The sequence below is a fragment of the Triticum aestivum genome, chromosome 3B (genome assembly GCF_018294505.1).
Source record: "Triticum aestivum cultivar Chinese Spring chromosome 3B, IWGSC CS RefSeq v2.1, whole genome shotgun sequence".
NCBI classification, from domain to species: domain Eukaryota; kingdom Viridiplantae; phylum Streptophyta; class Magnoliopsida; order Poales; family Poaceae; genus Triticum; species Triticum aestivum.
Window position 1 is genome coordinate 671,264,912 of NC_057801.1, and position 144,179 is coordinate 671,409,090.

Genomic DNA, 144,179 nt, shown 5'->3' on the forward strand with positions numbered 1-144,179 from the left:
TCACTAATTATCAAGAAGTGTTCTCCCTGAGTATGCACCGTTGCGAAAGTTCTTCGTGCTGAGACACCACGTGATGATCGGGTGTGATAGGCTCTACGTTCAAATACAACGGGTGCAAAACAGTTGCACACGCGGAATACTCAGGTTAAACTTGACGAGCCTAGCATATACAGATATGGCCTCGGAACACGGAGACCGAAAGGTCGAACGTGAATCATATAGTAGATATGATCAACATAGTGATGTTCACCATTGAAACTACTCCATCTCACGTGATGATCGGACATGGTTTAGTTGATTTGGATCACGTGATCACTTAGATGACTAGAGAGATGTCTGTCTAAGTGGGAGTTCTTAAGTAATATGATTAATTGAACTTAAATTTATCATGAACTTAGTCCTGGTAGTATTTTGCAAATTATGTTGTAGATCAATAGCTCGCGTTGTGGCTTTCATATGTTTATTTTGATATGTTCCTAGAGAAAATTGTGTTGAAAGATGTTAGTAGCTATGATGCGGATTGGATCCGTGATCTGAGGTTTATCCTCATTGCTGCACAGAAGAATTATGTCCTTAATGCACCGCTAGGTGACAGACCTATTGCAGGAGCAGATGCAGACGTTATGAACGTTTGGCTAGCTCAATATGATGACTACTTGATAGTTTAGTGCACCATGCTTAACGGCTTAGAATCGGGACTTCAAAGACGTTTTGAACGTCATGGACCATATGAGATGTTCCAGGAATTGAAGTTAATATTTCAAGCAAATACCCGAGTTGAGAGATATGAAGTCTCCAACAAGTTCTATGCTAAAAGATGGAGGAGAATCGCTCAACTAGTGAGCATGTGCTCAGATTGTCTGAGTACTTCAATCGCTTGAATCAAGTGGGAGTTAATCTTCCAGATAAGATAGTGATTGACAGAATTCTCTAGTCACCATCACCAAGTTAGTAGAACTTTGTGATGAACTATAGTATGCAAGGGATGACGAAAACGATTCCCGAGCTCTTCGTGATGTTGAAATCGACGAAGGTAGAAATCAAGAAAGAGCATCAAGTGTTGATGATTGACAAGACCACTAGTTTCAAGAAAAGGGCAAAGGGAAAGAAAGGGAACTTCAAGTAGAATGGCAAACAAGTTGTCACTCCCGTGAAGAAGACCAAAGCTGGACCAAAGCCTGAAACTGAGTGCTTACACTGCAAAGGAAATGGTCACTGGAAGCGGAAATGCCCTGAATATTTGGTGGATAAGAAGGATGGCAAAGTGAACAAGGGTATATTTGATATACAGGTTATTGATGTGTGCCTTACTAGTGTTTATAGTAACCCCTGAGTATTTGATACTTGTTCGGTTGCTAAAGATTAGTAACTCGAAACAGGAGTTACAGAATAAACAGAGACTAGTTGAGGGGAAGTGACGATGAGTGTTGGAAGTAGTTCCAAGATTGATATGATCATCATCGCACACTCCCTATACTTTCGGGATTAGTGTTGAACCTAAATAAATGTTATTTGGCGTTTGCGTTGAGCATGAATATGATTTGATCATGTTTATTGCAATACGGTTATTCATTTAAAGTCAGAGAATAATTGTTGTTCTGTTTACATGAATAAAACCTTCGATGGTCATACACCCAATGAAAATAGTTTGTTGGATCTCGATCGTAGTGATACACATATTCATAATATTGATGCCAAAAGATGCAAAGTTAATAATGATAGTGCAACTTATTTGTGGCACTGCCGTTTGGGTCATATCAGTGTAAAGCGCATGAATAAACTCCATATAGATGGATTTTCGGAATCATTTGGTTATGAATCATTTGATGCTTGCGAACCGTGCCTTTTGGGCAAGATGACTAAAACTCCGTTCTCCGGAACAATGGAACGAGCTAGTGACTTATTGGAAATAATACATACCGATGTATGCGGTCCAATGAGTGTTGATGCTCGTGGCAGGTACCGTTATTTTCTGACCTTCACAAGATGATTTGAGCAGATATGAGTATATCTACTTAATGAAGCACAAGTCTGAAACATTTGAAAAGTTCAAAGAATTTCAGAGTGAAGTGGAGAATCATCATAACAAGAAAATAAAGTTTCTGCAATTTGATCGCAGAGACAAATATTTGAGTTACGAGTTTGGTCTTCAATTAAAACAATGTGGAATAGTTTCACAAACTCATGCCACCTGGAACACCACAGAGTAACGGTGTGTCCGAACGTCGTAACCGCACTTTATTGGATATGGTGTGATCAATGATGTCTCTTACCGATTTACCAATATCATTTTGGGGTTATGCATTAGAGACAACTACATTCACTTAAAATAGGGCACCATCAAAATCCGTTGAGACGACGCCTTATGAACTGTGGTTTGGTGAGAAACCAAAGTTGTCGTTTCTTAAAGTTTGGGGCTGCGATGCTTATGTGAAAAAGTTTTCACCTGATAGGCTCGAACCCAAATCGGAGAAGTGCGTCTTCATAGAATACCCAAAGGTAACTATTGGGTACACCTTCTATCACAGATCCGAAAGCAAGATTCGTTGCTAAGATAGATCCTTTCTAGAGAAGGAGTTTCTCTCAAAAGAAGTGAGTGGGAGGAAAGTAGAACTTGATGAGGTAATTGTACCTTCTCCCTTATTGGAAAGTAGTTCATCACAGAAATCAGTTCCAGTGATTCCTACACCAATTAGTGAGGAAGTTAAATGATGATGATCATGAAACTTCAGATCAAGTTGCTACCAAACCTCGTAGGTCTTCCAGAGTAAGATCCGCACCAGAGTGGTACGGTAATCATGTTCTGGAAGTCATGTTACTAGACCATGATGAACCTACGAACTATGAGGAAGCGATGATGAGCCCAGATTTCGCGAAATGGCTTGAGGCCATGAAATCTGAGATAGGATCCATGTATGAGAACAAAGTATGGACTTTGATTGACTTGCTCGATGATCAGCAAGCCATGTTAAATAAATGGATCTTCAAGAGGAAGACGGACACTGATAGTAGTGTTACTATCTACAAAGCTCGACTTGTCACAAAAAGGTTTTCGACAAGTTCAAGGTGTTGACTACAATGAGATTTTCTCAACTGTAGCGATGCTTAAGTCTATCCGAATCATGTTAGCAATTGCCACATTTTATGAAATCTGGCAAATGGATGTCAAAACTGCATTCCTTAATAGATTTATTAAAGAAGAGTTGTATATGATGCAACCAGAAGGTTTTGTTGATCCTAAAGGTGCTAACAAAATGTGCAAGCTCCAGCGATCCATTATGGACTGGTGCAAGCATCTCGGAGTTGGAATATACGCTTTGATGAGTTGATCAAAGCATATGGTTTTATACAAACTTTTGGAAAGGCCTGTATTTACAAGAAAGTGAGTGGGAGCTGTGTAGCATTTCTGATATTATATGTGCAAGACATATTGTTGATTGGAAATGATATAGAATTTCTGGATAGCATAAAAGGATACTTGAATAAAAGTTTTTCAATGAAATACCTCGGTGAAGCTGCTTACATATTGAGCATCAAGATCTATTGAGATAGATCAAGACGGTTGATAAGTTTTTCAATAAGTACATACCTTGTCAAGATTTTGAAATAGTTCAAAATGGAACAGTCAAAGAAAGAGTTCTTGCCTGTGTTGCAAAGGTGTGAAATTGAGTAAGACTCAAGACTCGACCACGGCAGAAAATAGAAAGAGAATGAAAGTCATTCCCTATGCATCAGTCATAGGTTCTATAAAAGTATGCCATGCTATGGGCCAGACCTATTGTATACTCTACCCTGGTTTGGCAAGGGAGTACAATAGTGATCTAGGAGTAGATCACTGGACATTGGTCAAAATTATCCTTAGTAGAATAAGGATATGTTTCTCGATTATGGAGGTGATAAAAGAGTTCGTCATAAAAAGTTATATCGATGCAAGCTTTTACACCAATCCAGATGACTCTAAGTCCCAATCTGGATACATTTTGAAAGTAGGAGCAATTAGCTAGAGTAGCTCCGTGCAAAGCATTGTAGACATAGAATATTTGCAAAATACATACGACTCTGTAATATGACAGACCCGTTGACTAAACTTCTCTCACGAGCAAAACATGATCATACCTTAGTACTCTTTGGGTGTTAATCACATAGCGATGTGAACTAGATTACTGACTCTAGTAAACCCTTTGGGTGTTGATCACATGACGATGTGAACTATGGGTATTAATCACATACAGATGTGAATATTGGTGTTGAATCACATGCTGATGTGAACTAGATTATTGACTCTAGTGCAAGTGGGAGACTGAAGGAAATATGCCCTAGAGGCAATAATAAAGTTATTATTTATTTCATTATATCATGATAAATGTTTATTATTCATTCTAGAATTGTATTAACCGGAAACATAATACATGTGTGAATACATAGACAAACATAGTGTCACTAGTATGCCTCTACTTGACTAGCTCGTTTATCAAAGATGGTTACGTTTCCTAGCCATGGACAAAAGAGTTGTCATTTGATTAATGAGATCACATCACTAGGAGAATGATATGATTGACTTGACCCATTCCGTTAGCTTAGCACTTGATCGTTTAGTATGTTGCTATTGCTTTCTTCATGACTTATACATGTTCCTGTAACTATGAGATTATGCAACTGCCGTTTACCGGAGGAACACTTTGGTGCTACCAAACATCACAATGTAACTGGGTGATTATAAAGGAGTACTACAGGTGTCTCCAAAGGTACATGTTGGGTTGGCGTATTTCGAGATTAGGTTTTGTCACTCCGATTGTCGGAGAGGTATCTCTGGGCCCTCTCGGTAATGCACATCACTATAAGCCTTGCAAGCAATGTAGCTAATGAGTTAGTTATGGAATGATGCATTACGTAACGAGTAAAGAGACTTGCCAGTAACGAGATTGAACTAGGTATTGGATACCGACGATCAAATCTCAGGCAAGTAACATACCGATGACAAAGGGAACAACGTATGTTGTTATGCGGTTTGACCGATAAAGATCTTCTAGAATATGTGGGAACCAATATGGGCATCCAGGTCCCCCTATTGGTTATTGACCGGAAACAAGTTCTAGGTCATGTCTACATAGTTCTCGAACCCGTAGGGTCCGCACGCTTAACGTTTCATTGACGATATAGTATTATATGAGTTATGTATGTTGGTAACCGAATGTTGTTCGGAGTCGCGAATGAGATCATGGACATGACGAGGAACTCCGGAATGGTCCGGAGATAAAGTTTGATATATGGTATAATAGTGTTTGATCTCTGGAAGAGTTCCGGAATTCACCGGAAGGGGTTCCGGATGTTTCCCGAAATGTTTGGGTACGAGAACACGTTATTTGGGCCAAAGGGGAAAGCCCACAAGGTTTTTGGAAAGCGCAAAAGGAAGTTTTGCGGAGTCCAGGGGCCAGACGCCAGGGTCCCTGGCGTCCGGGTCCAGACGCCGGGAACCCTGGCGTCTGGCCCTGGAGTCCGAGAAGGACTCTTGCCTTTCGGGTGAAACCGACTTTGTGGAGGCTTTTACTCCAAGTTTCGACCCCAAGGCTCAACATATAAATAGAGGGGCAGGGCTAGCACCAAAGACACATCAAGAAACACCAAGCCGTGTGCCGGCAACCCCGTCCCCTCTAGTTTATCCTCCGTCATAGTTTCCGTAGTGCTTAGGCGAAGCCCTGCGGAGATTGTTCTTCACCAACACCGTCACCACGCCGTCGTGCTGCCGGAACTCATTTACTACTTCGCCCGTCTTGCTAGATCGAGAAGGCGAGGACGTCATCGAGATGAACGTGTGCAGAACTCGGAGGTGCCGTGCGTTTGGTACTTGGATCGGTCGGATCATGAAGACGTACGACTACATCAACCGCGTTGATAAACGCTTCCGCTTAGTGATCTTCAAGGGTATGAAGATACACTCCTCCTCTCGTTGCTATGCATCACCAAGATCTTGCGTGTGCGTAGGATTTTTGTTTGAAATTACTACGTTCCCCAACAGTGTCCATCGCCGATGGCAAAAACCCACTGTCGGCACGTCCCGATGGGGTCCCCGCCGTTCTCTCTCACAAAGCCGGTGAGATTACCTTTGTCCCTTGCTCACTGTCGCGACGTGGGCAGTTGCCGCCTCCCGCCGCCCTCCTCAAGGTCGAGCTACGTCCCTTAGGTACAACTCCCTTTACAGCCGGCTTGCACCACTGCTCCAGCTGCCCACATCACTCCCTGTGGATATTTCTCTACTTATTTTCCCCGCACATACCTGATACCTCTACTGGCTTCTACGTACTGTATTTGTGATGAGTTTATGTCTCATCAACTAGTCCTAGTAATCTTATTCTAAATCACGCTTCTTCAATTTCTTTTCCATAGGGATGCTCATCTCGATTTTGGTGAAACTGCACAAAATGATCCGATGGTCAAAAGGTTGCAAACTTAATTTATTAGGAAGCTCGAATGTTGCCAGCAAATTGAAGCCTGGTCAGGTTCACGGTTCAAGGGCTAGGGACTGCATGGATCGTTTTTTTCTTTAGCTGCCTCCGTTCCAAAATAAGTGTCAACTTTAGTAGTAGTACAACTTCGTACTAAAGTTTGCATAAAGTTGAGACACTTATTTTGGAACAGAGGGAGTACATATTTGCTATGATCTGTCAATCATTGAGATGCAATAGCATGCATGTTAGTCTCCTTTGTATTTGATGAAATGTTGCAATGGGCAACCTTGGACGCAAGATACATGTAACAGGAGCTGGAAGCTTCATAGCATTGTACAAATTTATCTCGCTGATAAATTACAGTACGTACTAGTACTATACTAGTACTTCCTCCGTTCCTAAATATAAGTCTTTGTAGAGATTTCACCATTAACCACATGCGGATGTATATAGATGCATTTTAAGTGTAGATTCATTCATTTTGTTCTGTATGTAGTTCACCTAGTGGAATCTCTACAAAGACTTATCTACTAGTAATAGCTAGCCCCCTCTACTAGGAATTCTCTATCATCTCCTTGAGCCATATCATCAAAATTGATGTAGCCGTTAGATGAAGTAAATCAGTCATAATAGCCGTCTGATCTAGACGTTGAGAGGCTCAGCACTAAGCCACATGCAAGCATGCAGAAATACCATGACACATGCATGTGAGTGGGTTTTAAATCACATCAACATGTCTGCATGCAAGCACGCACCGGTATCATGCATGTAAGTGAGATTTTAAGTCCCATTAACATGTCAAAAAGAAAAATATAATCCCATTATGCAGTAGGAGTTGGCTGATCTTTTTTCCTTATGAGGGATGATCTAAATGATGATGTGAGTTTATTTAGTTTGGCTACCACATTTGTCATGCGGTTATAGATTTTTTTAGTTCTATGAAATCGATAATTTTGCACAGAGAGATATACCGCTGTTCCGCGGCAACGAGCGGGGACTCATCTAGTAATATTTAGGAACGGAGGGAGTACTATGTAAAGAGTTAGGTGTCGCACGGTGATAGTGTGAGGTGGGCCATGTAATCACTGAGCCTGCGTGTTTTCACTGCTCTTGCACTCCTCCGCTATAAGAATGGAGAAAATTGTAATCTACTACCTCCTTTCGCCGAAAGCGTGGGACATCCAGCAGTCCTACCACCTTAGTAATAAAGACCAATGAGCCGTCAAATCACATAGACTCAGTAGTAAGTTGGACGGACAAAGCAACTGTAAGTGCATCTAGTGCCACCCCTAGTTGGTTTTGGAGTATTGACGACAAAGTTGGTTGAGGGACTAATGCGTTTGTAAGAATTGCAGGATAACGCAGGTAGTGTCCCTCATTGATTTGGTTTACCTACCGGAGATGACCCCTAAAAATGTATGAAGACATTGACGACAATGGTGGTATGTGAAGATATTCATATTGAAGACTATGACATGAGAAGACAATGAGTGAAGACTATGGAGCGCGAAGACTGTGTTGTTTCGTTGTTGCCTTTTCTTCTTTGTTGAGTCATAGGAACCACTGTACTGTTAAGTGGGGTCCAAGTGAACAAAGTCAGAATGACTGAAGTGATGCTCAACCCAAATCCTATGTCTTCGAGCGAAGACAATGAGAGCAAATCTTATCCAGAGCTGGATGAGTCAGCTTTGCTTGTAGCCCAAGTAAAGTTGCCGTGTGTGTTTGAAATCTGACCGTTGGAACACGTGTTAGTTCCTTAGTGACCCAGGGTCATTTCGGACATATCAGGTCGAGTTGCCTTGTGGCTATAAATAGCCCACCCCCTACACCATAAATTGGTGGCTGCTCAGAGTTATTTTACGGCTTTTGTCGTTTTGAGAGCAACCCACCTTGAAGCCTTTGAGAGAGAGAAATCCTTGCGAGGACAAAGCCCAAACACCCAGAGCCGAAGAGTGCTAGGCATCACTGAAGTCTTTCTGTCCGAGTGACCTGAAGTCTTATTACACTTGAGGACTGTGTATCCTCCAGCCGGTTAGGCGTCGCGTACTGAGCATCCAAGAGTCATTGTGGATCGCCGGTGAACGAAGTATGTGAAGGTTCGGAAGTCTACCTTGAAGACTTACCAGAGTGATTGGGCAAGGACTGTGTGTCCTTAGCTCAAGGGGAATAAGGTGAAGACGCAGTCTTCTGAGTTGAATCTCAGCCTCCCTAACCAGACGTACAGTTGTCACAGCAACTGGAACTGGTCCAACAAATCTTGTGTCTTCAACAAGTGACTGGTTCTATCCTCTAACTCCCTTTACCTTAAGTTTGTCTTTGTGAAGTCATTGCCTATTTGTCATACCTGTTTGACTTCATTGCTTGACTACTATCGTTGATTGGCTTCATACTATCTTCCATCCTGATCCTTACTACCAAGCTGCTATTAGTCTTTGTACTTTCACATTATTGCATACTTGACTATGGTTTGCTTGTTGTAGTTTATCTTCCGCTGCATATCAATTAGGTCATTTCTATTGTTTGTCTTTGAAACTTCCACGTTTTGAAGACTTCGATAAAAATCGCCTATTCACCCCCCTCTAGTCGATAACTAGCACTTTCAATTGGTATCAGAGCAAGGTACTCCCTTGTTCTATGTGATTCGGTTTAACCACCTGGAGTTTAGCTATGTCGACTACAGGATTGAGGAATGTATCTTGCCCCACCTTTGACGGTCATGAGTATCCTCGGTGGAAGGCCATGATGAAGAAGTGACTCATGGCTATGAATAACAAACTGTGGACCGTCATTGAGATTGGTCTTACCGATCTATGCAAGATGGCAGAGGCTGATGACATTCGCAAGTACACTCTACTGAACCTCACAGCGAAGGATGTCATCTTCTCATGTCTGTCCCGAAATTAGTTCAGGAACGTCATGCACCTCAATCATGCGAAGCTAATCTGGGACCGGCTTTCTGAGGTCTATGAAGGTCATCTTAATTATCATGATCCTTGGCTTGATGACTACAAGGAGTCTCTTAAAGAGATGACCTTTCCACCTGAATCGTCTTCATCTTCACCATGCCTCATGGCAGGGGGTGCTAAGGTAACTGAATGCTACCTCTCTGAAACTAGTGATGATGAATTTGGCCCCAGCTATGTCAAACTTGCTTCCCTTGCCACTAAACAACAAAGAGCCATGGAAAAGGTTCAAAACATGCTTAGTAAGAGCGATGATATGTTGGGTGAAGAAATGGATCAGTCAAAAGCATTGGCTGAGAGTCTTCAGAGACTTCATTCCAAGTTTGACGCCCTTCAAGATCAACATAATGCTCTCTTGTCTGATCACGAGAAGCTTTCTTCTGAATGTCTTCAAAGAAAGCAAGATCTTGAAAAGATAAGAGTGGACTATGGAGATCTTCAGAAGGAGCGCGATTCATTACTTTCTCAACAGATCAGTTCCGCTCAGGATGGATTTGAACCACCATGTCTAAAATGCATTGAGCGTGATAACGCTACCTCTATTGCTGAATGTTCCACTGCTGCTACTGTTGCTTTGTCTTCAACTATTGATGTGGAAACTTACCCCTCTACGGAGGATACCACTACTATTGCTGATGAAAATGCTAGGTTGAAGACATTGCTTGAAACAGGGATGTATAAAAGTCTGAAAGGACATCAGACACTTTGCGATGTCCTCAAAAAGCAGATTCTGAACCGAAACCCTAGGAAAGAGGGTGTTGGGTTCGAGAGGAAAATGAATGTTGATGGTTCCTACTGGAAGCCTGAGCAGTATCCCAAAACCACATGGGTTGCTGCAAAGGAACCTTCAGTGGATCCATCCACCTTATCTGGCTTTACCTGTGCTAATCCTATTATCATTGATGGATCCTTTGATGCAAACTATAAACTGTTCAAAAATCAGAATGGTGAAGTGTTTTCCAGGTATATTGGTACTAACTGCAGGAATGGACCACCTATGAAGAAGATCTGGGTTCCCAAAAGCGGTCTTGAGAATCTTCCAGTGAATTTCATCATGACACCACCAGGGAAGAAGACAAACCCCAGACCTAAGGCATCATACGGTCTAATGGCTTCATACAGGACTCACCTGACTCACCCTAACGCCAATGTTTTGCAGGGAAATCATACTCAGACTTATGAATATGAGCGTGTGTCCTCAAACCGCTATGTTCATAGAACTAAGAATTTTTCTGCTTATTCACATGAGTATCATTCATCTCCTGCAAGGCTATTTGCTAGGGCTTCAAAGCCAAAGTTCTCAGATGCTGCACTTTGACTCATTGCTTCTAAGCCACCCCTGAAGAGTGGGTGGTGAAGAAGAATTAACTCCCTTTTGCAGAATAAGGTCTCCAGCCTACTATCAAAGGCGTCCGATACTATTGTTGGGGACCTAAAACACATTAAGGACGCATGATAAAATGGTCTTACTATGTATTTCATATGAGAATCGCTTACCAGTCATACTATGAGTTCTAACCTTGATCTAAGCTGTGATAATCCTTGTGTGCGTCAAATGCTTATGCTTCACAACATACTTTGTGAAGCCTATCCTCGTAACTGCACTGTAGGGTATGACACCTCATGCTTCAGAATGGATTATGGACAGCGGATGCACTAATCATATGACTGGTGATTGAAGTCTTCTCATGGACTCAACCTTACGTCCATCAGACAAGAGTCACATCACATTTGCTGACACTGGTAAAAGCAAGGTATTGGGTCTAGGTAGAGTTGCAATCTCAAAGGATCAACACATGGATAAAGTGATGCTTGTTGAATCCCTTGGGTTCAACTTAATGTCTGTCTCAATGCTTTGTGACTTGAACATGATTGTGCTATTTGGAAAATATCATTGCCTTGTACTAATGGAATCTGACAAGTCTCTAGTCTTTGAAGGGTATCGAAAAGATGATCTATACATGGTAGATTTCTCAGCAGGTCCACAGCTTGCCGTATGTCTTCTTGCAAAAGCTTCAGAATGCTGGCTCTGGCATCGGAGGCTGGGGCATGCTGGCATGAGGAACTTACACACACTCGTCAAGAAGAAGCATGTCATAGGCATCAAGGGTGTCAAGTTCAAGAAGGATCATTTGTGTGGTGCCTGCGAAGCTGGAAAGATGACTAGGGCAAAGCACCCCTCGAAGACAATCATGACGACATCTCAACCTTTCGAGCTGTTACACATGGACTTATTTGGCCCTACTCACTACTCTACCCTCACAACATCAGCTTGTCTCTATGGCTTCGTCATTGTTGATGACTACTCAAGATATACATGGGTGCACATAATTCTCTACAAGACTGAAGTACAAGATGTGTTCAGACGCTTTGCCAATCATGCCATGAACAATTATGGTGTCAAGATCAAGCATATCAGAAGTGACAACGGCACTGAATTCAAGAATACCAGGCTTGATCTTTATCTGGATACAATGGGAATCACTCATGAGTTTTCTGCTCCATACACACCTCAGCAAAATGGCATTGTAGAGCGCAAGAACAGAACCCTCATTGAGATGGCTCGAACAATGCTCGACGAGTACAAGACACCAAGAAAGTTCTGGCCTGAAGCTATTGATACAGCATGTCACATCATCAACCGTGTTTACATCCATAAGCTTCTGTGCAAAACATCCCATGGGCTCCTTACTGACAAGAAGCCAAATGTTAGCTACTCCAGAGTATTTGGTGCTAGGTGCTGGATCAAGGATCCCCATCACAAGTCAAAATTTGCACCTAAAGCTCACGAAGGCTTCATGCTCGGTTATGGAAAGGACTCGCACTCTTACAGAGTCTTCAACCTGTCACTACAAAATCGTTGAAACTGTGGATGTGCGATTTGATGAAACCAATGGTTCACAAAGAGAGCTCCTGCCAAGTACACTAGATGAAGCTCCGTCCAGTGAATCTATCAAGCTAATGGGAACTGGTGAAATCATGCCTTCTGAAGCACAGCCTGAAGAGGAACTTATCATTTTTGCACCAAACCAACCTGAAGACAATGCTCAGACCGAAGACAATCCTCCCAATGATGACAATGATTAGGAAGAGCAAGGTCTTCGTCCAGTTCATCCTCGTGTTGCAAATGAAGTACAAATTGAGAAGATAATTGATAGCATCAATGCACCTGGTCCACTTACTCGCTCAAGAGCAACACAGTTAGCAAATTTCTGTGGGCACTTTTCGTTTGTGTCAATATCAGAACCCAAGAAAGTTGCTGAAGCCTTTATGGAACCTGAATGGATTCAAGCTATGCAAGAAGAACTTCAACAGTTCAAGCTGAACAATGTTTGGGAACTTGTCAAGTGTCCTGACCCTCGCAAGCATAACATTATTGGCACAAAATGGATATATCGAAACAAGCAAGATGAGCATGGTCAAGTCGTCAGAAACAAAGCACGTCTTGTGGCTCAAGGATATACTCAAGTTGAAGGAATTGACTTCGAAGAAACATTTGCTCCTGTGGCTAGGCTTGAAGCTATTCGCATACTGCTAGCCTATGCTAACCACCACAACATCTTACTATATCAAATGGATGTGAAGAGTGCATTCCTCAATGGCAAGATTGAAGAAGAAGTGTACGTTGCTCAACCACCTGGCTTTGAAGATCCAAAACATCCTGATATGGTGTACAAGCTAAAGAAAGCACTGTATGGCCTCAAACAAGCTCCTCGCGCTTGGTATGATACGATCAAAGACTTCCTGAAGAGCAAAGGCTTCAAACCTGGATCCCTCGATCCCACACTCTTCACGAAGACATATGATGGTGAACTGTTTGTGTGCCAAATATATGTGGATGACATTATCTTCGGCTGCACCAACCAGAAGTATAGTGATGAGTTTGGATACATGATGCAAGAGCAATATCAGATGTCCATGATGGGTGAGCTGAAGTTCTTCCTTGGTCTTCAAATTCATCAGCAAAGGAATGGCATCTTCATATCTCAAGAAAAGTATCTCAAAGACTGTCTGAAGAAGTTTGGAATGCAAGATTGCAAAGGTTACACGACGCCAATGCCAGCCAAACACCATCTTGGTCCCGACGACAATGGTAAAGAGTTCGATCAAAAGGTATACCGCTCCATGATTGGTTCTTTACTTTACCTATGTGCATCTAGGCCAGATATCATGCTTAGTGTTTGCATGTGTGCTCGATTCCAAGCGGCACCAAAGGAATCGCATCACTTAGCTGTGAAGCGAATTCTTAGATATTTGGCTTACACCCCAACACTCGGATTATGGTATCCAAAGGGCTCAAGATTTGATCTGGTTGGATTCTCGGATGCTGATTATGCTGGAGACAAGGTGGATCGCAAGTCTACATCAGGCACATGTCACTTTCTGGGACGATCACTTGTCTGTTGGTCTTCAAAGAAGCAAAACTGTGTATCACTCTCAACTGCTGAATCTGAATACATTGCTGCTAGATCTTGCTGCGCTCAGCTTCTGTGGATGAAGCAAACTCTCAAGGACTATGGCATCAATCTGAAACAAGTACCTCTCTTCTGCGACAACGAAAGCGCCATCAAGATTGCCAATAATCCAGTCCAGCACTCGAAGACAAAGCACATTGAAATTCGTCATCACTTTCTCAGAGATCATGTCATGAAGAAAGATATTGACATCATTCACGTCAACACTGAAGAGCAACTGGCAGATATCTTCACAAAGCCCTTGGATGAGAAAAGGTTTTGCAAGTTACGATGTGAGCTAAATATCTTGGAATCCTCAAATGTTCTGTAATCAGGCACACATCCTAACACTTATGCATGTTGATGACTTAGATGTGCAACACATGAAGTAAAGTATATCTTCAAACAATGAAGACTTACATTCTGAGTGTGAATACATTAACGTGGAATTTGACTTCGGAGCGCCACGATAATTGTGCACCGTGTCTGGGTCTAATACTTCCTATACGGTGGGTAACGCCACCACCAAATTTCTTGGTTTGAAGTGTTTCACTCATGGCGTTATTGTTGCAATGTCTTCGCATTTGGTTTGTCTTCATATTTCGACTTATCTTCATGATCTGATTGCTTTCTGATATACATACTAGTATTCTGTCCTCTACAACATTCACTTATAGCTATGTCTTCCTTGTTGAATCTTTTGAACTAAGTGAATGTGATCGGACCCTAATCTCTCCATGCTTTCTATCTCAAACTCTATGTGTCCAAATCATATGCATTCTATTGAAACTGTCGAATGTCTTCTCTGCATCCTTGTCAGCAGAAGGCACAGAGACAAACATTAAGTCTGTTTTTAAATGATTCATCCTTATTGTTTGAAATCCGGAGAAGCCGGAACAACCATCCGACAAACCTGGCGGGCGTGGGAACGTGGGACAACTCTGAGTATGTTGCATGCTTGCCACGTGCCCCTCAGATGTGAACAGCCAGGGGTACCTGCGTAATTGCGCTATGACGCACACTTCCTTATAAATACATGTCCCCTGCGGTCAAGAAAACCTTCTTCCACCTCTCCACCTCATCAAAACCCTAGCACCACCGCTAGCTCGCGACGACGCCGGCGACGAAGCGCTTAGCTGTCGTGACTTCTCCGACGCCGTCCTCACGCCGGCCGCGGACGTCGTCCTCTCCGCCGCCGCCGTAGGTGTCCTCCGTCGCCAAGTAGGGCACGATGGATTGAACTTCTCGGTCTCCTATTCATCCCATCTAGCAGTTCTTCGTGTGGTAAATATAACTCTATTTTTACCATCTTTTGATCCTCAATGATTAATCCTATTTACCAAAATTGGTTTCTACCTATACAATGTTAGATCTATTCTGTCTGCATCTCATACTGCCGAGTATATTCACTTAAGCTTCATATCTAGTTAGATTCCTCACTTGTACTTTTTCACGGATTCGTACAAATCTAGAACCAACTCTCAACATATAAGTGAATGTCTTCGCATCATGAGGTCAATGTCTTCAAACTGATTTATCTTCAAAATCTTCTGAGAATGCATATGACCTCTTCCCCTTCCCTCGCATCTCTAATGCTGTCACAGGTACATGTCCGTGGGAGAATCCCTTGGTTCTCATAGTCTGCATTCGTTTGCAGAATTCTTACAGCAACACATTAACTCTCCTGAAGCTAGTTCCTGTTTGTCCAGCAAGCGAAAGCCTTTGAAGCCTTTGAACGTATTGAAGCCATTCAGTTTGAAGTTCATGGATGCAGATAAATCAGTAAGGAAGGGTAGCAGACAACATCGAGGGGGAACATCTAAAGATTTGCCTGATGACCTCGCAGAAATTTACAAGACAGATCCTGAAGAGGATTATAATCAGCGCAAGACACGAATCCAATGGATTCGACGATATTGGGCTGAACAATGGTTCAAATACAAGTTCGTGACCCAGGAATACGCTGAGAAGAATGCTATCAAAAGTCCTTGGGGTGATATTCTCTATCGAGGCCTTCCACCCAAGAACAGAGCTGAAGCTATTGCACAGGATTTCTATCCTTGTATGGTCCGTGGACCTCGGCCTGAAAATGCCGACCCATCACTATTGCTCTGGTGTCGTGACGATAATCTCTTCAAGCGCAACTTCCAGCATGCAAAGGCATCAGCCAAGGAAAACAAGAAGTCATTGGGATTAGACTTCAACCCTGGTCCCTCTGCTCCCCGTGCTGACGGCTCACGTCATGCAGAACCCAATGTCATCGGCCCCTTTTCAAACCTTGATGGCCTCATCACTTACATCTTGGTCCAAGGTGCCAGAGTGGATCATTCTGATAATGATGCTGACACTGATGAAGCCCCAGCTCCTCCTCCAAAGCCGCAGAAGCTAAAGAAGTCTAAGGCTTCACAATCAGCTGCACCTCCAAAAGCTTCACGTGCAAAGCCACTGATCACTGCACCTCCTGAAGACAGTGTGCAGTCTGAAGATCTATCACGTATCTGCAAGAAGACGGAGAAGAAAAAGAAAATCGTCAAGAATACTGATCAGACATTAACTCATGCTGCCATTCTGCATGAAGAGCACATTGATCTGTCCAGCGATGATGATCTTGCAGATGATGCTCTTGAGCAACTGATCAAGAGCAAGGAAGAAGCAGAGATCTTCAATAATTTGCCTCTCTTTGATGTGGCTATCATCCATAACTTCATTGATGAGTGGTTTGACACCCCAAATCTCAGCTTTGATGATCAGCAACTTCCAATTGGCCGCAACGTCTCCTTCAATGGCGCCATTGCTTCTGAGCTAGCTCTTGCTCAGCGTATCGTTGAACTAAAGCACAAGATCGACTATGAGAAAGCTCAGTTCAAGAAGCATGTGGCCAAGCTCAGCGTGCAGGATGTCAAAAACTTCAAGATCATGCTGCACGAGCTCAAAGAAGCTTTTCACAAGAAGCGCGAAGAAGCTCGAGGCTCTCGTGAGCGCGTGAAGAATCTGGCTGACAAGTGTGTGCTAGCCTACAATGAGGCTAAGAAGCGCAAGGCTCTTGGTCGTCCTAGCATTGACCCCAGAATGGCTGCAAAGAAGAAGAAGCTATCAACTGTCCAAACTGCACCTTCAAGGCAGGATGCACCTCGCATAGTCTTCCCAAGCAGCATGACTGGCTCAAAGCCAAAGGTCATGTCAACCGCTTCAGAACTGAAGAAGACGAGGGCTGCCAAGGCTGAAGCCAGAAAAAGGAAAAACACATAAGCCTCTGATGCCGCTCCCTCCAAGAAGAAGCGCAAAATCAAGAAGAGTCGGGCTGCTCCCGCAGAGCCCTTAGTTGTTGAACCTATGTCAGTGGTTCGCCCTGCATCTGCACACCAAGAACTACGAATGATTGTTCATGAGCCTGCTTCCATAGAGGCTCATGAAGCCGAAGACATTCCAGCACTTGGTCCCATTGCTGTTGAAGACATTGGTCACCATGACAATGTTGAAGATGATGAAGTTCTTCCTCAGATCGAACACAACTTGGTATCATTGCCTATTCTCACAAACAGCAAAATCATCAGCATTGGTCGTCCTCTGACGCCAATTGCTCAGGGTGCATCATGGGCTGATCACCCACAACAACAAGACTCCCCGAGTACTCCCCAACAACAACAAGTCACACCACCTGTGCATGAAGAAGAGGATGAGGCCCAACCAACTCCATCTCCAAAGGCGTCGCCTGTATTGCAAAGGCTTCGCAAAGGACCAAGGCCTCAAGTCCCTCTTCTGAGCGTTCCAGAAGGAGAAGTGCACCACCAATCTATTGCACATCAAGTGTTTCCAGAAGCCACTCCAACTGTGAATGTCTCCGTGTCTGAAGCCAAAGCTGCTGAAGACAATCCGGCTGCATCAGCCGATGACGAACATGAAGAAGAACGTGTCCCTACTCCCCCCATTACTGAAGAAGCTATTTCTGAAGTGAACATGCCAGTGCCAGACCCTCCAGCTCATCAAGTGGAGGTTGAAAATCTTGAGGCTGCCACCACCAACACAAATGAAGCCCATGACATAGTCATGGCTGAAGCAAGTGTGGATCCTGCACCAACCAATATACCAGAAGCCAATGCTACAACTACTCCTGAAGCTCCTGTTGTGCAGCCTGAAACCACTGTTGTTGCCACTGCTCCTGTTCCGCCACCAAGGCCCCATACAATTGAGCAAGCATACAACCACGGCCAGCTAATCACTGTTAGATGGCCCATCTAGTCCCTCCGCCTAATGTCTCAGGTCCTCAGTTTGATTATCATATTGAGCATAGGCCTCAGGTCCAGAAACCAAAGCCAAGACTGCCAAGGTTCCCAGGTACTGCCACCTCTATAGGGTCCTTCAATGCAAATGGCTTCAAAATCCACAACACCTTCTTTGACAGCGCAAAGAACCCCTACTCAAGGCCAAGAATATCATCTGATCATTTCTAGAGCCATCAGCAGCGAAGCTATTACTCCTGCGTTCTGTATGATCAAGGGCGCATTTTCCCTCATATGCGCCTCGACACTGAAGCCATTGCTGGACTGCCATGCTTAGAAGAAGCACTTGACTGCTTTCGTGATGCAGGTCTGCTCAGCTTTGTGACAGACAAAGAACATTGGAATGAGGAACTTTTGCTTCAATTCTATGCTACCCTCCACATTCGCGGCTACAACAGGGATACAAAGACATGGGTTCTTGAGTGGATGACAGGAAATGTTCATCATGAAGCCAAAGCTCTTGACATCATTGAGCTTACAGGGTTATCCGCTCCCGGAGAGCTGTACGAACCTGATTGTCAACTCCACCGCAATGCACTGGAGAGCATCTTCCATAAGCCAGAACCCAACATGAGCCAGATGTTGAGCATGATGAAGCCTTTGCCACATGACGCTGAATTCCCAAAGGAGTTCTTTGTTGATGACCTTGAGTATCTGCCGCGCATAATATATCACATCATCAGGCGGACTCTATGGCCTATCAAAGGGCATTCATCAGCTGCAAAACTTGAAGGAGCCATGAAGACATTGGTATTTTACATCCTCAATGGCATCAACTTCAATGCACAAGAATTCTTCCTCCGGCAACTGGCTGCGTCTGGATCTGACCTTTTTGGCCTGAAATTCTATGCTCCATGGGTCATGCGCCTCATCAAGCTACACTCTGCTATCAACTATCAACCCTCTGCTCGCAATCATCTGATCTTTCTACCAGAGGTTGACATGTCAGTTGAAGGCATATACCCTGAGCCTGCTAAGAAGCCTCCTTGTCTTCAAAATGCTGAACACCAAAGCTTCACTCAGCCCATGGAAGGAGTCCAAGTAGTAACTCGTGTCTATCCAATGGCTGGGAACACTCGTCTACCTCATCGTGCGCCAACTGAAGCTACTGAGAGCACAATTTCCCAAAGGCCTAAGAAGCGCTCTCGCGTCCTAAATGACCGAGAACTTCTTGTGGCACTGCATCAGAAACAAGACAAGCATCACTTTTGGCTCAAGCGACAGATGCAAAGCCTCTTGGTGGACGTCAATCGCATACGAAATCTTGCCACCAAGAATGCCTTTGTCACTCACGAGACCTGTTGGCGATCATGGAAGATTTTGACATTGCTCAGTGCTGTAGCAGATCTTCAAGACGATGGCTTCACTAAAAGATTCAAGTTTGACTCCACTTCTCCATGGAATGCTATCCTTCGTCGAACTCCATCTCTTGAAGACTCTGACTATTCTTCCTCCGCGGCAACTGTGAATGCCCAAGTGATCGATGATGAAGACGATGCTACTTCACCACCCCCTACTTCTACACGCATCAACACTGCACCAAGTTCGTCTGCGCCGCCAACCAACAACGACAACCCTGCTGCTTCATCTACTCCTCATGAGGACGAGTAAATGCTCTATGTCTTCAAACCTTGTTGGTCATTACTGACAAAAGGGGGAGAAGCATATGAGTTTGATAGTCTTCAAGCGGGTTCATATGGGCGGTTGCTTTATATTTTGCCTAGTGATTACAACTCTTGCTTTTGATACATTTCATTCGTTGAGTTTTAACACTTAAACTCGATGGTCGTCTGCTACTTATTTGCTTTTCCATGTGCGATGATAACTTCCGCACTTAGATCATTTTGCAGACGTCCATTTTTCATTATGCATGTCACTCTCTTAGTTATATCATTTCATGCATGATGAATTATCTTCATAAGTTGAAGAGGATCTCCACAAGTACAACCTGTCATGTGCATTTGCATTCCAAAAGCAAATTACTTATATGCACATCTTCAGGGGGAGCCCTTGCCACTTATGAAGACAATATCCTATCCTTTACAATTTCACATACTTTATCCCCGTTGAAAACTTCAACCAATTTGTCATCAATAACCAAAAAGGGGGAGATTGTAAGTGCATCTAGTGCCACCCCTAGTTGGTTTTGGAGTATTGATGACAAAGTTGGTTGAGGGACTAACGCGTTTGTAAGAATTGCAGGATAATGCAAGTAGTGTCCCTCATTGATTTGGTTTACCTACCGGAGATGACCCCTAAAAATGTATGAAGACATTGACGACAATGGTGGTATGTGAAGATATTCATATTGAAGACTATGACATGAGAAGACAATGAGTGAAGACTATGGAGCGCGAAGACTGTGTTGTTTTGTTGTTTCCTTTTCTTCTTTGATGAGTCATAGGAACCACCGTACTGTTAAGTGGGGCCCAAGTGAACAAAGTCAGAATGACTGAAGTGATGCTCAACCTAAATCCTATGTCTTTGAGCGAAGACAATGAGAGCAAATCTTATCTAGAGCTCGATGAGTCAGCTTTGCTTGTAGCCCAAGTAAAGTTGCCATGTGTGTTTGAAATCTGACCGTTGGAACACGTGTCAGTTCCTTAGTGACCCGGGGTCATTTCAAACATATCAGGTCGGGTTGCCTTGTGGCTATAAATAGCCCACCCCCTACACCATAAATTGGTGGCTGCTCAGAGTTAGTTTACAGCTTTTGTCGTTTTGAGAACAACCCACCTCGAAGCCTTTGAGAGAGAGAAATCCTTGCGAGGACAAAGCCCAAACACCCAGAGCCAAAGAGTGTTAGGCATCACTGAAGTCTTTCTGTCTGAGTGACCTGAAGACTTATTACACTTGAGGACTGTGTATCCTCTAGCCGGTTAGGCGTCGCGTTCTGAGCATCCAAGAGTCATTGTGGATCGCCGGTGAACGAAGTCTGTGAAGGTTCGGAAGTCTACCTTGAAGACTTACTAGAGTGATTGGGCGAGGGCTGTGTGTCCTTAGATCAAGGGGAATAAGGTGAAGACACGGTCTTCTGAGTTGAATCTCAGCCTCCCTAACCAGACGTACAGTTGTCACAACAACTGGAACTGGTCCAACAAATCCTGTGTCTTCAACAAGTGACTGGTTCTATCCTCTAACTCCCTTTACCTTAAGTTAGTCTTCGTGAAGTCATTGCCTATTTGTCATACCTGTTTGACTTCATTGCTTGACTACTATCGTTGATTGGCTTCATACTATCTTCCATCCTGATCCTTACTACCAAGCTGCTATTAGTCTTTGTACTTTCACATTATTGCATACTTGACTATGGTTTGCTTGTTGTAGTTTATCTTCCGCTGCATATCAATTAGGTCATTTCTATTGTTTGTCTTTGAAACTTCCACGTTTTGAAGACTTTGATAAAAATCGCCTATTCACCCCCCCTCTAGTCGATAACTAGCACTTTCAGCAACCATCACTCTTGCGCCAGTGAGAGGTCGTGTCCGCTCTGCCCGGGCATGAATGCGGCACCGATTCTTTGGAGCGGCGCTGACCATTTTGGGCGGGAAGCGCGCGCGGGCGGTGGAGGGGCTTTGGGTGGGCCAGGCTGGTCAGGAGCGGGCGTGGCAGCTGTCGGCATGTCCCTACCAGACACACCCGGAAACGAGAGGATGCACCGACTCTCGCGGCTAAAATCATACACTACACACCATATTTCTGTAGGAGTAGGTCGATCTGTCGCACTCTCTAACACACACATGCTGTTAAACACACACACGCACACGCACACACCTTGGTCCAGTTGCACCTTCTAACATGACTTATTACACCTAGATGGAGGGAGTAGTAAGTATACGAGATACGGTGTCACACTGACTTAAATCAAATACAAGTGCCCAAAATTTCTGTGCATGTTATAATAAGGATTCACTTAAAATAGTACGTGAGCGAACAGAGGGATCAATTGGACAGTGTTCCCGAGCAGTAGCAAGATGTGTAAGGTAGTAAGATACACCTCTGGCGCTTTTAATTTTTCTTATTAATTTGTTTGTTTCACCCTTTGACTGGTGGGACCCAACATACTACATGGAGAGAGGTAAGGTGACTAAGGCTGCATTATTTCTGCACCACTGTGGATAGTCTTACCACCAAAGCCACATGACATGATTATGATTGAAATCCTAATGACTCCCACACACACACAAAAAAAACACGGCATGCCTGTCAAACGAATGCAGGAATGTGTAAAAGGTTATTTTCCTCTCGTTGAACATAACGGGAGGGTTGTGTAGCTGGTTAGCCTGTTCGCTCATCAAACTTGAGGTCTCAGGTTCGATAACTACACTTGAGCATAATTTTTGCCAGGAGGATTCTTTGACTTGTCAAAATGTTTTGTAGGGTTTGCACGCTTCACACTCTCTCTCCAGTATATATATACACGCTGGAGGCTCAGCGCTTGTAGTTGCTCTCTTCACACTCTCTCGCCCTCTCCCGCTGGATCCTCAGCGCTTGTAGTTGCTCTCTTCACACTCTTTCGCCCTCTCCAGATCTAAACAAGACTTCGTTGGCCTCTCTCTCCCTTCACTGCTGCTCAAAGAGCTGGCAGGATCCGCCCGCCGGGAAGGGAAGGAGACTTAATGTTGTCGCCATCGACGAGTGAGGGAATCCACTACCGGCGCTGCTGTTCACTTTCCACCCAGCGGTGGCGTGGGAGGGCCTCCGACCCTTCTTGTTCGTCGCTGTCCCATCGCCCACCGAACCACGCCCCAAGAACCTTAAGGTATATTTTACTTACTCCACATGCATTGCTCTAGCTGCATGTATACCATGAATCTAGGACGTGGTTCAAAGAGGAAAGGAGTGGGGGAAAGTAGTGGGAAAAGTTGTATATAGCATGAATCTAGGACGTGGTTCAAAGAGGAAATGAAGGGGGAAAGTTGTATAGCATGAATTTAGGACGTGGTTCAAATAGGAAAGGAATGGGGGAAAGTAGTGGGAAAAGTTGTATCACATAAATCTAGGACGTGGTTCAAAGAGGAAAGGAAGGGGCAGAATTACTAGTTCAAAAAGGAAAGGAAGGGACAAGGTTGTAGAGTTTGAGCAGGACTAGATTTGCTGCGCTCACATAGGGAAAGGTGTCTAAAGATAACAAAACTAGGACCAACACAAATATGCTCCTTGGTTATTTGTTCTTTGTTGCAACAGACTGTGCATGACCACAGTACATCGGTAGATGCACATGGTGCTGGTGCCGTTTGAGAAATGCTACTGTCTTGCTTTCTTTCCCATTTCGATAAGGTAGATGCTTCTTTTTGTTGGCTTCTGTGTCATCCACCGTTATTGACCACTAATTGTTTCCTTTGCACCTCTGTGTAAACAGGGTTATCTACTTCACCTCGTTGCCATTGTGACCTTTTGTTGCATTGCACAAAACACTTTTGTTTTAAGAGTGTTTTGTGCAGTTCAACCAAAATGTCACACCGACAATGTTGCTTGATTGCTTGATCTTAGTGGAACTGCACAAGAGGAGATCTTACTTCCTATCCGTTAAGGCGAATTTGGTTCAGATCTTCTTCTTGTGAGTTGTTTGAATTCCGCATCATGAGAGGTCAGTACTAGCCTTCTTTCACATGATTCTGCAGTGTGCTTTCATATGTTGTGCTACTTCTACGATAATGTTGCTTGGATTTAGTGAACTCCACAAATGGAGACAAGACTTCCAATCTATATGTGCACCGTAATATCCCATTGAGGTAAGATAAGGATATTTCACAACTGCTGGCCTGTATTTTGCCACTTCCATTAGAAAATTAAGTTTAGTACTATACTTGTGCTCCCTAATTGACATGCCAAATCTTACATTGAAGGCGAAGCTTGTCTGTTATTGAACCAAGTGATGAAGGGGAAGAACAAGCGGAAGAAAAACAAAAATCAACTCCCGGTGCTGTAATGAAGCACTGGAACTGTGATGACACAAGTAATGATATAGTTTTGCATCTTAATTTATTGCTATGGCTGGAACGAGCAATTGTTTTGCCACTGACTTGATGCCATACGTAATTATCTCTACTTGTGCAAACAAGGATCTTCTTTGAAGATACCATATATTTTAGTGGAACTGCACAAAAAGATGTTGGAAACATTAAACTAATCGAGGAGTATATAGTAAGCATGGCCACCATAGTAGAGAGCAACAGATGGTTCCGGAGAAGTGCTTCATCTGTATGCTCTACACAATCAACCTCCTGACAAAGGTTGGTACTCGCCCACTAATTCATCCATATGATTGAGCTTTGTCATCTCTATTAGCGTTGTGCTACTGTTTACATACTATCATGAAAAAGTGGTATTGTCCTTGAGAAGTGCTTCATCTGTGTTGTTTTAAATATTTCCTTTCCTTTTTTTCGAGCAAATAGGGATGCTAGCATTTAGTTGTCCTCTTGTCTTTGCACAATAGGATCATCTTCCTCTAAAGAAGAATATGGAGTACGTGAAGTGACTAGTTCCGATTATGCCAGGATGAAGAAGCACTGTCTATCTTCTCATCAGAAGGAGCAGTTGAAGGATGGTTACATTACTCCCCACAAGGCCAAACTAACTTCAGCTCAGAAGGACTGACAAATCTCCATTTTTTGCTGTGATGCGCGAGTACAATGTTGTTCTAGTATTCTCATCAGAAGGAGCAGTTGAAGGATGGTTACATTACTCCCCACAAGACGAAACTAACTTCAGCTCAGAAGGACTGACAAATCTCCATTTTTCGCTGTGATGCGCAAGTACAATGTTGTTCTAGGATTCTTTCTGGTGAGTTCCATTTTTCTAAAAGTGTGCTCTACATGGACCATGTATGTGCCTGTTGAAACTGTCAATTCATAGTACAGTTTGCTTTATACTAATCACTTTTTTGTATTTGTGCAAACATGGGTGCTCAGCTTGATTTCAACGGGAACTGCACAAAATGTTTATGAATACATCGAATCATTCATTTACACCACAAGAAAGGAGGTGCCCATAAGTTCAAGGCGTTGCAACATATAAGGGCAAAATCATACAAGCTATGCGCGAATTTGGTTGATTTTGGTGGAACTGTACAAAAAGAACAGCTGGTTTATTTAGCACGAGTTGCCGTGTCAATGTCCGAACTGATGGCAAACCCTGCCCATTCCACAATCGTAGGCATTTGATATTTTGGAATGGGACAACCTTGTCAAATTTTGCTCATTGATTTTAGCAAGATATGCGTTTGATATTTTCGAATGGGACGCCCTTTGCTGTCAGCAGCGGCGATCAATTTTTTCTTTATTCTTTAGTTGTGAAGTAAATATTGCCTCTGACATGTGAGTCGCTGAGATGCATAATCATCGATTGTTTTGAATGTTCTCTATGAATTGCCAGGCCTGTGTGTTTGATTGCAATGTATAGAAACGCTAAAAAGCTGCTCAAACTCTTTGTACTCCTTCTGTTCCTTTTTACTTCGCACATTGTGAAAGTGCATACTTTTTTGTATAAGATTGGTCAAAGTAGAGATACTTTGACTGCAGACAAAACTTGTATGCAGACTAGAAAGGACCGAGGGAGTACATGTGAAACTGCTGCAAACGTGGTGATCACCCTGGGAATAATGCTAGTACGTATTGTTTTGCATGTTCATCCAATGCCAGTGATACAGGAATTCGAACTAATCGAAATAAATTCATTCATACACGGTCGGATTTCATATAAACATGTCGGATTTAATTACATTTCATACATTCTTCAACTAAAAAGGGGTGTTTGTGGCCGCATGCATCTCCCAGATGCAGAGGCCGGGGGTCATCCTCCTTTTTGAAAAAAAACTAAAAAGGGGTGTGCCGGAGGTATAATTAATTAACCGAAGCTACCCACCTGTGTCCCGCTGAGCCGAACAGAAGCTTCAATGACTTAACTGCAGGTGCAGTTGCGTAACTGACATGTGGCCTGTTGGGCCCACGTGTCAGTCAGCCAACTACAACAGCAGTTAAGTAGAAGCAGCGTTCTTCTCCAGCGCAGCTCTCCGACTCCACGTCGCCGCCAAGAAGCTAACTGGCCTTCAATGGTCAACCCGCCTAGCTTGGCTTCAACCGGAGGGTAGCAGTGGTGACCTTACTTGGACTCGAGCGGCGGCGACCTACCGTGTTCTACTCTTCCTCGTTTTCTGTGTGGCGCGGCCTCGTTGGCAGCGGGGCGGGGCCTCGGCGGAGCCGACGATGCCTCTGTCTTGTTGCCGGTGGGCGGCGCCTCAGCGGAGCGGTGGAAATCCTCCCCCACATTGCCAGCACAGTGGTGCCTCGGCTGAGCCGACGATGTCCTCTGCCTCGTTGTTGGTGGGGCGGGGCCTCGGCGGAGCCGGCGGTGTCCTCTGCCTCGTTGTTGGCGCCGCGAGGCCTCAGCGGAGCTAGCGGTGTCCTCTGCCTTATTGTTGGCACCGCGGGGCCTCGGCGGAGCCGGCGGTGTCCTCTGCCTCGTTGTTGGCGCCGCGGGGTGTCGTCGATGCCAGCGGAGCGGGGACTCGTCGGAGCCGGCATTGTCCTCTGCCTCGTCCTATGTCTCGCCAAACAGAGCCTCGCCCGCTTCATCGCCCTCTTTGCTAGCCTCTTTGTAGGCAGCCGCAGCCTCCGCCACCCGCATGCGGTACCGCCAGCGCTTGAGGCGGCCCTTGCGGGCGGAGCGGTACGAGTCGAGCAGCGCCTCCTGCTCCGCCCGCTCCGCGGCGATCTGCTCCTCTGCCTGCAGGTGCTCCTGGAGGAGATGGTGGTTGTAGGCGGCATTGGCCCGCGCCTCCCGAAACTGCTCCTCACGCATCTACCTCACCCTTTACATATATTGGGCACGGGCCTTGCCGATGGTCATGGTGCAATGCACCGACGAGGATGGCACGGAGGAGGGGGTTGGCACCGAATCATCGACTACCATGTTCTCCATTGGGACGTCGTCGTCCTTCGGCTGCCTGCCGGCTAGCCGGTCGGCAGCAATGGCTGCTATCTCCTTGTGGTCTGTCGTTCGCCCATCCCAAAGAACGCTGGAGCGCGAGGAAGCCATGATGGGCAGTAGTGGTGTGGACAGGAGAAAGGTAACGGATGCGGATGACTGCGGCTATGGCCGGTGCAGTAGTTTATATAGCAATGGTGGGCGGGCGAAGGGACGGACGTGTGACGCCGGAGTAGCTGCCTCGGCAACCGCGTATCATTAATGTGTGCGGCAGATGGACGGACGGACGACACTTGTGTCGTTTGAAGGCGGAGCAATCGCCTACACCGGGAAGCGGGGCGGCCGGCGCTGACTATTTCGGGCGGAAAGCGCGCACAGGCGAGGAGATCACTTTACTTGGATAGGATGACAATGGGGACCCACCAGGTCCATAGCCTCACGTACGCAAGTGCCTCCTTATTATATATATATAAAACTATAATTTATTTTGCTTCCTCCTGGTTTCCTGACATCACGGTCCCACACCATTGTCTACCTATGTACTCCCTCCTTTCCGGTTTATAGGGCTTATCTCAAAATTTTAGTTTTTCCATTTTATAAGGCTCAATTTGGTTGTTTTCCATCATATGTTCAGATTCCAAGGTGCATTAAATCATTGCATGCAAGTATTAAGAGAAAATTGACCAATGCATTGTACTTTATGCATGCATGCATTGCAATTAATGCATTGATAAAAATAATATTTTGAGGATAACAAGAGCATTAATTAGGTGCTTTTGCAAAACTAGAAAAAGTATTCCACCACTCGCCATCTACCTTGATTGGTGAGATTTTTGAATTGAGCATTATAAACCGGAAAGGAGGGAGTAGCCAATAAACGAGAGAATTGCACAAGAAGCGGCTGACAGCTGGGACCAAGCAGCTCGAGCAGTATTTGTGTTTTTGAGGTGTGAGCACTGCAGAGTTTTTCGATGTTTACCCCAGATATTAATTTTTCTCCTCTGAACAACAATGAAAACATCACTGCAGGTATTAACTGGGCGGGCTGTGGCCCGTCTAGCCCAGGCCAGATATTAATTTTTTTCAAGCTGAAAATGGCTAGCACAACTATACTTTTTTTAGGAATACCCAGGCAAGGTCAAGTTGTTATTCTCCACCCCGCTGGACTGCAAATCTTTCCTAGGACGGATGCATTAGGCTTAACAAGAAAATGGGATTTAAGAAATAATAAATGGGATGTAATTATAAAAACTGGGTAGTAACTATAAAAAAATGCACCAAACAGTGATTACTTTATAAAATATTATTTTTGGAATATTGAAAATTTTAATTTCATTAATTGTTGCGAGCGGAATGTTTCGTTGGATTTTTATGCAATATAAATTTATATTGAAATTGTATTTAATCTGACTAAAATTTCGGGATAAAAATATTCGGATCCCATCAAAATGTGGGAAATTTTAATGAATTCTGTTTTGAACGGTTGGTTGAAGTGGGCTGTACTTTTAACAAACTGTAAATGGGCTGTAGTAAATTCCATTAGAATTCAAAACTGGGCTACACATTCTTACAAATCTCAAATGGGCTATAAGTTCTCTGCCACACACTTCTGGCCTTACTAAGTTGACGCGTCCCCTAAAAAAACAGAGTTGACGGGTATGCAAGGCTTTGTCAACTTATAGTCAACTCACGGTTCAAGCAGCAGTGGCCGTTGGATGTCCATCCAACGGATGCCATGCTTCTTCTTCAATCTCGGATATTCTAGCTTCACCCGCACAAAAAATGATTCATCCCCCTGACATCTAGGGCGCACCGTTTCGGAAGCTGACCTGTGGGCCTACTAAGTTGACGTACCAAGGGCTTTGTCAACTTAGTCAATATAAATGATTCTAGCTGCAGTGACCGTACGATGTCCATCCAACGACCGTCGTGCTTATTCAACCTCTGGTCTTCTTGCTCCAGCCTCCCATAGCAGCGCCGGTCGTGCCGCCTGCTCCTGCCTCCCGTGGCCGGTGTGCTGCCGCGGGGGCCTCACCGCCCCCTACTACTCCCACCGCTGGCCAGGCCATCCCTCCACTCACCCACTGACCCACACCCCCTGTTATTCTGCGGCGACGACAGTGCAACCGAACCAGTGAACCCTCGTACTCCTCTCCGCGTGTGCATCCACTGCCGCATCTTCCCCGGCTCCACGTCGTCCCCTTCCTAGGCCTCACCGTCGTCCACCGCCGTGGTGCTCTCGGCGCGGCGTGGTCAACGTTGTCAAGGAACGACTTCCATCAGACATGGACTGTACGTGTAGAGGCTGACAGCTGGGTCCACGGCAGCCGCAAGGAAGCGCCGCCTTATTACGCGCAAAATAATTATTCCTCCACCTGAAAGCGGGGACCCACCGGACGGGCCACCATATTTCGCGAAAAAATGATTCACCCCCTGACCGCTGGGAACCACGAGCTACATCTTCGCACGCAAGGAAGTGCGTCCGAAAAAAACGATTCGCCCCCCTGACTACTGGGACCCACCAGCTACATCTTCGCACCCAAGGAAGTGCGTCTAAAAAAAACCTGATTCGCCCCCGACTGCTGGGACCCACCAGCTACACCTTCGCACGCAAGGAAGTGCGTTCGAAAAAAAATGATTCGCCCCCCTGACTGCTGGGACCAAGTAGCTACACCTTCGCACGCAAGGAAGTGCGTCCTGGCAAAAAAACGATTCACCCCCCTTGACTGCTGGGACCCAGCAGCTACACCTTCGCACGCAAGGAATTGCATCCGGGCAAAAAAAACGATTCGCCCCCCTGACTGCTGGGACCCACCAGCTACATCTTCGCAGGCAAGGAAGTGCCTGATAGTCGGGACTCACCTGGTCGAAGCGTACGTAGCATTGTCATCCTGGTCGCGAACGTGTACGTACATACTGGTCGATGTAGAGGCGCGCACGTGTCATAGTAGAGGCGCGCACGTGTCGTAGTAGAGGCGCGCACGTAGCATGTACACGTACGTACAGTGGCCAGGGTGCAAGAAAGAAAATACGGTCACGTATGTGTACATACGGGCAGGGTCTCGAACGCCTAGTCACGCATACCACAAAACGGAGGAAACGGACCTCCTAAGGTCGAAACAGGGGTCCTGTTGATCGGGAGGGGTGTGGCGTACCGCAAAATGGACGAAACGGACCTCCTACGGTCGAAACGGGGGTCCTGTTGATCGGGAGGGGTGTGGCGTACCGCAAAACGGACGAAAGGACCTCCTATGGACGAAACAGGGGTCCTGTTGATCGGGAGGGGTGTGGCGTACCGCAAAACGGACGAAACGGACCTCCTACGGTCGAAACGGGGGTCCTGTTGATCGGGAGGGGTGTGGCGTACCGCAAAACGGACGAAACGGACTTGTGTTGGAGCGCTACGGTCGAAACGGGGGGGAGGGGTGTGGCGTACCGCAAAACGGGACTCCACGGGATACTGTTCATCTCCACCGTCGATCTCCTCCCGCCTCCACGGGCTACCGTCGACCTCCTCCAGCCTCCACGGGCTCCTGTTCATCCAGCCTCCACCGCGCGCTACTCCACCGGCTACTGTTCAACCACCCCTCCACGGGCACCCCTCCACCGTCAACTGTTCATCCAGGCCTCCACACCACGGGGTCCTGTTCAACCACCCCTCCACGGGAACCCCTCCACCGTCTACTGTTCATCCAGCCATCCACACCACGGATTCTTGTACATCCAGAGGCAACACCACCGCTCACTGTTCATCCAACCCTCCCCCCTGCAACGCTCACTGTTCATCCAATCGATCGGCTTCAGTTACCAGCAGTAGGGAAGGAATCGCTCCATCGGGTTCAGTAAACAGCCATCAATCGATTGCTCGGGTTCAGTAACGCGTAGCCTGCAGTGCAATCGCTCGGGTTCAGTTAGAGCCCAACGTCTCGCTCGGCTTCAGTTAGAGCCAACGCCTCGCACACACGCGCGTACGTACGAGAGAAACACGCATCGCTCCGCCCCCGACCTCCCACCGTAACCGGCAACTCCCCGAAATTTTCCTCCCCCTCGCTTCTACCATGGTTTTTTCCGTCATGGACGGCCCAAAGAATGTCATGCAGCTGCGTCTCCGGCCCGCCCAGGACGAAAAGCCCATTTTCTGTCATGATTTTTTGTCATAGAAGTAGGAGCCCACCACATCTATGATGATACCGGGTTTTTTCACTATTATCATCATAGAAGTGTCATATGTATGACAGAAAAAATTTCCCTTCGGCCCAAAATGTCACGGATGTGTCTTTTTTTGTAGTGCTTGCGCTTGTTGTTTTGATGGTTGTGCTGCTGCCGGCTGCTTTCGCCAGCCGGCTTCGGAGGGGGAACCGACTTTGCTTTGCCGGCTTCGTCCAGTGCCACCTGGATCATCATGGCGGAGTCGGCGTTGGTGTACTTGTCCGCCGTTACCATGAGCGCGGCCATGGTAGCCGGCTCGGAGCACAAGAGCTTGTGCTTGAGGAGGGTGCCATCCCGGCACCCGTTGACGAAGTACTGGATCGCTTGAAGCTCGTGGATGCCCTCGTAGCTGTTCCGGAGCTCGATCCAGCGTGCGTGGTACTCGCGGCCGGTTTCCGTCGGCCCCTGCACGCACATGGCGAGCTGGCTGGGGCGGCCGGGTCCTTGTAAGTCCCCGTGAAGTTGCGGACGAAGGCCTGCTCGAAGTTGACCCACGTGTTGACACTGCCCACCGGCAGACTGTTCAACCAGGTGTAGGCCGACCCTTGGAGCATGAGCGGTGCATAGCGCGCGGCGAGTCGATGGTTGCCGCCGGTGATGCCGATGGCGGTGGTGTAGTCGGTGAGCTAGTCCTCCGGCTTCACGGTTCCGTTGTACTTGGGGGTGTCGCGAGGGAGCGTTAACCCTTTCAGAAAGGGCTCCTCCCAGATGCGCGGGCCAAAGCACGGTGCCACTCTCCTCCACCTCCAGGGTGAAGGCGAGCTGGTCGAGGCGGTGGCGAGCGTCGGTGTCATCAATGGCGCGTGCACCGAGTCGGCTGGCGACCGGGCCATGGGGGGCCGGGTCGGTTGGGGCCGGACGCCAACCGGGCTGGTCGGGTCCGTGTCGGTTTTCCGAGGCTGGCTCATCGCCTAAGCCGCTGGCGGCTGTCAGGGCCAGGTCGCGTAGAGTCAGGGTTCGGCCGGAATGTGCCTCATCGGGTGGTGACGATGTCGTGTGCTGATGATTGCCGGGTACGGTAGCGCGGGTGGAGCCAGATCCCGCCGGCTTGGCGAGTTGGTTGAGGCGGTTCTGCTGCGCGTTGGCCACGTCGAGGAGGTCGTTCATCTTCTTGATGCTCTCCTTCAGCTCCTTGCCTGTGAGCTGGTCCAGGCCGATCGGGGCCGCCTGGGCGGCGCGCATGTTCTTCATGGGAGTCTCGTAGACGGTCGGGATGGCGCCGAAGGCACGGCCGATCACGCCGCCCCGGGCTCGCACGTCGGCGACCCAACTCGGCTCGGCCGCGGTAGGCGGTGTTGCGCTCTAACTGAGCGGAATCCAGGCGACGCTGCGTAGCGGCGAATGTCTCGGTCATGTCCAGCAGATGCTGGCATCTCTCCTCGAGTTGGGCCCGGGCCTCGGCGATGTTGGAGGCGTCGATGTCGGTGCTGATGGGGACGCAAAGGCTCTGCATCACGACGCGCAACAGGTTGGACGAGGTGGCCCACTCCGCTGCAGCCTTGGCCTTGGCGGCCTTCCTCGTCACGCTCGACGAGGAGGAGGCATCGGTGCCGGTGGCGAAGACCTCCACGTGGACGTCCATTGCCCCGGCGGGAATGCTGCCGCCGAGGGAGAGGGGAGAGTCGGAAATGTCAAATGCCTTGCTGGGGTACTCGTCGGCCGCAGGCGCCTCGGAGATGCGTAGTGCGGCGAAGGAGGCAGCGAGCGCGTCAATGGCGTCGTCCGCCAGCGTGACAGGCTCGTCGGAGTCGGAGAGGAGCCCCGTCTGAAGCATGCTTCCAGCCATGACCTCGAGCTGCCCCACGGTGGGCGCCAACTGTCGTGGTGGGCGCATGGCAGATGCCATGGGATGGCTAAAGAGAGGAGGAGGCTCAAGGGCACTGGTGGGATCGAGAGGCGGGGTTGGCATGAGCGAGCACGGGACGCAAGACATACCCTGGTTCGAGGCTCTCCAGAGAGATAACACCCCTAGTCCTACCGAGTCTGGTTGATATGCAGTAGTACAGGGTTGCTCCTAGAGCTGTATGGAGGAAGAAGGAAGACTGGCCAAGGCTTAGGCTGCTCCTTCTCCCTAGGTGTGTTCTACTGATCGGGTGGCTATTCTCCTGTGTGCTTACTGCTTGCCCGTATGCATGAGGGATCCTGGGGGTTTTTATAGGCCAACCCCCCAGGGGTACAATGTTAATGCTATAAGACCATAGGGCCGGGTCGTCAGCGTCTGGGGACCCGGGGCTGGGACCCACCGGGTGCCTGTGGTTCACCGGGTTCCCCTAGGTGCGGGCCCCGCATGCCTAGGGGAACTGTTTGCCGTCTTGTAGATCGTCAGGGCGTGGCCGAGTCGAGTCGGGTACAGTAGCGCTCCGTCAGGTCGCCGCTTGCTAGCGTCAAGTGGTGATGATGGGGGCACTGTTGCCACGCCTGCCCTGCTCAGCTGGTAGGGGATGGGCACTGTTGCCACACTCCGGCTGACCAGAGGCATTGGCGGGGCACGGCTGCTTCGGTCACTGGTGGATGAAGACTCGTCCCATCGTACGGCCTGGATGGGACTGATGTCTACTACACAACCTTCTACTTGTAGACGTTGTTGGGCCTGCAAGTGCACATGTTTGTAGGACAATAGCAAATTTCCCTCAAGTGGATGACCTAAGGTTTATCAATCCGTGGAAGGCATAGGATGAAAATGATCTCTCTCAAACAACCCTACAACCAAATAACAAAGAGTCTCTTGTGTCCCCAACACACCCAATACAATGGTAAATTGTATGGGTGCACTAGTTCGGCGAAGAGATGGTGATACAAGTGCAATATGGATAGTAGATAAAGGTATTTGTAATTTGAAATTATAAAACAACAAGGTAACAAGTGGTAAAAGTGAGCGTAAACGGTATTGCAATGGTAGGAAACAAGGCATAGGGTTCATACTTTCAGTATTGCAAGTTCTCTCAACAATAATAACATAATTGGGTCACATAACTATCCCTCAACATGCAACAAAGAGTCACTCCAAAGACACTAATAGCAGAGAACAAACAAAGAGATTATGGTAGGGTACGAAATCACCTCAAAGTTATCCTTTCTGTTCTATCTATTCAAGAGTTCGTAGTAAAATAACATGAAGCTATTCTTTTCGTTCAATCTATCATAGAGTTCATACTAGAATAACACCTTAAGACACAAATCAACCAATACCCTAATGTCACTTAGATACTCCATTGTCACCTCAAGTATCCGTGGGCATGATTATACGATATGCATCACTCTCAGATTCATCTATTCAACCAACACAAAGTACTTCAAAGAGTGCCCCAAAGTTTCTACCAGAGAGTCAAGACGAAAACGTGTGCCAACCCCTATGCATAGGTCATCTCATAAAACTTCTCACGATGAAGTAACAAACTATTCACATGTTAAAGCATAGACCATAAACTAGCAAACTTCATTCTCAGTCATCAAACAATTAGAATTCATCCTATTTTCAGCAAGGGTTTATGTCAGAGCTTTGATTTAGCAAACTCCACATACTCAACTATCATATAGTCTTCTACAATTGCTAACACTCACGCAATACTAATGGTTATGGAGTTTCAATCAGACACTAAGAAAGATAGGGGCTTATAGTGTTGCCTCCCAACATATTCACCTTTGGGTGATGTCAACAATAATAGTTCATGCTAACTTACATCCAATTGGATATATATATCAGGATCTTTCCAACACGAGGTGCTTGCCAAAGGATAAAATAAAAAAAAGGAAAGGTGAAGATCACCTTGACTCTTGCATAAAAGTAAAAGATATAAAGTAAAGATAGGCCCTTCGCAGAGGGAAGCAGGAATTTGCAGAGGTGCCAGAGCTCAATTTTGAAATAGAGATAAATAATTTTGAGAGGTATGATCTCATTATCAACATAACAACCAAGAGTTCCCAATATCTTCCATACTACATACATTATAGGCGGTTCCCAAATAGAATGGTAAAAGTTTTTACTCCCCCACCACCAACAAGCATCAATCCATGGCTTGCTTGAAACAACGAGTGCCTCCAACTAACAATAGCCCCGGGGGAGTTTTGTTTAATTATTTTGATTTGCTTTGATCTTTTTGGATCATGGGACTGGGCATCCCGGTTACCGACCCTTTCTCATGAGTGAGGAGCGGAGTCCACTCCTCTTGAGAATAACCCACCTAGCATGGAAGATACTGACAGCCCCTAGTCGCTACATGAGCGATTCGGGCATACAAAATAGATTATTGTTTGAAGGTTTAGAGTTTGGCACATGCAAATTTACTTGGAACGGCAGGTAAATACTGCATATAGGTAGGTATGGTGGACACTCATGGCAAAAACTGGTCTTAAGGATATTTGGAAGCACAAGTAGTATCTCTACTTGGTGAAAGGAATTTTGGCTAGCATGAGGAGGAAAGGCAAGCTCAACATGTTTGAATGATCCATGACAATATACTTTAACTGGGATGTGAGAAAACATAACCCATTACGATGTCTTCCTTGTCCAACATCAACTCTTTAGAATGTTATACTTAATGAGTGCTCATAATTATAAAAGATGTCTAAGATAGTATATTTATATGTGAAATCTCTCTTCCTTCAATATTCTTTCATGAATTGTTCAAATGACCAATACAATGCTTGCTAACCTTGAATAAACCTCTACTTCTTAGATGTGAAGTCATTACTCCCCATGGGATAAGCAAATGAAACATATAAAATTTCAGATTTATGACATTCAACTCATTCAACCATTTACTCATAGGATATAAGTGAAGCACACGAGTAAATGACAAACTACTCCAAAAAGATATAAGTGAAGATCAATGAGTAGCTAAATAATTATGTAACTATGTGGAGACTCTCTCTCATTAAAGAATTTCAGATCTTGGTATTGTATTCAAACAGCAAGCAAAACAAAATAAAATGACATTGCAAGGATAGCACAACTCATGTGAAGAAGCAAAAAACTTAGGCTCAACCGATACTAACCGATAATTGTTCAAGAAGAAAGGTGGGATGCCTACCGAGGCATCCCCAAGCTTAGATGCTTGAGACTTCTTGAAATATTATCTTGGGGTGCCTTGGGCATCCCCAAGATTGAGCTTTTATGTCTCCTTAATTCCTGTCATATCATGGTTTCTCTTCTTTTTATCAAAAGCTTCATCCACAACAAACTCAACAAGAACTCGTGAGATAGGTTAGTATAAACCAATGCAAAACATTGTCATTTTCTACTGTAACAAATCATTAAAATTATTATTCAGCATTGCATACTAAATGTCTCTGCATATTTAATACTCCTATCATCAAATAGAATCATTAAACAAGAAAACATATGCAAACATAACAGCAACCTGCCAAAACAGTATAGTCTGTAAAGAATGCAAGATTCATCATACTTCCCTAACTCCAAAAATTATGAGAAAAATACAAAGCTGTATAAGATTTATCATAGCTCATTATGCAAAACAATTCAACATTATATCATTCTCTGAATTTTCTAGGGAATTTTTGCAACAGCGGTAAACTTTCTGTTTTCAAAAAGCAACATGTATAATTGCAAAACAAGCATGGTAAAGGCTATCCTTGACATTTTTATTGAAAATATAGATGCAAAACATTATTATAAATAACATCAAGCAAATACTAATAAAATAAAATGATGCTCCAAGCAAGACACATATCATGTGGCAAATAAAAATATAGCTCCAAGTAAAGTTACCGATGAACGAAGACGAAAGAGGGGATGCCTTCCGGGGCATCCCCAAGCTTAGGATCTTGGTTGTCCTTGAATATTACCTTGGGGTGCCTTGGGCATCCCCAAGCTTAGACTCTTGCCACTCCTTATTCCATAGTCCATCGAATCTTTACCCAAAACTTGAAAACTTCAACCACACAAAACTCAACACAAAACTCGTAAGCTCCGTTAGTATAAGAAAATAAATCACCACTTAGATACTGTTATTAACTCATTCTAAATTCATATTGGTGTAATTTATACTGTATTATAACTTCTCTTTGGTTCATACCCTCCGATACTACTCATAGATTCATCAAAATAAGCAAACAACACATAGAAAACAGAATCTGTCAAAAACAGAATAGTCTGTAGTAATCTGTATCAAACGTATACTTATGGAACTAAAAAAATTCTTAAATAAATTGCTGGACCTGAGGAATTTGTCTATTAATCATCTTTAAAAATAATCAACCTAAAAGCACTCTCCAGTAAAAAATGGCAGCTAATCTCGTGAGCACAAAAGTTTCTATTTTTTACAGCAAGATCACATAAAACTCACCCAAGTCTTCCCAAAGGTTCTACTTGGCACAAACACTAATTAAAACATGAAACCATATATAACCAGAGGCTAGATGAATTATTTATTACTAAACAGGAACAAAAAGTAAGAAACAAAAATAAAGTTGGGTTGCCTCCCAACAAGCGCTATCGTTTAATGCCCCTAGCTAGGCATGATGAAATGATGCTCACATAAAAGATAAGAATTGAAACATAAAGAGAGCATCATGAAGAATATGACTAGCACATTTAAGTCTAACCCACTTCCTATGCATAGGAATTTTGTGAGCAAACAACTTATGGGAACAATAATCAACTAGCATAGGAAGGTAAAACAAGCATAGCTTCAAAACTTTAAGCACATAGAGAGGAAACTTGATATTATTGCAATTCCTACAAGCATATGTTCCTCCCTCATAATAATTTTCATTAGCATCATGAATGAATTCAACAATATAACCATCACATAAAGCATTCTTTTCATGATCTACTTGCATAGAAATTTTACTACTATCCACATAAGCAAATTTATTCTCATCAATAGTAGTGGGAGCAAACTCAACAAAAAATAATTACCATGTGAGGCATAATCCAATTGAAAACTAAAATCATGATGACAAGTTTCATGGTTATCATTATTCTTAATAGCATACAAATCATCACAATAATCATCATAGATAGCAACTTTGTTCTCATAATCAATTGGAACCTCTTCCGAAATAGTGGAATCATCACTAAATAAAGTTGACACTCTTCCAAATCCACTTTCATATTCATCACAATAAGATTCCACATCCTCCAAAATAGTGGGTTCATTACTTCCTAAAGTTGACACTCTTCCAAACCCACTTTCATCAATATAATCTTCAAAAATAGGAGGCATGCTTTCATCATAATAAATATTCTCATCAAAACTTGGGGGACTAAAAATATCATATTCATCAAACATAGCTTCCCCAAACTTGTGGCTTTGCATATCATTAGCATCATGGATATTCAAGGAATTCATACTAACAACATTGCAATCATGCTCATCATTCAAAGATTTCGTATCAAACATTCTATAGATTTCTTTTTCTAGCACTTGAGAACAATTTTCCTTTTCATCATACTCACGAAAGATATTAAAAAGACGAAGCGTATGAGACAAACTTCACTCCATTTTTTTGTAGTTTTCTTATAGACTAAACTAGTGATAAAACAAGAAACAAAAAGATTCGATTGCAAGATCTAAAGATATACCTTCAAGCACTCACCTCCCCGGCAACGGCGCCAGAAAAGAGCTTGATGTCTACTACACAACCTTCTTCTTGTAGACGTTGTTGGGCCTGCAACTGCACATGTTTGTAGGACAGTAGCAAATTTCCCTCAAGTGGATGAACTAAGGTTTATTAATCCGTGGGAGGCGTAGGATGAAGATGGTCTCTCTCAAACAACCCTGCAACCAAATAACAAAGAGTCTCTTGTGTCCCCAACACACCCAATACAATGGTAAATTGTATAGGTGCACTAGTTCGGCGAAGAGATGGTGATACAAGTGCAATATGGATAGTAGATAAAGGTATTTGTAATCTGAAATAATAAAAACAGCAGGTTAACAAGTAGGAATCAAGGCATAGGGTTCATACTTTCACTAGTGCAAGTTCTCTCAACAATAATAACATAATTGGATCACATAACTATCCCTCAACATGCTACAAAGAGTCATTCCAAAGACACTAATAGCGGAGAACAAACGAAGAGATTATGGTAGGGTACGAAACCACCTCAAAGTTATCCTTTCTGTTCTATCTATTCAAGAGTTCGTAGTAAAATAACATGAAGCTATTCTTTCCGTTCAATCTATCATAGAGTTCATACTAGAATAACACATTAAGACACAAATAAACCAAAACCCTAATGTCACCTAGATACTCCATTGCCACCTCAAGTATCCATGGGCATCATTATATGATATGCATCACACAATCTCAGATTCATCTACTCAACCAACACAAAGTACTTCAAAGAGTGCCCCAAAGTTTCTACCGGAGAGTCAAGACGAAAACGTGTGCCAACCCCTATGCATAGGTTCATGGGCGGAACCCGCAAGTTGATCACCAAAACATACATCAAGTGGCACATGATATCCCATTGTCACCACAGATAAGCATGGCAAGACATACATCAAGTGTTCTCAAATCATTAAAGACTCAATCCGATAAGATAACTTCAAGAGGAAAACACAATTCATCACAAGAGAGTAGAGGGGGAGAAGCATCATACGATCCAACTATAATAGCAAAGCTCGCGATATATCAAGATCGTGCCATAGAGAGAACACGAGAGAGAGAGAGAGAGAGATAAAACACATAGCTACTGGTACATACCCTCAGCCCCGAGGGTGAACTACTCCCTCCTCGTCATGGAGAGCGCCGGGATGATGAAGATGGCCACCGGTGATGGGTTCCCCCGTCCGGCAGGGTGCCGGAACGGGCTCCCAAGAGGTTTTTGGTGGGTACAGAGGCTTGTGACGGTGGAACTTGCTACGTCTTGAGCTTGCGTTGGTTTTCCTTGAAGAGGAAAGGGTGATGCAGCACAGTAGCATAAGTATTTCCCTCAGTGTTTGAGAACCAAGGTATCAATCCAGTAGGAGGCTCCTCAAAAGGTCCCATGAACCTACACAAACAAACAAAGAACTCGCAACCAACGTGATAAAGGGGTTGTAATTCCCTTCACGGCCACTTGCGGAAGTGAGATCTGATAGAGATAGTATGATAAGATAAATATATTTTTGGTATTTTATAATATAGATGCAGAACATAAAGATGCAAATAAAAGTAGATTAGAAGCAAATATGATCAGAGATAGACCCGGGGGCCATAGGTTTCACTAGAGGCTTCTCTCGAGATAGCATAAGTATTACGGTGGGTGAACAAATTACTGCCGAGCAATTGATAGAAAAGCGAATAATTGTGAGATTATCTAGGCATGATCATGTATATAGGCATCACGTCCGCAACAAGTAGACCGACTCCTGCCTGCATCTACTACTATTACTCCACACATCGACCGACTCCTGCCTGCATCTAGAGTATTAAGTTCACAAAGAACAGAGTAACACATTAAGCAAGATGACATGATGTAGAGGGATAAACTCAAGCAATATGATATAAACCCCATCTTTTTATCCTCGATGGCAACAATACAATATGTGCCTTGCAACCCTTTCTGTCACTGGGTAAGGACACCGCAAGATTGAACCCAAAGCTAAGCACTTCTCCCATGGCAAGAAAGATCAATCTAGTAGGCCAAACCAAACTGATAATTCGAAGAGACTTGCAAAGATAACTCAATCATACCTAAAAGAATTCAGAGAAGATTCAAATATTATTCATAGATAAACTTGATCATAAACCCACAATTCATCGGATCTCGACAAACACACCGCAAAAAGAGATTACATCAAATAGATCTCCACAAGAGAGGGGGAGAACATTGTATTGAGATCCAAAAAGGGAGAAGAAGCCATCTAGCTAATAACTATGGACCCGAAGGTGTGTGGTAAACTACTCACAAATCATTGGAAGGGCTATGGTGTTGATGTATAAGCCCTCCATGGTCGATTCCCCCTCCGGCAGAGTGCCGGCGAAGGCTCCAAGATGGGATCTCGCGGATACAGAAGGTTACGGTGGTGGAAATTGTGTTTCGTCTGCTCCCTGGATGTTTTCGGGGTACGTAGGCTTATATAGGAGGAAGAAGTACGTTGGTGGACGCCCGAGGGGCCCACGAGACAGGGGGGCACACCCTATAGGGGGGGCGCCCTCCTATCTCGTGGAGGCCTCGGCTGCTTCTTGACTTGCACTCCAAGTCCTCTGGATCACGTTCGTTCCAAAAATCACGCTCCCAAAGGTTTCATTCCGTTTGGACTCCATTTGATATTCCTTTTCTTCAAAATACTGAAATAGGCAAAAAAACAACAACAATACGGGCTGGGCCTCTAGTTAGTAGGTTAGTCCCAGAAATGATATAAATGTGTAAAATAAAGCCCATAAACATCCAAAACAGGTAATATGATAGCATGGAACAATCAAAAATTATAGATACGTTGGAGACGTATCAAGCATCCCCAAGCTTAATTCCTGCTCGTCCTCGAGTAGGTAAATGATAAAAACAAAATTTTTGATGTGGAATGCTACCTAGCATAATTCTCAATGTAATTTTCTTTATTATGGCATGAATGTTCAGATCCAAATGATTCAAGATAAAAGCTTATAAAACATAAAAATAATAATGCTTCAAAGCATACTAACAAATAATCATGTCCTATCAAAATAGCATAGCCAAAGAAAGCTTATCCCTGCAAAATCATATAGTTAGGCCATGCTTCATTTCCATTACACAAAATACTCTCATCATGTACAACCCCGATGACGAGCCGAGCAATTGGTTCATACTTTTTAATGTGCTTCAACTTCTTTCAACTCTTACACAATACATGAGCGCAAGCCATGGACATAGCACTATGGTGGTAAATGGTGGTGGTTGTAAGGACAAAAAGGGAGAAGATAATATCGCATCAACTAGGCGTATTAACGGGCTATGGAGATGCCCATCAATAGATATCAATGTGAGTGAGTAGGGATTGCCATGCAACTGATGCACTAGAGCTATAAATGTATGAAATCTCAACAAAAGAAACCAAGTGGGTGTGCATCCAACTTGCTTGCTCACGAAGACCTAGGGCACTTTGAGGAAGCCCATCATTGGAATATACAAGCCAAGTTCTATAATGAAAAATTCACACTAGTATATGAAAGTGACAACATAGGAGACTCTCTATCATGAAGATCATGGTGCTACTTTTTTGAAGCACAAGTGTGGAAAAAGAGATTGTAGAAATTGTCCCTTCTCTCTTTTTCTCTCATTTTATTTTTTTCTATTTCTCCTTTTCCCCTTTTTTCTTTTTTTTCTTTTCTTTTTTTCTTTTTCTTTTTTTCTCTTTTTTTTCTGGTGAGCTTCTTTGGCCTCTTTTATTTTTATAAAGTACGAAGTCTCATCCCGTCTTGTGGGGGAATCATAGTCTTCATCATCCTTTCCTCACTGGGACAATGCTCTAATAATGAAGATCATCACACTTTTATTGATTTACAACTCAAAAATTACAACTCAAAGCTAGAACAAGATATGACTCTATATGAATGCCTCCGGTGGTGTACCGGGATATGCAATGAATCAAGAGCGACATTTATGAAAATTATGAAGGTGGCCTTGCCACAAATACGATGTCAACTACATGATCACGCAAAGAGCAATATGACAATAATGAAATGTGTCATAATAAACGGAACGGTGGAAAGTTGCATGGCAATATATCTCGGAATGGCTATGGAAATGCCATAATAGGTAGGTATAGTGGCTGTTTTGAGGAAGGTAAATAATGGGTTCAATACCGGCGAGAGTTGTGCGGTAATAAGAAAAGCTAGCAAAGTAGACGGATGAGTGTGCGTATATCCATGGACTCACATTAGTCATAAAGAACTCATATACTTATTGCAAAAATCTACTTAGCCCTCGAAGCAAAGTACTACTACGCATGCCCCAAGAGGGATAGATTGGTAGGAAAAGACCATCGCTCTTCCCCGACTGCAACTCATAAGGAAGACACGGAAAAGAGCACCTCATGCAACAAATTTGTCACACAACTTTTACTATACGTGCATGATACAGGACTTGCCAACTTCAACAAAAGTATTTCTCAATTTCATAATTATCCACTAGCATGACCCTAACATTACTACCTTTATATCTCAAAACAATTATCAAGCATCAAGTTGATCCTAGTGTTTAATGCACTTTCTATGATAGTTTTTATTATACCCAACTTGGATGCTCATCATTCTAGGACCAAATTTGTAACCATAGTAAATACCATGCTGTTCTAAAAGACTCTCAAAATAATATAAGTGAAGCATGAGAGACTAGCAATTTCTTCAAAATTAATACACCACCATGCTCTAAAAGATATAAGTGAAGCACTAGAGCAAAAACTATCAAGCTTAAAAGATATAAGCGAAGCACAAAGCATATTCTAATAAATTTCGATCAAGTAGGCTTCTCCCAAAATGTGTGTACATCAAGGATGATTGTGGTAAACTAAAAACCAAAGACTAATATAATACACGACGCTTCAAGCAAAACACATATCATGTGGCGAATAAAAATATAGCTCCAAGTAAAGTTACCAATGAACGAAGACGAAAGAGGGGATGCCTTCCCGGGGCATCCCCAAGCTTAGGCTTTTGACTATACTTGAATATCTTGGGGTGCCTTTGGAATCCCCAAGCTTAGGCTCTTGCCACTCCTTATTCCATAGTCCATAAAAGCTTTACCCAAAACTTGAAAACTTCACAACACAAAACTCAACAGGAAATCTTATAAGCTCCGTTAGTGAAAGAAAACAAAACCACCACATAAGGTACTGTAATTCACTAATTCTTTATTTATTTTGGTGTTAAACCTACTGTATTCCAACTTCTCTATGGTTTATAAACTATTTTACTAGCCATAGATGCATCAAAATAAGCAAACAACACACGAAAAACAGAATCTGTTAAAAACAGAACAGTCTGTAGCAATCTGTAACTAACGCAAACTTCTGGAACTCTAAAAATCCTACCAAAATTGGAAGTACTGTAAAATTTGTTTATTGATCATAATCAAAAAGAATCAAAGCAAAATCTCGTTTTGTGATTTATTAAAAAATTTCTCGTGAGTGCAAAGTTTCTGTTTTTCAGCAGAATCAAATCAACTATCATCATAGTTTATCCTATAGGTTCTACTTGGCACAAACACTAATTAAAAGATAAAAACACAACTAAACAGAAAGTAGAAGCAAAAACTTATTACTATACAGGAACAAAAATAAAAACACAAAGAAAATTGGGTTGCCTCCCAACTAGCGCTATCGTTTAACGCTCCTAGCTAGGCATAAAAGCGAAGATAGATCTAAGTAGTGCCATCTTTGGCACATGATTCATAAGTAGAGCGCTTGTGATCTCTAGGGATTTCTCCCCTTTTAGCAATGGCTAAACCTTTAGGCAAAAATTCAAGAAATTCATTGGTAGCAAAAGGTTCCTTAATGATAAAAAGACAATTGGGAAAAACACTTATGGATTTGAGATCCGCGTCTGCCTTACTAGAAGATTCACCCTTATTTTTAGGAACATAAATAAACTTGGCAGTTTTAGTAGGGGGTTTTGGATTGTTTTTCATAGAGGAAAAAGAGGAACCTAAGTTCGTAATGATATCCTCAAGTTTACCGATTCTAGCAGAGTCTAGATCTATTTTCTCATTTACTATAGGTTCTTTTTTTAAAAGATTTTTCAAAGTAACTCCAACCCTAGATCCATATTGGGTGATGCCATTATGAATCTTTTTATACAAATTTTCAACCAACTCAACAGTGGCAATTTTATTTTCAATAATCTCAAGCCGTTGCATAACGTGTTCTAAAGTTAAAACAGTTCCATTGACCAAAAGAGGTGGTGGGCCAAACAAATCCAACATGGCATTATAAGTATCAAACGTATGGCTACTCATGAAATCACCTCCGGTAGCAATATCAAGAACACATCTATTCCAAAGAGTAATGCCTACATAAAAATTGCGGAGAAGAACGGAAGTGGAAACCTTCCTAGAAGATTTATATTGGGCATTGCAAATTCTACGCCAAGCATATTTTAAATTTTCTCCCTCCCTTTGCTTAAAATTGAGAATTTCTTGTTCGGGAGTGATAATAAGGATAGGAGGACTAGCCATAACGACAAGGTAACGAGCAAATGGAAAAAGGCAAGTGAAAAGAGAGAGAGAGATTAGGAAAGAGAGGGCAAATAAAACGGCAAGGGTTAAGCGGGGGAGAGGAAAACAAGAGGCAAATGGCAAATAAAGTAAATGCGAGGGAGATGAGTTTGTGATGGGTACTTGGTATGTCTTGACTTGAGCGAAGACCTCCCCGGCAACGGCGCCAGAAATCATTCTTGCTACATCTTGAGCTTGCGTTAGTTTTCCTTGAAGAGGAAAGGGTGATGCAGCACAGTAGCGTAAGTATTCCCCTCAATTTTTGAGAACCAAGATATCAATCCAGTAGGAGGCTCCTCAACAAGTCCCACGAACCTACACAAACAAACAAAGAACTCGCAACCAACGCGATAAAGGGGTTGTCAATCCCTTCACGGCCACTTGCGAAAGTGAGATCTGATAGAGATAGTATGATAAGATAAATATATTTTTGGTATTTTATAATATAGATGTAGAAAATAAAGATGCAAATAAAAGTAGATTAGAAGCAAATATGATAAGAGATAGACCCGGGGGCCATAGGTTTCACTAGAGGCTTCTCTCGAGATAGCATAAGTATTATGGTGGGTGAAAAAATTATTGCCGAGCAATTGATAGAAATGCGAATAATTATGAGATTATCTAGGCATGATCATGTATATAGGCATCACGTCCACAACAAGTAGACCGACTCCTGTCTGCATCTACTACTATTACTCCACACATCGACCGACTCCTGCCTGCATCTAGAGTATTAAGTTCACAAAGAATAGAGTAATGCATTAAGCAAGATGACATGATGTAGAGGGATAGACTCAAGCAATATGATATAAACCCCATCTTTTTATCCTCGATGGCAACAATACAATACATGCCTTGCAAACCTTTCTGTCAGTGGGTAAGGACATCGCAAGATTGAACCCAAAGCTAAGCACTTCTCCCATGGCAAGAAAGATCAATCTAGTAGGCCAAACCAAACTGATAATTCGAAGAGACTTGCAAAGATAACTCAATCACACCTAAAAGAATTCAGAGAAGATTCAAACATTATTCATAGATAAACTTGATCATAAACCCACAATTCATCGGATCTCGACAAACACACCGCAAAAAGAGATTACATCAAATAGATCTCCAGAAGAGAGGGGGAGAACATTGTATTGAGATCCAAAAAGAGAGAAGAAGCCATCTAGATAATAACTATGGACCCGAAGGTCAGTGGTAAACTACTCACAACTCATCGGAAGGGCTATGGTGTTGATGTAGAAGCCCTCCATGGTCGATTCCCCTTCCGGCAGAGTGCCGGTGAAGGCTCCAAGATGGGATCTCGTGGATACAGAAGGTTACGGTGGTGGAAATTGTGTTTCGTCTGCTCCCTGGATGTTTTTGGGGTACGTAGGCTTATATAGGAGGAAGAAGTACGTCGGTGGACGCTCGAGGGGCCCACAAGACAGGAGGGCGCCCTATGGGGGGGCGCCCTCCTACCTCATGGAGGCCTCGACTCCTTCTTGACTTGCACTCGAAGTCCTCTGGATCACGTTCGTTCCAAAAATTACGCTCCCGAAGGTTTCATTCCGTTTGGACTCCGTTTGATATTCCTTTTCTTCGAAATACTGAAATAGGCAAATAAACAGCAATACGGGCTGGGCCTCCAGTTAGTAGGTTAGTCCCAAAAAAGATATAAATGTGTAAAATAAAGCCCATAAACATCCAAAACAGGTAATATAATAGCATGGAACAATCAAAAATTATAGATACGTTGGAGACGTATTAGAACTCCCAATCTATCTTCGTCTTCGATGTTTTTAGGGTACGTGGACTTATATAGGCGAAAGAAGTCGGTCGGGGGAGCCTCGAGGGGCCCAGGAGACAGGGGGCGCACCCAGGGGGTGGGCACGCCCTCCTATCTCCTGGCTTCCTTGAACCTTCCCTGGCTTGAACTCCAAGTCTCTCGGATCATATCCTTTCCAAAAATCACGTTCCTGAAGGTTTCATTCCGTTTGGACTCCGTTTGATATTCCTTTTCTTCGAAATACTGAAACAGGCAATAAAACAACAATATGGGCTGGGCCTCCGGTTAATAGGTTAGTCCCAAAAGTAATATAAAAGTGTATAATAAAGCCCGTAATCATTCAAAACAGATAATAAAATAGCATGAGTGCTTCATAAATTATAGATACATTGGAGACATATCAGGGACGGGAGCTGTCCCGTGGCTGCGTTGAAGAACACGCCAAGGGTGGAGATGGCTTGTTGGGGAAGTCTTGGTGTGCCGGGATCGGCTGCCTTGTGCTGGTTGTCGAGGCCGAGTTGAGGAGCTTGGCCGGGTCGGAGAGTTCGGCCGGGTTGAGCGACCCGGCCAAGCACGGCCGGCTTGAGGGGCGATGCCGGCCCCGTTGTTTTTTGAAAAGGATCCGGGTTCCATTGCCTGCCCGGGGTTCATCCCCCCGACCTTCCTTCCCCCTCTGGAAGTTATGGTAAAGTGGGGGCGGGGGGGGGGGGGGGGGGGGGCGAATTGCACTAGGGCCCCAAGTAGGATTCCTCCTACTTGGGCACCCCCTTGGCTGCTCCCTCTCCCTCCCACCTATATATATGAGGGGGGGGAGGCACCTAGAACACACAACAACAACTGTTAGCCATGTGCGGCGCCTCCCTCCACGGTTTACGCCTCCGGTCATATTCACATAGTGCTTAGGCGAAGCCCTACGCAAATCACTTCACCATCACTGTCACCATGTCGTCATGCTGACGGAACTCTCCCTCGACACTTTGCTGGATCAAGAGTTCGAGGGACGTCATCGAGCTGAACGTGTGCAGAACTCGGAGGTGTTGTATGTTCGGTGCTTGATCGGTCGGAACAATAAGAAGTTCGACTACGTAAATCGTGCTGTCAAACGCTTCCGCTTTCGGTCTATGAGGGTACGTGGACGCACACTCTTCCCCTCTCGTTGCTATGCATCTCCTAGATAGATCTTGCATGAGCGTAGGATTTTTTTTGAAATTGCATGCTTATTTCCCCAATAGTGGCATCCAAGCCAGGTCTATGCATATATGATATGCACGAGTAGAACAGAAAGAGTTGTGGGCGGTGATCATCATACTGCTTAATTACCATCAACGTCTTATTTTGATTTGGCGGTATTGTTGGATGAAGCGGCCCGGACCAACCTTACATGACCACGTTCATGAGACCGGTTCCACCGACAAACATGCAACTAGTTTTGCATAAAGGTGGCTGGCGGTTGTCTGTTTCTGCAACTTTAGTTGAATCAAATTTGACTATGGTCTGTCCTTGTTGAAGGTTAAAACAACAAACTTGATAAATCACCATTGTGGTTTTGATGCATAGGTAAGAACTGTTCTTGCTAGAAGCCCGTAGCAGCCACGTAAAACTTGCAACAACCAAGTAGAGGACGCCTAACTTGTTTTTGCAGGGAATGTTGTGATGTGATATGGTCAAGACATGATGTCGTGGAATTGTCACGGCAGATGCCCTAGAATGAGGACTTTGGTGTGGAGCCATCACAATGTAGTTAGCTTGAAGGGGTTAAAACGGGACAAGGGACACAGAGAGTTTACCCAGGTTCGGCCCCTCGCAATGAGGTAAATGCCTACTCCTGCTTTAGGTTGTATTGCTTGGGTTTTGATTACCAAGGAGCGAATATGCTTGACCTAGTTCTTGACTTGTTCTTTCTTGCCCTAACCCGCCGCCGGGTCACCCCTTTATATACACAGGCTAATGCCCAGCGGCTTACAGAGTCTCGGCCGGCTCATACACAACCTGTCTGGCTCGTGGACAAAACTAAACCTTCCTTAACATACAAGTTTAAACATATGACAGTTTATACCCGTGGGCCTCAAGTCTCCTCTGGGTCTTGGGCCTTCAGTAAGCTTGCTTTGTGAACTGCCATCTTCAACATCTTCTTGGGCCTTCTGATTATGAACCGCCAATGGTATGACCTGACCCCTCCTGGGCGGGTCATACCCAATAGTCATATCCCCAACATTAGGCCCCAGGTTGATGTGAACTTGTTCATATGAATCTTCAACAGTTGGAAAAAATCCTTCATCACTAGTCCTTACAAAATCTAATAACCCGCCGTGATGTTAGCTCCCAGAATTGTGGTAACTCGCCATGATGTCATCTCACATTAATATCACATGAGGCCCAAATCTCAACATGCCTTCACTTTTAATGGATCTCCGAAAATCGAGGCATCTTTTGCTGTCACAATCTTCTTTGGCCTCCTCGATTCTCGCACATGCCACTTATCCTTCTGCCTTATAAATAGGGCGAGGGGTCCCTTTCATTCTCCCCCTTGCCTCCTCGTATTCTTCCTCTTTCTCACAATGCCCCCAGCACCCGAGCTCCGCCGCCGCCATTGATGCCTAAACCTCGGCCACTGCATCAACATGAACGCACCAGAGCTCCTCCGCACGCCTCCGCTGTCCAACAACCTTGGTAAGCTTTTCTCCTTCCCTCACTGCAGATCCCATTAGGGTTTTCTCGAGTTCGTCAGAGTTCATCTTTGTTCTTCCTTGTTCCTCCCTGTTCCTTATTGTTTTGATCTGAATCTAGCGCTTATCTTGCGTGACGTCAGTTCAAGCACTCATTTTTGATACTTGAATGCCTCCTTTTCGTAAGAAATCTTATCTGCACACATGAATTGTTTCACTGTCGCCACTTAGGTTTAGAATTTTTCTTCTTTATATGAACTGATGTAGATTCGAAATTATAGCACTGATCTATGAAAGCTGTTTGTCCAACACTTAGCAATTTTTCACTCATAGATCTAAAAATTGATAGATGTGTCGGTGGCTTAACTTATAAACCATAACCTGCCAGGTACCATTAGTCCCCTCTTAAGCCGCCAATAGTCTGCCCTACATAACTCCAATGCTGTCCTCCGGCTTAACCCATTGCATGCTTATTGTTCTTACATTTGAACCAATGACCGGCTTAACAACAAAATCTTAAACCGGCAAAATTTTCTTTTCAGATCATCATCAACAATGACTAAGACATTTACTGCATGAAACTGGGCATCATCCCGGGTCACCGAGGAAGATTTGAACAATTTTGTTGAAACTAGCGTCTTAGCCAAGAAAGGTGACATCCACTGGAGGGTCCCAGGCACCAAAAATCCTCCTGGGCCCAAAGAATGAGAAGTAATTGTTTTTACTAATCATATGATTGATGTCTACTACACAACCTTCTTCTTGTAGACGTTGTTGGGCCTGCAAGTGCACAGGTTTGTAGGACAGTAGCAAATTTCCCTCAAGTGGATGACCTAAGGTTTATCAATCCGTAGGAGGCGTAGGATGAAGATGGTCTCTCTCAAGCAACCCTGCAACCAAATAACAAAGAGTCTCTTGTGTCCCCAACACAGCCAATACAATGGTCAATTGTATAGGTGCACTAGTTCGGTGAAGAGATGGTAATACAAGTGCAAAATAGATAGTAGATAAAGGTTTTTGTAATCTGAAATAATAAAAACAACAAGGTAACTAAGGGCAAAAGTGAGCGTAAACGGTATTGCAATGGTAGGAAACAAGGCCTAGGGTTCATACTTTCACTAGTGCAAGTTCTCTCAACAATAATAACATAGATAGATCATATAACAATCCCTCAACATGCAACAAAGAGTCATTCCAAAGCAACTAGTAGCGGAGAACAAACGAAGAGATTATGGTAGGGTACGAAACCACCCCAAAGTTATTCTTTCAGATCAATCTATTCAAGAGTTCGCACTAGAATAACACCTTAAGACACAAATCAACCAAAACCCTAATGTCACCTAGATACTCCATTGTCACCTCAAGTATCCGTGGGCATGATTATACGATAAGCATCACACAATCTCATATTCATCTATTCAACCAACACAAAGTACTTCAAAGAGTGCCCCAAAGTTTCTACCGGAGAGTCAAGAACGTGTGCCAACCCCTATGCATAGGTTCATGGGCGGAACCCGCAAGTTTGTCACCAAAACATACATCAAGAGGCCCATGATATCCCATTGTCACCACAGATAAGCACGACAAGACATACATCAAATGTTCTCATAAAAGACTCCATCCAATAAGATAACTTCAAAGGGGAAAACTCAATTCATCACAAGAGAGTAGAGGGGGAGAAACATCATAAAATCCAACTATAATAGCAAAGCTCGGGATACATCAAGATCGTGCCATAGAGGGAACACGAGAGAGAACACGAGAGAGAGAGATCAAACACATAGCTACTGGTACATACCCTCAGCCCCGAGGGTGAACTACTCCCTGCTCGTCATGGATAGCGCCGGGATGATGAAGATGGCCATCGGTGATGGATCCCCCCTCCGCAGGGTGCCGGGAAGGGCTCCCGAGAGGTTTTTGGTGGCTACAGAGGCTTGCGGTGGCGGAACTCCTGATCTATCTTCATATTCGATGTTTTTAGGGTACGAGGGAATATATAGCCGAAAGAAGTCGGTCGGGGGGTGCTCGAGGGGTCTACGAGATAGGGGGCCGCGCCCTGTAGGGGGGGGGCGCCCCCTATCTCCTTGGCTCCTCGAGTATCTTCTAACTTGATCTCCAAGCCTCCAGGATGATATTCTTCCAAAAAATCATGATGCCGAAGGTTTCATTCCGTTTGGACTCCGTTTGATATTCCTTTTCTTCGAAATACTGAAACAGGCAATAAAACAGCAATATGGGTTGGGCCTCCGATTAATAGGTTAGTCCCAAAAGTAATATAAAAGTGCATAATAAAGCCCATAATCATTCAAAACACATAGTAATATAGCATGAATGCTTCATAAATTATAGATACGTTGGAGACGTATCAGCATCCCCAAGCTTAATTCCCGCTCGTCCTCGAGTAGGTAAATGATAAAAGAAAGAATTTATGAAGTGTGAATGCTAGAGGTGCACAAGTTTGATCAATGATAATTTCAATCACCTTTTCTAGCATGATAATATGTCATAATAGTAGTTCATCTCATAAAACTTTTCAAGATAACGTAACAAGCAATCCACATGTTGAAGCATAGACCATAAACTTCTTGAAAACTAGCAAACTTCATTCTTAGTCATCAAAACAATTGCAATTCATCTTACTTTCAGGAAGAGTCTATGTCAGCGCTTTGATTTAGCAAACTTCACATACTCAACTATCATATAGTCTTCTACAATTGCTAACACTCACGCAATACTTGTGGTTATGAAGTTTTAATCAGACACGGAGAAAGACTGGGGCTTATAATGTTGCCTCCAAACGTATTCACCTTTGGGTGATGTCAACAATAATAGTTCATGCTAACGTACATCCAATTGGATATATATATCAGGATCACCCTAACACAAAGTGCTTGCCAAAGGATAAAATGAAAAAAAGGGAAAGGTGAAGATCACCTTGACTCTTGCATAAAGTAAAAGACATAAAGTAAAAGATAGGCCCTTCGCAGAGGGAAGCAGAGGTTGTCATGCGCTTTTAGGGTTGGATACACAGAATCTTAATGCAAAAGAACGTCACTTTATATTGCCCCTTATATATGGACCTTTATTATGCAGTCCGTCGCTTTTATTGCTTCCATAACAAGTTCGTACAAAGCTTATTTTCTCCACACTAATAAGTCATGCATATTTAGAGAGCAATTTTTATTGCTTGCACCGATGACAACTTACTTGAAGGATCTTACTCAATCCATAGGTAGGTATGGTGGACTCTCATGGCAAAAACTGGGTTTAAGGATATTTGGAAGCACAAGTAGTATCTCTACTTGGTGCTAGGAATTTTGGCTAGCATGAGGGGGAAAGGCAAGCTCAACATGTTTGAATGATCCATGCCAATATACTTTAACTGAGATGCGAGAAAACATAACCCATTACATTGTCTTCCTTGTCCAACATCAACTCTTTAGCATGTCATACATAATGAGTGCTCACAATTATAAAAGATGTCTATGTCGGTGTACTAGAATAGGGGTACCCTAGTACCCCGAACTTGTGCACGGGCAGTTGCAGCACCCCGCGGCAAAGGCTTGCCGGGCGAACGCCAAGATCCCCCAAGGTTCCCTTGGAGCCATCCAAGAACAAAGTATTTAAGCTAAGGAGATAAGACCCCGGCAAGAGGAGCTTGCCGGGAAGGCCAACCAAGGCGCTCCAAGGAACTTGTCGCAACGCGCCACGCGCTCCAGCAAGGCAACAAGGCCCCGGAAAGAGGAGCTTGCCGGGAAGACTAAACAAGGTACACCGAGGCCCGATGAGCGATGAGCTTCTGGACCCGGCGAGATAACAACAGCGGCAAGGCGCTTGCCGCGGCAGGCGGCCACTCTGCGCCCACGCTCCACCGCATCCACCAACTTGTCGCTCTGGCGGCCTCTCCGGGCGCGTGTGGCGGGAGGCTGTACAGCCAGCGGTGCGTAGTGGCATGCGAAGCTGACAAGATCGCCATCGTGGCGAACGGTGGCGTCCCTAACGGTCCTTTTCTGCACTGTTCGGGCGACTCAGACGGGCATTTAATGCCCTTGTCCCCTGCCGTCAGGGTTAGGTAGGGTGCACTGTACAAGCAACTGTATCAACTACCTCGCTTTTTACGTTTTTACCCTCCTCTGCGTTGCCACCTGTCGGTGACCCCTTTAGCGTATAAAAGGAGGCCCATGCGCAACGTAGAGGGGGTTCGGACAGTTTGCTTCGATTCATTCGTAGCCCAGAAAACATCACACTCTCTCGCTCGAGAGCAAGAACACCAGATAATACAACCAGACAAGCAGCAGTAGGAGTGTTATCTCTCCGGAGAGCTCCGAAGCTGGGTAAACTGCTCGTGTGCCTCGCCTCGATCTGCTCTTCGTGCGACCTCCGCCCCCCGCCGAACCGAAAGGGGCCCGGTCCGCCGGCCCCATAGGTGTTCGTGGATCAGTTTTCCCCGACATCTTTGGCGCGCCAGGTAGGGGGTGTTGAGATTGTGTGAACCAGATCCGGCGTTCACACGAGCTAGATCTTTATTCCCTTCATCAACATGCCACCGAAGAAGAAGACTTCGGCGGCAGCCGCTCCATCCACGTCACTTCCGCCACCGTTGGAGCAAACGAGTGGTGGGATGGACGCCGGCGGAAGAAAGGACGTCGACGAGGAAGCTCATGATGCCGCCAGGTCCAAGAACAAGGCTGCACAAACCTCGGCGACTGTACATGTTCCACGCCACTCTCAGGAGGCGCAAGATCAACAGCGTCATGGCACTAGCAGTGCCATACGCATGATAGCCCAAGACCAAGCTGGTGGATCTCGGGGCGCTCAAGACCAGCATGCACGCCAGCGTGCTGGCACGAGCGGGGCACGGTCGCCTGGACGGGATACTGCTCCTTCTAACATAGTTAGAAGTTCGAGCACGTCCCGCTCCTCGCGCCGTCCGCCACTGCTACCCACCACTCCAGCAGAAGCTTTGGCACGAGCTCAACTTCTCCTAGATTACCCTCCGACGTCGGACAAGATCGACGAATGGAGAGCCACCATTCAGAGTCTCATCGGCTACGCCAACGGCGACACTCCACGGCGGCCGAGCGCGTCGCCGCCGCGGCAGGACCGCCGGACGCGAGCCGGTGGCGACGAAACGGGCGGAGGTGCAACTACCATGCAATCACCGCCCCGAAGGCCAAGATCGCCGACTCGCCGGATCCACCTCGACAGCGACTCCACTGCATCGTCGGATCCACGAGCTCGTCGCGATCAGCGCCAAGTTCTTCATGATCGACAACAAGAAGACGCTCGAACCCGCATCGAGCGCCGAAGAGAAGCGCAACGTCAATTCGACAAGCGCGCTGGGCCCTCTGTTGACATGCATGCGCCAGGGGAACCAGGCGATCTGCCGTACGCGGTAGGTTGTCCTGCGTTCACTCGTGAGCTGCGGCAAGTCCAGTGGCCCAGCACAAAGAACTTCAAGCCAGACGTACCGGAGAAGTACGACGGCAAGACGCATCCGTCAGAGTTCCTCAGCATCTACACCATTGCGGTGCAAGCTGCCGGGGGACGAGATGACAAGATCCTTGCCAACTACTTCCCGCTGGTGCTCAAGCCCAACGTCAGATCCTGGCTCATGCACTTGCCGGACAACTCCATATCCTCTTGGGCTGATCTGTGCCATCAGTTTGTCGGCGCCTTTACAGGCGGACACAAGCCTCATGGCCAGGAGAGTGATCTTCATCTGCTCGCCCAGAAGGAAGGAGAGCCCCTGCGCAAGTACATTCAGAGATTCAGTAGTGTGCAGCACAACATCCCAGACGTCCACCCTGCCGCGGTGATCAGCGCGTTCCATCAGAACGTGCGGAACCGCAGGATGCGGGAGGAAATGGCGATGTGCAAGATCAGGGACGTCAGTGAGTTATATGCACTGGCCGACAAGTGTGCGCGTGCTGAGGAAGGGAGGAGACTCCCCGGAGAAAATATAGGAGCGGGAGGATCTGACAGTGAAGATGCTGCCCCGACAAGGAAAAACCGGCGGCGGAACAACAGAAGGAGGAAAGGCAAAGAAGTGCTAGTTGTTGAGCAGTCCGGCAACGGTGGCGGCGCCAAGGAAGCCAAAGCTGGTGACTCCGGTAAGGAGGTTGCCGCGGAGGCAGCAGTCGCCGACAAGCAGGACGGCCCCAACAAGCAATATTGCAAGATCCACCGCACCAAGGGCCATGATCTCCAGAACTGTAAGAAAGTCGAACAGCTTGTTGAGCAACAGAAAGCTGAATACGAGCGGCGCGACAAGGAGAAGGCCCAGGAAGGAGCTGGTGGATCCGGCAAGAAACGTCCCGGCCGAGGAGGACGCCGCGGCAAGGCCAAGCAGCGGCAAGGAGACAGACCTCCTCGCGGCCGCGACAAGGATGAAGATGACGGCGACGATGAAGATATGGATGATGAGGAGACTGATGAGCAGGAGTTCCAGAAAGCCACAGAGGTCCTGTGCGTTGACGGTGGTGCTTCTCTGCATGCCTCGCACCGCCAGCTCAAGCAGTGGGTGCGGGAAGTTAATGCAGCAGAACCACCCGTCGAGTCACGCAAGCCTCTGAAATGGTCCGGCACGCCTATCATCTTTGATATTGAGGACCACCCGGATCGCATAACTGCGGTCGGGTGCTTGCCGATGTTGGTTTCACCAACAATCCGCAACCTCAAGGTCACTAAGATGCTAGTTGACGGCGGGGCCGGCTTGAACCTGATCTCCTCCGCGGTGCTCCAGAAGCTCCAGATCCCTGACAGCGAGCTCGAAGAGACCGGCACATTTCAAGGAATCAACCCGGGAAGGAGCAAGCCAAAGGGAAAGATCACGTTGCCGGTAACATTTGGCAGCGAGCTGAACTTCAGGACTGAGAGGGTCACGTTTGACGTTGCCGACTTTCCATTACCTTACAATGGAATCCTTGGCCGTCCGGCACTCGCCAAGTTCATGGCAGCCTCTCACTATGCGTACAACGTACTGAAAATGCCAGGCCCAATAAGTGTCATCTCTGTCCCTGGCGACAAGAAGGATGCTCTTATCTGTGCCGACAAGATCTACCGGGAAGCAGCAGCCGCAGCAGAACGCAGGACACTTGCCGCTGAAGCTCCCGGGGGGAAGAAGAAGACCAAGTCCGGCAAGAGCTCTGATGCCCACTCCGGCAAGCGCACCTCTTCGGAGTGCTGCGCTACCGTCGAGGACGCACCATCGAGCTCCACCGGCAAGTGTAAGAAGGCAATGGCAGCTCCACCTGAGACTAAGAAGGTGTCCGCCAAGGAGGATGGCACTGGTGGTACCTTCACCATCAGCGCCACTCTTGACCCCAAATAGGAAAGCGCGCTCGTTGCTTTCCTGCGGGCGAATGTCGACGTGTTTGCGTGGCAACCGTCTGATATCCCCGGTGTTCCCAGGAAAGTGATTGAGCACCACCTTGCCGTCTGTCCTCATGCGCGGCCCGTCAAGCAGAGAGTCAGGAAGCAGGCAGTAGAGCGCCAAGAATTCATCGCAGAAGAAATCAAGAAGTTGGAAGCAGCAGGCCTTGTCAGAGGAGTACTCCATCCCACGTGGTTGGCCAATCCTGTTGTTGTGCGCAAAGCTAACGGGAAATGGAGACTTTGTATTGACTTCACTGATGTTAATAAAGCTTGTCCCAAAGACCCATTTCCCTTGCCGCGTATTGACCAGATTGTTGACTCCACAGCCGGATGTGATTTGCTTTCATTTCTTGATGCATACTCAGGATACCATCAGATCTTCATGGCAGAAGAAGATGAAGAGAAAACCGCATTTATCACCCCGTGTGGCACGTACTGCTTCGTACGGATGCCTTTCGGTTTGAAGAATGCTGGTTCAACATTCGCAAGGGTAGTCCACCATGCTTTTGAGCCGCAAATGCACAGAAATGTGGAAGCTTACATGGATGACATAGTGGTCAAGAGCAAGAACAAGGCGACCCTGATTCAAGATTTAGACGAAACATTTGCAAACCTGCGCAAGATCAACCTCAAGCTTAACCCCGAGAAGTGCGTGTTTGGAGTCCCTTCCGGCAAGCTTCTCGGGTTCTTCGTGTCTCAGCGGGGAATTGAAGCCAATCCCGACAAGATCAAAGCCATTGAGCAGATCGATGCACCAAAGCGCGTCAAGGATGTACGAAGGCTTGCCGGTTGCGTGGCTGCTCTCAGCAGGTTTATCTCTAGATCTGCTGAGCGCGCCCTGCCATTTTTCAAAATTTTGAAAAAGGCAGGTCCAATGAAATGGACTCCGGAAGCGGAGGCTGCGCTGCAGGACTTGAAGAGATACCTGTCCTCCACTCCAACACTTGTCGCACCTAAGCCGCAAGAGAAGTTGCTGCTGTATATAGCAGCAACCAATCAAGTGGTTAGTGCTGCGTTAGTGGCGGAGAGGGAGGCGGATGATGAGCCAGCAACCACGGCAGATCCATCCAGCGACAAGCAGGGGGCTTCGTCGACAAGCTCTGGTCCCGACAAACATGGGTTTGCGCAGGAACATGATAAGATGCCAAGGAGAATGGTGCAGCGCCCAGTTTACTTTGTCAGTTCTCTTCTGCAGGGGGCTAGATCAAGGTACTCTGGTGTGCAGAAGTTGCTTTTCGGCCTCCTCATGGCCTCGAGAAAGCTGCGCCATTACTTCCAAGCACATGAGATCACAGTCGTCACTCGCTTTCCGCTGAAGAGGATACTGCAAAATCCAGAAGCAACGGGCAGGATTGTCGAGTGGGCGCTGGAACTGTCAAGCTTTGGCCTCAAGTTTGAGAGCACCTCAACTATCCAAAGCAGAGCATTGGCAGAGTTCATAGCAGAGTGGACGCCAACCCCAGATGAAGAAATTCCAGAAACGAGCATCCCCGTCAAAGAGGCAAGCAAAGAGTGGCTGATGTACTTTGATGGTGCCTTCTCGCTGCAAGGCGCCGGTGCAGGCGTGCTGCTTGTCGCACCCACCGGAGAGCACCTCAAGTACGTAGTCCAGATGCACTTTCCCAAAGAGCAAGCAACCAACAATACTGCAGAGTATGAAGGATTGCTTGCCGGTCTCAGAATCGCAGCAGACCTTGGGATCAAGAAGCTCATTGTCAGGGGTGACTCACAGCTTGTCGTCCGACAAGTGAACAAGAACTACCAGAGTCCGTTGATGGAAGCGTATGTTGATGAAGTGAGGAAGCTAGAAGAGCACTTTGACGGCCTACAAATGGAGCATATCCCAAGAGCTCAGAATGATATTGCTGATGGCCTGTCAAAGTGCGCCGCACTAAAGTTACCTGTGGAACCAGGGATCTTTGTGCTTAAGTTGACTCAACCATCCGTAACGCCCTCAACTGGACAAAGCAAGAAGAGGAAGTTGGTTTCGGCGACTACTTTCCGGCAGAGCTCCCCGAAGCCGCCGCCAAGAAAGTCCCCAAGATCAACACCAAGGATGCTGAGGGGCAGTCTGCTCCGGCAAGCCTTATGGTTTGTTCCGTTGAAGCAGACGCTCCCGACAAGTTTTGCTCCGGCAAGCTTGCCGGGGAACATCAAGCTCCGGCAGGACCACAAGTCCTTGCCGTGGAAGCGGATGTTCCCACAGCAGCAGATGTGCCTTTAGTCCTTGTTGTCGAGCCACAAGCTCCAGCATGGGCACAGCAGATTGTCCACTTCCTTCAGACAGGAGAACTTCCCGAAGAACAAGAAGAAGCGGAAAGAGTAGCCCGGCAGTCAAGTATGTACCAGTTTGTCGATAGCATACTGTACAGAAGAAGACTCAACGGTGTGAAATTGAAGTGTATTCGCCGGGAAGATGGACAAAAGCTGTTGGCGGAGATACATGGAGGCATATGTGGCCACCACATTGGCGCAAGAGCACTTGCCGGCAAAGCTTTCCGGCAAGGTTTCTTTTGGCCGACAGCCCTCCAGGATGCAACTGCACAAGTAACCGAGTGTGAAGCGTGCCAGTTCCACTCCAAACAGATACACCAGCCAGCTCAAGCTCTCCAGACGATCCCTTTATCCTGGCCATTTTCGGTCTGGGGGCTCGATATCCTCGGCCCCTTCCCCCGAGCTGTCGGGGGCTTTGAGTACTTGTACGTCGCAATCGACAAGTTCACAAAGTGGCCGGAAGTGCAGCCAGTGAGGAAGGTGACAGCACAGTCAGCAGTCAAGTTCTTCAGGTCGATTGTTTGCCGTTTCGGGATCCCTAACAGGATCATCACCGACAACGGCACGCAATTCACGAGCCGCACCTTCATGCAGTACGTCCAAGACCTTGGCGCCAAGGTCTGCTTCGCTTCTGTTGCTCATCCAAGAAGCAACGGTCAAGCAGAGAGGGCAAATGCTGAAGTGCTGCGCGGGCTCAAGACCAGAACTTTCGACAGGCTGCACAGGTGCGGAAGGAACTGGATCGAGGAGCTGCCGGTGGTTCTTTGGTCGATCAGAACGACGCCAAATCGAGCCACTGGCCAGACACCTTTCGCTCTAGTCTATGGAGCAGAGGCAGTTCTCCCCACGGAACTCGTATACGGATCACCTCGAGTGCTCGCTTATGATGAGCTTGAGCAAGAACAGCTGCGGCAAGACGACGCGCTGCTCCTTGAGGAAGATCGTCTTCAGGCTGCTGTACGAGCTGCTCGATACCAGCAAGCTTTGCGCCGCTATCATAGCCGCAAAGTTAAAGCCAGAAGCTTCGAGGAAGGCGACCTTGTTCTTCGGCGCGTTCAGTCCGCCAAGAATTCCAACAAGTTGACGCCGAAGTGGGAAGGCCCTTATCGGGTGAGACGAGTCACAAGGCCTGGCGCTGTCCGCCTTGAGACCGAAGATGGCATTCCGGTGAGCAACTCCTGGAACATAGAACATCTTCGTAAGTTTTTCCCATAAGGCGCGGTTGCCGGAACCCGTTCCGGCAACCACCTTTTGTACAAGTCTTGCCGCTGTTGCATGTAATCCTTTGTACAAAGCCGGGCGCAGATCCCGTGCATAAGTAAAACCCCATGTGCTCCGCACAGCTTGTCCATTTCATGCGTTAGTTCCTTTCTTGCATGCGATTATCTGACACTTTGTGCAGCACCTACATCCGGTAAGCAGTAACGAGCCGAAGAGCTCCATATTATTATTTTCTCTTCTTTCTTTTTCTTTTAAAGGAAAAGAAGGTTCTCTCGCACACAAGTTTGCCGGGGGGGAAGGAGAAGATTGTGGTATGGGCCAGGCGTCGTTCAAGCAAAGACTTGCCTTACCGGGAAGCAAATGACAGAAAAGCTAAGTTGCCAAAGTTTGAGCAATCACTTTTTAAATTTTTGAGTTATCTTCCTCGAACGACCCTGCTTTGTATGGAAAACCTGTGCGTGGAGGAACCAACTCGTGGCTAGTTGCGCCCTTACTTTGTTTCGAGTCCTCTCAACAGCTTAAGCGTGCTGCATCTAGTCGCGACAAGGTTTCTTGTCGGAAGCAGCGCCGCCAGCAGGCTGCTGAAGTTCCGCACTCAGCGCTCGCGGCTCGGGCGCCTGCGCCGACAAGTTCCCTAGAAGCGTAGGGTAAAAACATACAAAGGAAGGAATCTAGTAGAGGAAATAACATTGCAATTGATAACAGAAATAAAGTTATAATACAAAGATAACTTGTCGCAGGTCTAACAGACTGTTTTCATAACATGATCAGCAGCGACAAGGGAAAAGAAGGAATGGGCGGCCTAATCTACGCGTCCGCCCTCGACTCTCTTGATCTCGCTCACCTTGTCCACAATGGGTGCGACAAGGGCCTTGAGTGCATCCAGATCGGCGTCAGGCGGCAAGGACCTGAGGACGTTGGTGAAGCTGAGGCCTGGGTTGCGGAAGGCTACCTTCATCAGCACCTTCTGGAGAACCCCGGCGCAGATTTTGCGCGACTCGTCGGCCAGCTGCTTCGGGATCCTCTCCCGGAGCCGCTGGAGTGCCGTCGCCACGCCCTTGAAGAATAGGCTGAGCTTGGCGCTGGGTTGAAGACTCTCGTCGGAAGGATACCCAAAGTCCTCCATCCCCAGTTGCGCCAGCTCCTCGTTGATGACTGCGGCAGCGTTCACCAGACCCTCGGTCCAGTGCTCCATTGTGTCTCTGAACGAGTTCTGGGTAACTGCAATGCTCTCCAGCAGCGCCGCGTTAGCCTTGACCTTCTCTGACAAGGTCTTCTCCCGCTCCTTGGCGGCCTCCAGCGTCTGCGTCAGCGTGGCCAGCTTCAGCTCCAGGTCTGCTTTGGAATCCTTGGCGGCGCCGAGCTCCTTGCCCCTCTCAGCGAGAAGGCCTTGCAGCTCACCGTGGGCGGCAGCATCCTTCTCGCGCTCACGCTTGAGCGCGGCAAGCTCCTCGCCGCTCTTCCCAATATCGGCCTCCAGCTGCGCCACCTTCTCCTCTAGCTTTTTCTTGGCATCCTCTGCAATTGCCGCGGCGTCCTTTGCCTCCTTGAGCGCCCCGCCAAGTGCTCGCTCACGCTCGGCGAGCTCTTCCTCGTAGCTGTCGAGATTGGCCTTCCGCTGCACTAGTTCACCTTCCCGCGCGGATTGCTTCTCGGCAGCCAGCCTTTGTTCCTCCTCAGCCTCGGCCCTCTCGAGAAGAAAGGCCGTGCGCTCCTCGTCGACTCGCTCCCGCTCCTGCGCCAGGGACCGGAGAGCTTCTTGATTTTGGCCCCTGAGCTCCTCCGCGCGCTTTTCCATGTCATCTCCCGCCTTCGCGACAAGCGCTTCCCGGGAAGCCAGCTTGGCTTGCCGGGTGCGGTAGAGTGACAGCAGCTTCCGCAGTAGCTGCTCCTCCTCAGGCTCGCCACTGCTGCTGCCGGGCGCGTCAACCAATGACAGTCCGGCAGAGGCGAGCACCTCCCCGTCAAAAGTCTCCCCCTCGACCGGCGCCCTGGAGCTCGACGCCCAGGGTAGCTTGATGAAGATATTGTCACCGGCCTTCAAGTAGGCGCCGGGCTGGGGCTCCTCGGAGCCCGGCTCCGCAGAAGCAGCAGAGGGCTCGGCGGTCGGCGCAGCGCCCGGCGCTCCTGCGGCCTCAGGGTCGTCAGTGCGATCGCCCGACCCCTCGCCGGCTTCCGCAGCAGCAGCCCCGGCGGCCTCCTTGCCGGCGGTCTCATCAGCACCGACACCTTCCTCGCCGGCGCCCTCTGTCTCCATTGGCTCAGCCGAAGATGGGTCTGAAGAACGAAGAAGGGAGGAAAATCAGTCAAAAATCCAAGAAAGGAAAAACGGAAGAAGCAGAACCCAAGGTGGAGGAGTAGGATCCCTTGCCCGCTTGGCGGGGGCAGTGGCAGTGGCCCCGGAAGATCCCGCTCCAGTTGCCGCTGTTGCGTGAGGCGCTCCCGCGGCAACATTGCTTGCCACGGTAGAGCGCGTCGCGCGGCTCGGTGGCTGTGGAGCCGGCTGCCGCGCCGCTGCGTCCCCGGCCCTGCGAAGGCGCCTCCTTGGCGGGGCCGGGGGCTCCGCCTGCGGCAAGTTCTCTGAAGGCTCAGCCTCCTCCTCGCCGGCCTCGCTCGGCTCGGCTTCGGAACCGGCAGGCTCCTCCTTGCCCATGAACTCCGCGCGTTCGGCAAGGTTTGCCGCCTCTGCAGCCTCCGCCTCCTCCACAGTAAACCCAAACACACCCGCAGCAGCTGCGGCTGCAGCCTCTTCCACCCTAGTAGCGATGAGCTGCAGCTCCTCGTCGGTGGTGTCACGGGTGAGGCTCTTCTGCTTGTCAGCGCGGACCGACACTTCCTCCAAGGTGTCGAAGAACGCTCGCACAACGTCATCCGCAGGCTCTTGCCAAGTTGGGATGATGCCGTGTGAATCGCACAACGGCATCATGGCGCGGATCCGGTCAAGCGAAGAGTTATTGCACAAAGGAACTATGCCCCTCGGCAGTGTGAATGGGTGCTGGGGGTCGCGTTTGAATAATTCCAAGAGCATTGCGTCCAACTCCAAGACGGTGAAGTTGTAGTTGAGGCCCGGCCGCAGCCTCATGATGTCTGCCGAATTCTTGAATTCCCAAGCGGGCCTCCCCCTCTCCTGCAGGGGGCAATGCGGCGGCGGAGGAAATCTGCCCCGACAGCACCTACGGTGAGCCCGACAAGCCTGAGGCGAAGAATCCTAGTGATGGCGATCTTCAGCCTCTCGTCTTCCGGGGCCACGTTGCTCCAGTCATTGCCGCGCACTATTGGAGTTTGGCGCACGGCGGTGAAGGGCTGCAGATTCTCCTCGACGATCCAGCACCACTCCGCTCTCCACTCCTCCCACTTGCTGCGGAGCTCACCCTCCAAGTACGCCTCTTTCTTGCCGACTCTCGAGACCCAGGCAATCCCTCCGGCAAGCGACTCTCCTCTCTCTACCCAAGGTATGAAGTAGTGGCGGAAAAGGGCTACACTAGGGTGGACTCCGACAAAGTTTTCGCACAAGTGTGCAAAAACTGCCATGGTCAGGACAGCGTTGGGGGTGAAGTCAAGGAGGCGGAAGCCATATGTGTTCATAATATCACAGAAGAACTCCGAGAAGGGCGGGCAGAGCCCGCAATAGAAGAATAGCGGGAAGAACGGGTACCCATTTGGAGCCAACTCCGAGGCAGCGGCCGGGAGTACCCTCGTGCGCGGATGCGCACGCGTCTCCGTCGCCCAAAAGAGGTAGAAGTACTCCCTCAGCTCCTGCACGCCGAGCTGGGGGGTGAAGATCGCCCGCTCCTTCCGCAGCGCCGCGAGCCGCTGCGCCTCGGCCGACTTCACACCCTTTCCCTTGTCGGCTTTCGGGGCCATGGCGGAGGTGGTGGGGAAGGTCGACGGCGTGGTGATGCTGGTGGCAATGGGGGGGGGGGCGGAGCGCTGCTCTCTCGGCTTCGAGAAGAAGGGGGGAGCGGCGGAGTTTGTGAAGAAGGAGTAGCAGCAACCAGCGAGGGGGAACGAACTGCCTCTGTTTCCTCTGCTTATAAAGAGGGACGGGGCGGACGTTTCGGCCTTCCAAATAAACAACCACCCACGATCTCTCCCACGATGCCGCATTCAACGCGTGCCGTTATGGGAGAGCGCGGTGGATACGGAACAAGATTTGGCGTGGCCCAGCCCGCGTGTGCCCGTGCCCTGTCTTGGGCCTGGCCCAACAGCGCTCGGCACCGTGTCTGGCCCAGGCCCGGGGGCTCCTGTCGGTGTACTAGAATAGGGGTACCCTAGTACCCCGAACTTGTGCACGGGCAGTTGCAGCACCCCGCGGCAAAGGCTTGCCGGGCGAACGCCAAGATCCCCCAAGGTTCCCTTGGAGCCATCCAAGAACAAAGTATTTAAGCTAAGGAGACAAGACCCCGGCAAGAGGAGCTTGCCGGGAAGGCCAACCAAGGCGCTCCAAGGAACTTGCCGCGACGCGCCACGCGCTCCGGCAAGGCAACAAGGCCCCGGCAAGAGGAGCTTGCCGGGAAGACTAAACAAGGTACACCGAGGCCCGGTGAGCGACGAGCTTCTGGACCCGGCGAGATAACAACAGCGGCAAGGCGCTTGCCGCGGCAGGCGGCCACTCTGCGCCCACGCTCCAGCGCATCCACCAACGTGTCGCTCTGGGGGCCTCTCCGGGCGCGTGTGGCGGGAGGCTGTGCAGCCAGCGGTGCGCAGTGGCATGCGAAGCTGACAAGATCGCCATCGTGGCGAACGGTGGCGCCCCTAACGGTCCTTTTCTGCACTGTTCGGGCGACTCAGACGGGCATTTAATGCCCTTGTCCCCTGCCGTCAGGGTTAGGTAGGGTGCACTGTACAAGCAACTGTATCAACTACCTCGCTTTTTACGTTTTTACCCTCCTCTGCGTTGCCACCTGTCGGTGACCCCTTTAGCGTATAAAAGGAGGCCCATGCGCAACGTAGAAGGGGTTCGGACAGTTTGCTTCGATTCATTCGTAGCCCAGAAAACATCACACTCTCTCGCTCGAGAGCAAGAACACCAGATAATACAACCAGACAAGCAGCAGTAGGGGTGTTATCTCTCCGGAGAGCTCCGAAGCTGGGTAAACTGCTCGTGTGCCTCGCCTCGATCTGCTCTTCGTGCGACCTCCGCCTCCCGCTGAACCGAAAGGGGCCCGGTCCACCGACCCCATAGGTGTTCGTGGATCAGTTTTCCCCGACAGTCTATGATAATATATTTATATGTGAAATCTCTCTTCCCTCAATATTCTTTCATGAATTGTTCAAATGACTAATACAATGCTTGCTAACTGTTAATAAATTTACAACCTCTACTTCTTAGATGTGAAGTCATTACTCCCCATGGAATAAGCAAATGAGGCATATATAATTTCAGATTTATGACAATCAACTCATTCAACAATTTACTCATAGGATATAAGTGAAGCACACGAGTAAATGACAAACTACTCCAAAAAGATATAAGTGAAGAACAATGAGTAGCTAAATAAGTATGCAACTATGTGAAGACTCTCTCCCATTTAAAAATTTCAGACCTTGGTATTGTATTCAAGCAGCAAGCAAAACAAAATAAAATGACATTGCAAGGATAGCACAACTCATGTGAAGACGCAAAAACTTAGGCTCAACCGATACTAACCGATAGTTGTTGAAGAACAAAGGTGGGATGCCTAATGGGGCATCCCCAAGCTTAGATGCTTGAGACTTCTTGGAATATTATCTTGGGGTGCCTTGGGCATCCCCAAGATTGAGCTTTTGTGTCTCCTTAATTCCTCTCATATCATGGTTTCTCTTTTTTATCAAAAGCTTCATCCACAACAAACTCAACAAGAACTCGTGAGATAGGTTAGTATAAACCAATGCAAATCCTTATCATTTTCTACTGTAACAAATTACTAACATTATTATTCAACATTGAATACTAAATGTCTCTGCATATTTAATACTCCCATCCTAAAATAGAATCATTAAACAAGCAAACACATGCAAACAATGCAACATAACAGCAATCTGCCAAAACAGTACAGTCTGTAAAGAATGCAAGAGTATCAATACTTCCCTGACTCCAAAAATTATGAAATAAAATTCCCACTGTAATAAATTTATCATATCTCGATATGCAAAAATATTCAACACTATAACACTCTCTGACTTTTCTATGGAATTTTTGCAACAGCGGTAAACTTTCTGTTTTCAAACAGCAACATGTATACTAGCAAAATAAGCATGGTAAAGGCCATCCATCACACTTTTATTGAAAATAAAGATGCAAAACATTATTATAACTAACATCAAGCAAATACTAACAAAATAAAGTGACGCTCCAAGCAAAACACATATCATGTGGCGAATAAAAATATAGCTCCAAGTAAAATTACCGATGAACGAAGACGAAAGAGGGGATGCCTTCCGGGGCATCCCCAAGCTTAGGCTCTTGGTTGTCCTTGAATATTATCTTGGACTGCCTTGGGAATCCCCAATATTAGGCTCTTTCCACTCCTTATTCCATAGTCCATCAAATCTTTACCGAAAACTTGAAAACTTCAACCACACAAAACTCAAAACAAAACTCGTAAGCTCCGTTAGTATAAGAAAATAAAACCACCACTTAGGTACTATAATGAACTCATTCTTTATTCATATTCGTGTAATATCTACTGTATTCTAACTTCTCTATGGTTCATACCACTTAATACTAGCCATAGATTGATCAAAATAAGCAAACAACACATAGAAAACAGAATCTGTCAAAAACAGAACAGTCTGTAGTAATCTGTATCAAACATATTCTTCTGGAACCCAAGCAATTATGAAATAAATTGCTGGACCTGAGGAATTTGTCTATTAATCATCTGCAAAAAGAATCAACCTAAAAGCACTTTCCAGTAAAACATAGCAGCTAAACTCGTGAGCCCAAAAGTTTCTGCTTTTTACAGCAAGATCACATAAACTTCACCCAAGTCTTCCCAAAGGCTCTACTTGGCACTTTCTTGAAACAAAAGCTATAAAACATGATTACTACAGTAGCATAATCATGTGGACACACAAAAACAGTAAGGGTAAATATTGGGTTGTCTCCCAACAAGCGCTTTTCTTTAATGCCTTTCTAGCTAGGCATGATGATGGCAATGATGCTCACATAAAAGATAAGAATTGAAACATAAAGAGAGCATCATGAAGAATATGACTAGCACATTTAAGTCTAACCCACTTCCTATGCATAGGGATTTTATGAGCAAACAACTTATGGGAACAATAATCAACTAGGAAAGGAAGGTAAAACAAGCATAGCTTCAAAACTTTAAGCACATAGAGAGGAAACTTGATATTATTGCAATTCCTACAAGCGTAAGTTCCTCCCTCATAATAATTTTCAGTAGCATCATGAATGAATTCAACAATATTACCATCACCTATAGCATTATTTTCATGATCTACAAGCATAGAACATTTATTGCTCTCCACAGAAGCAAAATTCTTCTCATGAATAGTAGTGCGAGCAAACTCACCAAAATAATTATCATGTGAGGCATAATCCAATTGAAAAGTAAAATCACGATAACAAGTTTCATGGTTATTCTTAATAGCATACAAGTCATCACAATAATCATCATAGATAGCAACTTTGTTCTCATAATCAATTGGAACCTCTTCCAAAATAGTGGAATCATCACTAAATAAAGTTGACACTCTTCCAAATCCACTTTCATAATTCTCATAATAAGATTCAACATCCTCCAAAATAGTGGGATCATTACTTCCTAAAGTTGACACTCTTCCAAACCCACTTTCATCAATGTAATCATCATAAATAGGAGGCATGCTTTCATCATAATAAATATTCTCATCATAACTTGGGGGACAAAAAATATTATCTTCATCAAACATAGCTTCCCCAAGCTTGTGGCTTTGCATATCATTAGCATCATGGATATTCAAGGAATTCATACTAACAACATTGCAATCATGCTCATCATTCACATATTTCATGCCAAGCATTCTATGTAATTCTTATTCTAGCACTTGAGCACAATTTTCCTTTTCATCATACTCATGAAAGATATTAAAAAGATGAAGCATATGAGGCAGACTCAATTCCATTTTTTTGTAGTTTTCTTTTACAAAATAAACTAGTGATAAAACAAGAAACAAAAAGATTCGATTGCAAGATCTAAAGATATACCTTCAAGCACTCATCTCCCCGGCAACGGCGCCAGAAAAGAGCTTGATGTCTACTACACAACCTTCTTCTTGTAGACGTTGTTGGGCCTGCAAGTGCACAGGTTTGTAGGACAGTAGCAAATTTCCCTCAAGTGGATGACCTAAGGTTTATCAATCTGTAGGAGGCGTAGGATGAAGATGGTCTCTCTCAAGCAACCCTGCAACCAAATAACAAAGAGTCTCTTGTGTCCCCAACACACCCAATACAATGGTAATTGTATAGGTGCACTAGTTCGGCGAAGAGATGGTAATACAAGTGCAAAATAGATAGTAGATAAAGGTTTTTGTAATCTGAAATAATAAAAACAGCAAGGTAACTAAGGGCAAAAGTGAGCGTATTGCAATGGTAGGAAACAAGGCCTAGGGTTCATACTTTCACTAGTGCAAGTTCTCTCAACAATAATAACATAGATAGATCATATAACAATCGCTCAACATGCAACAAAGAGTCACTCCAAAGCAACTAATATCGGAGAACAAGCGAAGAGATTATGGTAGGGTACGAAACCACCTCAAAGTTATTCTTTCGGATCAATCTATTCAAGAGTTCGTACTAGAATAACACCTTAAGACACAAATCAACCAAAACCCTAATGTCACCTAGATACTCCATTGTCACCTCAAGTATCCGTGGGCATGATTATACGATAAGCATCACACAATCTCAGATTCATCTATTCAATCAACACAAAGTACTTCAAAGAGTGCCCCAAAGTTTCTACCAGAGAGTCAAGAATGTGTGCCAACCCCTATGCATAGGTTTATTGGCGGAACCCGCAAGTTGGTCACCAAAACATACATCAAGAGGCACATGATATCCCATTGTCACCACAGATAAGCACGGCAAGACATACATCAAGTGTTCTCATAAAAGACTCAATCCGATAAGATAACTTCAAAGGGGAAAACTCAATTCATCACAAGAGAGTAGAGGGGGAGAAACATCATAAGATCCAACTATAATAGCAAAGCTTGGGATACATCAAGATCGTGCCATAGAGGGAACACGAGAGAGAACACGAGAGAGAGAGAGAGAGAGATCAAACACATAGCTACTGGTACATACCCTCAGCCCTGAGGGTGAACTACTCCCTCCTCGTCATGGATAGCGCCAGGATGATGAAGATGGCCACCGATGATGGATCCCGCACCGGCAGGGTGCCGGGAAGGGCTCCCGAGAGGTTTTTGGTGGCTACAGAGGGTTGCGTCGGTGGAACTCCCGATCTATCTTCATATTCGATGTTTTTAGGGTACGGGGGAATATATAGGTGAAAGAAGTCGGTCGGGGGGGGGGGGGGTGCTCGATGGGTCCACGAGATAGGGGGCACGCCTTGTAGGGGGGGCGTGCCCCTATCTCCTGAGCCCCTCGAGTATCTTCTGACTTGATCTCCAAGCCTCTAGGATGATATTTTTCCAAAAAATCACAATGCCGAAGGTTTCATTCCATTTGGACTCCGTTTGATATTCCTTTTCTTTGAAATACTGAAACAGGCAATAAAACAGCAATATGGGCTGGGCCTCCGGTTAATAGGTTAGTCCCAAAAGTAATATAAAAGTGTATAATAAAGCCCATAATCATTCAAAACATATAGTAATATAGCATGAATGCTTCATAAATTATAGATACATTGGAGACGTATCAATGATCCGGAGGTTTACCCCGCCCGGTTCAAAATTCTTTTGGGACGTACTGCACTTTTTCCAACTTCATCCTCAAGATATTGGGCCCAATTCTGTCTCCAATATTTGCAACTTCCAAGTCTTTTGTGAAGCTTATCTTCAAGAAGAGCCCACTATTGAAATGTTCAGAGAATTTTATTACTTAAACCGGCAGACAAAGTTCACCGATGGGCCCAGTTTGGAACTAGGCGGAGTTTCAATTCAGAAGAGGAAAGAAGCCATTTTCCCACATGCCAAGCCGCCCAGTCACCCCAAGGACTGGAACCAGACTTGGTTCTATTGCCAAGATACATCTCCACAAGGTGAGAATCCTCTGCTGGGTTACCTTGAACACCGGCTCAACAACACACATCCACTCCCACAGCGCATCAGTACAAAGGAACGGGCCAAGTATGTGCCTATTTTTTCAAAGATCAGAGCCTTCATGGATAACGGCTTAACTGGCATCAACCTTGTTCAGTGTTGGTTCTCCTGGAGGATCCTGCCATTAAGCCACCGCCCCGGCTTAATGTGTGAGTACACCGGCAACTTGAAAGATCCCCAGCGCCACTGTGAAATCCAATTATCTGACACTGAAGTCAATGAAGCGACCAAGGCTTTGTTGAATGAAAGCTGGGCAAAATGCAGTAAAATCGAACTTAGTCCTTTCTGCACTTTCAACCAGCCGCCAGCTGTAAGTGTTACACATCATTTTTTCGATTTGAATCCTGTTTTCATTAACACTGTCCACTTATGATTATATGACCTCCACAAGCCGATTCTCCTTTTTGGACGAAGAAGCTACAAGATAAGTCGGCCAAGCCGACCCGGACCAAGACCAAGGCCACCAAAAAGCCTGCCAAGAAGAAGACCGATCCCTTCGAGTTACTAAACGTGGATGATGATGGTGATGATGACGAGTCGGAGGTAGAACTTGATTATCTTGGCTCATTTTTTATACATCTCATTTACGATGACTATTATCAGTATGAAGCGGAGGCCAGCCGTGCGGGCGATGAAGAGGTAATTGTTCTATTCTCCGGCTCAGAATCTCTGCCAAAACAGAAAACTTGCCAAGCAAGCTGGAAAGTAAGGTTTTCTCATCCTTTGGCTTATTTGGATCCCAACTTTATTTTGAAGAAGCAGCAACACGATGCTTGCCGCACAACCCGGAACAGTGGAGGCGAAGTCCTTTCCTCCGGCTTACGTAACACTCCAACTCCCCGCAAGCATCGTTCAGAGGTCTTAAGAATTTCCAACGCAACTTATCTCGAGGCCGGTCTTTTTCGACAGCCTCTTAATACTTCCAATTCAAATTATCACAGAACATCTCATTCCTCCTCTGGCAACTCAACGGGGACCCATGCCCCAGTCTTCAAGACTGTGCCTAGGTAAGAATGTTTAATCTCTGCTTTCAATCATATATTCAGTTGTTGTACTAACCTCATCTGTGTGCTCTACTCACAGAGCTATGGCAAAGCCCAACAAGAAATCAAAGGTGACAAAGACCACCGCAAACCATTCTGAACCAGAGAAACAGTCAACAGAGACCTCCCACCATACCCCTGAAGCCACAACCGATGAACCGCCACTGGTCGAGCACAACATTGACATGGACCAGATGGATATTGATCCATCCACCACCAAGCCGCCAAGCCATATCAAGCCGGCAAGTCCCATCAAGCCTACCAAAGAACAAGCTGATGACGTGACCATTACTGGGCTTGGCTACACAGCACCGAGCAACCCTAGTGTCCTGGAAAAGCACAACGCCCAGGAAGAAACTTCTGTTGCTAACAAAGGCAAATGGTCAGCCAATTTGGATAGTTACACTCATTTCAGTGCTCAAGAGAACCACTCTGGGTACTTGAACCGTTTGTACACAAGCCATGACTTTGAAGCCGGCTTAGTCAACTTGATGAAGGAGCGCTTTGAGGTAAACACTATAGCTCTCTTCATATGAATATACTTCCCTTAGGAACCAAGTGTACTGGACATGATAGAATAGAATGTATTGTAGACTTTAAATAGCCTTGTAGATCAAATCCAGTAGCTCCCAAGGGTCGGCTTATACTATTAAGATAAACCGGGACATTCAATAGTAATACTTCAACTTTGCACATGTAGCCCCAAGGGGCCGGCTTAATCTGCCAAGATGAGTCAGGACTTTGAATAGTAATGATTCAATTTCACACCTGTAGCCCCCAACGGCCGACTTAATCTGTCAAGATATGCCAGGTCTCATTACCATATTTATCCATAAAATCCAAGCATATAGCCCCATGATTCGGCTATAGTCACCATAATGCAGCCGGGTCATTATAAAATTGTATTCAAAAAATAGCAATGTGCATTAGCCCCCAAGTGCCAACTGAAATACTTGTATTGTGCTTGGGACTTTTAAATAAGTTGACTTTAACCCGCCTATTGTTTATATCCTGCAGGCTGAACTTAATGCCAAAGAATCACAAGTCGCTGATCTTGGAGAAAGCATCAAGTCTCAACAATCTAAAACCTCCAAGGCCAAAACCGAATTGACCTCCGCCTTGGCAGAGATGGAAAAACTGAAGAAAGACTTCAAGGCTGACCAGGCAGGCTGGGAGACAGAGAAATCCATTCTCTTGAAGAGAGCGGAAGAAGCAGAAGCATCTCTTAGACCGGTGGCTGAAGAACTTGCGAGTTTAAAACACCAAGTAAATGACATGATTGTTACCATCTCCGGTAACTAACTTCATCTTTAATTTGATACTTACCAAAGCATTACAAAAAATCTTTCATCCGGCTTATAGATGTACTTGTTAATGCAGGCTCCAGAATCTCGCGTCTTGTCTCGGACATGCACAAGAAGCTAAAAGCCGCCTACACCCTTATAGAGCAATTATACACTGGCACACAACGAGCCATTTCCACAACTGCACATAAGAAACAACCGCCAACCCTCATCAAGGACACCCTAGAGGAGCTATCTATGCTACCCCAACGGGTCGAGGATCTTAAGAAATCAGCTGCAAGAGCCGATGCATTCATCGCGCTAACTCGGGCTAAAGCATGGCAAGCAGATCTTGACCCGGAAGATTTGGCTAACGGCTGCCCCAGCGTGAAAGAGGAAGGGTTTCCCTTCGGCGCAGAGGACTTTGCTTCAATAGCATGGGAAATGCGTCCTTTAGCAAGCAAGTTAGCTGAAGATACCGACATGTCTCATTATCAGGCGGTTTATGATGCTTACAACAAGAAGGTCAAGGCGCCGATCCATGAATCCGAGAACCTTACTCCTCCAATTCGTAAGCATACTTTTTCCCCTGATATTGACCCATCAACACTTATTAGTGATGAGGCTGTATTCAGAGCTTTTACTAGGATCAACTGGGCAATCTCTGACTTCCAGCCAATGGGTGAAGAGGAGGATGATGAACCGGTGCTGGATGACCCACAACCCACAACTCGCCAAGGCCAAGACCAGTAAACTGTAGGCCATATTAGCATTTGTCAACTATGATATTTGGCCAAAACACTTATTCTTTTGGGTCTTCTATTGCCTTGTAATAGGCTAGTTTGAAAACAATTATCTGTCATGCCATCACTAATGTTGATCTGCATAACATTTGTGAACCGTTTTGATCTTCCTTGACTATCCAATGTTTATGCTTGTATTCATGATCAACTTTGCTGAAACATGTTGTCATAAACCATGCATACAAACAGAGCACAAGTGCCTTGGCAGTTTACCCCAAGGCGGGTGAAAAATGCCCCGAATAACAAACCACTGGTGACTGCAACGTCCATAACTAGGGCCGGTTTACCAAAACCTTATAGAATCATAAAAAATATCATACCTATGATATTTATGTATATATATCTGTCTTATCATGCCATATGAAGTAAGGGTAACAACCCAGACCCAGAGCACCACACCCTGTGCAATTTATTCATAGTACCGGCTTACAACGCCAGAAACAGCAAAGGATAGCATCCCAAATCTTTAGAGTACAAAACTCCAAACATATGATCATCAAACACTGGCGACTTAACATCCAAAGCCAGTCTGGGTTATCAAAACACCAGTTATTATCAAACAAAGATTAAGGCATCATGGCCTGAATCAAATTTCAACCATATATCAATATGGTACCAAACAGAAATCACCAAAAAAGAATCAAAGGTCAATTGAAAACAGAGGATCAAGGCATTCGAAGGCTGCCAAGCCTCAACATCAAGTGCTATTCAAGGGATTCACAACCACTGAGTTATTCCTTAATTCAAACCTGTAAGCTGGGCCTCACATGACCAATCGCCGTTTTAACATTGACAAGTTCAGGGTCTTTATAAGATTGACTGTCAAGAGTATGGCGAGTCATTCCAGGATTACCTGGTCGGAGTGGCAAGCATACAAAGGTAGGATAACCCGGTTTTCTGGTGAATACACCTGGCGTCCAAGCCTATTATGAGGGACAACAAAGCTCATGTTCATTTAACAAGAAGCCCTCAAGTAATACTTTGATCTAGGTGTATAAGTCGGATCAGTAGGGTAGTCATAGCTATGCTCAATGAGCAGGAAGCCCCCCAAGTATTTGCAATCAAGGCATACAAGCCGGATCAAAAGGGAATCTTAGCTATGCTCAATAAGCAGGAAGCCCCCAAGTGACCTTATGAAGTAACAATAAAGACTCAAATTCTCAGAAATGAAACGATAGAGGCCCTGAATCATCAGGGATGCCGACTTTATTATACTAATCATAATATATACATTGGTAAAAGTATCTACATCACAAGAGTCGGTGGCTCAGGTGTAATAAGGCCGAAGATGAGCAATATTCCACGGCTGGTGGGTCTCCTCCTCTGACGTGCATGAGTCCTTGTGGTCTCGAACATCGATAAGGTAGTATGACATGTTGTTCAGATTTTTGCTGACCATAAAGGGTCCTTCCCAAGGAGGGGATAGCTTGTGCATGTCAGTTTGATCCTGGATGAGCCGGAGCACCAAATCTCCTTCTTGAAAAGTTCTGGTTCTAAGCCGACGGCTGTGATAACAATGCAGATCTTGCTGGTAAATCACCGAACGAGCCGCTGCAAGGTCACACTCTTCATCCAATAGGTCAATAGCATCCTGACGTGCTTTCTCATTATCACCTTTCAACATAAGCCGCCACACGGGGTGAGTCGTGACGTATGTCACTGGGGAGAACCGCATCTGCTCCATAAACCATGAAGAAAGGCATGTAACCTGTAGATCTGCTGGGGGTGGTATTGATACTCCAAAGCACTGAGGGCAACTCTTCCACCCATCAATCCGACGTCCTCTGCAAAGGGACCATGAGCCAGGGTTTGATATCTCTCAAGATTTCTTGATTGGCTCTTTCTGCTTGACCATTAGACTGGGGGTGAGCCACTGACGATACATCAAGCCAGATGTGCTCTTGTTGACAGAACTCTTTCATTGCACCCTTAGACAGATTAGTACCATTATCAGTGATGATACTATCAAGGTATCCAAAATGAAAGATCGCCTTTTTGATGAATTGAACCGCCGTTGCTGCATCACATTTACTGATTGGCTCAGCTTCAACTCACTTTGTAAACTTGTCAACGGCTACCGAAAGATGAGTCTTTTTGTCCTTGGACCTTTTAAAAGGCCCAACCATATCCAGCCCCCAGACTGCAAACAACCAAGTAATTGGAATCATCCTCAATTCTTGAGCCGGCACATGAGCTCGTCATGAAAATTTCTGACAGCCATCACATTTACTGACCAGATCTTTCGCATCAGCATGAGCCGTCAACCAATAAATCCCATGACGAAAAGTTTTAGCAACGAGAGACTTAGAGCCGACATGATGACCTCAATCTCCTTCATGAATCTCCCTTAAAATTTCATGGCCCTCCTCAGGAGAAATGCATCGTTGAAACACTCCCGTAACACTACATCTGTGTAGCTAACCATTGACAATAGTCATTGACTTAGACATTCGGGTTATTTGCCTGGCCAAGGTTTCATCCTCGGGTAACTCACCCCAGGTCGTATAATTCAAATATGAAATAGTCCAATCAGGAATAACATGGTGAGCCACCACCAGTTGTGCCTCCGGGTCAGGAACTGCCAAATCTTCCTCCATAGGCAACTTAACTGATGGGTTATGCAAAACATCGAGGAAAACATTAGGGGGTACTGGCTTACGCTAAGACCCTTGCTGGCTTAAAGCATCAGCAACTTCATTTTTCCTGCGATCAACGTGCTCCACTTGATAGCCTTTGAAATGACCAGCAATAGTATCAACCTCTCGGCGATAAGCCGCCATGAGTGGATCCTTTGAATCCCAAGTTCCTGACACTTGCCGAGCCGCCAAATCTGAGTCGCCAAAGCACCTCACCCGGCTTAGATTCATCTCTTTAGCCGTCCGAAGACCATGGAGTAAGGCTTCATACTCAGCTGCATTGTTAGTACAAGGGAACATCAACCTTAATACATAACAAAATTTATCACCTCGTGGGGAAGTCAATATAACTCCATCCCCCGAGCCTTCCAATTGCCTGGACCCATTGAAATGAATAGTCCAATATGTGTTATCCGGCTTATCCTCAGGCATCTGCAGCTCTGTCCAATCATTGATGAAGTCCACTAATGCCTGAGATTTTATAGCTGTGTGAGGCACATACTTCAAGCCATGGGGTCCAAGCTCAATGGCCCACTTAGCTACCCGACCTGTGGCTTCTCTGTTTTGAATAATATCCCCCAAGGGAGCAGAACTAACCACAGTGATGGGGTGACCAAGGAAATATTGCTTCAACTAGCGGCTGACCATGAACATGTCGTAAACCAATTTCTGCCAATGTGGGTATCTCTGTTTAGACTCAATGAGCACCTCACTAACATAATAAACCGGCCTTTGAACCGGATACTCCTTGCCTGATTCCTTCCTTTCAACCACAATTGCCACACTGACAGCTCTGTTGTCTGCAGCCACATATAAAAGCAAGGGCTCCTTCTCAATAGGAGCTGCAAGAACTGGCGGCTCAGCCAGCTGTCTTTTAAGCGCCTCAAACGTCTCATTACCAGCATCGCTCCAGACAAAGTCATCTGTCCTCTTCATCATTTGATACAAAGGGATAGCCTTCTCCCCCAGGCGGCTTATAAATTGGCTCAAAGCTGCAATACAACCCGCCAAACGCTGGACGTCATTGATACATGCTAGTTTAGCCAAAGAAGTGATAGCCTTGATCTTCTCCGGGTTTGCTTCAATGCCCCTCTCAGAAACCAGGAAACCCAATAACTTGCCTGCTGGCAAGCCAAAGACACACTTTGTCGGGTTAAGCATAATTTAATAGACTCAAAGATTGTCAAAGGTCTCTTTCAGATCATCTATCAAAGCCTCCTTCTTTCTGGATTTCACCACAATATCATCCACATAGGCATGAACATCGCGTCCAATCTGGTCATGAAGGCAATTCTAAACACACCGCTGATAAGTCGCTTGGGCACTCTTGAGCACAAAAGGCATAGACACATAGCAAAAGACTCCAAAGGGAGTGATGAAAGTTGTCTTCTCCTGGTCCTTCACTGCCATCTTGATTTGATGATAACCAGAATAAGCATCCAAAAAACTCAAACGCTCACAACCCGCCGTAGCATCAATAATCTGATCAATACGAGGGAGAGCAAAAGGATTGGCCGGACATGCCTTATTAAGGTCTGTATAATCCACACACATACGCCAAGTGCCATTTTTATTAAGTACCAACACCGGGTTACCCAACCACTCAGGATGAAAAACTTCAACGATGAATCCTGCCGCCAAGAGCCGGGCCACCTCTTCACCAATTGCCTTGCGCCTCTCCTCATTAAAACAACGAAGAAATTGCTTGACCGGCTTAAACTTTGGATCCAAATTAAGGGTGTGCTCAGTGAGTTCCCTCGGTACACCTGGCATGTCGGAAGGTTTCCATGCACAGATGTCCTAGTTCTCATGGATGAACTCTATGAGCGCGCTTTCCTATTTCGGATCTATATTAGCACTGATACTGAATTGCTTGGACGAGTCGCCAGGAACAAAATCAACCATCTTAGTGTCATCTGCCAATTTAAACTTCAGCAGGGTGTCATTCTCTGTAGTTGGCTTCTTCAAAGGTGTCATATCCGCCGGGTCAACATTGTCTTTATAAAACTTTAACTCCTCAGGCTCACAGGCCGACTCAGCATAAGCAGCATCACCCTCTTCACAGTACAAAGCAATCTTCCTATCACCATGCACCGTGATGGTGCCTTTATGACCCGACATTTTAAGCTGCAAGTAAACATAACACGGCCGCGCCATAAACTTGGCGTAAGTCGGCCGCCCAAACAAAGCATGGTATGGGATTTTGATCTTAACCACCTCAAAGGTCAATTTCTTAGCTCTGGAATCCTGGTCATCTCCAAAAGCTACCTCCAGTGTTATCTTACCCAATGGATATACTGACTTACCAGGCACCACCCCATGGAAAACAGTCGAAGACACCTTAAATCTTTGTCAGTCAAGTTCATACGGCGAAAAGTCTCATAGTAAAGGATATTGATACTGCTGTCCCCATCTAGGAGCACCTTCGTAAGCTTATACCCTCCTACCTGTGGAGCAACCACCAATGCCAACTCACCTGGATTGTCAACCTAGGGCAGGTGATCCTCACGGCTCCATACGATAGGCTGCTCAGACCACCTCAAATAACGAGGCACCACCGGCTCAACTGAGTTGACCGCCCGCTTATGGATTTTCTGATCTCGCTTGCACAGGCTTGTGGTAAACACATGATATTGACCACTATTCAGCTGTTTTGGATTGTTCTGATAACTAGACTGATGCTGCTGATTCCCTTGGTCAGATTGTTGATTAAAACCACCTTGATTGCCTTGGCCCTGAAACCCAGAGCTTGAACCGCCACCGCCAAAACCAGGCCCGTGCGAGACGGAACCCGAACCGCCATGCGGGCCCTGATTGTTCTAAAAAAAGTTAGAGTTTCTATACTCCCTCATGATGAAGCAATCCTTCCATAGATGACTGGCCAGCTTATCATGGGTTTCGTGCTTCGGACAAGGCTGATTCATCATGGCCTCTAGGTTGAACTTTGGCCCTACAAACCGGGGCTCTTGTGTTTTCCCCTTACGACACTGGCTATGACTCTGCGTGTTGGTGTTAGCCATGAAGTCTAAATGGTCGTCCGCCTTACGTTTACCATTACCACCTTGACCCGTCTGATACGTCTCCAATGTATCTACTTTTTCTCGTGCTTTTCCTCTTGTTTTGAACTCTAATTTGCATGATTTGAATGAAACTAACCCCAGACTGACGTTGTTTTCAGCAGAACTACCATGGTGTTGTTTTTGTGCAGAAATAGAAGTTCTCAGAATGGAATGAAACTTTGCGAGGATTTTTTGTATCAATAATAAGAATTTCTGGAGCCAAGACCTGCCAGAGCGGGGCACCTAGGTGGGCACAACCCACCAGGGCGTGCCCCCTCTCCTGGCGTGCCCAGGTGGGTTGTACCCATGTGGTGGCCCTGCAGACGACCCCCCTGATACTATAAAATCACATGTTTCTAGAAAAAAATCAGGGAGAAAGAATTATCACGATCCACGAGACGGAGCCGCCGCCAAGCCGTGGTCTTCCTCGGGAAGGCAGATATGGAGTCCGTTTGGGGCTCCGAAGAGGGGGATCTTCATTCTTCATCATCACCAACCCATCTCCATCGCCAATTCCATGATGCTCCCCACCGGGAGTGAGTAATTCCTTCGTAGGCTCACTGGTCGGTGAGGAGTTGGATGAGATTCATCATGTAATCGAGTTAGTTTTGTTAGGTCCTGATCCCTAGTATCCACTATGTTCTTAGATTGATGTTCCTATGACTTTGCTATGCTTAATGCTTGTCACTTTGGGCCCGGGTGCCATGAACTCAGATCTGAACCGTTTATGAATTCATCATTATATCCATGTTTAGATCCGATCTTGCAAGTTATAGTCACCTACTAAGGTTATGATTCGATAACCCCGGAGTGACAACAACTGGGCCCACTCTCGGTGATGACCGTAGTTTGAGGGGTTCATGTATTCACTCTGTGTTAATGCTTTATTCCGGTTCTGTATTAAAAGGAGGCCTTAATATCCCTTAGTTTCCAATATGGACCCTGCTGCAATGGGAGGGTAGGACAAAATATGCTATGCAAGTTCTTTTAATAAAGCACGTATGACTATTTACGGAATACATGCCTACATTACATCAATGAACTGGAGCTAGTGTCATATCGCCCTAGGTTATAACTGTCACATGATGAATATCATCCAACAAGTCACCGATCCAATGCCTACAAATTTATCTTATATTGTTTCTGCTAAGTTACTATTGCTGCTGCTACTATCACACTTGCTACAAAATACTGCTATCACTGTTACTGTTACTATTGCTGATGTCGCTACTATCAAAACTATCATATTACTGTGCTACTGATCACTTTGCTACAGATAATTAATTTCCAGGTGTGGTTGAATTGACAACTTAGTTGCTAATACCTTCAAATATTCTTTGGCTCCCCTTGTGTCGAATCTATAAATTTGGGTTGAATACTCTACCCTCGAAAACTGTCATGACCCCCTATACTTGTGGGTTATCAAGACCGCCATGTTGTGTTGTCCCTTTGCATTGCCACTCTTCTTCCCCTTCCCAGTCTTCTCCTCATCAGACTCAGGGTCTTTCGTGCTATCTGAGTCGGCATACTTGACGAGAGCCGCCATGAGCTCCCCCATGTCATTGCAATTACGCATAAGCCGCCCCAATTTTTGTTTAAGGGGAAGAAAATGACAGTTCTTCTCTAACATCAGGACTGCTGAACCGGCATTGATACTGTCCGATGAGTGTATAACAGCTGAGATCCGACGCACCCAATTGGTTGTTGACTCGCCTTCAACCTGGACACAAGAATCCAAATCTAGAATTTACATAGGCTGCTTGCATGTGTCTTTAAATTTTTGAATAAATCGCCTTTTCAACTCCGTCCATGATCCAATGGAGTTAGCAGGCAGCCCTTTCAACAAAGTACGAGCTGGCCCATCCAACATCATGGTGAAATACTTAGCACACACAGCATCACTAACATCTAGCATCTCCATAGCCATCTCATAGCTTTCAATCCAAGCCTCTGGGGGCTGATTCACCGTGTAGTTAGGCACTTAACGGGGGCCCTTGAAATCCTTAGGCAAGCGTTCGTTGCATAGAGCCGGCACTAAACACGGCACACCCAAGGTTCTAGAGGTCACTCCTTCCTCTATAGACGCTGATGGATAAACCGGAGATTGTTGTTGAGCCGCCAACTGAGCCGCCAAGTCTGCCTCACGTCGCACTCTGCCCTGGTCCACCAAAGCCTGAGAATCATTACCAGCACGTGACAGGTCAGGCCTACGAGGCTGGTTGCGGTGCCGTTCACTTCTTTACATGGCCGGTTCATCAATATGTCTGCTATAACTCTGGCTGTGACGTGGTGTTGAATGAATCCGTTCGCGACTGTATGAATAAGCCGCCTGTTGGGCCACAACAGTCTGAAGAATTTCTCCAGCTCTCCGCATTTCCATCGTTGCTGGCGACTCATCCTGAACTAGGAGGGCTGCCAGCCGAGTAGCCGCAGCTATCATGTTATCCAAAGGATTAGAAAAATGACCCGAGGGCGTCGGAATGTGCTGAGGAGGGGTGAAATTCAAACGTGGGGGGTCTGCAGCACGTGGCTGAACCGGTTCTCCAGTCATACGTCCATTTTGCATCATGCTTTTATATCAATATTTATTGCATTATGGGCTATTATTACACATTATATCTAAATACTTATGGCTATTCTCTCTTATTTTACAAGGTTTACCATGAAGAGGGGGAATACCGGCAGCTGGAATTCTGGCTGGAAAAGGTGCAAACGTTGGAAACCTATTCTGCAGCTCCAAAAGTCCTGAAACTCCACGAAACAACTTTTTGGAATTTATAAGAATTTCTGAGCGAAAGAAATAGGCCAGGGGGCCCACAACCTGTCCAGGAGATAGGGGGCGCCCCCCCTATAGGGCGCGCCCCTATCTCCTGGGGGCCCCGGTGGGCCTCCAGCATCCATCTTCTGCTATATCATCACTTCTACCCTGGAAAAAATCATGGGCAAGCTTACAGGACGAAACTCCGCCGCCACGAGGCGGAACCTTGGCAGAATCAATCTAGGGCTCTGGCAGAGCTGTTCTGCCGGGGACACTTCCCTCCGGGAGGGGGAAATCATCACCAACATCATCACCAACGATCCTCTCACCGGGAGGGCATCAATCTCCATCAAGATCTTCAGCAGCACCATCTCCTCTCAAAACCCTACTTCATCTCTTGTATCCAATCTTGTATCAAAACCACAAATTGGTACATGTGGGTTGCTAGTAGTGTTGATTACTCCTTGTACTTGATACTTATTGGTTTACTTGGTGGAAGATCATATGTTCAGATCCTTAATGCATATTATTACACCTCTGATTATGAACATGAATATGCTTTGTGAGTAGTTACGTTTGTTCCTGAGGACATGGAAGAAGTCTTGCTATTAGTAGTCATGTGAATTTGGTATTCGTTCGATACTTTGATGAGATGTATGTTGTCTTTTCCTCTAGTGGTGTTATGTGAACGTCGACTACATGACACTTCACCATTATTTGGGCCTAGAGGAAGGCATGGGGAAGTAATAAGTAGATGATGGGTTGCTAGAGTGACAGAAGCTTAAACCCTAGTTTATGCGTTGCTTCATTAGGGGTTGATATGGATCCATATGTTTAATGTCGTGGTTAGGTTTACCTTAATAGTTCTTTTGTAGTTGCGGATGCTTGCAATAGGGGTTAATCATAAGTGGGATGCTTGTCCAAGTTAAGACAGTACCCAAGTACCGGTCCATCCACATATCAAATTATCAAAGTACTGAACGCGAATCATTTGAGCATGATGAAAACTAACTTGACGATAATTCCCAATGTGTCCTTGGGAGCTCCTTTCTCATTATTAGAAATTGTCCAGGCTTATCCTTTGCTACATAAAGGATTGGTCCACCTTGCTGCACTTTCTTTACTTTATTTGCTTGTTGCTCGTTACTATTTATCTTATCACAAAACTATCTGTTACCTACAATTTCAGTGCTTGCAGAGAAAACTTTACTGAAAACCGCTTATCATTTCCTTCTGCTCCTCGTTGGGTTCGACACTCTTACTTATCGAAAGGACTATGATAGATCCCCTACACTTGTGGTTCATCAAGACTCTTTTCTGGCGCCGTTGCCGGGGAGTGTAGCGCTTTTGGTGAGTGGAACTTGGTAAGGAAACATTTATATAGTGTGCTGAAATTTTCTGTTACTTGTCACTATGGAAACTAATCCTTTGAGGGGCTTGTTTGGGGTATCTTCACCCCAACCAAAAGAGCAAAGATTTGCTCCTCAACCTACTGAACTTGATGAAAATATTTACTTTGAGATTCCTTCGGGTATGATAGAGAAACTGCTAGCTAATCCATTTGCAGGAGATGGAACATTGCATCCCGATTTACACCTTATCTTTGTGGATGAAATTTCTGGATTATTTAAGCTTGCAGGTATTCCCGATGATGTTGTCAAAAGGAAGGTCTTCCCTTTATCTTTGAAGGGAGATGCAATGACATGGTATAGGCTATGTGATGATACAAGATCTTGGAATTATAAGCGATTGAAGTTGGAATTTCACCAGAAGTTCTATCCTATGCATCTTATTCATCGTGATCGTAATTACATATATAATTTATGGCCTCGCAAAGGATAAAGCATCTCTCAAGCTTGGGGGAGGCTTAAGTCAATGTTATATTCATGCCCCAATCATGAGCTCTCTCGGGAAATGATTATTCAGAATTTCTATGCTCGGCTTTCTCTAGATAATCGCAACCTGCTCGATACTTCCCATGCTGGTTCTTATATGCTGAAGACTATTGATTTCAAATGGGACTTATTGGAAATAATTAAACGCAACTCTGAAGATTGGGGTTCCGACGATGGTAAGGAGTCAGGTATGACACCTAAGTTCGATTGTGTTAAATCTTTTATGGATACCGATGTTTTTCGTGGATTTAGCGCTAAGTATGGACTTGACTCTGAGATCGTAGCTACTTTTTGTGAATCTTTTGCTACTCACGTTGATCTCCCTAAGGAGAAGTGGTTTAAATATAATCCTCCTGTTGAAGTGAAAGTAGTTGCACCTATTACAGTCAAAGAAAAAACTATTACCTATAGTGATCCTATTGTTCCTACTGCTTATGTTGAAAAACCTCCTTTTCCTGTTAGGATAAAGGATCATGCTAAAGCTTCGACTGTTGTTCGTAAGAGTAATACTAGGACTTATACACCTCCTGAGCAAATTAATGTTGAACCTAGTATTGCTATGGTTAAAGATCTCTTGGATGAGGACTTAGATGGGCATGTTATTTCTTTCTTGGGTGAGACTGCTAATATTCCTAGACCTGATACTAAGACATGTAGACCTGTCGTAGGCACGCCTGTTATTTCCGTTAAAATAGGAGATCATTGTTATCATGGCTTATGTGATATGGGTGACAGTGCTAGTGCGATACCTTATGATCTTTATAAAAAAAATTATGCACGACATTGCACCCATTGAATTGGAAGACATTGATGTTACTATTAAGCTTGCTAATAGGGATACCATTAAACCTATTGGGATTGTTAGAGATGTTGAAGTTTTGTGAGGTTAAATACCCTGCTGATTTTCTTGTTCTTGCTTCCCCACAAGATGCCTTTTGTCCCATTATTTTTGGTAGGCCCTTCTTGAATACTGCTAGTGCTAAGATTAATTGTGAAAGGAATATTGTTGCTGTTGGCATAGATGGTATGTCTCATGAGTTTAATTTTGCTAAGTTTAGTAGACAACCTCGTGAAAGGGAACCACCTAGTAAGGATGAGATTATTGGTCTTGCTTCCATTGTTGTTCCTCCAACTGATCCTTTAGAACAATATTTGCTAGACCATGAAAAGGATATGTTTATGAAGGAAAGGGTAGAAATAGATGAAGTGTTCCTTAAAAAGGAACCTTTGCTAAAACATAACCTTCTCGTTGAAATTCTTGGGGATCCCCCTCCACCCAAGGGTGATCCCGTGTTTGAACATAAACCATTACTTGTTAATCTTAAGTATGCTTATCTTGATGAAAAAGAAATATATCATGTTATTATTAGTGCTAGCCTTTCAGAGAAAGAAGAAAGATTATTGAAAACTCCGAAGAAGCACCGTGCAGCTATTGGATATACTCTGGATGATCTTAAGGGCATTAGTCCCACATTATGTCAACACAAGATTTCAGTGGAGAAAGATGCCAAACCAGTTAGAGATCCTCAAAGATGATTAAATCCCAAGATGAAGGAAGTGGTAAGAAAGGAGATACTAAAGCTCCTTGAGGCAGGTATTATTTATCCCGTTGCTGATAGTGAATTGGTAAGCCCTGTCCATTGTGTCCCTAAAAAGGGAGGTATTACCGTCATTCCTAATGATAAGGATGAATTGATCCCGCAAAGAATTATTATAGGTTATAGGATGGTAATTGATTTCTGTAAGTTAAATAAAGCTACTAAGAAAGATCATTACCCTTTACCTTTTATCGATCAAATGCTAGAAAGGCTATCCAAACACACACATTTTTGCTTTCTATATGGTTATTCTGGCTTCTCTCAAATACCTACGTCTGTGAAGGATCAATCTAAAACTACTTTTACTTGCCCTTTTGGTACTTTTGTGTAGCGACCCGACCTCAGATGGTCAAGTCTCTGTGTATTTGTGCTATCCCTAGATCGGTATGCTAGCACACACAGTACATCAATGTATATATCAAAGTGCAATCACATGTATAAGTAACGAAAAAATGATATATACCTTAAGAATCTCAGCGAAAACAGGCAAACGGGTGTGGAGTCCCATCAACACCATCGGCAAGTTGAGTGCGGACCGTAACCCTATCAAATCACGTACTTGTAGAAAATACCATTATGTTGCAGCCGTGTAGGTCAGTACGTTGAATGTACTGGCAAGTCACACCACAAGAGATGAATAAATGTCCTATTTATACATGCAATATGGCTGGTGGATGGTTCTAAATTTAATTTGCATAAAGCTGATTTTTCCTTATCATCAAAAGAATATCATATTGTTACTACATAATTCATCATTATATGATTAAGATGGTTGCTCCATTCAATCTATACCCAAATTCTTTAAAACCCATTAAATTAATTAAGAGTGATGAGATCGCTCATTTCCCACTTTCCAGATGCTCAAATTGTCCATAACCGAGGACACGGCTAATCGATTAGTTTTACACTCTACAGAGGTTTGCACACTTTTCCCCACAAGACTCGATCACCTCCTTTGTAGTCCTCGCACTGCCAGGTGTTTGAGAATCGGAAGATCGATACATAGTCTTTCTGAAGTGTTCCCTCTTAACCCTGGGTAGACCGGTACACCTACATATATAACTACATCTGCTAGTCTATCATGGTAAGAGGTCACACAACATACTCAACTAAGTCAGAGCCCATAATAGTTTGTGGCTGTGCAGGAAAGCTTCTAGTCATGAAAAATTGATGAATCCCTTTGAGCCTGGGGGGTAGTCCATAGTGTGATCACACGGGTACTCCGGGATCCCCTGGGCAAGTCCACTGGTTTCTCCAGGGTGCCCGGGCAAGTCCACTGGTTTCTCCAGGGTGCCCCTTACCAATCCACCCAGATGTGTGTTAATGTTGCCACCTTAAGGTTACCCTTAATTATTATATCACTCACAACTTTCATGATCTCACATACCAATCCCCGTCTACAATGGCATAGCAAAATCCCTACAATGTTGGTGACAAAGAAGTAAAGGCTCAGACCTACCTCATTGCACTACTGGGTTTATAATATAGCCAACTAACATATTCATGCAAACCTTACATCAAAGGACTAAATGCATATATAAAACATAGGTATAAAAGGGCATGATCAAGATGTAACTTGCCTTGTACTGTTGATGAAGATGAAATATTATATTGAGTCGTCTCTCCTTCTCGTTACGATATATCTAACGATATAAGAAAGTACTTTAACACACAACAACACACAAATAAAGGTCCAAATAAAATACTCGAATTACAATACAAATAAAAAAATAAAAATAAAAACATTCCAACATAAGTTGTTAGGACTTGGTTACGGGTTGAGATAAGATCAAGAATGAAAATATGATATAGGATTTTTTTCTAGGGTTGGGTCAAAGTGAAGATCACCGCTTGAAGAGTTGTGAGGCAAGGTTCTACGACAAAGTCTATAATGGGTTTGATTGGAATATTTGACTTGGGTCCAATAAAAATGATAGATGGAGTTGATGCCATAGGGTTTATGTTACAAAAATCTATGTAACATTTCCTAAGTCCAAATTTGTATGATGATGGCATGTGACCAAAGAGGTTTTCTAGGGATCAATCTAAAAGATTTAACTTCATGTCAAAAGTTATTAAATGATCGAGAAGGTCAAATTAAGGTGTTGATGTTAAAACAGTAGCTAAATCTTGCTGAAAAATTATTCCATGAGTTCCAACAGAAAGGTGATGTCCTAAGGTCGAACTTTCATATAATAAACATTTTTATATGTCCTATAGATTAGAAGATATAGCAAAAGTACTCAATTTAACATTCAAAACAGAACTAAACTTTAACTTGCCAAAAACTGAGATCTCATATTTTTATAATGAACTAGATGTTCCAAGGAATCTGGGGTAATAAAATTTGTCGAATTTGGGCATACGGTTTAGGAGATATGATTTTCCGAAGTTTGAGTATTTTTCTGAAAAACAAATACGGGATTTACACAGTGCTCACCGGAGTTAGTCGCTGGAGTTGGGGAAAAAGGTCGCCGGAGTTGAGGAAGAAGTCCCCCAACGTCAAGTAGAATGAGGACGGCGAAGAGGTCGATGAGGGAAGTCCGTTGGGCAATGTCCCGGGCTCGGCCTCGTCCCGTGGCGGCGTGGAGCGGCCGCCGGAGTTTCCGAACTCCGACGAGCAATTGCTCGCAGAGGATGGCGAGGTAGAGAGGGGTTTTCTCGGGAGGGGATGAGGACTGTGAAGTTCACCTATGGGTACTATTTATAGGAGAGGGGGAGGTCAGAATTCGAGCAGGTGGTGGTGCTTAATGGTGGTTGTTTCTCTGCCTTGTAATGGCCACTATGGGAGTCTCCAATGCGCACTGAGTAGGCAAAGGGTCGAGGGAGGGCGCGGGTGACGATTCAGGAGGTCAGATAGTGCGGCGAGTGAAGGGAGAGGAGGGGAGGAAGAGGTACAGGCGTCCATGGAGTTCTCTTTCTGTAGCGTGTGTACCTGATCGTGAGGTAGAAGAAGATCGAGTAGAGGTGGGCTAGATCGGCCGACCCATGTACAAGGAAGACAGAAAAAAAAACAAATGAGAGAGAGGGATATATATGGGTCAGGCCCAATTAGGACAGGCTAGGATTTATTAGTTATTTATTTAACTATGCGAAAAGTTTCATTAACAAGATTTAGAAAAAAGTATATGTTTACATGTTTATTATTTGGAGTCTACGCACATTAGTTTCAGAATTCATTAAACTTATTTTCGTGCACAGACTTATTTTTAATAATGCATTATGGGCTTCATAATTGCCGCATCATATGTTTTAGGTTTTATGAATACCCAAATGACTAACAAGAAATATTGAATATTTCCAATAATAGTTTTGGAGAAGTCATATTATCTCCTCTCATAATTTCATTATATGGATTTTTTGAAAAAAAAAGAAAAAAAATACAAATAAGTTCCAACTTCAAAAGAGAAGGTCCAAATAAAATCCTTATGAAATATTTTTACACCACAACTGAGAAAGTCATTTTATTCTCACTCATTCATTTGAATGTGGTTTGAAAATATTTCGGAAAGTTCAACAGTAAATGAAATGTCATTGGATGAACTTTCCAACCATAGCTTTCTTTTATAACACGGTTAGAAAAAGTTTTAAACAAGAACAAAAAAGGTTTTAATTCCCGTGAAAGAAATAAAATAATTTCACATAATCCATGACACAACAATCAAACAAACAATCCTATTTATTTATTTAATTTAACATTCCAAAATATAGAATTTTGGGATGTTACATTTTGCTTATAGATGTATGCCTTTTGGTTTATGTAATGCACCTACAACCTTTCAAAGATGCATGATGGCTATATTATCTGATTTTTGTGAAAAGATTTGTGAGGTATTCATGGATGACTTCTCTGTCTATCGATCCTCTTTTGATGATTGTTTGAGCAACCTTGATCGAGTTTTGCAGAGTTGCGAAGACACTAGTCTCGTCCTGAATTGGGAAAAGTGTCACTTTATGGTTAATGAAGGCATTGTCTTGGGGCACAAGATCTCCGAAAAAGGTATTGAAGTTGATAAAGCCAAAGTTGATGCTATTGAAAAGATGCCATGTCCCAAGGACATAAAAGGTATAAGAAGTTTCCTTGGTCATGCCGGTTTTTATAGGAGGTTCATTAAGGACTTTTCTAAAATCTCTAGGCCTCTGACTAATTTATTGCAAAAAGATATTCCTTTTGTCTTTGATGATGATTGTGTAGAAGCTTTTGAAACACTTAAGAAAGCTTTGATCACTGCACCTATTGTTCAGCCACCTGATTGGAATTTACCTTTTGAAATTATGTTGATGCTAGTGATTATGCTGTAGGTGCTGTTCTTGGGCAAAGAGTTGATAAGAAATTGAATGTTATCCAGTATGCTAGTAAGACTCTTGATACTACCCAGAGAAATTATGTTACTACTGAAAAAGAGTTCTTCGCAGTTGTGTTTGCATGTGATAAGTTTAGACCTTATATTGTTGATTCCAAAGTTACTATTCACACTGATCATGCTGCTATTAAATATCTTATGGAAAAGAAAGATGCTAAGCCTAGACTCATTAGATGGGTTCTCTTGCTCCGAGAATTTGACTTGCATATTATTGACAAAAAGGGAGCTGAGAACCCCGTTGTAGATAACTTGTATAGGTTAGAGAATGTTCTTGATGACCCACTGCCTATTAATGATAGCTTTCCTGATGAACAATTAGCTGTCATCAATGCTTCTCGTACTGCCCCTTGGTATGCTGATTATGCTAATTACATTGTTGCTAAATATTTACCGCCTAGTTTCACATACCAGCAAAAGAAAAAGTTCTTTTATGATTTAAGACATTACTTCTGGGATGATCCACACCTTTATAAAGAAGGAGTAGATGGTGTTATTAGACATTGTGTTCCTGAGCATCAACAGGAACAGATTCTATGTAAGTGTCACTCTGAATCTTATGGAGGACACCACGCTGGAGATAGAACTGCACACAAGGTACTACAATCTGGTTTTTATTGGCCTACTCTTTTCAAAGATGCTCGTAAGTTTGTTTTATCCCGTGATGAATGTCAAAGAGTAGGTAACATTAGTAGATGTCAAGAAATGCCTATGAATTATTCTCTTGTTATTGAACCGTTTGATGTTCGGGGCTTTGACTATATGGGACCTTTTCCTGCCTCTAATGGTTATACACATATTTTAGTTGCTGTTGATTACGTTACTAAGTGGGTAGAAGATATTCCAACTAGTAGTGCTGATCATAATACTTCTATTAAAATGCTTAAAGAAGTTATTATTCTGAGGTTTGGAGTCCCTAGATATCTTATGACTGATGGTGGTTCACATTTTATTCATGGTGCTTTCCGTAAGATGCTTGCTAAGTATGATGTCAATCATAGAATAGCATCTCCTTATCATCTGCAGTCTAGTGGTCAAGTAGAGTTGAGCAATAGAGAGCTCAAATTAATTTTGCAAAAGACTGTGAACAGATCTAGAAAGAATTGGTCCAAAAAACTTGATGATGCATTATGGGCCTATAGAACTGCATACAAAAATCCTATGGGTATGTCTTCTTATAAGATGGTTTATGGAAAAGCGTGTCATTTACCTCTTGAACTTGAACATAAGGCATATTGGGCTATCAAAGAGCTTAATTATGACTTCAAACTTGCCGGTGAGAAGAGGTTATTTGATATTAGCTCACTTGACGAATGGAGGACCCAAGCTTATGAGAATGCCAAGCTTTTCAAAGAAAAAGTCAAACGCTGGCATGATAAGAGGATACAAAAGCGTGAGTTTAACGTAGGAGATTATGTGTTATTATTCAACTCTCGTTTAAGATTTTTTGCAGGAAAACTTCTCTCAAAATGGGAAGGTCCCTACGTTATCGAGGAGGTCTACCATTCTGGTGCTATAAAAATCAACAACTTCGAAGGCACGAATCCGAGGGTGGTAAACGGTCAAAGAATTAAACACTATATTTCAGGTAATCCTATCAATGTTGAAACTAATATTATTGAAACCGTAACCCCTGAGGAATACATGAGGGACACTTTCCAGAATGTTCCAGACTCCGAAAAGGCATAGGTATGTGGGACGGTAAGTAAACCGACTCCAAAACAACTCCAATGGCAATTTTTATCAGTTTTGGATTATTTAAAAATTTTAGGAAGAAAGAAGTAGTCCGAAAGGGACACAAGGCTCCCACGAGAGTGGAGGCCCCCCCCCCTGTAGGGCACACCCCCTATCTCGTGGGCATCTCGTGTGCGTCCCGGACTCTGTTTTCTTGTATGTTACGTATTTTGGTCGGTAAAAATTCATTATATATACTCCCGAAGGTTTTGACCACCATATCACGCAAACATCCTCTGTTTTCATTTCGAGTTGTTCCTCTTGCAGAATTAAGCAAGATGTCTTCTCAGGAGTCAGTTGGGGAGAGCCGGGTGTCTCACCCAACGCCAGGTCCAGGAGCGAATAACGACGCCTACCGCTTTGGATCATCAACGGAGGATCAGATGGACGCTGATTTGAAAAGGATAGATGCCATGGAAGAAGATCAAGAAGTCACCTCTCGTCTCCGAACAGAAATCATGATGGGGGAACTACCGAACGTGGCTATTCCAACTTCGGTCATCCCTTCCAACTCTAGATTTCTTTCTTATGAAAATATGAAAAAGAGTTTCACTTGTTGTCCAGAAGCTATGCAGCATCCTTGGGTAAAAGGAGCGTTGGCCATTACGGGCAACCTCCGTAAAGAAATTATGGATCTCAAACAACAAGTTAATAAGCTCGAGGAGGAGAACCGCATCCTGAAGGGCATCATCGCCAAGAAGATTATAACACCAACCGTGAAGAAGGAGAAATAATCACATGGGTATGGGCACTCCCCTTGGCAACTGCCAAGCTTGGGGGAGGTGCCCCGGTATCGTATCACCATCACACTCCTATCTTTACCGCTTTATTTAGCTCGATCCTTTTAGTAGTGTCTTGATTTAGTAGTTTGTAGTTTTGATTTCAAGTAGTTTTGAGTTTTGCATTGTGATCTCTTTATGTAATCGAGTCCGTGTGCTATCTATAATAAAGTTTAGTGTTGAGTCAAGGGCTTTGCTATGTGCTATGATCTTGAGAAAATAGAAAGAATAAAAGAGTTCATATTGATCTTATGGATAGTGATAACTTCACACATAGAAAGTATGAGGCATAAAAATTGTTGAGAGTTGATGAACGTAGCCTTGGTCATCGTTGCAATTAATAGGAAGAGATAAGGAAAGAGGGGTCCACATATAGATATATTATCTTGGACATCTTTTATGATTGTGAAGCGCTCATTAAGTATGACATGCTAAAAGAGTTGATGTTGGACAAGGAAGACAACATAATGGTTTATGTTTTCTGACATCTCAGTTAAAGTATATTGTCATTGACCTTCCAAACATGTTGAGCTTGCCTTTCCCCCTCAAGCTAGCCAAATTCCTTGCACCAAGTAGAAATACTACTTGTGCTTCCAAATATCCTTAAACCCAGTTTTGCCATGAGATTCCACCATACCTACCTATGGATTGAGTAAGATCCTTCAAGCAAGTTGTCATCGGTGCAAGCAATAAAAATTGCTCTCTAAATATGTATGACTTATTAGTGCAGAGAAAATAAGCTTTGTACGAACTTGTTGTGGAAGTAATAAAAGCGACTGACTGCATAATAAAGGTCCACATACAAGGGGCAATATAAAGTGACGTTATTTTGCATTAAGATTTTATGCATCAACCCTGAACGCGCATGACAACCTCTGCTTCCCTCTGCGAAGGGCCTATCTTTTACTTTATGTTTTTACTTTATGCTTGAGTCAAGGTGATCTTCGCCTTTCCCTTTTTATTTTATCCTTTCGCAAGCTCCTCGTGTTTGAAAGATCATGATACATATATCCATTGGATGTAAGTTAGCATGGACTATTATTGTTAACATCACCTAAAGGTGAATATGTGAGGAGGCAACACAATAAGCCCCTATCTTTCTTAGTGTCCGGCTGAAACTCTATAACCACAAGTATTGCGTGAGTGTTAGCAATTGTAGGGACTACGAGATAGTTGAATATGTGAGATTGTTGAAAAGATCTATTATTGACTCTTTCCGATGTTACGATAAATTGCAATTGCTTTAGTGACTCGGATTATAGTTTGTTAGTTCCCAATGAAGTTTTTGAACCATACTTGACATTGTGAATTGCTTGTTACTTGAGCATAAGAAATCATATGAAAAAATCTATATATGTTGCTGTTATTATAATGATCATGATGCCCTCATGTCCGTATTTTATTTTTATCGAAACCTCTATCTCTAAACATGTGGACATATTTTTCGATTTCGGCTTCCGCTTTAGGACAAGCGAGGTCTAAGATTGGGGGAGTTGATACGTCCATTTTGCATCATGCTTTCATATCAATATTTATTGCATTATGGGCTTTTATTACACATTATATCTCAATACTTATGGCTATTCTCTCTTCTTTTACAAGGTTTACCATGAAGATGGGGAATACCGGCAGCTGGAATTCTGGCTGAGCAAACGTTGGAAACCTATTCTGCACAGCTCCAAAAGTCCTGAAAATCCATGAAACAACTTTTTGGAATTTATAAGAATTTCTGAGCGAAAGAAATAGGCCAGGGGGCCCACACCTTGTCCAGGAGACAGGGGGGCGCCCCCCTATAGGGCGCGCCCCCTATCTCCTGGGGCCCCCGGTGGGCCTCCGGCGTCCATCTTCTGCTATATCATCACTTCTACCCTGGAAAAAATTGTGGGCAACCTTACGGGACGAAACTCCGCTGCCACGAGGCGGAACCTTGGCAGAATCAATCTAGGGCTCTGGCGAAGCTGTTCTGCCGGGGACACTTCCCTCCGGGATGGGGAAATCATCACCAACTTCATCACCAACGATCCTCTCGTCGGGAGGGGATCAATATCCATCAACATATTCACCAGCACCATCTCCTCTCAAAATCCTAGTTCATCTCTTGTATCCAATCTTGTATCAAAACCACAAATTGGTACATGTGGGTTGCTAGTAGTGTTGATTACTCCTTGTACTTGATACTTATTGGTTTACTTGGTGGAAGATCATATGTTCAGATCCTTAATGCATATTATTATACCTCTGATTATGAACATGAATATGCTTTGTGAGTAGTTATGTTTGTTCCTGAGGACATGGGAGAAGTCTTGCTATTAGTAGTCATGTGAATTTGGTATTCGTTCGATATTTTGATGAGATGTATGTTGTCTTTTCCTCTAGTGGTGTTACGTGAACGTCGACTACATGACACTTCACCATTATTTGGGTCTAGAGGAAGGCATGGGGAAGTAATAAGTAGATGATGGGTTGCTAGAGTGACAGAAGCTTAAACCCTAGTTTATGCGTTGCTTCGTTAGGGGTTGATATGGATCCATATGTTTAATGTTGTGGTTAGGTTTACCTTAATACTTCTTTTGTAGTTGCGGATGCTTGCAATAGGGGTTAATCATAAGTGGGATGCTTGTCCAAGTTAGGACAGTACCCAAGTACCGGTCCACCCACATATCAAATTATCAAAGTACCGAACGCGAATCATTTGAGCGTGATGAAAACTAGCTTGACGATAATTCCCAATGTGTCCTCGGGAGCTCCTTTCTCATTATTAGAAATTGTCCAGGCTTATGCTTTGCTACATAAAGGATTGGGCCACCTTGTTGCACTTTATTTACTTTATTTGCTTGTTGCTTGTTACTATTTATCTTATCACAAAACTATTTATTACCTACAATTTCAGTGCTTGCACAGAAAACCTTACTGAAAACCGCTTATCATTTCCTTCTGCTCCTCGTTGGGTTCGACACTCTTACTTATTGAAAGGACTACGATAGATCCCCTACACTTGTGGGTCATCATCCAGCCGCTGGCGCCTCAACGGCCCTATCCACCCCAGGCGGGTTACTGGTTCCTGCCCTAGGCGTGTTGAAAAGGTTCCTCGCATCATAAACTAGGGGTAACCAAGTCACATGCCTTCTGTTGAAGACAGCGTTTGATGCGTCCCGGTCCAAGCTCAAGCGAAAGTTCTCTGCTTGAAGCCGCTCTGCCTCCCTCTCCGAAGCGGCTCGCTCGGACGCCATCTAGGTGTTTTCAGCGTTTAGATCCTCTTTAGCTTGGGCTATCTCGTCACGTAACTTTTCAACATCCATGTTATGCTGAGTTTGGTTCTCCGGGGTTACCTCTGCTATTAACATTGTTGCCAGAGCATCCAATAGATTCGATAAGACTTGAGCCGGCGGGGCATAGGGCCTCATGCCCCGGCTGCTACTGTTGTTGCTGACCCAGAGATCATTGCTACTGTTGTTGAAGAATTCTGCCCTGGCAATGTACCGGCCATGAAGATCGCAACCTGGTTTGGCGGCTCGTAGGGGTACGGAATACTGTCATCATTGGAACAGACCCCAAGCACACCATCCTGAACCTGATAGATGGAATTGGTCTCGCCAGTTGAAGACTCATCACCTGAATAGATGGCCGTCTTACCACCAGACTCAGATCCTCTTCCAAATCCACTCCTTGAGTAAAGCCGACAAAGACATGCTTTGGGGCGGCTTGAACCCTGGCGGGTCGCGCACACTGAGCCGTCTCAACGATGTCGATGCGGGTGTCCGGCTCAGCTTCCGGTTCACCAATCTTGTCAATGAAGACATGGATTCCGCCAAAGGGGACCCAGCACCCGTACTCGATTGAGCTGGCCTCGGGGCCCCAACCCGCGTCATCGATGTAGAGCTTGCCATGACGACTCTTGGTCATCCGGCCCATAGAGTATCCCTTGAGCCCTGTGAAGCTTCCCTTCAAGAACTCGAAACCACCATGTGCTGGCCCCAAGGTGGGCACTAACTATCGTGGAATTGTCACGGCAGATGCCCTAGCATGAGGACTTAGGTGTGGAGCCATCGCAATGTACTTAGCTTGAAGGGGTTAAAATGCGACAAGGGACAGAAAGAGTTTACCCAGGTTCGGACCCTCACAATGAGGTAAAGGCCTACTCCTGCTTTAGGTTGTATTACTTGGGTTTCGAATACCAGGGAGCGAATACGCTTGACCTAGTTCTCGACTTGTTGTTTCTTGCCCTAACCCACTGTCGGGTCACCCCTTTATATACATAGGCTGGTGCCCGGCGGCTTACAGAGTCCCGGCCGGCTCATACACAACGTGTCCGATTCGGTGACAAAACTAAACCTTCCTTGACATACAAGTTTAAACATATGGCGGTTTATACCCGTGGGCCTCAAGTCTCCTCCGGGTCTCGGGCCTTCAGTAAGCTTGTTTCATGAACCGTCGTCTTCAACATCTTCTTGGACCTTCTGATTATGAACCGCCAGTGGTATGACCCGGCCCCTCCTAGGCGGGTCATACCCAATAGTCATATCCCCAACACATGATATGATATATGTTATTGTATGAGATGATCATGTTTTGTAAAAGTTATCGGCAACCGGCAGGAGGCTTATGGTTGTTGCTTTATTGTATGAAATGCAAACACCATGTAATTGCTTTACTTTATCACTATGCGTTAGCAATAGTTGTAGAAGCAATAGTTGGTGAGACGACCACGACGCAATGATGGAGATCAAGGTGTCGAGCCAGTGACAATGGAGATCATGATGATGCTTTGGAGATGGAGATCAAAAGCACAAGATGATGATGGCCATATCATGTCACATATTTTGATTGCATGTGATGTTTATATTTTATGCATCTTAGTTTGCTTAGTACGATGGTTGCATTATAAGATGATCCCTTAACTAAATTTCAAGGTATAAGTGTTCCACTTGAGTATGCACCATTGCGACAGTTCGTCATGTTGACACACCATGTGATGATCAGGTGTGATAGACTCTATGTTCACATACAACGGGTGAAAGATAGTTTCGCACATGCAGAATACTTGGGTTAAACTTGACGAGCCTAGCATGTACAAACATGGCCTCGGAACACTGGAGACCGAAAGGTCAAACGTGAATCATATAGTAGATATGATCAACATAGAAATGTTCACCATTGATGACTACTCCATCTCACATGATGATCATACATGGTTTAGTTGATTTGGATCACGTATCATTAAGATGACTTGAGGGATGTCTATCTAAGTGGGAGTTCTCAAGTAATTTGATTAATTGAACTTAATTTATCATGAACTCAGTCCTGTTAGTATTTGCAAATTATGTTGTAGATCAATAGCTTCCGTTGTAGCTCCCCTATGTTTTTGATATGTTCCTAGAGAAAACTAAGTTGAAAGATGATAGTAGCAATGATGCGGACTAGGTCCCTAATCTGAGGATTATCATCGCTGCTGCACAGAAGAATTATATCCTTGAGGCACCGCTAGGTGACAGACCTACTGCAGGAGCAGATGCAAACGTTATGAATGTTTGGCAAGCTCGATATGATGACTACTTGATAGTTTAGTGCACCATGCTTTACGGCTTAGAATCGGGGCTTCAAAGACGATTTGAACGCCACAGAGCATATGAGATGTTCCAAGAGATGAAATTGGTATTTTAGAACTCATGCCCGTGTCGAGAGGTATGAGACCTCTGACAAGTACTTTGCCTACAAAATGGAGGAGAATAGCTCAGCTAGTGAACATGTGCTCAGAATGTCTGGGCACTACAATCGCTTGAATCAAGTGGGAGTTAATCTTCCAGATAGGATAGTGATTGACAGAGTTCTCTAGTCACTATCACTAAGCTACTAGAACTTCATGATGAACTATAATATGCAAGGGATAATGGAAAGGATTCCCGAGCTCTTCTCGATGCTGAAATCGGCGAAGGTAGAAATCAAGAAAGAGCATCAAATGTTGATGGTTAAAAAAGACCACTAGTTTCAAGAAAAAAGGCAAAAGGGAACTTCAAGAATAATGGCAAACAAGTTGCCGCTCCCGTGAAGAAACCCAAAGCTAGACCCAAGCCTGAAACTGAGTGCTTATACTGCAAAGGGAATGGTCACTAGAAGCGGAACTGCCCTAAATACTTGGCGGATAAGAAGGATGGCAAAGTGAATAAAGGTATATTTGATATACATGTTATTGATGTGTACTTTAATAGTGTTTGTAGTAACCCCTAGGTATTTGATACCGGTTCAGTTGCTAAGATTAGTAACTCGAAATGGGAGTTGCAAAATGAACATAGACTAGTTATGGGCTAGGCGATGATGTTTGTTGGAAGTGATTCCAAGGTTGATAAGATCACCATGGCACACTCCCTCTACCTTCGGGATTAGTGTTGGACCTAAATAAATGTTATTTGGTGTTTGCGCTGAGCATGAATATGATTGGATCATGTTTATTGTGATACACTTATTCATTTAAGTCAGAGAATAATTGTTGCTCTGTTTACATGAATAAAACCTTCCATGGTCATACACCCAATGTAAATGGTTTATTGAATCCCGTTCGTAGTGATACACATATTCATAATATTGATGTCAAAATATGCAAAGTTGATAATGACAGTGCAACATATTTGTCCACTGCCGTTTAGGTCATATTGGTGTAAAGCGCATGAAGAAACTCCATGCAGATGAACTTTTGGAATCACTTGATTATGAATCATTTGATACTTGCGAACCATGCCTCATGGGTAGGATGACTAAAATTCCGTTCTCCGGAACAATGGAGCGAGCCAATGACTTATTGGAAATAATACATACCGATGTATAATGCGGTCCGATGAGTGTTGAGGCTCGCGGCAGGTATCATTATTTTCTGACCTTCATAGATGATTTGAGCAGATATGGGTATATTGTCACGACCGGTTTTCCAATAAAAATATTTATTGAAAAGCCAATCTTTTAAGTCCAGTATGAAAGAAACCCTCCACACTGGCAGACAAATTCTTGATACAATAAGCCAGTAGCATAAAATATATTACAGGGTCGAACTACGGTTGCTCAACCAAATTATTACAAGCACGCCAATAATCATACATAAAGGCAGACAGAACACAGTGGTGTGGAGACATACTACTGACTCAAGGATAGGCTGGTGGTGGAAAAACACAGCGGGGAGAGAAATACAAGACTCTACGTCTGTCATCTCATCGAGCGTCGAGGAGAGGCTCGATGAATTTGTTTGGTAGCGGAAGCGGATATAAAACAGTGGCCAAATCCAGGGTCGCACAAGACTGACTGGGACTCCTCTAAGTGTCGGTCTCGCTATCGAACTCTTCATCCATGAGATCGCCTTCGTCAGCATCTGGCCAAATCAACAAGCCAGTGAGTACTTTGAAAGTACTCGCAAGACAGTTCGGACGTAAGATATAACAAATGCATGCATGGATGCAACATGATTAATTCCTTAATGCACAATAAATAAAACTGGCATAACGAGTAAGTAAAAAGGGAAAACGGCGGTAGTCCGCCTGAAATTCCACAGAACATAAATAAGGACCGATCGGGTGTCTGAAGCGACGCCTCGAAAGGTGAACAAATAAAAATAAGGAAAATGATGCCACAGTCGGGCATCTTAGCGACACCACATAAAGGGCTTTAAAAGAAATGCCATAGTCGGACGTCTGAGCGACATCGCAGAAATGGCTTTAAAAAGGAAATGCCACAGTCGGACGTCTGAGCGACATCACATAAAGGGCTTTAAAAAGAAATGCCACAGTTGGACGTCTGAGCGACATCGCAGAAAGGGCTTTAAAAGAAATGCCACAGTCGGACGTCTGAGCGACATCGCAGAAAGGGCTTTAAAAAGAAATGCCACAGTCGGACGTCTGAGCGACATCACATAAAGGGCTTTTATTCACAAGTAAATAATACTCATAATAAACATTCAATTCATGAAACAAACGGGTTAGTCCATCCACAGGAGTGATCATTTAACCGGACTTAGCACTCATGCGATTCACCGGAGTCTCTGTCATCAAAGCTGACAATTGATTAGGATAAGAAGGAACGAAACTTGACATGGAAGAGATGATTTGGAGGAATATATGACTCTGCAGAGTTTGTACAAAAAAAATTTCCCACAGTCAACGGATTTCCGTAGTCACGAAGGACTAGTTCCGTTTACGGTATTTCAGAAGAAAACACAGCTAACCGGTACACACCCATCCTACTTCTCGATGCTAGGAATCACCCTGGTCATCGTCCAAGAAAAACTTTTGAGACAGGGAGATCACAATCTTGAATAGCATGGGATCAAATTTATATACGCGCGCTCTAAGGGGTGCCCCCCTCTCGGTCCCAACTGGAAACACCCATGCCCCCTGACCGGATGACTGGCTTTAATCCAGGGCCATGGAACCATCATCACGGCCTCTCCTCTTTGGTGTGTACCATGAAAGCGGTTTGGAACTTACTAAACCATATTCCTTGCGGAAAACATGTGGTAGTACAAGGAAGGAAATGATAGGTACTGGACCGATATGGTTTGACACTGAAGTCACATAGTCTGGCGTAAGACTGGCATGCTACAACACTGCCGTCGTACCCATCCTCATGCCAACACATGGCCATTCATATTCACATTCATCCACGTATGGATCATCGAACTCACTTACCTCATTATCACATAAAATAACGTTCATCGGTATACTCACCGGCATGCCATGAAACTAACTAAATGCAAAACATGCCAAGACACTCATCATATCAAAAGTTCAAACATGCTTGCCTGGTTCAGAGTAGTCGGAGCCTAGCTCGGTGAAGTTCGCGGCTCCGTCACCTCCTTCGGTATCTACGTTTAAAGAAGATATATGCGCTAACGTAAATACCAAGGAGAGCACAGAAGGTAAACCAAATATTTTTCAAATAAATCTGATAAAAAAACTAGACAAAATTTTAAAGAGAACAGAAAAAGAATCAATCAAAAATACTTTTCTGATTAAAAGTTATAAGGGTTTTTGTCCAGGGACTTATCTGTAATGAAACAGAAGATTTCCAGGGGCTAGTTTATAAAAGCAGAAAACGCTTCGGTAGCGATTATGCCAGCCCGAAGAGAAAACATATTTGGCAGAAGGCGTTTTCAGATAACGCTTCGTTTAGAAAGGACAGAGAGGCTGACAGCGGGTCCCACTTGTCATGTTTAAATTTTCAAATGGGAGGGACGAGGCTCGTCGGCGCCTGAGAGCTGCTGTGGTCGCCGGCGGCGATCCACGGGGAGGCATGGGGATCAGAGGTTACCAATGTGCTCACTGTGTCCTTCCGCAACGGTGGGTGGTGGTGTTGGTCGCCGGTGAGCAGCACGTCGACGGCGGTCTCAACTCCGGCGGACGGTGGTTCGGGCGTGGATGGAGCTCGTCGGAGAGGGCTGCAAAGATTAAATTGAGGTGGGGGTTAGACTACTGGGTGCAAGAGAGGGCTACGGACGAGGTTTGGGCGCCGGAGGTGGCCTCACCGAAGTGAATCGAGCTGGAGGCCGAGGCGGGGCGAGGCGGCCGGAGCTGGGGGAGGAGACCTCCTCGAGGTCCCCCTAGTGGCCTGGCGGGGTGTTGGTGAGTAGTGGAGGTGCTGTGTGCACGAGAGTGAGCTCGGGACCCCTTTATATAGGCGGTCCGAGGCGGTTGCCGTGAACGAGGATCACCAGCGAGCGATTACGGTGGCGCAGTGCTCGGGCGGGGTGGTTAGGGGGTCGAGCATCATTACGGAGGTCCAACGGGTCCGTTTTGGTGTTGAACTGGCCGGGGTTTGGGTGTTAAGGGCGAGCTCGACGGAACGGTGATGGTGCGGGCCCGTCGGCGGCGGAGAGCGCGTTCCGTGCTTGCCGGCCACGGTGGCTGTGCTACGGGCGTGCGCTGGCGTGCATGAGGCCACGCGGAGAGCCAGGGAGCGATGGGCGGCGCGGAACGGCCTTCTGCCGTGGTGTGCCTCCTGTCGGCCGCCACGGGAGGTCCCGACGCCGCAGAAGACGCCGGCGAGGGCAAGCCAGCGCGCTACCGACGCCAGGAAGGCTCCACGCACGCGTGTGCAGCTTCGGACAAGAGGAAGAGGCAGCGAGGAACGTGCCAAGGGCACTGTGGCCGCGTGACTGAAACTGACAGACTGAAGATGACACTGAAAACTGAATTTTCTGAACTATGAACAGTAACAGTGCCCACCAGGTGTTCGACCGAATGAAATTGGCCTCTGGTGATTTTTCCTTGAGCTGATTTTTGGTGGAGTGGCTTCTCCTTGCTCAAATAGGCTGCCTGAATTTTGGTGGAATTTTTGGAGGAGTGTAGATATGAATTTCACCAAATTTGGCAAATCTGGTCCAAACTTGCAGAGACTGAATTTTGAAAAATTTGAAAAGAGGAGGAGTGGATCAAGATGGTTCTGGGTTGTGGGTTCAAAGGACAATCCAGGAGAATTGGTTTGAGGTCAAAACTCAAATGCAATAGGGCACTTGCTTTGAAAATCTCTCATGCTCCAAATAATTTTCAGAATTGAATTTAGGGAAAAATAATTGGAATAAAAATCCAAAACCAGTTTGGATTAGTTGGGACAGAGAATTTAGGTTAAACACAAGTTGTAGGGGAGGTTTTGGAGGGGTTTTACCACATGGGCAAGAATGCCAAGTCATGTTGGTTCCAAGATATGAAAATCCCAAATTTCAAGGAGTTTCTTTTTTTAAAAGAAAAAGATTAAACTCCCAAAAATAATTTTGAGAGAGAACCAACAGAGAAGAAGCTTCAAAAGGTCAAACACCAAAGTTTGAAGCCAGAATAAAAACCTTGCCAAAGAAAAGAAAGTTTCTTAAGAGGAAGGTTTTCTGGAAAATTTTAAATGGCCTCTTTTCAAAAACCACAAAGTTTTTGCTGAAAACCAAAAAAAAAATTTGGAGTGTCACAACACCTACCCCCTTAGGAAAAATCTTGTCCCCGAGATTTCAGTTGATCCTTAAATAAGTGTGGATGCTCTGTCCGAAGAAAATCCTCGCTTTCCCAGGTTGCTTCACTGTCGGTGTGATTGCTCCACTGGACTTTGAAAAACTTGATGGTTTTCTGTCGGGTCCTCCTTTCAGACTCCTCTAATATTCTTATGGGACGTTCTCGATAAGTGAGGTCTGGCTGTATGTCAATGTTCTCATGAGATACTTGTTTCTCTGGGTTGCTTACGCACTTCCTTAATTGAGAGACGTGGAACATGTCGTGAATGTCGGACAAGTCTTCGGGTAAGTCTAGCTGGTAGGCTACAGTGCCTCTTCGTGCCACTATGCAAAATGGTCCAATGAATCTTGGTGCTAATTTTCCTTTAATCTTAAACCGTTGCAATCCTCTCATCGGGGATACTCTCAAGTATACGAATTCACCGGGTTCGAAGCTGACCCTACGATGTTTCTGATCATAATAACTTTTCTGTCGACTTTGAGCGGTCTTAAGTCGGTCCCTGATTAGCTTGACTTTTTCCTCGGCTTCTCTGAGCATATCTGGTCCGAAGATGCGGCTGTCTCCGGTCTCTGACCAATTTAATGGGGTACGACATCTCCTTCCGTATAGGGCTTCGAAAGGAGCCATTTGCAGGCTGGCCTGGTAACTGTTGTTGTATGCGAACTCGGCATATGGCAGGCTGTCCTCCCAACTGGTTCCATAGGTGAGGACACATGCTCTCAGCATGTCTTCTAAAACTTGGTTTACGCGTTCTGTTTGTCCATCAGTCTGAGGATGGTATGCGGTACTGAAGGCTAGTTGGGTTCCCAGAGCCTGTTGTAATTGCTCCCAAAATCTTGAGACGAACTGAGTGCCTCTGTCGGAAATTATAGTCTTCGGGACACCGTGCAGACAGACTATGCGGGAAAGATAAATCCTGGCAAGCCTCTGAGTGGTGTAGGTTGTCTTTACTGGAATAAAGTGTGCTACTTTGGTCAACCTGTCAGTGATGACCCATATGGCATCATTCCCGTGTCGTGACCGAGGTAATCCGACAATAAAATCCATCCCTATTTCATCCCATTTCCACTCAGGTATTTTGTTAGGTTGCAGTAGTCCAGCTGGTCTCTGATGTTCAGCTTTTATGCGTTGACACGAGTCGCAGCATGCAATGAAAGCGGCTATGTCCCTCTTCATACCGTGCCACCAAAATCTTCCCTGAATATCCTTATACATTTTGGTTCCTCCAGGGTGGATCGAATATGGAGTGGTGTGTGCTTCAGTTAAAACTTGCTGTTTAAGGTCTTCTATGTTTGGCACGCATAGCCTTTCTCCGTACCATAATATTCCTTCATTGTCTATGACGAATTCCGAGGCCTTGCCCATACTCAACTTCCTTTTAATTCCTTCAATGCTGGGGTGACCGGACTGAGCCTCTTTAATTTTCCCCACAAGGTGTGGTTGTATTTCCAAGTTTGATATGGTGCCTTCTGCTACCATTATCAAATTGAGCTTGACAAATTCTTGATGGAATTCGGGCCTCAAGCTGTGCAGATAGTCCCCGTCAGAGCTGGGGTTCCGACTCAGGGCATCGGCCACTACGTTTGCTTTCCCTGGATGGTAATGGATACCAACATCATAATCCTTTACCAATTCTAACCAGCGGCGTTGCCGTAAATTTAGTTCTGGCTGCGTAAAAATGTATTTGAGGCTTTTGTGATCCGTATATATCTCACATCGATTCCCAAGTAGAAAATGCCTCCATTCCTTGAGTGCATGAATAACTGCTGCCATTTCTAAGTCATGAGTGGGATAATTTTCCTCGTGTTTGCGAAGTTGCCTTGAAGCGTAGGCGACAACCTTGCCTTCTTGCATCAACACGCATCCGAGACCCTTTCTGGATGCGTCACAAAATACTTCAAAATTCTTGTGTATATCGGGTACAATTAATACTGGTGCTGTTGTTAATTTCCGCTTTAGCTCTTGGAAACTTTTCTCGCAGGCTTCTGTCCATTCAAACTTCTTATCTTTCTTGAGTAACTGTGTCATAGGCTTGGATATGGTGGAAAATCCTTCAATAAATCTGCGGTAATACCCTGCCATTCCCAAGAAACTTCGTATGTCCGTTACGCTGGCTGGTGACTTCCAGTCAAGTACGGCCTTGACTTTCTCTGGGTCCACTGCTATACCGTCTTGAGTCAGCACGTGGCCTAGAAAACCTACTTGTCTTAGCCAAAATTCGCACTTGCTGAACTTGGCATACAATTGGTGTTTCCTTAGCTCTCCTAGTACAATCCTGAGATGTTCTGCATGCTCTTCTGGTGTTTTGGAGTATACCAGAATATCGTCGATGAATACTACGACGAATTTGTCCATAAACTTCATAAATACTTTGTTCATGAGGTGAACAAAATATGCCGGGGCGTTAGTTAATCCAAATGGCATCACTGTGAACTCGTACAGTCCATATCTGGAGGTGAAGGCTGTTTTGGGGATATCTTCCGTTCGTACCTTCAATTGATGGTATCCTGACCTTAAGTCAATCTTTGAGAATACCTTGGCCTGAGCAAGTTGATCAAACAAATCGTTTATCCTTGGCATCGGGTATTTGTTTTTGACTGTGACCATGTTAAGTGCTCGATAGTCGATACACAATCTCAGCGTTCCATCCTTCTTCTTGGCAAATAAAATTGGTGATCCCCAAGGTGAGGAGCTGGCCCGAATGTACCCTTTATCCAGTAATTCCTTTATCTGCTTCTTGAATTCGATCAACTCGGATGGTGCCATTCTGTATGGTTTCTTGTATATGGGGGTGGTTCCTGGTGCTAGCTCAACGCGGAATTCTATTTCTCGATCTGGTGGCATGCCTGGCAGCTCTTCAGGGAATACATCTGGAAATTCACACACTACTGGAACCTTGTTTAGCTCAGAAACGTCCACCTTATTTAATCTCGGTTGTCGGGGTCTTTTTCCTTCCTTGGCTGATACTCTTATTGTCTTCCCTTGGTGGTGTGTGAGAATCACGGTCCTGTTGAAACAGTCTATAAAACCTTTATTGGTGGTTAGCCAATCCATCCCTAGGATGACATCCAGTCCTTTATTTTCCAATACAATAAGATTTGCGTAAAACTCCAATCCTTGAAACTCAATGACCACATTCTGACAGTAATTCTGAGAAACTTGCTGAATCCCGGGGACTTGATTATTATGGATTTCTCCATAGGAAGCATCGAAAAATTATTTTGCAAAGCAAAACTTTTCGAGATGAAAGAGTGAGAAGCTCCAGAATCAAACAAAACCATTGCAGGTATTGTGTTGACAGGAAACGTACCGAGTACGATATCCGAAGCATTTTGTGCCTCCTCTTTGGTTACGTGGTTCAGATGATCCTTCGTGTGGTTATTGTTGGGATTGAAATTGTTTCGTTTGGGTGCTGAATTATTGTTGTCGTTGTTCAGCTTTGGGGTTGAATTCCTTGGCTTGGGGCACTGTTTGGCATAGTGCCCTTCTTCTCCACAAGCGTAAGATGTAACGCCGGGGCGATAGGTGAATTCCTTGTCCCTTGCATGAAAATTCTTGATTGGGCGTGAGGCATTGGATGAGAATTTGGGTGTCCCACCCTTTTTAAAATCCATCTTGCTTCGGTGATTGCGAGTGTGGTTAGTCTGGTCCCTTTTTCGCTTGCGGATATCTTCCAAACTGCGTCTCTCATTTTCCAGAGTAATGGCCTTGTCCACCAGCGTTTTAAAATCAGGAAAAGTGTGCACGACCAGTTGGCATTTAAGTGCGGGCGCCATACCGTCAAGGAATTTCTCCATCTTCTTGATTTCAGTCATACGCTCCTCATTGGCGTAGCGGGATAATAGGGTAAATTGACTGTTGTAATCTGACACTGTCATGTTCCTTTGTTTGAGGTCATCAAATTCTCTCTTCTTGATTTTCATAATACTCTTAGGAATATGTGCACCACGGAAACCTTCCTTGAAATCATCCCAGGTTATGTCATTTTCGTTGGGATGCATGTGCAGAAAATTCTCCCACCACGATGCGGCTGCTCCTGTGAGATAGTGTGGAGCATATAGTACTTTCTCGAGATCTGAACACTTTGCAATAATTAATTTCCTCTCCATATCTCGAAGCCAGTCCTCAGCTTCAAGAGGCTTGTCAGTGTGAGAAAATGTTTGAGGATGTGTCTTCTGTAGCTCAGATAACTTGGAATGTTGCTGATACTGTCCATGGTGATTTCCCATGTTGATGACTTGGTTCATTATTTCGCGATGTTGTTGCTGACTCTGTTCATAAAGGCGGCACATTTGTGAAAGTGCCGATTCACTTCCCGGTTGGCTTGACTGTCCCTGAGTGAACTCGTTGCTGGGTTGTGCATCATAATTTTCCTCTGATGGAATTGGCATGGAGCGAGTCCAAGGACGAGACATTTTTCACTCTGGGGATATATTTTGTAAAACCCATAAGAAAAGCGGAAAGAGTCGCAAAAACAAATCCATAAAATGCATAAAGCTGGCAAATAGAATTAAATAACTCAGCTTACTTAAGAAAAATAAAACGACTTGCGCACGGAGAAGGACTGCTCATTACACATCTTACACGCGGACGGTAATTATACAGTACATCACTCAGGATATGCGTACCTAATCCTGACATGTTATTAAGGCTAGTGCACTTCTCCAGATCCTACATGATGCGAAAACAGGCTACTTCTCCCAGCCTATGCACATATCTTACAAAGCGGTACAACACACGGCAGCTAAGCGTACTCAGGCAGAAATGTTGACGACCTCCCTTGCCCTGCCGAGGGCGAGGCGTAGCGAGGTTGGGGACTCGACCTCCTCCTCGCTAATGGGCTCCATACGTGTAGTGTTGCGCAGAGCGGGCGAAGCGGTCGCCAGGGGCGGAGCAACACGTACAGGAGTGGGCGCGAAGGTTGGTGTAGTGCGCGCTGGAGTGGGTGCAATGACTTGGTTAAATTCTTCGGTAGAAGGCAGGCGATGAGTAGGCGTAAAAGATGCTGATGACGAGACAAAAGTCGGTGGCGGAGCGATGGGTAGGAGCTCCCTCCTGTTGGCAGCACACCCATGGACTGAGTCCATGCGGGTAGCTACGAAGTCGTCCACCAGGTTGTCGAAGGCTGCCTCCAGGGCCCGGAGATACTCAATGAGCATCTCAAAAGCCTCGTCTCGTTCTCCTCTGGGGCAGGAATATGCGTAGTGACAGGTATAAGGCACATGGCACGGAAGATAACGGTAACGACGAGTCTTCATCACGGGAAGGACATCCCTGAGACGAGCTATCGCCTCGCGGGCTGCCATCTGCATAGCATGCCTCTCCGTAGGCATGGCTCTTCCCACGAACCGGAAGCGGCGTAACTCACCACGCCCTCCCCTGAACTGCACCGCGGCCTGGTGCATGGTCAGACTGTCGTTGACTCGATGCTGGTAGAGTGTGAAGACTGGGCGCACGGATGGCCCCATCGCGACCTGAACGATGGAAGAAAGAAGCTTGACGAACCCATCGGGTACGTTGGCGAAGGTCTGAGACTCGCAGCTGACGTCGGCCATCTACAAAAGTAGGCAAAATTCTGCAGGGTCAGATCATAAATTTATGCTGACTGACAGAAAATGACTACCATTGCAAAAATATAAATTAGCTCTATCAGGCTAATAACCAATTAGCGATCGCACCTAGTGGCTTCCTACAGTCAGCCTGGCTCTGGTACCAAGCTTGTCACGACCGGTTTTCCAATAAAAATATTTATTGAAAAGCCAATCTTTTAAGTCCAGTATGAGAGAAACCCTCCACACTGGCAGACAAATTCTTGATACAATAAGCCAGTAGCATAAAATATATTACAGGGTCGAACTACGGTTGCTCAACCAAATTATTACAAGCACGCCAATAATCATACATAAAGGCGGACAGAACACAGTGGTGTGGAGACATACTACTGACTCAAGGATAGGCTGGTGGTGGAAAAACACAGCGGGGAGAGAAATACAAGACTCTACGTCTGTCATCTCATCGAGCGTCGAGGAGAGGCTCGATGAATTTGTTTGGTAGCGGAAGCGGATATAAAACAGTGGCCAAATCCAGGGTCGCACAAGACTGACTGGGACTCCTCTAAGTGTCGGGCTCGCTATCGAACTCTTCATCCATGAGATCGCCTTTGTCAGCATCTGGCCAAATCAACAAGCCAGTGAGTACTTTGAAAGTACTCGCAAGACAGTTCGGACGTAAGATATAACAAATGCATGCATGGATGCAACATGATTAATTCCTTAATGCACAATAAATAAAACTGGCATAACGAGTAAGTAAAAAGGGAAAACGGCGGTAGTCCGCCTGAAATTCCACAGAACATAAATAAGGACCGATCGGGTGTCTGAAGCGACGCCTCGAAAGGTGAACAAATAAAAATAAGGAAAATGATGCCACAGTCGGGCATCTTAGCGACACCACATAAAGGGCTTTAAAAGAAATGCCACAGTCGGACGTCTGAGCGACATCGCAGAAAGGGCTTTAAAAAGGAAATGCCACAGTCGGACGTCTGATCGACATCACAAAAAGGGCTTTAAAAAGAAATGCCACAGTCGGACGTCTGAGCGACATCGCAGAAAGGGCTTTAAAAGAAATGCCACAGTCGGACGTCTGAGCGACATCGCAGAAAGGGCTTTAAAAAGAAATGCCACAGTCGGACGTCTGAGCGACATCACATAAAGGGCTTTTATTCACAAGTAAATAATACTCATAATAAACATTCAATTCATGAAACAAACGGGTTAGTCCATCCATAGGAGTGATCATTTAACCGGACTTAGCACTCATGCGATTCACCGGAGTCTCTGTCATCAAAGCTGACAATTGATTAGGATAAGAAGGAACGAAACTTGACATGGAAGAGATGATTTGGAGGAATATATGACTCTGCAGAGTTTGTACAAAAAAATTTTCCCGCAGTCAACGGATTTCCGTAGTCACGAAGGACTAGTTCCGTTTACGGTATTTCAGAAGAAAACACAGCTAACCGGTACACACCCATCCTACCTCTCGATGCTAGGAATCACCCTGGTCATCGTCCAAGAAAAACTTTTGAGACGGGGAGATCACAATCTCGAATAGCATGGGATCAAATTTATATACGCGCGCTCTAAGGGGTGCCCCCCTCTCGGTCCCAACCGGAAACACTCATGCCCCCTGACCGGATGACTGGCTTTAATCCAGGGCCATGGAACCATCATCACGGCCTCTCCTCTTTGGTGTGTACCATGAAAGCGGTTTGGAACTTACTAAACCATATTCCTTGCGGAAAACATGTGGTAGTACAAGGAAGGAAATGATAGGTACTGGACCGATATGGTTTGACACTGAAGTCACATAGTCTGGCGTAAGACTGGCATGCTACAACACTGCCGTCGTACCCATCCTCATGCCAACACATGGCCATTCATATTCACATTCATCCATGTATGGATCATCGAACTCACTTACCTCATTATCACATAAAATAACGTTCATCGGTATACTCACCGGCATGCCATGAAACTAACTAAATGCAAAACATGCCAAGACACTCATCATATCAAAAGTTCAAACATGCTTGCCTGGTTCAGAGTAGTCGGAGCCTAGCTCGGTGAAGTTCGCGGCTCCGTCACCTCCTTCGGTATCTACGTTTAAAGAAGATATATGCGCTAACATAAATACCAAGGAGATCACAGAAGGTAAACCAAATATTTTTCAAATAAATCTGATAAAAAACTAGAGAAAATTTTAAACAGAACAGAAAAAGAATCAATCAAAAATACTTTTCTGATTAAAAGTTATAAGGGTTTTTGTCCAGGGACTTATCTGTAATGAAACAGAAGATTTCCAGGGGCTAGTTTATAAAAGCAGAAAACGCTTCGGTAGCGATTACGCCAGCCCGAAGAGAAAACGTATTTGGCAGAAGGCGTTTTCAGATAATGCTTCGTTTAGAAAGGACAGAGAGGCTGACAGCGGGTCCCACTTGTCATGTTTAAATTTTCAAATGGGAGGGACGAGGCTCGTCGGCGCCCGAGAGCTGTTGTGGTCGCCGGCGGCGATCCACGGCGAGGCATGGGGATCAGAGGTTACCAATGTGCTCACCGTGTCCTTCCGCAACGGTGGGTGGTGGTGTTGGTCGCCGGTGAGCAGCACGTCGACGGCGGTCTCAACTCCGGCGGACGGTGGTTCGGGCGTGGATGGAGCTCGTCGGAGAGGGCTGCAAAGATTAAATTGAGGTGGGGGTTAGACTACTGGGTGCAAGAGAGAGCTACGGACGAGGTTTGGGCGCCGGAGGTGGCCTCACCGAAGTGAATCGAGCTGGAGGCCGAGGCGGGGCGAGGCGGCCGGAGCTGGGGGAGGAGACCTCCTCGAGGTCCCCCTAGTGGCCTGGCGGGGTGTTGGTGAGTAGTGGAGGTGCTGCGTGCACGAGAGTGAGCTCGGGACCCCTTTATATAGGCGGTCTGAGGAGGTTGCCGTGAACGAGGATCACCGGCGAGCGATTACGGTGGCGCAGTGCTCGGTCGGGGTGGTTAAGGGGTCGAGCATCATTACGGAGGTCCAACGGGTCCATTTTGGTGTTGAACTGGCCAGGGTTTGGGTGTTAAGGGCGAGCTCGACGGAACGGTGATGGTGCGGGCCCGTCGGTGGCGGAGAGCGCGTTCTGTGCTTGCCGGCCACGGTGGCTGTGCTACGGGCGTGCGCTGGCATGCATGAGGCCACGCGGAGAGCCAGGGAGCGATGGGCGGCGCGGAACGGCGTTCTGCCGTGGTGTGCCTCCTGTCGGCCGCCACGGGAGGTCCCGACGCCGCAGAAGACGCCGGCGAGGGCGAGCCAGCGCGCTACCGACGCCAGGAAGGCTCCACGCACGCGTGTGCAGCTTCGGACAAGAGGAAGAGGCGGCGAGGAACGTGCCAAGGGCACTGTGGCCGCGTGACTGAAACTGACAGACTGAAGATGACACTGAAAACTGAATTTTCTGAACTATGAACAGTAACAGTGCCCACCAGGTGTTCGACCGAATGAAATTGGCCTCTGGTGATTTTTCCTTGAGCTGATTTTTTGGTGGAGTGGCTTCTCCTTGCTCAAATAGGCTGCCTGAATTTTGGTGGAATTTTTGGAGGAGTGTAGATATGAATTTCACCAAATTTGGCAAATCTGGTCCAAACTTGCAGAGACTGAATTTTGAAAAATTTGAAAAGAGGAGGAGTGGATCAAGATGATTCTGGGTTGTGGGTTCAAAGGACAATCCAGGAGAATTGGTTTGAGGTCAAAACTCAAATGCAATAGGGCACTTGCTTTGAAAATCTCTCAGGCTCCAAATAATTTTCAGAATTGAATTTAGGGAAAAATAATTGGAATAAAAATCCAAAACCAGTTTGGATTAGTTGGGACAGAGAATTTAGGTTGATCACAAGTTGTAGGGGAGGTTTTGGAGGGGTTTTACCACATGGGCAAGAACGCCAAGTCATGGTGGTTCCAAGATATGAAAATCCCAAATTTCAAGGAGTTTCTTTTTTTAAAGAAAAAGATTAAACTCCCAAAAATAATTTTGAGAGAGAACCAACAGAGAAGAAGTTTCAAAAGGTCAAACACCAAAGTTTGAAGCCAGAATAAAAACCTTGCCAAAGAAAAGAAAGTTTCTTAAGAGGAAGGTTTTCTGGAAAATTTTAAATGGCCTCTTTTCAAAAACCACAAAGTTTTTGCTGAAAACCAAAAAAAAAATTTGGAGTGTCACATATATCTACTTAGTGAAACACAAGTCTGAAACATTTGAAAAGTTCAAGGAATTTCAGAGTGAAGTGGAGAATCATCGTAACAAGAAAATAAAGTTTCTACGATCTGATCATGAAGGTGAATATTTGAGTTGCGAGTTTGGCCTTCATTTAAAACAATGTGGAATAGTTTCACAACTCACGCCACCTTGAACACCACAACGTAATGGTGTGTCCGAACATCGTAGCCGTACTTTATTAGATATGGTGCGATCTATGATGTCTCTTACCGATTACCACTATCGTTTTGGGGTTATGCATTAGAGACAGCTGCATTCACGTTAAATAGGGCACCGTCTAAATCCATTGAGATGACACCGTATGAACTATGGTTTGGCAAGAAACCTAAGCTGACATTTCTTAAAGTTTGGGGTGGCCACACTTATGTCAAAAGGCTTCAGCCTGATAAGCTCGAACCCAAATCGGAGAAGTGCATCTTCGTAGGATACCCTAAGGAAACAATTGGTTACACCTTCTACCACAGATCCGAAGGCAAGATCTTTGTTGCCAAAAATGGAACATTTCTAGAGAAGGAGTTTCTCTCGAAAGGAGTGAGTAGGAGGAAAGTAGAACTTGATGAGGTAATTGTACCTTCTCTCAATTTAGAAAGTAGCACAGCAGAGAAATCCTTTCCCGTGATGCGTACACCAACTAGAGAGGAAACTAATGATGATGATCATGAAACTTCAGATCAAGTTACTACTGGACCTCGTAGGTCGAACAGAGCATGTTCTGCACCAGAGTGGTACGGTAATCCTGTCTTGGAAGTCATGTTACTAGACCATGGCAAACCTACAAACTATGAAGAAGCAATGATGATCCTAGATTTCGACAAATGGCTTGAGGCCATGAAATCTGAGATAGGATCCATGTATGAGAACAAAGTATGGACTTTGGTGGACTTGCCCGATGATCGGCAAGCCATAGAGAATAAATGGACCTTCAAGAAGAAGACTGAGGCTGATGGTAATGTTACCGTCTACAAAGCTCGACTTGTCGCAAAAGGTTTTCGACAAGTTCAAGGGGTTGACTACGATGAGACTTTCTCACCCGTAGCGATGCTTAAGTCTATCTGATTCATGTTAGCAATTGTCGCATTGTACGATTATGAAATCTGGAAAATGGACGTCAAAATTGTATTACTTAATGGATTTTAAAAAAAGAGTTGTATATGATGCAACCAGAAGTTTTTGTCGATCCTAAAGGTGCTAACAAAGTGTGCAAGCTCCCGGGGTCCATCTATGGACTGGTGCAAGCATCTCGGAGTTGGAATATACACTTTGATAAGCTGATCAAAGCATATGGTTTATACAGACTTGAAGTGAAGCCTGTATTTACAAGAAAGTGAGTGGGAGCTCTGTAGCATTTATAATATTATATGTGGATGACATATTGTTGATTAGAAATGACATAGAATTTCTGAATAGCATAAAAGGATACTTGAATAAGAATTTTTCAATGAAAAGACCTCAGTGAAGCTACCTATGTATTGGGCATCAAGATCTATAGGATAGATCGAGATGCTTAATAGGACTTTCACAAAGAACATACCTTGGTAAAATTTTGAAGAAGTTCAAAATATATCAGTCAAAGAAAAGGTTCTTGTCTGAGTTGCAAGGTACGAAGTTGAGTAAGAATCAAAACCCGACCACGGCAGAAGATAGAGAGAGAATGAAAGTCATTCCCTATGCCTCAACCATAGGTTCTATAAAAATGCCATGACGTGTACCAGACCTATTGTGTACCTTGCCATGAGTTTGACAAGGGGGTAAAATAGTGACCCAGGAGTAGATCACTGTACAGCGGTTAAAATTATCCTTAGGTACCTAAAGAGGACTAAGGAAATGTTTCTCAGTTATGGAGGTTACAAAGAGTTCGTCGTAAAGAGTTACGCCGATGCAAGCTTTGACACTGATCTAGATGACTCTAAGTCTCAATTTAGATACACATTGAACGTGGGAACAATTAGCTAAAGTAGCTCCATGCAGAGCATTGGAGACATAGAAATTTGCAAAATACATATGGATCTGAATGTGTCAGACCCGTTGACTAAACCTCTCTCACAAGCAAAACATGATGACACCTTAGTACTCTTTGAGTGTTAATCAGATGGTGATGTGAACTAGATTATTGACTCTAGTAAACCCTTTGGGTGTTAATCACATGGCGATGTGAACTAGATTATTGACTTTAATGCAAGTGAGAGACTGAAGGAAATATGCCCTAGAGGCAATAATAAAGATTTTAATTTTATAGTTCCTTATATCATGATAAATGTTTATTATTCATGCTAGAATTGTATTAACCAGAAATTTGATACATGTGTGAATACATAGACAAAACACAGTGTCCCTAGTAAGCCTCTACTAGACTCGCTCGTTAATCAAATACGGTTAAGTTTCCTAACCATAGACATGTGTTGTCATTTTATAAACGGGATCACATCATTAGGAGAATGATGTGATGGACAAGACCCATCCGTTAGCTTAGCATGTTGATTGTTTAGTTTAATTGCTATTGCTTTCTTCATGTCAATACATATTCCTTCGACTGTGAGATTATGCAACTCCCGGATACCTGAGGAATACCTTGTGTCCTATCAAACGTCACAACATAACTGGGTGATTATAAAGATGCACTAGTGTAGGACCTGCTATACAAACGGTTTTTAAACCCTTTCCGCGATGGTGTTTGGAACCATCGCCAAGTGAGTGTGGGCGATAGGGAGGTCCTTCCCACACGAACCAGAAACCGTCGGGGATAGGCCCTCCTAGCACACAGGCTGGGGCAAAATGAGCTCGTGTGTGATCTGGCGGGGCATCAAAACCCAATTCTTTCCGTTCGTATTGTAAGGGCATATTTATCCCCAAGGTGTTTTGGTGATTGATTACAATGCTTTTGCGGACTAATCGTGTGCGTTGAGATTTTCATAGATTCATCCTTTGGCACGAGACGATTCCCTCCCCTCGGTGCTTTGTTCAAGACGGTACAGCTATTTTGTTTCTCTATTGGTGGACTAGTTGCATAGGAGTCACCGTACTATCAAGAGGGGGTCCGCTTTGGTATGGCTTGGGTGGAATCAACATGTACACATTCTTATTACACCCGATGTTCCTTCCCGCTTCATTGGAGCTCTCATTCCCCTCTCTGCCCTCTCTGTCTGGCCCCAGCGGTAGTACCGCGGGCCATAGCGGTAGTACCGCCGAATACAGCAAGCGGTAGTACCGCTCCAATAGCGATAGTACCGCTTACTGGTTTCTGCCGTAGTACCGTTGAGGCTCCGGGCCACTACCGCCTCGACTCGAGCCCTGGTTTTCTCGTATCGGGTTCTACGGCACTTGTTGCGGCAGTAGTGGCGGTAGTACCACTCCCAAGCGGTAGTCCCGCCCTTACCTCCGCGGTAGTACCGCTCTGGGTCCAAGTCCCTGGTCCCCTCTTGTCCGCGGCAGTACCGCTAGGTGGCGCGGTAGTACCGCTGGCGCAACGGTACTACCGCCCACCCAAGCGGTAGTACCGTTCTCTGCGGGGCTGCTTGGGGGTTAACGGTTGGATTGTTCCCCCCACTATATAAAGGGGTCTTCTTCCCCAAAGTTGACTAACCTCTTCCCCCAAAAGCTCCATTGTTGCTCCAAGCTCCATTTTTGCCCGATCTCTCTCCCTATCCAATCAAACTTGTTGATTTACTCGGGAGTGGTTGAGAAGGCCCAGATCTACACTTCCACCAAGAGAAATTTGATTCCCCCCACTAATCCCTAGCGGATCTTGTTACTCTTGGGTGTTTGAGCACCCTAGACGGTTTAGGTCACCGTGCAGCCATAGTCCATTGTGGTGAAGCTTCGTGGTGTTGTTGGGAGCCTCCAATTAAGTTGTGGAGATTGCCCCAACCTTGTTTGTAAAGGTTCGGTCGCCGCCTTCGAGGGAACCAATAGTGGAATCACGGCATCTCGCATTGTGTGAGGGCGTGAGGAGATTACGGTGGCCCTAGTGGCTTCTTGGGCAGCATTGTTCCTCCACATTGCTGTAACGGAGACGTACTTCCCCTCAAAAGGAAGGAACTTTGGTAACACATCCTCGTCTCCACCAGCTCCACTCTTGGTTACCTCGTGCCTTTACTTGTGCAAGCTTATTTGTGTTGTATCCCTTGCTTGCTTGTGTGCTAGTTGTTGTTGCATCATATAGGTTGCTCACCTAGTTGCATATCTAGACAACCTACTTCGATGCAAAGTTTAATTTGGTAAAGAAAAGTTTAAAAATTGTTAGTTGCCTATTCACCCCCCCCCCTCTAGTCAACTATATCGATCCTTTCATGTATGTACATCCCACATGGTGAATCCCAGAAAAACATTTCCGTTCGTATGTATATCACACATAGTTTTTTGTGTGGAAACATTTGTGCAAGGTGGCCTAATGCAAATAGTTCTCTACGGGAAGCTGTGTCTGATTGTTAGTTGATCGAACACGCCTACTTTCTAGAAACCGTGTGGGTTGTTTGAGTTCATCGCCCACAGTGTTGTCTGAGTAACGGTCTGCAGTAGAAAACCCCAATAAGCAGGGTAATTAGCCTACTATTGATAATCCATGTACTAATCAAACTGATATTTCTTATAAAAATGCACCAGATATTTCATATCCGTATAGAAGCAACCAGGATTTCATAATTGAATTACATCGGATAGCTTCGACACTCAGTTCCGCCATTACACAACAGCACCAAGTTTCACATGCAACATCAAAAACCTTTGGAAAGTATCATCATACACGGTAAATAGACAGATGAATCTCATCTAGGAAACTACAGAGGTGGAAGGCAAATATTGAGCCTTTAGTGATGTTGAATGTCCTTGCAACTTTAGGCCAGTGGCTATGGATAATTACCCGCCCAACCTTCGTACTCTTCAGCAAGACTTCAATATTGTACCGTGGGGGTTGAATGAATACCTTCCTCGCCTCTTGACCATGCAGGTGGTTTGAGAGGTAATCATCAGTGAACTGCTTTGAAAAGTACTAAAAACAAAGATATGCATAAATCCTTGCTATAAGTTTTGAAATGGCGCAAGGGGTAAAAACAAAGTAAAAGAGTTAGTACCATCCCATAGTTGACTGATGTCTTCTTCAATGTGCAAACAAAGATCTTGATATTATGCGTCGCAAGTTTCTTCATCCTAACAATCTTTTTGAGTTTCTTAACTTGACTGATATTCATGGAAATCTCATTTCCCCATATACAAAATGGGTCAAACAGTGGGTCTAAGCCTTTGACAGTAGGACCTACATGTGCAAGACCAAATTGTAAGAAACCTAAATATTAGAATGATTCCTGCAACTGCACAATATTGTGCTATTAGCCAAAGGACCATGCTTGAACAAACCTCGATGGTAAATCGCAGTGTCTCCCATTGTTTCCCTGTAACACACATAAGGAAGATCTTGATCAGGTTAACTGAGAGTTGTCATACTATCATTAGAATATGTATTGAGTACAGCAAAATTCAATTTATTTCACATGCATAACAATACAAAATTGTACCCACAGAAAATGAAAATCAAAATACAGAAATGGACCAAACAGTTAAATGGACAGCAGACCAAATGAACCAAAATAGTTAACTGAGCATGATATTGCAGAATAGAAAAATGTACTAGAAGATAAGACAGTTAACAAAACAAAGAATGCTTGAGAACACTACTACAAAATGTAGCAATTGTTGGACCAAACTGTTAACTGAACATTACATTTCAGAGGACCAAAATTGTAAACTGAACATCAAATTGCATATTAAAATTTCAGAGGACAAATCACTAGAAGGCATTGGCGGTGAAGAAAACAGCACGAACTATATTTTAAAGTAGACAACCGTGTGGCGGTGTCGATGGTGGCCTCGAAGACGATGTGCTCCTCCAAGATCTGGCGGTCAGCATGCATGGCAGCCATAGCAACCTCGTGTGCGCCTGCGGCCGCGATTTGCTTCTCCGCTGCCAGATGCCACTAAGCTCCACATTATACTGCATGCAAAATGGCTGTGGGCGGCGCTTAATTGGAGGAGGGGGACAGTGATTTCGACGAAAGGTGTCACACCGTCAGTCGGGGCATGTGGGACGGGAAAGGAGGAGGATGGTGTGGGTGGGGTGTGGATTACCTGACCATATCGACAAGGCCGCGCGGCAAGAAGAAGGGTCGGCAGCGAGGAGGCCGCGCAGCAAGAAGAAGGGTCGTCGGCGAGAAGGCGGTGCTGCGAGAAGAAGGGTCGGTGGCGAGGAGGCGACACTACAAGAAGAAGGGTCGCCGGCGAGGAGGCGGCGCTGCAAGAAGAAGGGTCACCGACGAGGAGGCGGTGCTGCAAGAAGAAGGGTCACCGACGAGGAGGCGGTGCTGCAAGAAGAAGGGAAGCCGACGAGGAGGCAGCGCTGCAAGAAGGGTCGCCGACGAGGAGGCTGAGCTGCCAGTAAGCACTTGGAAAGCAAGGAGCAACAGTGGAAATGTGGCTTTTTGTGGGAGGTCGGGGGCAGGGAGATAGATATTTCCACGGTGGCAAAAACATTTCGCATGGTGACGCGATAAACTGACGTGCGAGTGTGGTTCAAGTGGGGGCGGTGGACTGTAGACGATGAAGCTTCCTGCGTAAGTCAGACAAGAAGGTGCGCCAAGATATTTTATATCTCATCCCACACGATTCTTTCTAGTAAACAGTTTGTGGTATACCTGATTTTTTCATTATGTTATGAAAGAGAAAATGGTATTACAGAGGGAAAGGGTGGTAATTGAATTGCTAGAACATTTATGTACAATGAACATGCAACTAAATGAGTGTCGTGTTTAAATTTAGATTTATTCCGGGTTCGTTTGGCATTTTTATGGATTAGCTGAGTTTCTCGGCATTTAATGTGCATAATTCAAATTTGAACTACAAGGACATGCTCTAGTGCACCAAAGTTTGTTGAAAAATCACATGTGTATCTTTGGGTGAATTTATAGGTCCCATGCAAGAAATAGGAATGAAAGTCAAACATCTGGGCGTCGTCTGAAAGTCATGAAACTTGGCATGGTGTCATTTCATGGCACCAACATGTTGTGGTAAAAAAATTGGCCGCATTTGGACAAGTTTTGGTATAAGCTTCTTGCAAACCGGAGCTTCTCTCAAAGAGGCTCATGTTCCGAGAGGAATGTGTCACCTCCGTGTGCGAAATGACATACGTACACTGCTTTCTCACACCTTAATTTTGTCACACAGGCAGATTAGATCAAATAGAAGTATCGTGCTAAATTTTGGAATTATTTCAGATCCGTTTGGCCTTTTTTATACATTAATTGAATTTTTGGTCATTTAATGTGCATAATTCAAATTTGAACTACAAGCCCATGCTTTAGTGCACCAAAGTTGGTTGAAAATCACATGTGTGTCCTTGGGTGAATTTCTGGGTCACATGCAAGAAATGGGAATGAAATTCAAACATTTGGGAGTCATGGCTCGCCGGAAAGATTGAGAAACTTGGTTTTTAATTCATATAAATCCAAAACACACTTGAAAAATCATGAAACTTGGCATGGTGTCATGACATGGCACCAACATGTTGCGATAATTTTCTTGGCCGAATTGGGACAAGATTTGGTATAAGCTTCTTGCAAAACGTACCTTCTCTCAAGAAGGCTCATGGTTCTGAGAGGGAACGTGTCACCTCCGTGTGTGAAACGACATACGTACACTGCCTTTTCCAGCCTTAATTTTTTTTACACAGGCAGATTAGACCAAATATAAGTATCGTGCTAAAATTTGGAATTATTCTGGGTTTGTTTGGCCTTTTTATACATTAATTGAATTTCTAGGCATTTAATGTGCATAATTCAAATTTGAACTACAAGCACATGCTCCAGTGCACCAAAGTTGGTTGAAAAATCACATGTGTCTCCTTGGGTGAATTTCTAGGTCCCATGCAAGAAATGGGAATGAAATTCAAACATCTGGGCATCGTGGCTCGACCGGAAAGATTGAGAAACTTGGTTTTTTAATTCATGTAAATCCAAAACACGCCTAAAAATCATGAAACTTGGCATGGTTTCATGACATGGCACCAACATGCTGCGGTAAATTTTTTGGCCGATTTGGGACAAGCTTTGGTATAAGCTTCTTGCAAACCGGAGCTTCTCTCAAGAAGGCTCGTGGTTCCGAGAGGGAACGTGTCACCTCCGTGTGCGAAACGACATACGTGCACTGCCTTCTCCCGCCTTAATTTTTTTACACGGGTAGATTAGACCAAATAGAAGTATCGTGCTAAATTTTGGAATTATTACGGGTTCATTTGCCCTTTTTATACATTAATTAAATTTTTGAGCATTTAATGTGCACAATTCAAATTTGAACTACAAGCACATGCTCTAGTGCACCAAAGTTGGTTGAAAAATCACAAGTGTGTCCTTGGGTGAATTTCTAGGTCCCATGCAAGAAATGAGAATGAAATTCAAACATCTGGGCGTCGTGGCTCGGCCGGAAAGATTGAGAAACTTTGTTTTTTAATTCCTATAAATCCAAAACATGACTGAAAATCATGAAACTTGGCATGGTGTCATGACATGGCACCAACATGTTGTGGTAATTTTTCTGTCCAATTTGCAATGGCGCACACATTAACAATCAACAAAGTCATTTTGGAACAAGTGTTGTCATGTTACAAATCGAAAACACAGCTATTATTGAAACTATGGGCGTTCTACTTACCAATTACGTGCCGCCACGCATCCCCTTTTTTTATTGGCTAGGAGGTGTTGTGCAGGGTAGCAATTTGAGTACGGGAAGTGTGCGATTAGACCCCTGTGCATGCTCATCGGGAGGAGAGCCCTTTGGCCTCTATCCGCCATGCACCTCCCTCCCAACGTCTCCATTAATGGTGCCCGAGCCCCTGTTTCATGGTGTGGCTATGTCTCACTGGACTGAGAACTAAGAAAAAAATGAAAATCTGAAAAGAAAGTTTTGCACGGATCTTGATGTAAGATCCGACAGACCTATATAGCATCGACTGCGACTTATAGCAAGCATGATGAATATAAGGACGATGACAGTGGATAATAATTGTCTTACATATTTAGGAACATGATTTTAAAAAAGCCACATGCGGCAATGCCCGAAATACACAAGGTCAAAAGAAGAAGGACGACAATGATCTGGCTCGCTGATCTCTACTTTCTTGATGTGTTGCTGCAGGCCACGGAAACTAGTCTCCGCGTCGAGCGGTGATGAGCTCTTTGCTGTCCTCAATATGCTGCTTGAGAGCATCCACGGATTCCTCCACTAGCCTTTTGCGCTTCATGCGCAGCACAACATTCTTGTCCATTAGTTTCTCGACGATGATGCTGGTCCTCTTCAACAAGGTACTGGTCTCCTCCTGTTGCTCCGCACTTCCGATGATCTTCAGCCTCAGCAGGTCGAGCTAGGCCTGGAGCTTCTCATTGCTCTCCCTTAGTTGCCGGATGATGCCGGTAGCGTGTTCGAATGAGGCTTTCATGTCGTCCTGCAACCTCACCCAACCAAAGATCTAGTCCATCTGGCTATGGACGATCGCATGCATGCGCCTATAAGAATCCTCGCCTGCCCGCGAGACATTTTCCCAGGCCGCCGTGGCGCGGGAGGACAACTCTGCTGGTTCCGCAGCGCGGCCGGACATCTCTTCTACTTCCGTGGCGTGGCCACACCAGTCTGCTGCATCGACAGCGCGGCGGGACCTCCGTGCTGCCTCGGCAGCGCGGCGGGACCTCTGTGCTGCCTCAGTGGCGCGACGGACCTCTGTGCGGCTACGGCCGCATGGCGGGACATATCGGCTGCTTTCGCAGCGAGGCGGGACATCTCTGGTGCTTCCGCTTCTATGCTCGCCTCTCCTTGGTGGCAATACCTCGACCCAGAACTCACACTAGCCATGGCAGATGCAAGGGAATGATGATGAATGACTTGTTTGTTTTTGTGGATGACTAGTTAAGGAAGAATGTGCAGTCATCTTGGAGTAGTAGTATTTATAACCGAGTACTAATACGCTCCTAAGTGGGAAACCGTTTAGGTTTCGATCGGTGTTAAAAGGTTTGCAATTTGGAATGGACAGGACGCAGGCTCAAAATGTATTGACGGTTCTATAATTTCTAAGTGCGGCACTATTCCAGGATGGCGTAATGTGCGCACGCTTTCTCGGCCGCGTACATGGCGTTTGCACCATAGGGTCACCGCAATAGGCAATGTCAGCACACTTCTTGTTCCAAGAACCGTGCACGCTCGTTATTACCATCATGCACGCTCCTTTTAATTAGAATGTGTGCCCGTCTAACTATTTCTATTTGTTGTGGCTAATCGCAAACAGTTCATCCGTGTGTAGTGTATGCCATCAATCACACACACCTTTGATCTAGCTGACCATTTCTGTTTTGTTGCCTAATCGCAAATAGTTAATCCTTCTGAAGCGTATGCCCTCAATCGCACACACCTTTATCTAGCTATCCGTTTTTGTTGTTCCGCCTCATCACAAATAGTTAATCCGATTGAACTGTATGCCGTATATCGTACACGCCTTCATCTGGCTGCCCGTTTCCGTTCTTCTTCCTCATCGCAAATAGTTCATTGAACTAAACCATATGCCCTGCAATGCACACGCAACTAAAGTCTGAACCTGTTTGATGCAACCGTCATCACAAACATTTTGCACCTTTTTGACGGTTTTTTACACCACCATTTGCGATTATTGCATCGCACAAAGTTTCGTCGAAGGGTCTCTCATCGTAGTGTCGCATTAGCAGCATCCTGCAGTAGTGATGCTCTACACGTATCTCCAAAGGTGTTTGTTGGGTTGGCATAGATCGACATTAGGATTTGTCACTCCGAGTATCGAAGAGGTATCTCTGGGCCCTCTCGGTAATGCACATCATAATAAGCCTTGCAAGCAATGTGACTAATGAGTTAGTTGCGGGATGATGTAATACAGAATGAGTAAAGAGACTTGCCGGTAACGAGATTGAACTAGGTATGAAGATACCGACGATCGAATCTCGGGCAAGTAACATACCAATGACAAAGGGAATAACGTATGTTGTCATTACGGAATGACCGATAAAGATCTTCGTAGAATATGTGGGAACCAATATGAGCATACAGCTTCCGCTATTGGTTATTGACCGGAGAGGTGTCTCGGTCATGTCTACATAGTTCTCGAACCCGTAGGGTCCGCACGCTTAACGTTCAATGACTATTTTGTATTATATGAGTTATGTGATTTGGTGACCGAATGTTGTTCGGAGTACCGTATGAGATCACGGACATGACGAGGAGTCTCGAAATGGTCGAGAGGTGAAGAATGATATATAGAACGATGGTATTCGAACACCAGAAGTGTTCCGGGGTACCGGGTACATATTGGGTCACCGGAAGGGGTTTCAGGCATCCCCCCGGCAACTACATGGGCCTAATGGGCCAAGAAGGGGACACACCAGCCCCTAAGGGGCTGGTGCATCCCATGTAGGTTGAAATAGGAGGGGAAGGAAAGAGGAGAAGAGAGAAAGGAAGGGGAGGGATTTGGCCTCCCCCTTCCTTCCCTCCCTCCTCCTTCCTCCCCCCTTCGGAAGTTATGGTAAGGGGGGCGAATTGCACTAGGGCCCCAAGTAGGCTCCTACTTGGGTGCCCCCTTGGCAGCTTCCTCTCCCTCCCACCTATATATATATAAGAGGGGGGAGGTGCCTAGAACACAAAACAAGATCTATTAGCCGTGTGTGGCACCTCCCTCCACAGTTTATGCCTCCGGTCATATTCAGGTAGTGCTTAGGCGAAGCCCTGCGCGGATCACTTCACCATCACCGACACCACACCGTCGTGCTGACAGAACTCTCCCTCGACTCTTTGCTGGATCAAGAGTTTGAGGGACGTCATCGAGCTGAACGTGTGCAGAACTCAGAGGTGATGTACGTTTGGGGCTTGATCAGTCGGAACAAGAAGAAATTCGACTACATCAACTGCATTGTCAAATGCTTCCGCTTTCCGTCTATGAGGGTATGTGGACACACACTCCCCCCTCTCGTTGCTATGCATCTCCTAGATAGATCTTGCGTGAGCGTAGGAATTTTTTGAAATTGCATGCTACGTTCCCCAACAGTCGACGCCTACCATGACTAAGGTCGACACAGATTTCATCGGCATTCACGCCACCCCAAACCGGTAGCTGCCTGGATATGCATTGTGAGCCATGCCATGACGATGCGTGTAGCCGCCGAATTGCCGGTGGGGAACCAACATCCCTCGCCGACCCCTCATCACGCCGCCCGGTCGTCCACATGAAGAACCGACAACAAATCTGTGTGGGATCCAGATCCACGGCCACCACCGCACCCACCATTGCAAGAGAGCCCGCGGGTTCTCGCCGGCCATGGGGCAAGCTCCGACACCACTCTGGCTGCTGCGTGCGCGCTCCCTGATGGCCCCGCCCCAGCCGCTCCATGAGGTTCACCGCCACTTCCACCGCCCCGGCTCCTTCGGCGCCAGGCTCACTAGTACTACGGCCAAAGTCGGCTGAAGGGATAGAAGTGGTGTGAATTTGTTGCTGGCGACACTAAATTCAATGCTATTGAGAGAACTATTGATGACACTGCTAGCAGTGGCATCATATTGCGTGACCATTTCAATGCATGTCGCCATCTTTATCACTGGTTTAATGCCCTGGAATAAGAACTATCTGTTGTATGGGAGGGCTTGTCACTCGCTTTGCGATGAAGCAACCTACCTACACTCTTAGAGTCAAACTGGTTGGAGGTTGTAAATTTTGTGAATAAGGGAGATATGGATAGGTCAAGGCATATCTTTTTTTATTTCATGAGATCAAATTACAATAGAGCAATGAAATTCTTGTATTACTCACATTCGGCCTAGCCAGAACAATGTAAGAGCATTTATAACCCACAAGTATAGGGGATCAATTTTTGTCCTTTTGATAAGTAAGAGTGTCAAACCCAACGAGGAGCAGAAGGAAATGGGAAGCAGTTTTCAGCAAGGTATTTCCTGCAGGCACTGAAATTGTCGGTAAAAGATAGTTTGATAGCAAGGTAATTTGTAAAGAGCAAATAATGGTAATGGTAACAAAGGTGCAGCAAGGTAGCACAATCCTTTTTTGTAGCAAAGGACAATACAGAACGGTCGCTTATAGTAAGCAAAGAATTCAAGAGGACACACGAGAATTTCATCTAGTCACTTTCATCATGTTTGTTTGATTCGCGTTCGCTACTTTGATAATTTGATATGTGGGTGGACCGGTCCTTGGGTGTTGTTCTTACTTGAAAAAGCTTCCCACTTATGATTACCCCCTCTCGCAAACATCTGTAACTACGAAAGAAGAATTAAAATAAATCTTACCATAGCATGAAACATATGAATCCAAATCAGACCCTTATGGAATAGCGCATAAACTAGGGTTTATGCTTCTGTCACTCTAGCAACCCATCATCTAATAACTACTCCACGATGCTTTCCCTTAGGCCCAAAGATGGTGTCATGCAGTCGACGTTCATATAAGACCACTAAGGGAAACAACAACATACATATCATCAAAATATCGAACGAATACCAAATTCACATGATTACTTATGACAAGACTTCTCCCATGTCCTCAAGAAAAAAATGTAACTACTCACAATACCTATTCATGCTCAAGATCATAGGGGTATTGAATAGCATTAAGGATTCTGAACATATGATCTTCCATCAAATAAACCAACAAGCATCAACTACGAGATGTAATCAACACTACTACCCACAGGTACTAATCTAAGGTTTTGAGACAAAGATTGAATACAAGAGATGAACTAGGGGTTTGAGATGAGATGGTGCTGGTGAAGATGTTGATGAAGATTGTCCCTCCCATGATGAGAGAATTGTTGATGATGACGATGGTTTGATTTTCCCCTCTCAGAGGGAAGTTTCCCCAGCGGAATCTCTCCGCCAGAGAGTAAAACTGCTCCTGCCCAGGTTCCGCCTCGAGACGGCGGTGCTACATCCTGAAAACTTCCTTCTGAATTTTTCCAGGGCAAATGGCGTCATATAGGAGAATATGGGCCCCGGAGGCCTGCCAAGGGCGCCACAAGCTTGGGAGGTGCACCCAGGGGGTGGGGCACACCCCTAGGCTTGTGGCTGCCTAGTGGGCCCCACTCTGGTATTTCTTTCTACAAAATTTTTAATATATTCCAAAATAAGTCTCCCTGAATTTTCAACTCATTTGGAGATGTTCAGAAAAAGTGCCTCCGATGTAGGCTTTCCGGTCCAGAATTCCAGCTGACGACAATCTCCATCTTTTATGTGAAACTTGCAAAATAAGAGAGAAAAGGCATAATAATTGTATTATAAAGTTAAATAACAATCCATAATGCATATCAGCATAAAAATATGATGCAAAATGGACGTATCAACTCCACCAAGCTTAGACCTTGCTAGTCCTCAAGGGAAAGCCAAAATCGATAATCATGACAACATGTTTAGAGAGAGAGAGGTGTCGATAAAAATAAAATACAGACATGGAAGCATCATGGTCATTATCATAACAGCAATATATCATCATAAAACCTCCCGTGCTAGAGTAAAATTCATTCACAATCTAAAGTATGGAACATAAACTTTATTGGAAACTAACAAACTGTGTTCTTAGTCATTGAAACAATCACAATCCATCATATTTTCAGAAAGAGTCTATGTTGGATCTTTGTTTAGCAAGTTCACATACTCAGTCATCATGTTTTCTATGATTGCTGACACTCATGGCATATTTATAGAGCAAGAAGTCTTAGCCAGACACATTGAAAGATTGGGGCTTATGATTTCGCCTCCCAACTTATACCTCAAGGGTCAACAATAATAACTCATGATCACCTACATCCCACTGGATATATATGTCTGGATCTATCTACCATATGATGCTTGCCACTATAGAGTACATAGAGAGGAATAGGGATAAACATTAATGACTCTTGTATAAAAGTAAACACATGATAGTAAAAGATAGGCCCTTCGCAGAGGTAAGTAGAGGTTGCCATGCGCTTTTTGCTTTTGGATCTACAAACTCCTAATGTAAAGGAATCTCACTTTATATTTCCCTTGTGATAGCAACCTTTATTATGCAGTCTATCACTTTTATTTCTTCACCATCACAAGATCGTACAAAGCTTACTTTTCCTTACAATAAAAGATGATACATATTTATGAGCAATTTTTATTGCTTTTGCACCGATGACAACTTACTTGAAGGACTTGATTCAATTCATATGTAGATACGGTGGATGCTACTTCTTGAGCTTGCATTGGTTTTTCCCTTGAAGAAGAAAGCCTGATGCAGCAAAGTAGAGTAAGTATTTCCCTTAGTTTTGAGAACCAAGTTATCAATCCAGTAGGAGACAACAAGTCACCGAATACATGCACAAACACTGAAACAACTTGCACCCAACGCGAAAATTGTAGATCTGATAGAGATAGATAAATAGTAAAGTAAATATTTTCGGTATTTTTTGGTTTATAGATTGGAAACTAAAAGTGAGATTTGATAGAGATAGATAAACAGTAAAGTAAATATTTTCGGTATTTTTTGGTTTATAGATCGGAAACTAAAAGATTGCAAAGGAAGTAAATCAGAAACTAAAATTGTAGATAGGAAACTTATATGATGGAAAATAGACCCGGGGGCCACCGGTTTCACTAGAGGCTTCTCTCAAGATAGAAAATATTACGGTGGGTGAACAAATTACTATTGAGCAATTAATAGAAAAGCACAAAGTTATGATGATATCTAAGGCAATGATCACGAATATAGGCATCATGTCCGTGTGCTACCTCTTGAGCATGCATTAGTTTTTCCCTTGAAGAGGAAAGGGTGATGCAGAAAAGTAGCGTAAGTATTTCCCTCAGTTTTTGAGAACCAAGGTATCAATCTAGTAGGAGTCTCCATGCAAGTCCCTCGTACCTACACAAACAAACAAGAACCTTGGAACCAACGCGATAAAGGGGTTTTCAATCCCTTCACGACCACTTGCGAAACTGAGAGCTGATAGAGATAATATGATAAGATAAATTTTTTTGGTATTTTTATGATATAGATTGAAAACTAAAGATTGCAAAATAAAGTAGATTGGAAACTTATATGATGGAGAATAGACCCGGGGGCCATAGGTTTCACTAGTGGCTTCTCTCAAGATAGCATAAGTATTACGGTGGGTGAACAAATTACTATCGAGCAATTGATAGAAAAGTGCATAGCTATGAGAATATCTAGGCATGATCATGTATATAGGCATCATGTCCGCGACAAGTAGATCGAAACGATTATGCATCTACTACTATTACTCCACACATCGACCGCTATCCAGCATGCATCTAGAGTATTAATTAAGTTCATAAGAACAGAGTAATGCATTAAGCAAGATGACATGATGTAGAGGGATAAACTCAAGCAATATGATATAAACCCCATCTTTTTATCCTCGATGGCAACAATACAATACGTGCCTTGTTTCCCCTGCTGTCACTGGGAAAGGACACCGCAAGATTGAACCCAGAGCTAAGCACTTCTCCCATTGCAAGAAAGATCAATCTAGTAGCCAAACCAAACTGATAATTCGAAGAGACTTGCAAAGATAACCAATCATACATAAAATAATTCAGAGGAGATTCAAATATTTCTCATAGATAAACTTGATCATAAACCCACAATTCATCGGAACTCGACAAACACACCTCAAAAAGAGTTACATCGAATAGATCTACAAGAAGATCGAGGAGAACATTGTATTGAGATTCAAAGAGAGAGAAAAAGTCATCTAGCTAATAACTATGGACCTGAAGGTCTATGGTAAACTACTCACAACTCATCGGAGAGGCCTTGGCGATGATGTAGAAGCCCTCCGTGATCGATCCCCCTCCGGTGGAGCGCCGGAAAAGGCTCCAAGATGGGACCTCACGGGTACAGAAGGTTGCGGCGGTGGAAATAGGTTTTCATGGTGCTCCCGGATGTTTTCGGGGTACATAGATATATATAGGAGAAGGAGGTCGGTCAAGGGAGCCACGAGGGGCCCATGAGGCAGGGGGGCGCACCCACCCCCCTGGGGCGCGCCCTCCACCCTCGTGGCTGCCTCGACTACTTCTTGACATCCACTCCAAGTCTCCTGGATTGCGTTGGTTCCAAAAAGATCGCTCCCGAAGGTTTCATTCCGTTTGGACTCCATGTGATATTCCTTTCCTTCGAAACACTAAAATAGGCAAAAAAACAGCAATTTGGGCTGGGCCTATGGTTAGTAGGTTAGTGCCAAAAATGATATAAAAGTGTATAGTAAAGTCCATAAACATCCAAAACGGGTAATATAATAGCATGGTACAATAAAAAATTATAGATACGTTGGAGACGTATCAAGCATCCCCAAGCTTAATTCATGCTCGTCCTCGAGTAGGTAAATGATAAGAACATAATTTTTGATGTGGAATGCTACCTAGCATATTTCTCAATGTAATTTTCTTTATTGTGGCACGAATGTTCAGATCCAAATGATTCAAGATAAAAGTTCGTTTTTACATAAGAATAGTAATACTTTAAGCATACTAACAAGTAATCATGTCTTCTCAAAATAACATAGCCAATGAAAGCTTATCCCTACAAAATCATATAGTTAGGCTATGTTTCATTTTCGTCACACAAAATACTCCCATCATGCACAACCCTGGTTTCAGCCAAGCAATTGGTTCATACTTTTTAACGTGCTTCAGCTTTTTTAACTCTCACGCCATACATGAGCGTAAGCCATGGATATAGCACTATTGGTGGAATAGAATATGATGATGGAGGTTGTGTGGAGAAGACAAAAAAGGAGAAAGTCTCACATCGATGAGGCTAATCAACGGGCTATAGACATGCCCATCAATTGATGTCAACATGAGGAGTAGGGATTGCCATGCAACGGATGCACTAGAGCTATAAATGTATGAAAGCTCAACAAAAGAAACTAAGTGGGTGTGCATCCAACTTGCTTGCTCACGAAGACCTAGGGCATTTTAAGGAAGCCCATCATTGGAATATACAAGCCAAGTTCTATAATGAAAAATTCCCACTAGTATATGAAAGTGACAACATAAGAGACTCTCTATCATGAAGATCATGGTGCTACTTTGAAGCACAAGTGTGGAAAAAGGATAGTAACATTGTCCCTTCTCTCTTTTTCTCTCCTTTTTTTGGTGGGCTTCTTTGGCCTCTTTTTTTGGGCTTCTTTGGCCTCTTTTATTTTTCACAAAGTCCGAAGTCTCATCCCGACTTGTGGGGGAATCATAGTCTCCATCATACTTTCCTCACTTGGGACAATGCTCTAATAATTAAGATCATCACACTTTTATTGATTTACAACTCAACAATTACAACTCAATACTTGGAACAAAATATGACTCTATGTGAATGCCTCCGGCGGTGTACCGGGATATGCAATGAATCAAGAGTGACATGTATGAAAGAATTATAAAGGTGGTCTTGCCACAAATACGATGTCAACTACATGATCATGCAAAAGCAATATGACAATGATGGAGCGTGTCATGATAAATGGAACGGTGGAAAGTTGCATGGCAATATATCTCGGAAGGGCTATGGAAATGCCATAATTGGTAGGTATGGTGGCTGTTTTGAGGAAGATATAAGGAGGTTTACGTGTGATATATCATATCGTATCACGGGGTTTGGATGCACCGGCAAAGTTTGCACCAACTCTCAAGGTGAGAAAGGGCAATGCATGGTACCGTAGAGGCTAGCAAATGGTGGAAGGGTAAGAGTGCGTATAATTCATGGACTCACATTAGTTACAATGAACTCATATACTTATTCCAAAAGTTTATTAGACCTTGAAGCAAAGTACTACTATGCATGCTCCTAGGGGAAGGGTTGGTAGGAGTTAACCATCGCGCGATCCCGACCTCCACACATAAGGAAGGCAATCAAAAGAGCACCCCATGCAACAAATTTGTTACACAACTTTTACCATATGTGCAGGCTACAGGACTTGCCAACTTTAACACAAGTATTTCTCAATTTCATAATTACCCAACTAGCATGGCTCTAACATTACCACCTTTATATCTCAAAACAGTTATCAAGCATCAAATTGATCATAGTATTCAATTCACTTCCTATGATAGTTTTTATTATACCCAACTTGAATGCTCATCATATTAGGACAAATTTTATAACCATAGCAAATACCATGCTATTCTAAAAGACTCTCAAAATAATATAAGTGAATCATGAGAGATCAATAATTTCTACAATATAAAACCACCGCCGTTCTCTAAAAGATATAAGTAAAGCACATAGAGCAAAATTATCTAGCTCAAAAGATATATGTGAAGCACATAGAGTATTCTAATAAATTCCGAATCATGTGTGTCTCTCCCAAAAGGTGTGTACATCAAGGATGATTCTGGTAAACTAAAAAGCAAAGACTCATATCATACAAGATGCTCCAAGCAAAACACATATCATGTGGTGAATAAAAATATAGCCCCAAGTAAAGTTACCGATAGACGAAGACAAAAGAGGGGATGCCTTCCAGGGCATCCCCAAGCTTAGGCTGTTGGTTGTCCTTGAATTATCTTGGGGTGCCATGGGCATCCCCAAGATTATTCTCTTGCCACTCCTTATTCCACAGTCCATCAAATCTTTACCCAAAACTTGAAAACTTCACAACACAAAACTCAACAGGAAATCTCATGAGCTCCATTAGTGCAAGAAAGAAAAACCACCACTTAAGGTATTGTAATGAACTCATTCTTTATTTATATTGGTGTTAAACCTACTATATTCCAACTTCTCTATGGTTCATACCCTCCCCCCCGGATACTAGCCATAGATTCATCAAAATAAGCAAACAACACACGAAAAACAGAATCTGCCAAAAATAGAAAAGTATGTAGTAATATGTAACTTTAGAATACTTCTGGAAAGCTAAAAATCCTACCAAAATAGGAAGTCCTAGGCAATTTGTCTATTGATCTACTGCAAAAATAATAAACTCAAAATCACGTTTCTGTGATTTATCAAATTTATTCTCATGCGCGCAAAAGTTTCTGTTTTTCAGCAAGATCAAATTAACTATCACCCAAGATGATCCTATAGGTTCTACTTGGCACAAACACTAATTAAAACATAAAACCACATATAAACAGAGTCTAGATGAATTATTTATTACTAAACAGGAACAAAAATAAAATTGGGTTGCCTCCCAACAAGCGCTATCGTTTAACACCCCTAGCTAGGCATAAAAGCGAGAATAGATCTAAGTATTGCCATCTTTGGTATTGGGAAAGAAAATAGAAAATTTCTTATCTATAGCATTTATCCTTCTATTTTTGGAAAGCACATGGCCATTAATGGAGGAAGAAAGATTAAGCACGTTATGGAAATTTGCATCTAAGCTAGCCTTCATGTCTTTGATAATTTCGTTTTGATAAAAGCATATGAGAGTGGTGGATTCAACCTTATCATTCATGGGGTGCCCAAATATAGTTTTCATTTTTTTCATAGGTATCTATAACATCCCCCTCAAGAAAACCTTCTTCAAAAATTGAATCTAAAACTTGCTTAAACGAAGAGGGTAAGCCAACATAAAAGCTTTTTAGGTATATCTCAATTTGATATTGTGGCACATAGATAGCTCGAATCCTTAATAGCCTATCCCAAGCATCTTTTAAAGACTCATCAAGTAAATAACGAAAAATTCCGGAGTCCACTTCATCAAAATTATTCAAATCCTCGTTGGTAACCCCGGTAGGTCTTTCCATAGCATCATTATTTATGAGCTTAGAGAGGACAGAGGGACTATCCAAAGTACTAAAACTCGGTAGAGAACCCTTAGCTCTTTTCGACTCAGCCATAGAAAAGGAAGGCAAATGGTAAATAAAGGGCGAATAAAATGGCTAGGGTGAAGTGGGGCAGAGAAAAACGAGAAGCAAATGGCAAATATTGTAATGCGAGGGAGATGAGTTTGTGATGGGTACTTGGTATGTCTTGACTTGAGCGAAGACCTCCCCGGCAACGGCGCCAGAAATCCTTCTTGCTACCTCTTGAGCATGCGTTGGTTTTTCCCTCGAAGAGGAAAGGGTGATGTAGAAAAGTAGCGTAAGTATTTCCCTCGGTTTTTGAGAACCAAGGTATGAATCCAGTAGGAGGCTCCACACAAGTCCCTCGTACCTACACAAACAAACAAGAACCTAGCAACCAACACGATAAAGGGGTTGTCAATCCCTTCACAGTCACTTGCAAAAGTGAGATCTGATAGAGATAATATGATAAGATAAATATTTTTGGTATTTTTATGATATAGATTGAAAAGTAAAGATTGCAAAATAAAGTATATTGGAAACTTATATGACGGAGAATAGACCCAGGGGCCATAGGTTTCACTAGTGGCTTCTCTCAAGATAGCATAAGTATTACGGTGGGTGAACAAATTACTATCGAGCAATTGATAGAAAAGTGCATGGTTACGAGAATATCTAGGCATGATCATGTATATAGGCATCACGTCCGCGACAAGTAGATCGAAACGATTCTGCATCTACTACTATTACTCCACACATTGACCGTTATCTAGCATGCATCTAGAGTATTAAGTTCATAAGAACATGGTAATGCATTAAGCAAGATGACATGATGTAGAGGGATAAACTCAAGCAATATGATATAAACCCCATCTTTTTATCCTCGATGGCAACAATACAATACATGTCTTGCTGCCCCTCCTGTCACTGGGAAAGGACACTGCAAGATTGAACCCAAAGCTAAGCACTTCTCCCATTGCAAGAAAGATCAATCTAGTAGGCCAAACCAAACTGATAATTCGAAGAAACTTGCAAAGATAACCAATCATACATAAAAGCATTCAGAGGAGATTCAAATATTTCTCATAGATAAACTTGATCATAAACCCACAATTCAACGGACCTCGACAAACACACCGCAAAAAGAGTTACATCAAATAGATCTCCAGGAAGATCAAGGAGAACATTATATTGAGATTCAAAGAGAGATAAAAAGCCATCTAGATAATAACTACGGACCTGAAGGTCTATGGTAAACTACTCACAACTCATCGGAGAGGCCTTGGCGATGATGTAGAAGCCCTCCGTGATCGATTCCCCCTCCGGCGGAGCGCCGGAAAAGGCTCCAAGATGGGATCTCACGGGTACAAAAGGTTTCGGTGTTGGAAATAGGTTTTCGTGGTGCTCCCGGATGTTTTCGGGGTACGTAGATATATATAGGTGAAGGAGGTCAGTCAGGGGAGCCACAAGGGGCCCACGAGGCAGGGGGCGCGCCCACCCCCCTAGGGTGCGCCCTCCACCCTCGTGGCCGCCTCGGCTGCTTCTTGACATCCACTCCAAGTCTCCTGGATTGTGTTTGTTCCAAAAAGATCGCTCCTGAAGGTTTCATTCCGTTTGGACTCCGTTTGATATTCCTTTTCTTCAAAACACTGAAATAGGCAAAAAAAACAGCAATTTGGGCTGGGCCTCCGGTTAGTAGGTTAGTCCCAAAAATGATATAAAAGTGTAAAATAAAGCCCATAAACATCCAAAACTGGTAATATAATAGCCTGGAACAATCAAAAATTATAGATACGTTGGAGACGTATTGATACGTCTCCAACGTATCTATAATTTATGAAACACTCATGTTATTTTATTATCTGTTTTGAATGATTATGGGCTTTATTATACACTTTTATATTACTTTTGGGACTAACCTACTAATCGGAGGCCCAGCCCATATTGTCGTTTTATTGCTTGTTTCAGTATTTCGAAGAAAAGGAATATCAAACGGAGTCCAAACGGAATGAAACCTTTGAGAGCGTGATTTTTAGGAAGAATATGATCCGGGAGACTTGGAGTTCACGTCAGAAGAGCATCGAGGAGGCCATGAGATAGGGGGCGCCCACCCCTGGGAGCGCCCTACTCTCTCGTGGGCCCCTCGAGGCTCCCCCGACCGACTTCTTTTGCCAATATAAGCCTACATACCCTAAAAACATCAGAACAGAAGATAGATCGGGACTTCCGCCGCCGCAAGCCTTTGTAGCCACCAAAAACCTCTCTGGAGCCCGTTCTGGCACCCTGCCGGAGGGGGAACCCATCACCGGTGGCCATCTTCATCATCCCAGCGCTATCCATGACGAGGAGGGAGTAGTTCACCCTCGGGGCTGAGGGTATGTACCAGTAGCTATGTGTTTGATCTCTCTCTCTCATGTTCTCTCTATGGCACGATCTTGATGTATCGCGAGCTTTGCTATTATAGTTGGATCTTATGATGTTTCTCCCCCTCTACTCTCTTGTGATGAATTGAGTTTTCCTCTTGAAGTTATCTTATCGGATTGAGTCTTTAATGAGTTGAGAACACTTGATGTATGTCTTGTCGTGTTTATTTGTGGTGACAATGGGATATCATGTGCCACTTGATGTATGTTTTGGTGACCAACTTGCGGGTTCCGCCCATGAACCTATGCATAGGGGTTGGCACACGTTTTCGTCTGACTCTCCGGTAGAAACCTTGGGGCACTCTTTGAAGTACTTTGTGTTGGTTGAATAGATGAATCTGAGATTGTGTGATTCATATCGTATAATCATGCCCACGGATACTTGAGGTGACAATGGAGTATCTAGGTGACATTAGGGTTTTGGTTGATTTGTGTCTTAAGGTGTTATTCTAGTATGAACTCTATGATAGATTGAGTGGAAAGAATAGCTTCATGTTATTTTACTACAAACTCTTGAATAGGTAGAACAGAAAGGATAACTTTGAGGTGGTTTCGTACCCTACCATAATCTCTTCGTTTGTTCTCCGCTATTAGTGTCTTTGGAGTGACTCTTTGTTGCATGTTGAGGGATTGTTATATGATCTATCTATGTTATTATTGTTGAGAGAACTTGCACTAGTGGAAGTATGAACCTTACGCCTTGTTTCCTACCATTGCAATACCGTTTACGCTCACTTTTATCGCTTGCTACCTTGCTGTTTTTAGAATTTCAGATTACAGAAACCTATATCTACTATCTGTTTTGCACTTGTATCACCATCTCTTCGCCGAACTAGTGCACCTATACAATTTACCATTGTATTGGGTGTGTTGGGGACACAAGAGACCCTTTGTTATTTGGTTGCAGGGTTCCTTGAGAGAGACCATCTTCATCCTACGCCTCCCACGGATTGATAAACCTTAAGTCATCCACTTGAGGGAAATTTGCTACTGTCCTACAAACATGTGCACTTGCAGGCCCAACAACGTCTACAAGAAGAAGGTTGTGTAGTAGACATCAAGCTCTTTTCTGGCGCCGTTGCCCGGGAGGTGAGTGCTTGAAGGTATATCTTTAGATCTTGCAATTGAATCTTTTTGTTTCTTGTTTTATCACTAGTTTCTTTTATAAAAGAAAACTACAAAAAAATGGAGTTAAGTTTGTCTCATACGCTTCGTCTTTTTAATATCTTTCGTGAGTTTGATGAAAAGGAAAATTGTGCTCAAGTGCTAGAAGAAGAATTACATAGAATGCTTGGCATGAAATATTTGAATAATGAGCATGATTGCAATGTTTTTAGTATGAATTCCTTGAATATCCATGATGCTAATGATATGCAAAGCCACAAGCTTGGGGATGTTATGTTTGATGAAGATGATATTTTTGTCCCCCAAGTTTTGTTGAGCAAATTTATTATGGTGAAAGCATGCCTCCTATTTATGATGATTATATTGATGAAAGTGGATTTGGAAGAGTGTCAACTTTAGGAAGTAGTGATACCACTATTTTGGAGGATGTTGAATCTTATTGTGATGAACATGAAAGTGGATTTTGAAGAGTGTCAACTTTATTTAGTGATGATTCCACTATTTCGGAAGAGGTTCCAATTGATTATGAGAACAAAGTTGCTATCTATGATGATTATTGTGATGACTTGTATGCTATTAATAATAATGATAACCATGAAACTTGTCATCATGATTTTAGTTTTCAATTGGATTATGCTTTACATGATAATTATTTTGTTGAGTTTGCTCCCACTACTATTCATGAGAAAAAAATTGCTTATGTGGAGAGTAGTAAATTTTCTATGCTTGTAGATCATGAAAAGAATGATTTAGGTGCTCGTTATATTGTTGAATTCATTCATGATGCTACTGAAAATTATTATGAGGGAGGAACATATGCTTGTAGGAATTGCAATAATATCAAGTTTCCTTCCTATGTGTTAAATTTTTTGAAGCTATACTTGTTTTACCTTCCAAAGCTAGTTGATTATTGTTCCCATAAGTCCTTTGCTCACAAAATCCCTATGCATAGGAAGTGGGTTAGACTTAAATGTGCTAGCCATATGCTTCATGAAGCTCCCTTTATGTTTCAATTCTTATCTTTTATGTGAGCATCATTGCCATCATCATGCCTAGCTAAAAAGGCATTAAAGAAAAGCGCTTGTTGGGAGGCAACCCAATATTTACCCTTAATGTTTTTGTGTGTCCACATGATTATGCTGCTGTAGTAATCATGTTTTATAGCTTTTGTTTCAATAAAGTGCCAAGTAGAACCTTTGGGAAAACTTGGGTGAAGTTTATGTGATCTTGCTGAAAAAAACAGAAACTTTTGCGCTCACGAGATTAGCTGCCATTTCTTACTGGAGAGTGCTTTTAGGTTGATTCTTTTTTCAGATGATTAATAGACAAATTACTCAGGTCCAGCAATTTATTTAAGATTTGTTTGAGTTCCAGAAGTATACGTTTGATACAAATTACTACAGACTGTTCTGTTTTTGACAGATTCTGTTTTCTATGTGTTGTTTGCTTATTTTGATGAATCTATGAGTAGTATCGGAGGGTATGAACCATTGATAAATTGTAATACAGTAGGTTTTACACCAATATGAATTTAGAATGAGTTCATTACAGTACCTAAGTGGTTTTTTTATTTTTCTTATACTAACAGAGCTTACGAGTTTTGTGTTGAGTTTTGTGTGGTTGAAGTTTTCAAGTTTTGGGTAAAGATTCGATGGACTATGGAATAAGGAGTGGCAAGAGCCTAAGATTGGGGATGCCAAAGGCACCCCATATCCAAGGAAAACCAAGAGCCTAAGTGTTGACACACGAACACGTCCCGTGTACCCTCGACGCCGGGGGTGATGCACCGCAGCTCACGTCGAAGGAGACATGACCGACAGCGCGATACGCAAGACAGTCGGCAGGTGCTTTTGCAGACCCGAAACCCCACACGCCCGGGAGGGACCTCGTCCGGGAGTGCGGCGGCTATGGGCTGCCCTAGGTCGATTCGCTCGCCCCTAGAGCCTCGTGGATCGCTGCCCTCCAACGTGAAGAACGAACGAAGAACGAGAAAGAAAGATACAAGGGTAGGGAATAAAGATAGATGAACACAAAAGTGTAATAGATTGATTGGTTCGATTGGTGTTGTTCAATCAGGCGTCACCTCTCATCTATTTATGAGGCGGCTGGCCTTCCCGTACAAGAAAAGGACTAAAAATTATGTCCAAAACATCAAAAACCCTAACCTAACTCAGACAGGAATCTTTGGTAATTTCTCGGACCAACTCGGTCTCACCGATTGGTTCATTTCGGTCCTACCGAGTCAACATTGCCAACTCTCTGGTAAATTTTCGGGCCAACTAGGTCTCACCGATCAAATCAACTCGGTTGGTACGAAATGACTCTGCAGCTTCTGTTTCTGATCTTATTTTGCCTCCACAGGTTGCATACGACATCGCATTAAGACGATTTTTATATCGAAATCCACCGTTTCGACGAGACGCACAACTTTGCAGTTGTAACTATTTTCCATCTGAGGCCATCTTAATTAGGTTTCATGTCATTCTTTAATCTTGTGTCAACATGGGTATCTCCAAAATTGTCATATCTTTTGCACTTGAGCTTCGTTTTGGTCCATCTTCATATTTATTTCGGTCATCTTGACGAGGGCCATCAAACGGTGACATGAATTCATAATTTCAACCTCATTCCATTACAGACTCAAGTCACTCTTTGCGATCATGCCATTTTTGAGCGTCAACGCATGCCCCCCTGTTTTTCGGCAAAGATAGTATGATGAAAAATAACTTGTACCGTGTTGGTTCTAAGGACGATGTCAACACTCCATCGGCCACTTTGCATGTGCTTGGTTGATAAATATATATCGGCCATTATTTCTTTGAATCCTTGATGCAAAATTGGGTGAAACCTTCTCAACTTCCTTAACAATCCGATGATAAAGCTCCATAGATATGTATCTCAAGGTCATCCTCTGAATCATATTATTCACCCTTTTTCTAGGACTTTGCAGGTAATCAATAATGAACTCTCTCAAATCGTTACTTTCGCCTGCATAAAAATTTCATTAGTGGCTGAAGAGGTGGACTTCGGTTCGGCATTAACTCTGCTGACGAGACAAAGCATCGGCTATTGATAGAAATGCAATACACCATGATTAACATAGTAGCCGGATGCCTGCTGCGCCAACTCTCTTGAATTGTCATGTCTAGATGTGGGAATAATTTCAAAGCAACCCAAGGAGGATATTACATCTAGACGTGCCTCAAGATAAATTATAAGTGATTCGTCAAAACATTGATAACCCTTGGATATTTGTTGCACTACTCATTACGAATCACCGAAAGCCTCAATATGTATAGCACCTATAGCAAGTAAAAGATTCAATCCAAATAACAATGCATATTCGGCTTTGATTAACTATGCATAAAAATATTCTAAGCGGCATAAGGCTTCAAAAATAGTACCATAAGGAGATATATAAACAACACCAACACTTTGGTCATTGCTACGAATTGAACCATCAAAATATAATCTCCATAGTACTAGAGAGACAAGGCTAATATCACTTAACATGTACCTTGTCTCGTTCTCCAATTGAACTAAGGACGATGTTAGAATTCCACACCGGCCATGATCAGATAGTTTCTTAGGACGATAGTTAAGTATCGGCCATTACCATGAGGTCCATGTAGAATTCATCCACTAAAGCATGTATAGCCGAAATAAACAAATAAAATAGGAATAAAATATTTCGGCCCCTTTGTATTAGCAACAAAAATGAAACTAACCAAATATATAATGATTTGGTAATACCCTCTCATGATATAGAAAATTATGTTGCATCCATGGATCAAAATAAATCCATGGAGGGTAATTGATCATACCTAGGGATGAATTCCATGGCAAAGGCATTAACGACATGGTTGAAGAAAATGGATGATGTGCTAACCGAAGATTTTGATGTTGTGATGCGCACCTTCGGCTTAATTGTTTGTTGCTTTCATTCTTTTCCTTCACTTTTATTGTACTTGTTGCAATAGAAGCATGCACATTATTTTTGTCTTGATTGATCTTCTTGGGAACCCATGCCATGTTCTTCCCTTTCAGCTCTTGTGCACTAAGATTTTGTAATTTCTTCTTTTGCCAATATGATAAGCCGAGTGGGCATCTCGGTTGTGATTCTGTTTTGACCAATGGCAATTCTTTTTTGGCTTTGTGCACTCTCAACTTCTTTTCTTCAAATTTGGCACTCTGATTTTTATCAATTGATTGCTTCACTTCTTTGCCTTTTGTAGACAATGTCAACACTTTAATTGGCTCTTTGTTATTTGAGATCAAATCTGAAGCAGCACACTTACGACCATCTCTTTTCATGCGGTAAACTTGCTTTACCACCTCTTTCTTCTTCCTTGAGCTCTGGACCAATTCTTTATGATTGAAACGGTCTTTGACGCGTGATTGTTCAAATGTTGGTCTCCTTGGAGCTGCATAGTATTGGTGAGATGGTCTACAATAAGATGGAGAATGTGCCCTTGTATCATACCTGTCCCATGATGAATATGTATCTATATGAGCATAGGGAGGCATCCACGACATTGGTATTGGCGGCCGAAAATAAGGATATGAATACGTTGCCTTAAAATTATCACTTTGCCAATACCAATCCTCATATTTGCGCCTTGGGGGTGATCTTGGTTTCTTTGCACGATTTGGCCGATAAGCATTCTTCTCTTCACTCTTCTTTTGATATTTATCCAATAGTTCAGCAAAGGTGATTTTTGATCTCTTACACTTGCGCTTATTCCGGCCTTTGTTTTCTTTTGGTTTGCTTTCATTGATCATTGGATTTTCTTGCTGCCCCCCCCCCAGTCCTTGGCGTCTCCATTGTAGCTTCGATGGAACTCTCGCCCTCAAGATTATGCTCGTTATGCTCTTTAACAACTTCTTTACTTGAAAGCCAGATCCCATCACCTGCGGATTTTACATTCTCTTTGAATGGATCGGCTTGAAGCAGCCGATGCAAAAACTTTTTGCCATTGGGACCAATCGGAATAGACTGGTCATCTCTTGGTGTCTCAACAAACTTCAATCGTCCTTTTTCAATGGCCGATTTAACTATTTGACGAATCATATTGCAATCCTCAAAACTATGCTTGAATGAACCATGCAACTTACAATACATTCGTCCTTGGATTGATGGCTTGACATGGTGATCAAGAATTCTTATCTAATTATTTTTTAGCAACAAATCAAATATTTGATCACACATGCTTGAATCGAAGGTATACCTTTTGTTTTCTAGCCAATCTTTTTGTGAGAACGGCTTTGGAGTTAAGCAAATGAATGGTTCAGATTTGGCATCTTCCCATTCGGCTATGAATTCTCTTTCACATTCATTTTCCGATGTCCTTAAATAAGAAACTATACTAGCATCAGTTTTCCCAAAAGATTTGAACCTTGGCTTTAAATTTCTGAAACGAAGATATTTAGAACATACATGTCTCAGTTGAGACCAAGTGCAAGCCAAGTACAAAATAAGCAAAGCTACCCAACTAGATATGAACTTTAGACAAAGAAACATGGAAAGCTTTGGCTGTAACAATAAGTCATTATCTGTCTTTATAAATGGCGCAATGGGTTGACCGATATGTTCCGTAACAATTTTATTGCTAACAAGTAAATTACCCTTCTTCATTGGTCTTTCAAAATTACTTATGAGGATTTTTCTAATAGATGCATCAACAATAAAGTTCTGACCAAATACGAAAATAGGTAAATTACTCGCTATGCATACCTCTTCAAATATGTTGGGAGAGCATGATGGTGGTGCCACTTGAAGAACATCTTGCTCCGTCTTTGGATGGCTCCCCAACACCTTGTCATCATCTTTTTCTTTATTCCGTGCATCATTACCTTGAAGATCCTTATCAGCCGAACTTTGTTCGGCTACTTGCTCTTGTGCTTGAGTCTTGTCAATTTCTACGACACGGAACTCATAGGGCAGGAAGTAGGTTCCCTTAACTTCAGACAAATCAAGCATGGTTGTTTTGCTATGCTTGCGATGCCCTTTCTCAATAATGCTTGCCGCTTTGGGTTTGATGGACTCAGAATATAAACTACTTGATTCGGCTTTTTCA